Raw genomic sequence first — 135,890 nt, 5'->3', positions numbered from 1 at the left:
TAATATGTCCGCGCCAGAAGATTGCTATGGTCGGTCGCACGAAGTGAAAAGCCTCGGCCGCAAATCATCTACGTCATCTCCGCTTGCCACGCGGATCATCCTTGTAAAACATCTGTGGTACCATGACGAACTCGCCAAGCGGTGCGGATCGGACCCTGCTTTTGCGTCAGCAAGCCCACTCTAGTGTTTTTCCTGCCAATCTCTCCCGATAAAATATGTTCCAAAGGGTTAGACTTTCGATGTTAAATGTTTATGCTGTTACGTTATGACCTGTAAGTTTTTGCGATGAACCCTCGTCATTTATTCAGCTGTGACCAATCACAGAGCCTGTAAATAAGACATCAGACAGTAGTTGTTTGAGTTCAAACATTCCAAACAACCAAACAAGAAATAATTTGCTTTCCTTGAACAATATCTCGTTGCGAATCAACCACTCATTTATGTATACAAGTTTCACAATTCAGTTTGAAGAGTAGTAACTCTGAAAGCCGAGAGAGATATATAGGCAACTAATACGACTGTACAAACGTAATCTATGGTCGCAGATGTACCCTACAAACGGAGTGAACAATACTCATATCAACGGAAGTTATAGGTAAATCGAAGGAAGCAGTTATCGGCAGCTGAAAAAATTTGGTCGGATTGATACATTTCTGATAAACCTAACTGTACAAAAATACTTCATTGCCAAATCGACCTACGTACTGGTAAACGGATGTTGCCATGGTGATTGTGAAGAAGTCTTACAAAGCCTGCCTGACAGACCTAAATGTTCGTCAAGCGTGTGTGCTCATAAGCTTTAGTCTGTTTCATGTTACCTGTTGTAGAGCGGCAAAAAACAAGGGTGTGTGAATATTAAAAAGAAAGTGAAAGAACAGTGGGAAGGGTGAAAGTTCAAAGGTTAACTGCGATACACGTGACCCGTTTGCGGACCGATGGAGGGATGACAAAGCAACGAAATACCATACTCACTGATGTTAGAACGCGTCAAAATGTTTTATTACTTTATATTTATCAGAATATCATAAATTTTTGTACAGCTTTCCTGTGGGTCCTTGCGTCTCTCACGATCCCCCGCTTCCGCAATGGCACGCTCAAATTCTTGACGGTCATCTTGAGGGCTGCACAGTATCGGGATGTTTTTTGCCTGGTTGTTGTATACTTTCCGTAAAATACTTATGTCGTGCAGGAGTGCAGTCTTTCCAGTTGTTGTACGCCTGTTGTATTTTTCAGGGAAAGCGGCAAATAGTCGTGGCGTGATAGCGGATGTAAACACGCTTGCAGATCGACTTTGGAATTCGTGCAGTTGCTTGAGCTCAGTTTCTTTCGCCGATATCTGTTTAGCTAGTTGGCTCTCTCTTTCTTTAAGCTGTTTTAGTCGGGCCATGTAATCGTGACGATGCTTGTCCTGCCTTCCGCAGAAAATATAACCTCGGCAAGGTTCACCAAGTAGGCAACCTTCACTGTTCTTATTGCCGGTTGATTTGTGTCCACGGCGGTGGCAAATGTTGCACGTACTTCGTAGGTTGTTCCCCACAGGTTTAGCCTCGGCAACTGGTCTATCCATTTCTTGTTTCTGCGCAACTACTGCCACTTTTTCGCTTTTCAATGCCTCTAGCTCTTCACAGATATCTTCTTCTTTCTTTTCCTTCCATTTTTTAGTTTTCTCCACGTTTTCAAATTGCAGCTGTCTTGCACGCAAACTTCGCCTGCTCCCCTCGGCGTGTACTTCAGTACCTGAGGTATTTTTACCATCGTCTTGATCTCTGTCCCGATTTTCGCTGGTATTGGCGTTGCCGTGCTTACCTGCCAGTGAATATGCTGGCGAGCAGCCTTCACTAACAACAAGTTTTACTCGTACGTAATCAGCATTTTTTATCGGTACAGCACACCGGTAAATGTCTTGAAGGTCGTAATCATTGTCACTCACGGTAATCACAGTTCCTTCGTCGTTGGTATATTGTAACTGAAAAGTGGTATTCTGCAGCGATGGTATATTTTCACCGATGAAGGCGATCAATTCGCTGTAGCATTTCAGTTGTTTTTCTGCGTACACCTGACGCGTTCTACCACGGTATGAAATTTGGAACTGGTACATTGTAGCAGCTATTACGGTGAAAGGCGAAAGTTTTTCAACTCAACTTTTACCGCCACAAATTCTGACGACCGCTTAGTGGATTTCTCGTTTGGAAGAAACCATAATGCAGGAGGTTTGGGGAGCTAACGAAACGCGTATAGCATTTCAATCTTACAATACTTTGGTCTTATAAAAAATGAAAAAGAAACGGTATTTGTAGAAAAGAAATACTTTATTAGCAGTGTTGTATTTTATGTAAAATTTTGTGTTATTCTTACCACTTCGAAGTTATCACCGTGAGCAGCCACCCCCTGAAAGAAATGATTTGTACCAGGAGATGTGTTTACATTTCACAACTGTTGACACAGGAAATGATCGGGCTGATAACAGCAAGAGAGACACTTCACATCTGACCAAATGTTTCGCTAATTAATGAGCTAATTGTGTGTGTGGCACATGATATCGCTGGTATATTGCAAATTGGCTGTCCGGGGCGCAGTCACGACGCCTATAAAGGGTATGGCTAGATTGTTTGGGTAAGGTGCGCCTTCGAAAAGGCAAATGTTTGTGTCTATTACGTGCATAGCAAAATATCCAGGATGCTGTGTACAGGAAACAAAATGACATCCAGCGTCCTTTTGTGACTCAGTTAGTAGAACCATCGATATTTTGTCTCGAGACATATCGTCAATGATTAAATGAGTTGAGAATCAGGGGCAGAGGTCTCAGTAGAGGTCAATCAAGGTCATCGTCCTTTGATGTCGGGAAGGAATCGATTTCAGCAATGATAATTCACGGTTACGGCCACTGTGCAAAAGTTACTGAAATCTGATATCGTGTCTGCGCCTGCGCTGAGTTCACATATTCATCTGTTGATTCATTTCAAAATATCAAGCACATGTGACAAAAAAGAATGAAATCGTGTTTTTTACAAAAAAGATGCGCTATTACATTTTCGCAAACTCAGAAGATGATAATTATCCTCTGTAAATGCATTGGATATGACATGTTTCAATTTTTTGTTCAAGGGCAGGTTTATCTTTGTATGAATTAGAGGTAATTATTTTATATTTGGTCCCATCTTTGCTTTTTGCTTGATTTCATAGAAATCTGCACAGTTTTTATCGGAAGCCCCACTGTTGGACAAAGTCGTTGTTGTGTCTTTTTTTCTTTGTCGAGAAAACTTAATTCACTTTTCTTTAAATAATTAACGCCATGTCTCAGAAAGCCGTACAAATCTTTATGCAGCTCACATTTACATAAGGCTAGGATATTAATGAATTGTTTTTCTGCACGTTCTATTCCAAAGTAGCCTCCGGAACAACAGTGGCCGGTACAACTAAAACTACCGTCGCCCCTACCGCTGCAGCATCTCCAACTCCTCCAGGTAGCCCCAAGCAATCGACGGCGAGTGATGTTGCGACAAGCCCGCCGAGACAACCGTCACCCTCGCCAACACCTGCGATGGCATCGACAGTTCCAACGAAACCGTCGCCGCCAGTCAAAAGTACCGTCGCCGGTGGTGCCACCCCGTCAAGTGCCACAGACACGCACACAGCTGGGGAACAGACTACGCCGGCACAAAAGGCGGAGTCAACGACGGCTGAAGGCGCCTCTACCGCCTCACAGACGGGTGCCACTGAAGTAACAAAAACGCCGTCAGCAGAACCGAAAGGGAGCACACCCGCTAAGCCGACAACGCAGCTGCCACCTACAAAGGCTTCCACGTCATCTCCTAAGGCTACATCTCCCTCTCCAAAAGCTTCTCCTACCTCTCCAAAGGCGCCCTCTACCTCTCCAGAGGCTTCAACCTCGCCAAAGGCTCCCTCTCCCTCTCCGAAGGCGTCTTCTACCTCTCCAAAAGCTGCCACTTCACCCTCTATTGGTACCACGCCAACGGCTAAAGCCAGCACTCCAGCTAAATCATCAACGTCCGGTTCAACAACGGCTAACAAAGAAACGACGGGACCGAGAGCTTCGACAATTGCCAAGACATCGACGCCCGCTGGCGCTGCCTCGTCCGCCGCTGCGACAGCTTCGTCGTCTGCCACTCAACAGCAGTCTACAACACCCGCGAAAACGACAAACGGTCAAACACTCAACAGTAAAGGGTCTACCGTACAAACACCCGAACCAAAGCCATCAGGAACAACGCCTGCAGCTCCCGCGAAGACAACACCAACACCTTTGCCCGCAAGCAAAGTTTCAACGTCGAAACCCTCAACTGAAGCGCCCGGTTCAACATCGACGGCCGCATCAACAAAACAGAGCACGAAGCTGACGCCGAAACCGACGACCAAACAATCCACCGACAGTCCAACAAAGGGAACATTTAGCCCAACAAAAGCACAAACTGGCCGGACAGGTACAACTGAAGTAAATGGTACGGTCAATTATAGTACGGCAGCGTCAACGAAGGAAAGCGTCAGCGGTGGTACTGGAGGCGGACTCCCTACCAGCGTGGTCATCGCCGTGGTTGTGGTTGTTCTCATCGTTGTCGCTGTTCTCATCGGAGCATGTCTCGTGTACAGGCGAAAGAGGTAACATTTTTTACTACATTTTCGCCATCTTTGTCTTCTTCCGCCAATAATATAGAAAGAACATATTATATCTTATCGCTTCGGTTCAAATGACGTATTTCAAAACATACTGTACTGTGCTCTCTGTTTTATAACTTTGCTATAGCGACAAACTCCCGGAACACAAATACATCTCATTTGAATTGAGTTGTTATCTTGATAACGCTGACCGATTTGCTTACGGACACCTGTCCTCGGTTTAAGATTTGAAGTACGGCCATTCACACGTCATCATTGCCTGATAGCGATGTCCTTTTTGGCATCGAGTGATGTCCAAACCGTGAGTAAGCCAGACCCCACGACCAGCACGTAATAGAAGTACCTCATGACAATTAGGTATCCTATGTACCAGCCATGGATCAATTTCAGTCGAATAATCCTGACATCGTCAATCCTGACGTAGTTGTAGATTACTAGATTTACAAATGTAAGCGGAATGCAGCGCCTCGGGGACAGATATTCAGATTCCCAATTTTTTTCAATACTTTCTGGTCTACCACTCGCTTTTGGTTGCTCATTTCAAAGCTCTTGAATTAGGAAAAAATTCACCGTCTATACTATGATCGAAAATCGAAAATTTTATATTGGCGGCCATTTTGAATTTCAAATATCGGGAAGTGTTAGGCAATTTGTTTTGTTAAGTACCTTCCTTAACACGTTGACCCCTGATTTTTATTTGATTTAGTGAATGGTTGAACGTTTCACTGAAGAAAGTTTGAGCAAAAGTTTAAAGGCCTTCGTTGGCACAAGATTGTCTCATCAGAAAATTAACCCACTAAGATTACAATTTCAATGGAAAACAAAAGGCTATCACAACTCCATAATCCTCTTACAGACTAGAACAAAGGCGATCCCAAGGATCTCCAAAAGACCTTTAAGCATTTCACTTACGAGGCTCGTACTACGTTAAAGGGGCAGTCCTCAATCCCTTGTTCTCGCATTAGTTCTTGTTAACATTTAGTATTTGCACGGTGATAGTCCTTCATTTTCCATTGAAATGTTTATGAAGTTTGTTAATTTGCTTTTAGATACGGTTGATAAACAACCTGGCCCTTTAATCATAAGCAGAGATACGGCGATATTTCTCTTCCATTCGTCCAAAGTTTTAGCCATCGACGAATTGATATCACCCGGGGATGAATTTCCGCCCGATCTTCGTCTCACAAAATCGCGTGTCGCTAGAAGTGAAAGTGGGATTTGGTGTGGACTGAAGTTGGTGGACAACCGGTGTTTACTTTATACCATACCTGCACATTTTCACCAACATTACTTAACCAAATAATCGTATGTTTCTCCCCAATGCGTACCTCATGATTTCATTTACAGTATATGAACAATATTTGTATTATTCTTAGCTCTGTTTCGGGACAAGTGGGAAACATTAACATTTTTCTTATTTCAGGCGCCAAAGTGACAGCTATGGTCGTCTCAGAGAAGAGGATTATGGGTCCTGGTCGAAATTTTCACTCAAAAACCCAGTATATGACTCACAAGTGAGTGCCCTACGATATCATTTTGAAAAAAAAAGAGTTATGCCAGTCTAATATTTGCTCATCTTTTACACCTCGGTCCTACCTGTAGATATCGCCTGTACAAATTTTGCGTGCTCAACTTTTTTCACATCGTGTCTTTTGTATACAGCCTACTTATTAATTGCACACTATGTACTTCTTTCAGTGGGACTAGTAAACTATCTGATTCCGACTCGCCATTTTGAAGGGACGCTTTGCAACGCAGGGGATTACTCTTCCGTGGGCACTGAAACTTCGCAGATTTTTGTACCGACGCCAAGGCAGCACGCGATAGAGAGCCATGAACACGTGACTGTAAGACTTTTTGTCCTCAGATGGTACACACCTTCCGACTGGCACTCGTGTACAGCTATCTTTCCCCAGTCAAGCTTTATCGGAGTCTGGAGAATCATTTCACAGGGGGAAGATGTCGGAGACTCCCGTAGGTGATGTTGATGCTTCACGAGATAAAGTCACAATGGGGTATTTATTACAGACACATAGTATATTTTTTTTTCCAGGGTGATGGGAAATCGAACTAAAATGTTAATTAACCAGCATTTACACAAACTAATGTGCCAAAGAATGCTTTAAAAGGAAGGGCTATCTGTCAGAACCAAATAATCGATAACGCGATCTATCTCTTATGCGGTAGAGTTTAGTCAGGGCGTAATTCCAAAGCAGCTATGCTAGTGTAGTTATGTAAATATCATTTTTGTTGCCGTAAACAATACGATTCCGTGCACTTTACAATATGCATTTAATTCATTCAGATGTGACCTTTATTACGATATTAGGATGCTTTTTTGCGCTACAATCACTTTATGTTTGTGAATACTGTATCAATTGTGCAGTATTCGTAACAAAGGGTCGTTTTGTTTGAGAAAAAAAGGCGACACGACCTGCTACGCAAGGACTGTGTCACGAAATTTACATGTAAATAGTTTTGTATACTTAATCAGGATTTCGGACTATGCAATAGTTTATGGTGGGGATTGAATTTTGTTACTCAGTGAAAAGATCGTCATTAGTGGGAAGTTAATCATAGAGAATTACGAAATCATTAACAGGAGAATATTGTGTATACCATAATGTGTTCAAATAAGAGAAGTGTTTGTGTGTTGTAGCATTGAATAATATACTTGGACAAATCATACTTTACGATGATGTTTTTACATTTGTCCAGAATACGGGCATGGCTGTAAATATCCACTGTAAAAGTTTCGTACCTATAAATCTCCTTGGGAAAGGTAATAAACCGTTTAGCCTTTGGTTTATCCAATCTCCAGTTTGGTTTGCAAACTGAAACTTGCTCAGATTTGCGAAATCTCTATTTGTAATTTTCTGTGGACATCAGATAATGTGAAACCATGAAGTGCTGTTCTTTCCTACAAAGCTTGTGTTCTCATAAAAAGCAAAATGATTACATCCTATCAAAACGTAGATGACGTTTAATGTTGGCATTTAAAATGTTCAAAACATCATGCCCCCGGAAAGTGAAGTAATTACGAATAATCACGACTTCCGGGTGACTCACAGTCTATAGGTCGGATCGTCAATTCGCCCACAAGTTCGTGCGTGAAGACGACCCCGAGGAACTATTTGCATAAATCAGTATTCGGACAGACTAACCAATCAGTGATCTTTTAAGTTCAGTGACTTTCATGGAAAGTGTTGAAACGACAATCAAGCCTTACACTTTATTTTTATCAAATATTCAGGAATTCCAAAAGTATTAGCGTTCACGATGAATGCAAGATAAGTATTTTCAATTAATCTGACGTGTTTTATCGTTCGTTTTTTCGTCTGTTTTGCGTGTGTTGTTAGACACTGTTAGTTCACAGGTGAACATGGAAATGACCGTGATTCTGAATTCCTACACGTTGTACATACTATGTGAAACATTCCAGTGATGTGTCAGAATTTTTTCCATTTTGTGACGTAAATGTAAATCTGTGTGGACGAAACTGAACTCACAAAATGATTTGGTAAATAAAAGTCAGATCAAGAAAATTGTAGTGTGTAACTTGTGTTTAATCATGGTTTGCATAGCAAAAATTCCAGAGAGACGAAATACTTGCGATCATTAAGGTAGTGTGCGCCTCGAAAATGAAAGATTTAAACTTTCGCTCAAACTTTCCTGAAGGAATCTTTCAACCATTCTCTTTCAAAGTACAGAATAAAAATCTGGGGTCACCGTGCAAATTTTGGTACTAGAGAAACAAATAACCCAAGATTTACGGATATGTAAAATTCAAAATGGCCGCCATCCCTGTGGAGGAAAATAAAATTTTCGAATTTCGAAAAACTAAGGTGGTGAAAAGTTTTCTTACACCAAGAGCTTTAAAATGAACCCCCACAAGTGGTATATCAGAAAAGAATTGAAAAAGTTTGAGAGTCTGAATATCTGTCCCCGAGGCGCGTTCTACCTTAAGGAGTCGACCGTTACATCTACGGAGTGGTGTTTAGATGTGGGATATTCAGCTTCTTTAGGAATTAGTAAATTTATCCGGACCAGTGCTTTTATGACATTCAATGCCATTGCTGCAAGAATATATCATTAGTTAGAAGCCAACAAATGTTTTAGAATCATTACTATGTATTTATTTACTATTTACTATTTATTGACCATATTTATATTTTTTATTTATGAACAACAATTGCCACGGCCGCTCATCAGGTACTCTGAATAAATTGCGCCACAAAAGTTATTTGTAACAACTTTTGTTGCTTTTTCAAGGGAAAATTGTTAGTCAGTACAGGGAGAAAAAAAGCCATGTAGGTAAATTCGTTGTTCACTCTCCTGGCCTTATTTTAGCAACAATCAGAAGAAATTTCAAGTCAACTGCATGCGATGCAGACCAGTCATGCAAAGTTTATACTATTTCGATGCTTAAGCTTAGAGTTTGACTTGGTGAGTCATCAATATTTTCAGTGTTCTATTATCGCTTGTTTGCTTTGGAGTTGATAAATTAATTTTCTGTGGGTTGGCACCTGGGCTGGGATACTGACATGATATGATAAGGACTTTATCATCATTGAAAAATGTACTTTGAAAGAGCTGATCCAGGAAATTCTGGCGTGACTTTGTGGCTTCTCACATGAGGGCGCTGTACAGATTGGCTTTCGCATTGTGTGCCCAGCAACAATACTGAGTGGCCGATCGCCACTACTTGAGGGACCAGTAGACCCGGGAAGGTGGTCAAAATAGGGAGGGGGGATTGCAAAGCAAAAATGGTGAAAAGTAGTTTTGCAGCCTTGGTGCCTTTAGATAATGTGTTGAACGTGCCAACTTCAACTACGGAGATCTTGTCTGATATCACGCCTGAGGGTCTATGGTACATGATATATATCGCACAAGCAGACTCAAGATTACACAATACCCATGTTTATTTACGTTTCAGCATATTGAATACTTGGCAACCATTCAGACTGGAGATGACGTCATTACTATCTCTGTACACTCGTACTCTGTACTTTACATCAAATGGGTGATTTCGCCAAGAAAGTCAGAGATCACATTCACCAGGATAAATTGAATTGAAATAAGTTACTCTAAATCTTCAGTGAGCTCGCAAATCATGCTGTGTAACACGTATAATTGATTATCGAAAGTTCTCCTTTTAGCGTCCACTCACTGCTTTAATACATATGTTCATTTTTTGAAATCTCAAAATTCAACAAACCAATTTCGTTTCGAACCTAAGGTTTTCACATTTTGGAGATTTTAAAGTTCAAAAGAGTGTTTACATAATTTCACAAACATTCTGGAGATATAAATGGTAGGCCTATATAGGCCTATATATCGGCAAGTAGGTCCAATTTTCTCGAAGATACCATCTGCTGCTGTCCCAGGGATTTTTCATTAGAACAAGTATGCTTCGCTGAACCCTGCTGAATGAAATAGTTCCCGATTATGGTTTGTTTGAGCTTGATGTGCTACCAAAATTATTGAGAAGTGGATATGCCAGAGCACACCCACACCCCAAGGCACTTCTATTAAATTTCACATCAGAGTTCACGTTTTCCTGATTTTGTCCGCTTGATCTTTGACCCACATTGACATATTGCAAGTGATTGCCTCGCCTGAAACATACGGCAAGTTGACTACAAAGTTGCATGTTCCCAAAAAGTCATATACGGTAAAATGTTTTTCTGAATTTGATTGGAGACAATGACATGATAAGCTCTTTTTTACAGTTATTTTGTTTTTGATATACAGCAAGAGTTGGGGATTTCAAAATGATCACTCAACCCCTTCCAGGTGATCTTTAATTCATGAATTGTACGAAAATATATAACAGGGGAGGTAGGGAAAAAATCAAAAAATCAAATTCTTGTTCCCCGGCATCTTGTGTCAATATCTAATGTGTCTTTGCCATTGGAGGGGCTCAGGTAACTCGTGACTAGAAGGTTTAGATTTAGATAGGGCAGAATCTTGAATCTCAAGGTAAATACATGATGTTGTAGCTGAAGGACAACGTTTGAAGTCGAATCATTTATAGATCTGAGTCTTGCCGATTTTCACCTGGGTCCATCAATTTCAAACTGTGGCCCGAAACCACAACATGATACTTGCAGCTACACTAAATCATAAAGTGTCACCTTACTTCCATTCATTCATTCTGTATTGTGAAAGCATACCAAGCAATGAATGATCGATCGATGTTTATTCAATATTTATCTCTAGGCACCCCTAAAAATTCAAGAAGATGCCAGACTTATTTCACACTATATTTGTACACTTGGTATTTCTGGATACACTAGTTTATTTCTAGTATCAATGATTATTGATGTCTACTTATTTTTGCCTATATTCAGTTGTATTCATTCACGAATATAGTATTTGATATTTTATCATAACAAACAACACTCTTTGCTACAGCGTTTTCTGGTTCTTGAAGGTTCCATAAATTGTTTTGAGAGAGTGGAGGTGCCACAGCTAAATTGTGTTGAAGAATGAATTATGCAGAGGATGATGCGAGTCATTGATAAAGGAACGAGTCAAGTGTTGAATTTATTACCTGAAATGACACAGTGTTGAAAATTATAACTGTCAATAAACGACAGTACAAAGGTCTAGTCTGAATAGCTTCGTGGAAATATGTCAGAACTTTCCCTCATTCAATATTTTCTTCATCATCGTTTCTTTGTTGTTCGTTTTTGTGAGTTATATTTATACATGTAAGGCTGAAGCTTATAGGCCTAATACTTGATCAGTTGACAACTGATCAATTCATTAAAACCTAATTTTATGACAATGACTTTCTTTCATTATATTTTTGTTGGCATGTCCTGTCATTAAAACTAATGGTAACAAAATCTGTATGTACACTCAGTAGGTAATCCAACCTACTAATTTTCCAAACCTATCATGAAACTTTCATTCATTTTATATGTTTTGCTTGAAATTCTACACAAAACTCACCATATTAGTACAAAGGTCTATCCTGGATTTCGTGGATATGTGTCAGAACTTTCCCCCATTCAATCTTTGCTTCATCATGATGTTGTTTTTTGTGAGTTGTAATTTATACAACCTTTAATCAGTTGAAAAAGGATCAATTCATTAAAACCTAACTTAATGACTTTATATTTGTCGACTTGTCCTGTCATAAAAACTGATGGTAACAAAATCTACATATAGCCTACTCGTACTCAGTGGGTGATCCGACCCACCCATTTTCCAAACTCCTTATCCCGAAACTTCACTCGTTTTACAGGTTTTGATTCTACATAAAACTTACCGTATTTGTGAGATTTATGCATTAAAAAGTAAGACTGTATATTTTAGTTTCCTGAGATACCCTGATATATATAAAGTCATCTAAAAATAGAGACAATAAACCGAATGGGTTTTATCGAACTTGATAGCCTACAACTCATAAGCGTTGTTATAAAAAATAGACGCATATTTCTACTTTTGAGATGAAAGAGTCAGTAAAGTGTTGTATCTCAATTATTTTGGAACATTTTTGAATAGAAAACATGCAATTACCACCATCCGTCATCGTTCGAAAGCGGTTTGGCAGATATGGATGCAAATTATCGGACAGGGCCTCACACTCTCAGCCTTCGATCGACTTTTTAGCCAGGCAACACGGCGGCGCTGCGAGTACCTCTGACGACTATGGGCCGGGTGGTCTATGCTGACTTCCTTCATCACGGTCAAACATGGCCATGGTGCAATGCAATGCTTTACGATAAGCACAGTGTGTGAACTAAATCAGAAAGCAAGTTTGATAGATTGTTTATCAAAGCTATAAAAACGATATCGGCCGACCATTCTCAGGACTCATTTCATTGACAACGAAAGATGTCCATCAAAATGTTATCGGGGCCACAGGTAAGCTTACGCGTGGGTGCAGCGTTGCTTCAAGTTGGATAGTCGATCGAAGGCCCTGGATCGAAGTTTGAGGCCGAACCTCGGACTGACTTGTGTAAACAGTACCGAGGTTCGGCCTTCGGCCTCACACTTTCAATCGACTATCCAAGCAACCGTGACGCTCACCACCTGCACCTGTGATCGATATCAGCTCACTTCACTACAACTAGATTCTAGAAACGCGTACATCCTACGGTACACGCGTACTGCAGTGACATGACCAGTCAGCAAGTTAGAAAATATTTGTGAAAAATGCAAAGATATAATCGTCATTGGATAATAATGCATTTTGTGTCAGAATTTCAAAACTTCAGTAGTCGTATGAAAGCCGACACGCGACGGTAGAACTGCGTATGTATCCCCCCACCGCGGCCCTAGCTAGCTCCGCTGCCCCGTTGAACACCTGACCTCAGCAGGTCACCGGGTCAGTAAACTTGTGATGTTTGGCGCGCAGAATACGAAACTTCCCTCTTGTCCGTCTGCAAATTTATACATTTCCGCGCGTAACCTCTGTTGAGAGTTCGATGACTCCTATGTGGTTATACCACGCCAGGGGGGCGCACACCGATACACTCGTAACATGTCGAGTTTTATACTTTTCGTCGTTAGGCGCAGGTAATTCTTCATTCAAACTGCGAAATATTGATAAACATACAAATTTGCAATATACCTTTGAGGTTAAATCAATCAAGATGTGCCAATTCTAAGCCATTTATTTGTTGTCCTTCTGCACCATAAAAGCACAGAACTGCATAGGGTAAGCGAAGGGGGTCACGTATCAATGGCGTTCGAAAATGGTGTCAGGCAGTAAATGGAAGAGCGTCAGAAGAGCGTCACTCACGCTCTCGACCGACCGAGTAAAAAATACAGAAAAGTGCAATTTCTGCCGAAAATCGAAGAAATTAGCGCATGAAAATATCCTAAATTTAATGACATACAAATTAAGGGTTACCGACTCCAATTTTGTTTTGCAAAAATCGCGTAAATTAACCATTTACCACAGGAACCTCCAACGGGGGTGCCGACGACTGACGGAATAAATAGAATTTCATCTCTCTCGCGAGACTGAAACGGGAGTTTAAAGAATCGCATTTTTAGTCAAATTTCGGGATTTTTATCACACAATTTGTATACCACCATATTCCTGAAATCATAGAGAACCTGGAGCCCCAAAACCACGCCGTTCTTCGACCTATAGCGAGAATGGGGCAAAAGAAGAAACGAGATTACAATCGTGCACTGGCAAAAGATTTTACTATATAGGAGTAAATAAACATGAAAATTACCCCCTAGAATGATGATGAATTGTAATATGGCATGATGTGAATCCTGTGTTTAATTTTTACACCGAAACAGCAAAAATGCATTTAAGCGTAGTATGCGCCTCGGAAGTGAAACACTTGCACTTCTGCTCAAACTTTCCGCGATGAAACTTTCAACCCTCCTTTTACCAAATCAAAAAATAAAAATAGAGGTCACCGAACAAAAGCAGGAAACAAGCTGCCTAACAATGATCAACTGAAATCCAAAATGGCCGCCATTCCTGTGTTAACCTTATGGAGAAAGATAAAATTTTCGACTTTCGAAAAACCTAAGATGGTGAAAAGTTTTCTTACATCAAGAGCTTTAAAATGAACCCCCACAAGTGGTAGATCAGAAAAGAATTTAAAAATTGAGATCCCGAATAGCTGTCCCTGAGGACAATAGAAGTTGGAACAAGAGAAAAGTGAACAGTGTTTTCATTCATCAATCAGGTTGGCTAAACGATCACTAATAATTTTTATTTCTATTTTGATCAAAATATACAAATCAAACTACAGTATACAGAGGAGTTTGTTAAATAAGAAAGAAAATATCATTGATATTATCGTTATTAGAGTAAAATGCGAAAATTTCAAACAATAAAACAATAAATAAGAATATTTCATTTTCTGAGCAAAGATAATTAAAAGCTACAGTCTCAGGAGTGGTAGATGTTCTCAAAATATCAACAAAATCTACGTGCCATACAATTTTCTTTTGGAGTCTCTATACTAGAATATATTATTACTTGAGTACTCAGTAATGGTTTTGCCAGTGATGGCTTGTTTAGGGTATACAAATGAACTATATAATGTGAAGAAATATTTTTTTTGAAATCTAGGTACTCTAAGTAACACAGAGATGACCACACATCATGAGGTCCACCATGTGGTAAGTATTTCAGGCTGAGAAATACTGATCAGTGATACTTGTACAATATGGAGTGATTTAAAATATATTTCTTGTTCAAAATTTCACCATAAAACACGTGATAAGATGTCACAACACTCCAAGATGCATAATAATGTTCAAGATATATTTGTGTTGGTCTCGATTGGGGCTGTTTACCAGTTTTGAAATTTTTAAGTCTTTTATCCATTTCAAGCAAATCGAGCGATTACAGAAATTTGATACATATCGCAGTTGCTTGGCTTCAATTTGAACCACACTCGTGAGGTCAAGGTTTTCAATTTCTCACTGAAAGCTGAAGTGATATCTAGTTTGAGCAGGCTATTCGAACATACCATGATACTAGACACCACAGTCTACCAAACACACCTTTGGTCTCTCAAATATTTACTTTGAGCTAAATTTCATATCATACTCAACCGGATGTCCATATAGGAACAAATAACAACGCAAAAATTTGAAGTGGCATGGTGTGTACAAGTCTGGAGACCATCCTTGTGACAGGTGTAGTAAAAATTTGCATTACGCCCAATATTGCTATTTTTTCCCTTCATATGTTTACAGTAACATTGCATACACATGCATGTAATTAATGCCATCTCATAATGAGGAGATGTAATTAAAATACTGACCGTAATTTACATTGTCAATTTGCAGCATCGTATACGGTATATGAGCAGCATGGAAATTCTTGTCTTTGATGAGACAGTACATGTCTGATACAATATTTATTCCTGGCACACATAAATAATTACTTAAACTTCTGCATAAATAGCACGCTTGACTCCACTGATGAATATCTGCAGCTGTCATGGCCTGTTAACCTGGTTTACATATGACCTGATACGACCTTTCCACTGAGGTCAATTATTTACCCATAATGCAACGATCACACAGGAAATACAATACTGTCGGATTACTATGTTCAAAATGGCTGCAAGAAATGCGGATTTGCTGAGCCAGAGTTGAACTCGGCCTCACAGGTACCTGAAAATGTGACAAAAAATTGTGTAGGAAGATATATTTCAGTTGCGCTTGGTTATCTATTGGAGCAACGACTGACTCAATCATTTCACGTTCAAAAAAAATGAGGATTAAATAAAGTGAAATTAAATGAAAAGTAAAAACAAATTTACTGACAAGTAAGAAGTACAAAAATTCATCAAAAAAACATACACTGTTTGCATTTTACTGTGATCTGTAGGTATCTTCAATATCATCAAAAAGAAGGACGCTTACGAAGACTAAGAAATGTGACTTAAACAAAAATATCCTTTACACAAGGGTGCAGCTGTGCATATTACCGATTCCCATATATCATACTGATTCAAATTTTTACAATTTTTTTCATGTACATAATCACTAAATACATTATTATTACTGCTATAAAAATATTGCACCATCTCTGCCATGAACCACAACATGCAGAGCCTTATCACTATTAGATAATTTTTTTCATATTGGAAATAGCAGGAACATCTAAAATAAAAATAAAAATGTTTGTAATATGAGTATTCTACCTGTATACTTGATATTTTTTCCCAAAGTGGAAATGAACACTACATTAAAAGAACGGTAAAAATTGTTTGATTAAAGCTACACATAATCTGAAACTACAATTATCACTTTTTGCATTGAATAAATATAGCCACCCAATACCTTGAGATTTTCCTCTGAGATTTGCCAAAGATTAACTATAGAGGGCGACCTTTCCAAAGACTGGTTGTGGTGTAATGGCATCCTATACAGGGGACTACTTTGTTGGAAATATCTATCTATGCGAACAAGTTATAAACTTTGCTGTGGCAGGACTTCACAGTCATAAAATTTATCTTTTGCATTATTTTAATTCAGGACGATAGTTAGAGTACATTGCACATGGGGTTTGCTAGTTATTGCGCATGTGTTCTTTTGCCGAGAAATCAGACAGTGAATGAAGCAGACAATGTTACCAAGGTTCTTATAAAACATTTGCATAAGTTCTTACAGTTAAATAAAAATCTTTGCCTCAGTTTAAGGACCTCTGATTCCATGCAGCATAAAATGCAGCATTTCATTTACACCTCCGAGTGGCAAAAGGTGTGACATATCAGATTCTCTCTGTTGAACACTTTGGTCATCTTTGAACAGTGCCATAATAACAGATTTAAATGATAAAATCATACTGTTTTGAAAAGCTTGTTACTTACGAGAATTTTGTAGTTTGTAATTTCTTGGAACTAATGTCAAGCAACCAATGAAAAAACTGACAATTTGTGGTTTTATAAATTCGCAATCAATTAATTAATTCAGCATGATTACTCATGGCTCAGCCAGTAAATTTAAAGATTCACAGTTGTTGCTTTCAATCAACTCTTCACTGTCCATTTCACATTTCTATCAATAAAGTCAGATGTCCTGTATATGAGTACAAAGTTACATTTCTGACCACCTGACAAGCTTTCAAAACATTCTTAGTTATGAAACTGAATCCTGAAATTTGCAGACTTATAATCAACCGAGGTGACATAAAATGCAGTTGTACTGAAATGATGATTATAGAATTTACGTGGGAGCTAGCAGTTATTACCTTCGGCTCAAAGGCTTGACAGTTCAAGTTTTTCTTTCATCATCAAGATCGATGGCTTTTGAAAACAAAGACACCCCTGATCTATTCCGCACATTGTGCATTATTTACAGGAATGGATGCTGAATGCAACACTGCAGCTTACTGGTAGTTTACAAGCAGGAACTTCCAATCAGAATTCTGATCTCTCAGGGATTCAAATTCATGCATTTAAAAAGACAATGGATGCTAAATGTCACAGTTCAGCTCATTGGCTGCTTGATATCCATAACTTCCAATAAGAATCCTGCTCCCATGGGAGGTATTTATGCAAATGAAAGAGAATCACAAACATAACATTACAGCAATCTCAGAACTGACGAAGTGATTTAAAAAATTAATACCTAAAAACTATCACCAAAAAGATACTATAACTAAAATACCTTCATCTATAGAGACAGATTTGCATTGAAAAGGCTATAATACAATCCAAGAAAAGACTTCACCATGGAAAGAAATTTTTGCATGCATGACCTTTGAACCTGCATTATTCTATTTCCACATTAATACTTTCATATTTTTACCGCATGACATGCTGCTGAAAGTTAAACCAAGCGTCTGTTTATTTGAGTTCAAAGGTCAAGAAAGTTGAAAGGTCAAGCAATATTATCATTCACCGGTGCTATTGGGATTTCTTTGCCATAAAAATAACTGCTCGGTATGTCATGGCAACAGATCTTTGATAAATATTGAACTCAAAAATAAAATGAGAATACACCAAGTTGTTTAATAATCTGAAATTCATTTTTGCCCATTCACAATCACAGCCAAGGTCACCTCAGCTTCAGAGATATCCACCACACACATAGAAAACATTTTACAATATAGTCTTATTTGAAATTGTTTTGTTGCGGGAAGAATGGTTCACCATTTTACGAACTCCTTCCCCTAATTCTCTGCAATGGGCCAGCCCTGCATCATGGACAATGTCTGGGTCAAAACCAAGGTGTTGCTCGAAAGAGTTGGAGCACAGGAAAAGAGAAAGAAAAGTACAGATGAAATTTTTACACCGATGGAAGTAAGTATTTCTTGTAAAATAGGACTGGCTATTTTTGAACAATCTCTCTAAACATATTAAAGTTATATTTTAATGTATTCCTGAAAAAGTTTGAGACAGTGGTGCTGTACACACTTCACAGATGCTAACAAAAGTTTCAAGTCTGTGAAAATCTGATTTGAAAACAAAAGACACAACTGCAATGTTTTATAGGTTACACGAAGACATATCAGAGCTGAAATTCTAGACACATACAATGAATGTTGTCACTTGATTCAAAGAAATCTTCATATGAGGTATGTTGTAATATAATATTGAAATTTTTTAAATAGATGATCATTTCACTTAAAATCTTGATTCCTATGATGTGAAATAGTGACACATTTTCTGCGACCAGGATAAATTTCTGGGAAACAAACTTTGCAATAATTAAGAATTTGATCGCCAAATTAACCTACTTATGTCAAATAAAGTCTGATACGATCTTTTACGATCAAATCTACATTCCCACTGTCTTTAAAATTAACAGATGATACCATGATGGTTGACAACATTTTCATTATTTTTGTTTCAGAAAACAAGCATATCTTCCTTAGTCTCCTCCTGAAGTAGGTGGAATATAATATCTTGTGTGCAATATACAATGTTAACGTTGAAAAATGCATTCGGATTAGAATTTTTCAACAAAAGCACTGGAAATTACACACACACAAGCTGAGTTGAAAAATTATACACGATGTAGGTCAACATGATTTTGGGAATGGCAAAAAAAAAGGAAATAAATGTATTCTACAGATTAAAAATGACAGAAAGTTCATCACGCGTTACAGCTATTGCAGCTTTTAAAAAATGAAAGTGCCAGAAATTTGTCCAGTTTGATTGAGTTTTCATTCTCAGCAGTCTACATGTTGAGGAGCCCCTTCTTGACAAGGTGGTCCTTCAACTTTTCAAAGATGTGCAATTGTTGCTCTGGAGACATCGCTACGACTTGCTGTAAGAGTTTGGCTGGGCTGGCTGTCCTGTAGAGACAAAGAAAAACAAAGATGAATTGGTTGATATATCATATTTTGTTTTTTAATTTTCATTCCGTATATTGCTTCTCGTGATCAACAATTGAGATTTCTGACATTTAAACAGTGTCAAGACTTGGTTCAAGAGTGAACGCAAACCAAAAGCAGCCAAATTGACTACAAAGTGAATTATTCAAATCAGAGCTGAGTCTTTAAACATCGTCAAACAATCAACCACAGCATAATCTTGTAGACGACTGATGATACGGTGGCTGGATATTGTCCACATTTCTGAACACGATTGCTCATTTTGTACTTATGAACAAGACAGCGGTACACTCAACATCTCTGCAGACTTGAGCAAACCGAGATGAATCAGTACAAGCTGAAAAGCAAAAGTTACAGAAACAATGTACAATTTTGGCTGATTTTTTTACCTGATAAAGCTGCTTAGGTAGACGTGGAGGAAAGAAGCCATTAGGTACTGACAATCAAACCTGTCCATGATTCCTCCGTGTCCGGGTAGGACATCACCAAAATCCTGTTAAAGTGAAATAACAAAAATAAGTTGAACTCAGAATTTCAGAAACACAAGCATCGAGCTTTCAAACAGAGGAACAGTTACACATAAAACATTATATTCAATGAGTATGTCATTTATTATGATTTTGGTAATTTTTGTGAGTTTTATTTTAAAAACAACCTTTCATAGAGATGAATGTTTGACTTGTTTTCAAGTCTAGATTATTTTCTAGAAATGTTAACTTACACATGTATCTTCTTGTAATTGTTTAAGGTTTGTACTGTGTAATTAAGATAAACACTTTTAAAGTTCATTTTCCACTTTAATGGTGACAGCAAAGTTAGATGTACCCATGTTCAACTGTAATAGAGGAAACTTCTATAGTCCACATTTCCCAGTGGGGCAATATTTTATAGTGCGCCCTCTACGGTCAAGACTTACTTTTATTTTAAAAGCTCTTTTGAATCCACTGGCAAAGAATCCACCGAATGGACTGACAAGGGATGCAAAGCTGGCTAACGCAAAGGAGTGGATTTGAATTGGATATATCCATATTGTCTTCTTGTAGATGCCAACCTGTGTCAGGATACATAATGATGAGTCAGTGAAAAGATTTTGGGGTGTAAGTCCCCCGTGTTGAATTACACTAAAAATTATTAATGACCCTCAATATACAATTCCTTTTCTGTCTATTGAAAGAAGAAAAAACTTCTTTTGTGTATCATGCTTTGCTATTTTCTCCATCACTGTTCCATAGTTCCATTATCAATTTGCAAAATTTTACCGGTGACATTAATTTGAAATTTTTGACGAGGCTTTTGGAAATTATTCATACAGGAATAGTTGAAGCCACGTTATGATTGAAACTGCAAAAAACAAAATCATGTGTGAAATGATCCAACAACCACAAGCTGCAGTAATGAACATGTATGCTGAGACAAATTTTGTCTGAATTTGTGTCAGATATGGTTGAGGTTCACTTACCAAAGCTAATATTCCTTGGAATACCATTGGTAGCTTGTACTCTTGAAGTTCAAACGTTGACGACGGTTCACAGTCCATGGTGAATCGGCCAACTTCAATGTCATACTGAAATCAAGAAGCGAAGGAAGAAATCAGAAACCAATCCGTGCAACAAAAACCAATTATGGTCAAGTTAACAGCAACTATAACTATCTACAGTGTATTTTGAAAATCACATTATTGAAGTTAGTTGTGTTTTTGTTTCAAATTTGAAACCAAAGCAATGCTTTCAATAGTTTTCCTATGCATGTCAATTCAACTACAGTTTCTAGGTTTTTGGCGTGGATAGAAGACAACTGATAATCTTACAAATACTGAACAAAAATTATAATTCACATTACACATGTTGTCTCAACAAGTAGAATATTGAAACATGTACAAAAGGATCAGACCAAGAAGTTACAACTGATGAAAACACAGAACAAAACAAATGAAGAGCTACTCAGAAATTACAGTCCCTGGGTTTTAGAATTACAAAGCAACCAATGAGGTTTAGTTCTTTAAACAGCATTCACTGCGTCAGAGTCTTTTTGTCTTCCAGAAGGTATTTCATATATAGGATATGTAACAAGAATGGACAATTCAATTCAACATGATTGATGTATGAGGACGTAGCTCCATCTAAAATGAAATACTAATGAGATGAAACAGGTACTTACTTCTGCTGGACACGTGAAATGCTTGTATGGTGCCAGGATATATGCTAACTGTTAAAAAAATAATGGTTGCAGGGGTTTCATTAAGTTTTGAAGTAGGGGGCCAGAATGAAAGAGTAGGCGGCTGGCAGCTGCCATGACCACAAAGCGGTTGTTATGGGGGGGTGTTCCCCTCCCGGCCGAAGGCCGGAAACCCTGAAAAATGAGTTAAAATTCACTTTTTACAGCTCACAGTCACTTGAATTTCTAGTATTTTCAGGAGAATTGTCAGCAGTGTTCCAGGGCAATTCGTGTTCACATCATAAAAGCCATTTTCCTCGGAGATTAGGCCTAAATATGATAATTCATAATTAAAATAGTGTCAATGACACTGTCCTCCCATTTTGCAGCCATACTGAATACTAGTACACATGTGACATTGCATTCTTACAGGTTGACTAAGAAAATTCCGTTGCAAGTCCAAATTAATCTTATACCCCAGCAATATGAAATACTCCATCTCATAATGACTTTTACACGTCTGACAGAAAACAACCCTAGGATCAAGACTATCATGTTTTACAGCAATCCAACAAATACTTTGGGAGAAATTGATTTTTTGACAAAAATGGGAAAAATTGCCCCAAAATACAAATATGAAAATTTCACCACAATTTGAACAAATCTGACAAAGGTCAACCCTAGGATCATACACACAAGTTTTCAAGGCAGTGGAATGAGTGCTTTCAGAAAATATTTTTTGACAAAAAACAGGAAAATCGCCCAAAAAATACAACTTTCAAAATTATACCACAATTTGAAGAAATGTAACTTAAGTCATTATAAAGAGCTGCATACCAAGTTCAAACCAAATCTGACCAGTGGTTACAAAGTTTTAGCAATTTGAAGGATTTTTCCTTTTTTTCCCCTTCATTTGCATATTTTTGACTTTGACATGTTTATTTCAACAAATTCACATCTCCACCCCTCGATGCACCTGTCCACCAATACTAAGATGGTAGGTGCTGCGATTTAGGAGTTTTTAATGTTGACAGACATACATCCGCACATAATAACTAACATACATACATACATACATACAGACCATAGACCCTCCAAAAAACGCGGGTCTACAGACAGACAGACAGACAGACAGACAAACAGATAGACATGCATACATGCATACATTTATTTTTACAGCTTTTAACCTCCAACAGCCGACCAACTTGTCAATATTAGCTTGATCAACTTGATACTACTGCTTATAATAATATAAATGAGAGTTAATTACATTCTAATTAAAGTAAACAAGACTTGCTTATCAACATTTACGTCATAAAAAAACAGCATATCTGTCAGGTTATAAAGAATCTTCAGCTGGTTATCTTTATCAGTATTTCATCCTATTAACCAAGCACATTTTAACTTTCAAATTAACATTGCAAGTAAGTTCTGTTGAATAAGTTGAGCCTGTAGGTACTCAGAGAAAGCACACAGAAGAGACAAATGTTTGCAACTTAAGAAGTTCAAGGTCATCAAAAGCATTATAAGGAATCATGTAACACTTTCATTGCACTGTTTACACAGATTGCATAATTGCTATAAATAGCACATGAGGAATCTTACAGTCCAGCTTTACCATAAAAACCCTATCACTTTGACCACTCTTTTAATTGATCACTCTATTTTTTTCCTCAAAAAGTAATTTTATTTTATCCTTACCAAGTAAACCATAAATGGAAATTGGAACTTTCTCTATCTCTATTAATTGACCAACCTATCATGACAAACTATTATGAGCAATTTCTTTTAAATAACATTCAGAGCACAATATATGACGGTTCAGAATATGTCAAAGTTGGGATTCAGGAAAGTTGCCTTTACACGTTTTAATCCTCCAAGATGGTAAGCATTTCACCATGAACTCAAAAAAGTTGAACATTCTAATAATTCTACACTAAAATTATTTTGGCTTTGTTGATATCCTCATTAATTCAATTATTTAAAATCATATTAATTATTTTTTTCTGGGTGAATTGATAGGGTTTATACAGTACAAGAGTTACATACGATGTAAGTCAAATTCAGTTAAAACATCAATTACCGTCTAACATTACATCATTCCTATAAATAGCACCTCAGCCTGGAACAGCACAATCATAATCTGCTCATTCACACAGGCAGTACTTGACTTTGAATGAATGACCTACTACATTTCACCTATGTACCAAATTTGAAAGCATGACAAAAAGTACCACGAAATTTGCAAAGTTCAGCTTGAGTTCACTGAGTCATCTTCAGGTCACTCCTAGGAGCCTTCACACCCAATTAGAAAGTAATGGCATACACAGTTTCAAAGAAGATTTTTTTAACCAAAAATGGCAAAATTGCCCAAAAAATACAAATATGCAAATTGTGCCATAATTTTGATGAATTCTATTTTGAGTTTTCACAAGGTACCTGCATGCCAAATTTTAAAGCGATCCAACCATTGGTTTAAGAGGAAAAGATTTCTTACTAAAATGGCAAAAAAAGAAAAAAAAAATCATTAAAAATAGAAAGCATCAAATATTGACATCAAATCTATATGTTTAAATGAGTTGGGCCCAAGGTACCTAAAACCCAAATATGACAATGATCAGATGAGTAGTTCCTGAGTTATTTTTGACCATTTTCGCTTTTTTTCTACCTCATTAGCATATCTATGGGCCTAAAAAGTTCATTTTAACAACGGCACATCTACAACATATATGGCATCACTACACCAAAAATCAGCTCAATACGTGCAGCGGTTTTTGAGTTTTTGAGTTGGACGGACAGACATCCATACATACATACATACAGACAGACATCTCACATACAGACTTTTTTCAACCATATAACCTCCCATTGCCATATATGTATGGCAAATGGGAAGTAAAAATGATAAAATGTGGTAACGTTGACGATATTTTGAACAAAGAAAACTGAAGTCCTAGAACCTAAGAACCTCTATGCTTTTAGGAGGTAAACTACAATAATTCACTATTATTAATAATATAAATTTGATATTGTAGATGATATTATACAGTGTTACATCTTGACAGGGGATAGGGGATTTTCCCTCTGTTCAAATGTTGGCACCACAATTAATTTGTCAAGGGGGACCACTCCCCCCAATGAAATGGTACCAGTCACACCTTAGAGGTACAAGTAGAACACATGAACTGGTGAAATCCCCCGAAATTTTCTGGTAAAGGGGGAAAATCCCCCTTGTTGATGCCATCCTGGATGAAACACTGATATTTTAAGCACAGTAGGGGCCTAAATGAGAAACTTTTTCATTAATGTATAATGTTATGCTTAAAATTAAGAACCCTGATGTTTGGTATGGAAATCTGTAGATGAAGAACTTTTATACCACTGGGGAGGTAAAAAGGGTAATTTATTTATCAATAATGATAAAATGACAATCATTACCATATTTTGCAAATAGAAACGAAGACCCTCAAGGTTATTTGACTATATGGGTATGCAAAGTAAGAACCTTTATATAGGATATGAAAAGTTGTACGTTCAGAAGCTCACATTTGCAATTTGATTTAACTGGCTTTTGAAGTGACCTTCTGATCGTATTTTAATCACTCTGGGCGACATTCTTATTGGCGTTGATAGACCGAAAAGCAGTACATATCATACGTCCAGCTGGTTATATACCTTCACATAATACGCCTACCGCAGCTGCAGTGCAACGCACGTCGGCTTACTATAATTCGAACTGTAATCGGGAAGTTTTTTAGTGAGAAAAAAATCAGGTCATTGCCTTCGAAAACAGTTTAAATCCACGTAATTATCCGTCTCCTGTTTCCTGGTGCACTTCAAAACCAAAGATCGTACAGAGAAGCTTGATCTTGCGATCGCTTCCGTCTTCATTTGTTCATCGACCATTTTGAATTGAGCTAATGACGGCTGGCAGGTGTTGTACGCATGTTTTAATTGGCGTATATATAGGTAACCACATAGGAATTGGCAATTCAAGTAGCCAATAGAATCGTCCTTTGCAATTCCGATTTTTATTGAGGCAGTATACGAAAGACCGCGTGCTACATCGTAGAACAACTGTACAAGGCGATCGTAGTAGTCGCTGGTCTTCTAAATTTATGTCACCATAAAAGCCGTTGAAAAGTTTGATTACACAGCTTGAGAAACTTGTCCGTATCATTTCAGAAGGTAAAAAATATTTTAGCTATGAAAGAGTTCAAATTTTCCGAAAAAGTAGCCGGTGAAATTTTGTGAGCAACCGGTCAATTTTGCAGGCTGCCGGCTCTTAATGAAACCCCTGGGTTGGAAATGTCCATGGACAACTTATTGAATCATTAGCGATGAGCTTTCCAAAATAAACTGATCTATATTATATTCTATTGAAAGCAAGCAAAAAAAGGAACACTGTTGATCTCCGGTACATGTGTATGCTATATGAGGAAAAGGGACTGAATTTTCATTAAAACTGGAACAGTATACACATATTGACTGGCTATGAGGGCAACAGCATACGTCTGTACCCCGAGGGACTGTGAGTCACCCCCAAAAACAGACTGTTTCCCGAGGCCGTAGGCCGAGGGAAACAGTCTGTTTTTGGGGGTGACTCACAGGCCCGAGGGGTTAAAGACGTATGCTGTTGCCCTCATGCCAGTCAATATGTGTTTTGTAACACACCTCATCCGTAGCCATGCATAAGAACGTACTATACACAAAACTTGTCGCATGTAGGTCTATGATGTAATATGTTGCCATTGTTGGAGTGGTTCAGTAAGAAAAAGTTTTTCCTAAAAAGATCGCAATACTTCTGCAAAACGTTCAATGCACCTTTGATTATAGTTTTTGTCCGCATCGAGTTCTTGTTGGAAACCAAAGCATTCAATTCTTCTTCAGAAAGTAAGGATAAACCAAGAAATTTCTGGATTCATTTCGATCGGCCGCAGACGACATCTTTGTTTACATTCCGGTCCGCGTTCGCGTCAAATATCGTTTTTGACGTCAGCGGGCATCATTTTTCGGAACTGATGCCTGGCAGGCAACAGTTCAAACAAATGATGCCTGATGACGTCTTTTCGTGGATCAGCACAAAAAGAACGCATCCCACGTGACTATCAATTGGCGAATTAGAATACAGACTGCGGATGAGGTGTGTTACAATCAAAGTTGATTTAGGTACGTTGGTGCAAGTTGTAATAATGTTTTATACAAAAAGTATGACTGACGTCCTGAGTGCTAAGGCATAGTTTTTCGATGATTTTACCAGACAGGGGATATCTTTTATATACAAAATAATCAGATATGAATCACGTGATACAGCAAAATGCTGTCACAGTTTCTTATATACACATAAAATTTCTGCTTGAACCGACCAGTCTCATCAAAACTTGACTGTCAGCATTGTAATTATGGCCAAATTTTTTGTTCAAGTTTTCTGACAAGTGCTTTTTAATTTTATCCCCTGTATTTTAAAAATTCATGTCTATTTTCACATGAGGCATCATTTGTGTGGTGTCATTAGCCTATTGGTCTATCACAAAGGCAAATATATCATGTTACTGTGATTCTATTGTACTAAATTTCCAATTACTTACACAAAATCCCCAAACCAAGGTTGAGAAGAACGCCCCGATGAAACCTTCCCACGTCTTTTTAGGTGATAATTTAATCAGTGATGTCCTTCCAAAGAAAAATCCTGCAAAAAACCCCAAAAATGCCATAGGCACAATTAGTCAATAATGCCTTTGATATCAACCAAGGACAGTCAACATTAACAACACCTTTCTTTTTCATTCACTCTTCAAACATTTTATCATTTATGGCCCCCTATCAGCCATTCTCCGTTGAGCTGATCATCTTTTGTTTTTGCTATATTCCAATCATTTTTGTAATTCAATCACCAATTATATTCATCTGTGACAATTACTGAAGGCGACTGAGACGTGAGTTAGCAACACAAAATGTTACTGTTTTGTCAAATTACTAGTAGTAAAAATGTGCGATCTTTATAGGCTCTGTAGTGTATACCATCCTCCAACTGTTTTTCATGAAAGGGCATTGCTTTCTTATGTCCCGGTCACGTTCTTTTTACAGAGCACCTGATCATTTTCACTTGATTGTAAATATATCAATCATTTGTACCGCCATATAGTAAGTGTTTATTATTTAAAGAAAATCTCTGTAGAAGTGCATTTTGTTTTTCCTTGCCCAAAATAACATAGAATACATTATGAAACCTAACAAACAACTGTTCTTGAAGTCTCTCATATACACAATGACATGAGAATTTTGGCGACATCGCCAAATTTTTATTTCCAAACTAGTTTACAATATCAGAGCAACTGCCTTACCAAATATGTACGCCATTATGTCATTGCAGATGATCATAGACGTGGACAGCAGAAACCAAATCAATCCTTGAAAGACACATTGCACTAAAAGGTGAGACTGTGTGACAACAATCAGCAATGTCACGTGAGTCCACCCAAACTGAAAGACAAAGTGAAAAATATTCATTCACACAAAGTGTTAACAAAAAGTGAAGAAAATTTCCAAACCTTAAATATACCAGGATAAAATATTATACAACCCACATTGATTTGTAAAGCGAGGCTGACTGGAATATATTAGCTGCAATATTATTTTATTTTGATCAAAAATATTTGTTTTTTTGTGATCTCAACATATTCCCACAAGTTTTTGTCTGTCCATTAGCAAGGTAACATAATAATGTAATTTACATTAATCATTATCAAAATGAAACTAATAACGTACTTGATATTAATTATTATCAAAAGGAAACAGCGATTCATATAAATTTTGAGATGAACGTTTCATTCTTCTGATGCTGGCTCACTATTGATAAGAGCACCGAAGCAAGCCATTGCCTGGCAGATACTGAAATATTTTCCAATTTGAACTCTAGATGGCGCTGTTGCCAATTGCTACCACAGGTGACTATTACTCACAGCAAGGCATATTTGGTTGTGTAGTTAGTTGATCTGCAATTAATATCTCCATGGTCATCCAAGGGGGAAAAAAAGGGCTACGATAGGTTTTTGACCTTTGATCTGTGACCCCATTCTTTGACCTTTGGACCGAAGAGGCATTACAGATAGATACAAGTTACAAAGTGAAAGATATTGTATTATGCAACACTAATACTACACTTCATAACATTAGCTTCTGACTAAGTATATAAAGACATGCTTCTCTTGGGTTACTCACCAGAGTAAACTGTACAAGATAGTGTTGCTTGACCAATGACAAGACAAAACAGCAGAAGCCAATAATATACAATGTAAATGAAATAAAACGGTGATAGTCGGCAATCGGCTGTAAAAATTCCTGCAAAATTAATAATAACAATTCATCAATAAATATCAAAGTTTTATAGTGTTTCCATTTTCATGAGAAAGTCTTACACAGAAGATTAATTGGGAAACTCCAGTATGATTAGCCTTTTTTTCATTTTCACTGGTTAGTTTGAACACAGTCAACAGTGGCTGGAGGGACTGTGGTTTGAACAAGGACCTGTCTACGTGCGCACAAGCAAAGCCTCAACTCTCTTGACTGACAGACCCTGTATTGTGTTGAGACTTTAACCTTTTCAGAACCATGGTTTGGCCCAAACCATTGTTACCAGTTGTGAGTGTGGACCATTCAAAGGGAATCGGGGGTGGACAGGTCAGGGGTTCATTGGCCGTGTACCAGCTGTACCAGACACAGTTAGGATATTGGACTTGTGTGAAAGCAGCATGCAATGAAATGAACACCTGGTTCCAGTTCTCAGAACTGTCAAATGAACAACACCTAAAACTGATACATTGGTGAAGGACATTCTGGTGATTCACCTTTCCTAATCTTTCATGATTTATGAACGTTAATTGATAGACAATTAAAATGATCAGTATTTTCAATCACCTTGCGATGCATGTACGTGTTGAAAACGTGACATGCCAAGGAATTCATCCGTCTACTCCTTGTTGATTATCACAAAACACAGCATACAAGTATTTTTTTCAAGAATATGAAAGACTGTTTTTGAGTTTAATCACTGCTTGAAGTCTGAGACAACCACAATTATATTCAACCATTAGACATATCAAGATATGCGATATCCATTTCTCTTTAACTCTTTGAGCACTGTAATTTTCTCCCGCCGAAATTTTAGTGCAAAACTTTACCAATTTTTATGAATTTTTTCTGCAATTTTTTGATGATTTTGGACCAAATGGATATCACATTTCATTGGCTACAGTTTTTTCTTAAAATTTTGGCAACAATCTGAGAAAAATTGACAGGGGTGTATTTTATAAAGGGGACAAAAACAGACTTTGGCGCTCAAAGGGTTAAACTTTAAACCACGTACAATAAACACAAATACTGGACAGGTGATCATTAGCAATCATAGATGGTATGTTTAAAGTAACAAAAAAATAAAAGATAAGCTCTCTCTGGTATATGTACATATAACAAATGTGATCTAAATAATGAAAAAATGTTACAATTGGAAAATCCTACCAGGGCTATTATTAACCTTAGTGAGAATTCAACCTTGAGAACTGCTTGCGTGTATATATTCCTGTAAATTGCATCATTTCTCAACTTACAGTTTGTTCCTATCACAAAAGAATACGAAAGAGTTAATATGTACACAACAATTACAGCTCCTCTCTATCTATACAAATACTCACAAGTTCTTTATGGAGTAACATTCCAAAATAGTCTCGTATACTCTCTCCGTAGAAGAAATAGTTGGCACATAGAAGGAAGTACCAGCTGAGAGTTCGGAACCAGGGAAGATCCTGGGACTTGTACACGGCATATCCAATATTGATGATCTCCCGGAAACACGCCAACTGAATCATCATGATCTGGCGTAAAGAAATCAGAGTGTATATCTGATATAAAGATCCATTTGTGGTAAAATTTTCACGAATTTTTTATTATTGACATTCTTTCTATGAAATTCCAGTTGTTCTTCTTCTTTTAAAAAAACACTTTAGAAGTGCAAATGTCAGACTGTAGTCCCAGTCCGTATTTGTGCTATGTCCTAAGTTATCGTAGACAAATTTGAATTTAAGTCCGGACCAGAATTGTGTACACAGTAACACTGGGAACTGTACAAACGTACCACTGTGTTTGCATTGTTAATCGTAGTAATTTATGTTTAAAATAAAATATATTGGTGAGAAAAGAAAGAAATTGTTCTCATTTTCTGGAACAAAATTAATGAAATAGAAAGTACAGGTATTGTACCGTACATTTCTTTCAGTGTTACATCTGTGAAGTTCTAAGGTAACGTCAGTGGAAACATACATCATTTCAGTTGTACATTGCTATTATTATATCTTGTCATCAGCAGGATAAAATCTTAAGTAATATGACATCTTCAGAAATGTGTAGAATTCTAAGATCAACTCCTGTGTTTCTTGCAAAGTATATTTGAAAGATTGAAGGGTTATGGAAATGGCATATTTTTTTAATGAGATGAACTTTGGGAAATAAGTTACCAAGGCGACTAATGCAAGGGGTCCAATCCATATCACAAGTACAAAACCGACCACCATCACTATGGTAACAATGCCACGGATGATCCAGTTTCTCCATCTTGAAATAAAAAATTGAGAAATTAAATAACAACGGTTTAGTCAAAATATTGCATTGAGGTAGAATGCGCCCAGAGGAAAGACTTTCTGGTCTACCACTTGCGGGGCCTTATTTTGAAACTCTGTGGGAGTAAGGAAAATCTTCACTCTCTCTGTTTTTTGAAAATTTAAAAATTTAATTTTTCCCCATAGAGTTGATACAAGGTCGACAGCCATTTTGAATTCCATGCAGTTAGGCCAGATTGTTTTCCATCAACTAAGAATTCCGAAAGGTAGGCAGGTACATAAGCAGTCAAAAAACACCCACAAAATGTTTAACCAATATGCAATTATTTGACATTTTTCCCATACAACCTGCTCATTCCTGTCATTCTATGCTTTTAGAAGATGCATTTATACTTTAATACACATGACTCAATGGTAGTAATGTAACTGGTAGTAATATAAGTATTTTGTTGCAATGTAAATATTATGGCTTTGTTTTGCGACAGAATGTTGCAAACAATGGAAAATTCTACAGGTAAATCAGTTTACAAATCAACAGAGACATAGACTTGTTCAAGTTGTACAAGCATCTGTGGGACCGACAAATATCATATGTAAATTTGTTATACATGTACAATACCTTGGTGGAAGACCCTTCAGGACTTCTGGAACGGGTTCCTGGGCCGGAGGAACTGGTGGTTGCTTTTCATCTAACTTTGGTAAAGCATCCTCATTTGACGGAGGAACATGAGCGGGTGCAGGCTGTGAATTGGAAAGATACAAAGTTTATGTTAAAACTACAGATTTAACTGATTGCTGGTGACCTTGAAGCATTATTGCATACCAATTATTACATATTGGTTGTCATACACGTTGATTATCACATACTTGATAATATCAGGTTTAACATCAACATTGGCTTTCACCTCTGTACTTTTAGGGTTTCTCATGGAAATATGAAGTTACAATGGTTAAATTATAACCTTGCTTGCTTCCATCAAAGTAATTTAAATAATTAATTTCATCATTATTTTAGTATATTTTCATTTGACAGCACAATATCACTTCATTTCCCCCAACACTGATAGAGAAACAAGACGGTAAAATTTGACATACAGTTGTTGAGGTGATAAACACCTTTGATGTATCTTGGCAGTAACTGTGATTGTTCTAGTGATATAGTATACAAGGCTGCATTCTAATAATAGTGTTGGCTAAGCATCAAATGGGTACTTGCACCAGACGTATGATTTTTGACCTGGTCTGGTACATGTACCGGTTCAACTATTGTCCTGGTATTTCTGCCAGGCTAACCTTCGAGGGTTCGCCCATTCTCACAAACCACAGCTTTATTTCCATTACATGATCCAATAATCAAAATTTTGTAGAAACACCTCTAGCTGTTGCCACAAAGCACTGCAGTGGATTCCAATGATGGGTTGGCCTGGACAGAGGTAGACCCTTGAACTGTTCAGGTACTCAGACATGGGGAGAAATGTTGTACTTTGTCAATGATAGCAGGCCCTTTATACATTTTGTTACAGAAGGTGTCAGCCACTCATGTCAGCTAGGGTAAACCTATGTCATTTTTTCAATAAAGGTAGACTCCAACAAATGCGTTAAAAAATTAGGATACTGTCACGCACAGTGACATCACAATATTACCGATGAATGTACAGTTCGACAGAACTGTAACAATCTTCTTAAAATCATTTGATCACTCTTCTAATAATGTTTGTTCCCTAATCTCTTTATAAATTATGGTCAATTTACATACACCAAAATGTAACCGATGTGTGCGTCACAATGAAAACTAGTTATCAAAACATAGGGCCAAAGTCCCTGAAGCTACTATAGACATGGATACAAAATTAAGTATTTCCTGACTGTATGAAATTATCTCACTAAGGTCATCCTAGGGACATGTAAACCAAATATTAAAGCTGTCTGACCAGCGGTTTTGAAAAAACAAGTCATTGACAATGACATAGTCCCCACTTGTAATAGGAGTATTAGTCTTGAGGGGGCAGGGAAATGAGGTCATTAAGAAGTATCACTAAAGTGTATATGTTCAGATCTATGGACACATAGGTCTATGTCATTGTTCCCAATTTGAAACAAGAGGCATGTCTAAGTTATGGTTCTAAATCGGGAAAAAAGATCAAACCTCTAGCTGTATTGGCCAGCCAAGAAATACATATGTGCATAATAAATGAGGTACAAGATGTGACATCTTAAGGTCTATTATCCTATCAAAATTGAAGCATAAAGAACTTGTGATTACTGAGTTATGCATATATATGCATATTCAAGGTCAAAGGTCATCAAGGTCACGTGACATTTTGAAAAAAACATTGTATTGCTAATTAATCCATATATGCCAAAATTCAGACCTCTAGCTCTATTGGCTTGCCCACAATTATATATGGGCATAATTAACGAGCCAAGGTCACGTGACATTTTGTCAAAAAATTGTATTGCTAAGGTATCCCTATATACCAAAAATCAGACCTCTAGCTCTATTCGCTCACTCAAATTAGATATGTGCATAATTAATGAGGTACAATATGTGGCGTCATAAGGTGTCCCATCATACCGAATATGAAGGGTGTAGCACTTGTGGTTCCTGAGTTATGCACAAATATGTATATTTGAGGTCAAAGGTCATTGACATCACTTGACATTTTGTCAAAAAATTGTATTGCTAGGTTATCCCTATATACCAAAAATCAGACCTCTAGCTCTATTGGCTCGCTCAAATTAGATATGCACATAATTAATGAGGTACAATATGTGGCGTCATAGGGTGTCCCATCATACCATATATGAAAGGTTTACCACTTGTGGTTACTGAGTTATGGACAATATGTATATTCGAGGTCAAAGGTCACCAAGGTCACATGACATTTTGTCAAGTGTCTGAGATATCTGCGTGAACGGATGGACTCACGGACTGACATGACCCAATCTATGAGCCCCCTGGACTTTATCTGTGGGGACTAAAAACTGTGTCACTGCATCCTTTTGCAATATGAATACGATGAGAAACTAAATTTTTATTTATCTTGGGAGCCTATGTGCTGCCTTATATATGGGAGTCTATGGACTGCCTTATACATGGGAGTCTATGGACTTCCTTATACATGGGAGTCTATGGACTGCCTTATACATGGGAGTCTATGGACTGCCTTATACATGGGAGTCTATGGTCTGCCTTATACATGGGAGTCTATGGACTGCCTTATACATGGGAGTCTATGGTCTGCCTTATACATGGGAGTCTATGGTCTGCCTTATACATGGGAGTCTATGGTCTGCCTTATACATGGGAGTCTATGGTCTGCCTTATACATGGGAGTCTACGGAGGTGAAAACTAAAAAGTCCTCTACCACATCGCATTGTGAAACAAATCGACGTGCATCTGTATGAGGTATGGTACTATCCTTGTACCAAGTTTGAACGAAATCGCTCCAGGCGTCTCTGAGATATCTGCGTGAACGGACGGACGCACGGACGGACGGACGGACGCAGACATGACCAAACCTATAAGTCCCCCCGGACGGTGTCCGTGGGGACTAAAATGATAGAGAAAACAGTGTGAAAATCTCACTAATACTTTATGCGTTGCCTGTACCAGTGTGAAAATCTCAGTAGTACTTTATGGGTTGCCTGTGCTTATACATGGGAGTCTATGGACTGCCTTACACATGGGGGTCTATGGAGGTGAAAACTAAAAAGTTCTCTAACACGGCCAAATTTGATCGCATTGTAAAACAAATCGAAGTGCATCTGTATGAGGTAGGGTACATCCTTGAACCAAGTTTGAAAAAAATCGCTCCAGGCGTCTCTGAGATATCTGGTGAACGGAACGGACGGACGCACGCACGCACGCACGCACGGACGCACGCACGGACATGACCAAACCTATAAGTCCCCCCGGACGGTGTCCGTGGGGACTAACAAGCGACTCAACAGTTGACAGAGCTCTGCTGTGTTATGTAGAGAATAACCTTTTGTGACACATGTATTGATGAAGAAGGTGGATATCTTTGATAGCTCATTTCAGGATGGCCTGACCAAAAATGGAAAAAAATTCCGTAAAAATACAGATTTGCATATTTCATCAGACTATATTAGTCTATAATAGCAAATAAACGAGAGTTAATTACATTCTAATTAAAGTAAACAAGACTTGCTTAAATCAAGATTTACGTCATAAAAAAACAGCATATCTGTCAGGTTATAAAGAATCTTGATCTGGTTATCTTTAAATATCAGTATTTTCATCCTATTAACCAAGCACATTTTAACTTTCAAATTAACATTGTAAGTAAGTTCTGTTGAATAAGTTGAGACTGTACGTACTCAGAGAAAGCACACTGAAGAGACAAATGTTTGAAACTTAAGAAGTTCAAGGTCATCAAAAGCATTATAAGGAATCATGTTACACTTTCATTGCACTGTTTACACAGATTGCACATTTGCTATAAATAGCACATGAGGAATCTTACAGCCCAGCTTTACCATAAAAACCCTATCACTTTGACCACTCTTTTAATTGACCACTTTTTTTTTTCTAAAAAGTAATCTTATTTTATCCTTACCAAGTCAACCATACATGGAAATTACAACTTTCTCTATCTCTATTTATTTGACCACCCTATCATGACAAACTATTATGAGCAATATCTTTTAGATAACATAAATGGTGGTTCAGAATATATCAAAGTTGGGATTCAGGAAAGTTGCCTTTACATGTTTTAATCCTCAATTCACTATGAACTGTCAAAAAAAGTTGAACTTTCTGATAATTCCACACTAAAATTATTTTGGCTTTGATGATTTCCTAATTAATTCAATTATTTAAAATAATATTATTTTTTTCTGGGTGAATTGATAGGGTTTATACAGTACAAGAATTACATACAATGTAAGTCAAACTTTGACCAAAAATGACAAAAAAATTCCTTAAAAATACACATGTGCATATTTCATCACAATTTGAATGTTTAACATGTTTAACAATATCAAAAAATTAAAAAACTAGTTTCTCAAAATCATATTTTTCATCTACACAACAAATATCAAATCAGTAAGTACTGCGGTTCTCAAGATATTTGAGTGGACGGACGCCTCACAAACGGACATACATACATACATGTACATACATACATACATACATACATACATACATACATACATACATACAGACTGACGACGGACGCCAGACGGATACCCATCCCAATAGCTGCTATAGACTATAGTCTATAGTAGCTAAAAAACTAAGTATTTCCATGCAAGTGTTGGAAAAATGTCCCCATTATCCAAACCCATTCAATATTAACTATTATGACATGAAACGTAATGTTCACTGATTTACATTTATATGGGCTATGAGTCCCTACAATCTTCATCTACAACACTGAAATGCATGTTTTAGCATTTTTTCCCCATTTCACTTAAGATTCTGTATCTTTACAGCTTACGACAACATTAATCACTTTATCATAATTGCTTTGTAGGCAATATCAATTATTCTTTAATCTTTTTTCAAATGTTTATAAATGCAAATTTCTCTTTAAATGACAAAGTACTTTAGGCTAAAAGACTGTAACAATCATTAAGAAAGCTAAAAGTAACATTCCAAAGAATACCTGTTCATTGTTTATCATTGTTGGTTCTTGAATTTTCTGAAAAAGTAACACATTCTACATCCTTTCAAACTCACCTTAAGCCACCTACGTGGTCGTATAAAATGCTCAATTTTTTAACACCGAATATAAGATTTGGCGAAAATTACACTATAACACCACTGTTTCTACCATACATGAGATTATCTGTTAAGTTATTTATAAACAGTGAAAAGCATTTATACCTCACTATAACAGAGTTGATTGACCAAACTAAATGTCTATCTTAGAATAGCAAATTGATACTGGCATGATAAGACCTGATAAAATCATCTGTGTCACACGCCAGAATCTACTGCATTCCGAACAACAACAATATATGAGGCCAAGAAAAATAAAAAGTTTGTTTCTCATCCTCGTACGCGCCAATTCAGACCCGGAGCGTCAACCTTTTTGTCTGCTCATAAGGAAATTAATTGAAAAAAAAATTAACACAAAAATGTGCCATGATAGTGCATAACACAGTGCTGTATGAATCAGAACTGTAAACAAAATTTTTGACACTATTAAAACTGTGCATTGCTGCACTAAAAGTCAAACCACAGAACTGTTGCTATACAAAAATAGTAAAGCAACACTGCTGTGCATTTATCTCTGTGTGCATTCCTATGTTGTTTTCATGTTTTCTGCGCGTCTTGTTGGTTGAAGAATAAAAAAAATTAGAGAAAAAACCCAGCATCACCTCATCATTTTTGCAATATGTCTAGGATGAGAAACAAAATTTTTCTTTTTCTTGGCCTTAGTGTATTTATACAGCTACTGATGAGTACAGATAACACGGTTGCTTTTGTCATTTGTGAGAATAACTTTAACTAGCATGGCATATTAAACAAAAGTACACTACTACTTATTTAATGCATACCACACAGTGGTCGCCGTGTATTGGTTCACAAGCCACTGTGATATTAAGCTAGTATAACAACACAGGTTATATTTATGTTGCATGTTATCAAGAAACCTACAAGCTGTAACTGCAGGTCAGTTTCCTCAGAACCCCATCCTCACGCTTCTCAAGTCTTGTCCATTTCTAGACCACTTTAAATCCGATAGCTACTTGAATCACTTAACATCAAACACAGCTGAAGATGAGACATATGAAACGTCAGTAGGTGATGGTACGTGTTTCACAGAAGAACAAACCAATGTTCATTGCACTGGATAGAATGGTAACGTAAGCTTGATCAGTTGTTTTGAATTTCAGTATTAACTGATTACAGTTTTAGGTGAGTCATTTGACTGTTGAGTTACGTTTCACCACAGAAAGTAATTGGTTTTAAGTTACATCTAGCTAACTAGGTAAGGTGATGAAGAGGATAGAGTACTATAGGTCATATGATTTAACAGGGGCTGGTGACTACAGTCGCTGATTTTCTCTGGTGAAAGTAATCAATTACTTTTCTGACATACTTGGAACAAAATTTAAATTTGGAATGAAGATCAAAGCTGTTTACGACTGCCAAGTAAAAATCCCCCCCCGAAAAAAAATAATTCTAACTACATGTATTTTCTTCTATCCCCCTCCCCATGTACATGTAACTCCTGGCTGGCCTTCTCTCCATTGCAAAAAACTCCTTACTGCCCCTCCCCACTGCAAAGGCTCCCCATTAAACTGCAACATGATTTTGTCCTCCCCTTGTACACCGCAACACCCCCAAAAAACAATGTACCGGTAGACCTGTCTGCGCTGCCTGCTGGCTTTTTCTAAGTTAGGGGAGAACCATTTGATTTCTGGGGGGGGTATGGAGGATTTTGAGAAAAAAAAATTTGTCACCAGGTGAGAGAGAAGAAAAAAAAAATTGATCCTGTCATGGCCTGAGAAAAAAGAAATTGTCATAACAGACAGAAGAGAAAAAAAAATTGTCACAATGCACCAGAAATAAGCAAAATTTGGAAACCTTATTCTCATGTATTCTTTGCCGGCGCGCCGCCATAGGCGGCGCAAATGTTTTACCACAAGCAATTCTTATGTTTCTTTTCCCAGCACTTATGATATAAGCATGCACTACATGGGTCTACTTTACATCTCAGTACACTCAATGTTTTCCTTCCATTTTCTGACCCAAGAAATCATATTTCAGGATTTCTGTTGCCATATCTCAATGGCATAGGCACTATCTAAAGGGGACTATTTGACTTCTGTAAATTGTGAAAATTTAAAACACAAGACAGGAGTCAATAAACTAGTGTTAAAACCAATATTATTTTCTCAATATGAATTTGTTAGAAGGATGTACCTTGACAATGAAAAATTGAGGAACAACAAATATGATGAAATACAATGTGTGAGCCTTGTTTTTCTGACCACAAACACCGGATCGCAAACATACCATATTCAGGCTTTTCATTAGAAGCTGGCTGCTGGAGAAATGACACAAGAAGGTCACAGATTTTCCGTTCCTGTATATTCATTTGTCTTCAGTCTCTGGCAAACAGAACTGTTTTTCACAAATTGTATTGTCATTGTTTGGTTGTTGAATATTGTGACTCAAAAACTGATCATGCAAAAAATGTAAAAAATATCAGTGTTCAATGTCATTTTCAAACAGTTTTACCAAATGCAAAATAACCTGAAATTCCTCTCAGATTGCACCATTAAACACATCAATTTCTCGAAATTTCCAATACGAGAGGGGAACCCCCCTCTCGTGCTCTCCCCCCTTGGGGTATTCTAATAGTTTCACTTAGTAAACAATTAAAAAACTCTCAGATTGCACCAGACTGCACCATTGCACACATCATATCTTAAAAAATTCCATGTAAGATAGGGGAAAGCCCCTGTGACACTTCCCCCTAAGCCTCTCGCATGTTCTCCCCCTGTACTTTCAAATTCTGCCCCGTCAGATATCCTAGTGAAAACCCTGTCATAATATCCATCCCAATTAAACAATATACTATATGGTTAGATACTGCGTGATCTTCTATATTTTTATTTTATTGTGACTTTGAATTTCATTTTGATGTGTTCACCTTTTTTGAACCATCATGAGATAACTGATGATAGTCTAGCAGGGTACATCAAGATTTGAAAGGTCTTTACTGTTGCTGTAATTACATGTATTGGTATTTAACTTTTCTAAGTGGGGAATGGTCAAAATTTCAGAGTTAGAGAGGGAGGTTACTCAAATTCATCATGGTTGGTGAAGGGGGGAGGGTCACTTGAAATTTCGGAGTTTCAGGCCGTCAATAATGACGGCTCCCTTATATACAACACATTACAAACTTGATGACCAATAAAAAAAAATTTGCACTGCTACTCCATTTGGAAAAAAAAAATTGATGTAGGTCTGACAGTAGAAAAAAAAAATTGGTGTCACTCTGACAGGAAAAAAAAATTTGCTCCCATACCCTCTTCCTCCATACCCCCCCCCCCCAGAAATCAAATGGTTCTCCCCTTATCTGATCGGGAAAGGAATAAAATTTTGCACCCAGCTGATGCCAAAAAAAATTCCCACTTGTTTTTCACCCTCCGTTGATAATACATTGATAGCAAATTGCCAAGCTCCTGCTAAGAATCTGACTTTCAACATGTTTCTTTGCAAACAGCTTTTATTGGCTACGCTTGATATAATCGAAAACTGAGGACCATATATCCAAATCACAGAATGAACAAAACAACCACGAATCCACAGCTGCTCAAACTGATTCATATGATAAACGATGTCAAGTCTTGGCAAATGTCGGTCTGCCTGGAATTCAGTGATCACATTGTGGCTGCGAGGCATCAGGTCATCATTCCTGGACTCTAAGTACGGATCGATAATTAGATTTTTTTCCAAAGGCAGATTTTGCTCATTTCATTGGCAACATGTCATACTAGCATTCCTCGATTTTGAATCACACCTATAGCTTTTTTCCTCAAGGCAAGTATTTTATTCTTTGTGAGTGTAATTGCAGAGAATATAAATGGATATATACGAATTGAGAGTTTGGGAAAATATATGACTGCATTCATCACTATTAAAATAGTCCAAATGATAGCCTGCCCTGCCATTGCGTATATTGATACATTTGGTTAAATGTCTACGGCTTGCTGTCAGACTGCCTTGTAGGTAATCCACATATATGCGTATTTTATGTCAAGAATGTCAGTCTCCCGGAAGGCCTGCGGAGGCAAAGATTGCGTATCTACATGTACGATCTTTCCGAGGACCTATTCCCAGAATTCTATAGATAAATTTGACTTGTAAGACAACCTGCCTAACTTGGTATAATAACAAAAATACTTTTGACAGTAAACAGCATGGTAAGTGTTTGAGTGTGCTAATTTTTCCCTCAAAAAATTAAAGTGCAACATTTTGCCACTTTTTATGAATTTTTCTGTAATTTTTTAAATAATTTTGCATCAAATGGACATCACTTTTCATTGATTTCAGTTTTGATAAAAATTTTGGGGAAAACCTAAAAAAACTGTCCAAGTTATATTTTATAATGGCGACAAAATTTGTCTTTAATTGGCACTCATCAAAGGGTTACCATAACTGTTTGTGATGGCAGTACATTTCTTGATCCCTATGTTTGCTGGTTGTATCTTTTTCTTTGAAAATGTATGAAGGAATTACACAAATGTTTTATATATTCTCAATATGAAATTTTTCAGTGCAGTCTTCAGTCGGAATTGGTCTTTTCACACAGCATGGCTTCAACCTTTCAATTTTAATTTTGTACACTTTTACTATTTTATTCACTGTGATGTAAATATTTACTGCTTGCAATGGTATAGTACTCATTGCTAGAGCAAACAGTTTATTCTTGTTGAGTGAAACACTTAAGCAATGCTGCTGTCTTATAAACTATGTATAAATCACTCTGCTACAGCAAAGACTTCGCAGTCAAATCTTTGACTTCAGCTTTCATTTTCCTAGAAACGATCGCCGATAATGGAGAGCTTCAGAGATTTTGCACTGGAGTAACTACATCCTTGCTGAATCTACATCAGGATTTCCCATACTGGCATACATAAAACGGAAACTAGTTCAGGTCGTAAGGCAGAAGATAAGTACATGCAGCCACCATGCATCACTCACTGCCATTATTCATTAGGGCATCAATCATAGTCAACATTCATCATCAGATACAAATATACTGGTAACTTTCTTATGCAACCTGCGCAAGGACATAGATGTATATTTTCAGAATTTTTTTGAAATATATAACGTATGGTATGTATTGCTCATTATGTAAATCATATGTTGTGTAGTTTTTTCATTAAAATTTCATCTGTTGGCTTCCCAGTCTCTAAATTCCACGAAATCAACATTGAAAATATTACAAATTTATCATCTACCTTGCAGATATTGAAGATAGCAATTGCAGGGCGACCTATAGAGTACAGCATGTTATGAACTCAAATTTATAAAAATGCCACAACACACGACGTGACTTCGTGCAGAAATATTAATTACCAATCCCACAGAGATATGAATGATACATACACGCAATAGAACACATTCAGTTGACACTGATGTCCTGTAAAAATGTGTGATATTTTGTGATCTTATAGCGCTGTACCATCCCTGTTACATAGTTCTTACCACTGAAACTAATATTTTCTGTATGCGTCCATTTCTGTAGCTACGTCCATTTCTGTAGCTAATAATATCTGTCACTTTTTGTCTGTGAATTTCATTTCCCGTCAATTAAAATAGAAAGCCTGCAGTGGGAAGGCACTCGATATTGACAAATTTATAGTGAGTGTACTGTATGCTGCAATTACATTCTCCATTGAATTTCCGAATGCATTCTATGTGTTTCTTCATGACACTCCTCTCTGTAACCCCTATCAGCTTTTCAATCCTTCTGCCCCAAAATTTTGGTGGGGCCCTACTGTTTCCTCTATAGCAAAATGGACTTCTACATGTGTAAATGGGGATGACAGGACCAAACTCCACAATTTTTCCATTGATGTAATAAACAGACAACTGATGCACAATTATCTCAAATGTCCTTTGGTAGTTACAACAACGATCCAAGACTACGCTAGTCTGTCATGTCATTGAAGGGTTTGTCACATAAACACTGACCGCCAAACAACCTCCAGGAATGGGAAAATTTATTAGATATAAAATGCCATTCATCAATTTTCAAAAGGACCTTGGCAACAGCTATTTAATTTTAAGTAGGTCGACGGGACAAAGATATGATTAGAATACCTTGTAAATTTCATCTTTTCCAACAAATCTAATAGCTGCCATGGTTACAGCCATTACCATTATATCCAATCGAAGACATATCAACGCTTTACACCAAGGCTATCAGACACTGCATCAAGTCAGTTTTCTTGACTTGCAAAATTCCAAAACTGTTGTGGCGCGATGTTTTATGTCTGGCTATTTAATACAGAACTTCAAGGATTAACAGAAAGAAAACTGCTGCAAATATTTCTGATATCAAGCTTGTAGGAAGTCTACTCAATAATAATTTTATGGTTACACCCATCATTAGTCATTTTTCTCAGAATTGTTAATAGCTTCATACAAACTTTTAATATTATCTGCCTCTCATCTCAATCACAATACAACATCCACTGGTTGCTAGGTTACAAGACATGTAAATTTCGATCTCTTGGGTTGCAATGGACATTTCCTATGGTCTCATGACAAACAGCTTTCCCTACTACCCGAATGGTTCAGTACAGGTAATTTATAACACCACTGCTAAGTACTGAAATAACACTGTTAAATTATACCATAAGGCAATAAAAATGGTTTTATCAAAAAAAATAAAAAAATAAAAAGCTAAAAAAATGGTTTTATCATAGCATGATAATTTGACACTGGTCAACTAAGTTCCGTATTCACAGAATGCAATGAACAGCTTACACACGTCTGTCTGGACACCTCCACATTTGTACATATACACCTCTTTGAAAATTGTAAAATTCTAGCATATTGGCATTTGTAAAAAACAGTTCTCTCTTTTTTCTTCAGAATATTGCATATGCGCCATTGTTGCATGACTGACGAAGGTAATGGGCCAACAAAAATTACCGTAACCCCATGGAGCTATGGAGTGCCTCTGAGAAAATACAATTGCTTTCAGAATGTTGACTGGGTCCACTGACCTTCAAATGTGCCATAATTGTCTTTGTTTTGGTATTAGTAGTGCTCTGGGTTTCATTCATGTTTTTTCACATATGATGAAACAAAAATGTAAAATATCGTAACTGAGAAAATATTGATACTGCCAGAGTCAGAACACACGATTGGGTAAAAACGTTATCCCCGGTAACGCTTAAGATCAGCTGGAGTTACATTAAAGGGAGGTGGTCATCGGATCTGTGCATGTGCTACTTTCTTGTTTACAAACAATGTATTTCATGCACTGTATATAGATGCATCATGTCAACATAGCTGCAACATTTGAATTTTACGATGTACATTACAACAAACATTTTTTAACTTTCATCACCTAGATACAGTGTTTACATCAGTCGTAGGAGTCCCTAGCGACCTTTGAGCACAGTTCCGACAACTATACCTCCCTTTAAGAAAAAGACTAAAAGGCGACGAACAAAATGTAACTGCAAAATTTGACTGCTAAATTTAGATGCACCCTACACCGAGGGCTGATCAGAACAACTACATGAACACACTTCTGTGTACGGTACACATATGCAACAGCTGTGATATTCTGCTGTACATGTCACCATTGAGGATACACTGTTCTCTGATCTACATATACAAGACAGCATAAGTGAAACACTGCATTGTGGGATTGTATTACAATATTTGCTGTAGCACACCTATGGAAGTTGGAGGTAAAAAGGGTGTTTCCATGACGATAAGTCAGGTTACACCACACTTGCAAATTAACCTTGCTAGAACAAGGACAGAAATTTCTATGGTCTGTAACGAGGCAATTCAATTGATTTTAGCCCTTCCTGATGGCAACACTACAGAGCTTCATGAATACACCGTGAAGTTAACGTTTCTGAAATCCATAACAAGTGACAGAAGCCTTTGCATTCAGAAAAACTAAATGACAGCAAAAGAGTCTCATTTATTCGCATGTCTGTATTTGAAAATGTATATCATTTCTATTCTGACATGTATAATTTCAATATTGAATATCAGTATCAGGTTAAATGTCAGCATTGGGTAAAGCAGCGTTTCTTAGGTTACAATTGCCTGAGCAATGAACATGTGGCGATAGTTCTCAGCTTTTCTTGGTCACTGGACACACAGCACGGCTAAATTGCTGGACACTGCAGAAACTCTTATAACCCGCTAAGTTGTATCAATGAATATTGATGAAGAAGATACAGGGAACAGATCTAGACCTTTCAAAGTATTGGAGAAATTCATGACTCAAAATTGAAAGTTTTAATCGTGAGCTCACACTCTACTCAAGGAAATTTTTAAACTATGTATTCTTTTTCGTGATCACGGATGAAAATTGGGGTCAACGTGCAAATCTCTTTAATGGTACCTCAAATTTACTGAGAATTTCTTCAAAAATGATAACATTCCCATTGTAAATTTTACGGGAAAAAAATACATTTTCAATTTATACTTGTCATTTTATAAAAGTTTATTCCGATAATATATATGGAGCTTAATGTAGGATATATTAATATTGGATAATTAGATGTAGGGTATGTGTCGATATATACTGTATTCTAATTTTCAGACTTTCTTTTGAAATTTCTCATTTTTAATTAATCTTGCGCAAAACAAACAAGATGCAGTTCATAATAAGAACAATACAACTGGAGTATTGATAAATAGGAAATGGTGAAATTAGCAAAACACACCGAGTTGCTGCAAAAACATGTTATTGTGGGAATTACATTGTGTATGTGTTTCACGGAAACTTGAATAACACAGGCTACTTTTCTGGGAAAGGGTTATTTTGATGACTTCTGGCAGAGGTTAAACAGACAATCATGCCTTCCATCGCCAAACTAATCAGAGAATGAAAATACATCTCATTGTGTGCCCCCGGGGGTCTGGTTTGATATTCAATGTTGACTTAGTCAATATCAAGTTGAATGTACAGCTTGATTGCATGTCCTGAGTGAAATTGGCAAAACACACCTGCAGTGCCACAAATGTACTGAGTACTTTGTTTGGCCATGGTGTGAGTGATAAATTTTACCATTGCAAGTTGTGTGTACATAAAAAAACACAGGTCACTTTGTATTGTAAGTGATATGTTGGCAACTTCTGTTAAATTTATCGGTGACAAAATTAGAAATCGGAAACCAGTACAATGTTTGAATTGTTAAAAACGAAAAATTGCGCGCTAGATTTTGCGTCTGCTGCACACTGAAATAAACATGAAACTTTTGACCATCAAATTGACACATTCTGTATAACTATTTACACAGGCACTTGATATTGTAAAAATATTTTATGACTAAATATTTTTGGCAGAAAATGCAAGGACCTGACAAAATGGTACATTGCACTGTTAATGTTATAAAAATAGGCTTAGCAGGTACCATATCAATTGCACTACTAGTGGTACCTACAATTATTGACCAATTTGACGATACATGTGCAATAAAAATATTTAAGAGAAAAACAGCCACAGCAAAGCAAGGCTGCAATGTTGATATAATTGTTAAAAATCATAGATTTTAATACTCATTCTGCAGTTATTAGTTCTTGGAATAAATTACAAATCACACACAAAATTACCGGGTAGTAAATCCGTCAGATGTGAACTGAATATGGGCCAGTCTATTTACAACAGGGTTCAGATCGACAGCATTTTGACGAAATATGAGAAAAAATGCCCCAAAGAAATTTAAACATAGGGCCAAAGTCCCTGAAGCTACTATAGACATGGATACAAAATTAAGTATATCCTGATTGTATGAAATTATCTCACTAAGGTCATCCTAGGGACATGTAAACCAAATATTAAAGCTGTCTGACCAGCGGTTTTGAAAAAAACAAGCGACTCAACAGTTGACAGAGCTCTGCTGTATTATGTAGACAATAACCTTTTGTGACACATGTATTGATGAAGAAGGTGGATATCTTTGATAGCTCATTTCAGGATGGCCTGACCAAAAATGGAAAAAATTCTGTAAAAATACATATTTGCATATTTCATCAGACTATATTAGTCTATAATAGCAAATAAACGAGAATTAATTACATTCTAATTAAAGTAAACAAGATTTGCTTCAATCAAGATTTACGTCATAAAAAAAACAGCATATCTGTCAGGTTATAAAGAATCTTGAGCTGATATAATCTTTTAACATCAGTATTTTCATCCTATTAACCAAGCACATTTTAACTTTCAAATTAACATTGTAAGTAAGTTCTGTTGAATAAGTTGAGACTGTACGTACTCAGAGAAAGCACACTGAAGAGACAAATGTTTGAAACTTAAGAAGTTCAAGGTCATCAAAAGTATTATAAGGAATCATGTTACACTTTCAATGCACTGTTTACACAGATTGCATAATTGCTATAAATAGCACATGAGGAATCTTTATACAGCCCAGCTTTACCATAAAAACCCTATCACTTTGACCACTCTTTTAATTGACCACTCTATTTTTTTCCTCAAAAGGTAATCTTATTTTATCCTTACCAAGTCAACCATAAATGGAATTAGAACTTTCTCTATCTCTATTTATTTGACCACCCTATCATGACAAACTATTATGAGCAATTTGTTTTAGATAACATAAATGGTGGTTCAGAATATATCAAAGTTGGGATTCAGGAAAGTTGCCTTTACATGTTTTAATCCTCAATTCACTATGAACTGTCAAAAAAGTTGTACTTTCTGATAATTCCACACTAAATTATTTGGCTTTGATGATTTCCTAATTAATTCAATTATTTAAAATCATATTAATTATTTTTTTCTGGGTGAATTGATAGGGTTTATACAGTACAAGAATTACATACAATGTAAGTCAAACTTTGACCAAAAATGACAAAAAAATTCCTTAAAAATACTCATTTGCATATTTCATCACAATTTGAACAAATCTAAGTTTGGTTATCCCCAGGGACCTGTATACCAAATAACAAAGCTGTCTGACCAGCGGTTATGAAGAAGAAGATTTTTTACCAAAAACACCTTTTTTGGCATTAATTTGCGTATTTTCAACAATATCAAAAAATTAAAAAAATTAGTTTCTCGAAATCATATTTTTCATCTGCACAACAAATATCAAATCAGTAAATACTGCGGTTCTCAAGATATTTGAGTGGATGGACGCCTCACAAACGGACATACATACATACATACATACATACATACATACATACATACAGACTGACGCCGGACGCCGGACGGATACCCATCCCAATAGCTTCTATAGACTATAGTCTATAGTAGCTAAAAACTATGTAAAAGTATACAAAGCCAACAATTGTGCCTTGTTTCTTCAGAAAAGTCATTCCCAAAATAATTTCCTGGCTTTTTGAAAACACAGGAAGCTATCAGTTCTTGAAAGCCGATGTACTGGCCTGACACACATGAATGACCTTTCACCTTTAGAACTGAATTCCACTAAGAGGTTTGTGCATAATAAGGTACTGTATGTCTATCTTTAAATAAAATATTAAAATCATAACCAAAAAAACCTTATCTTTGTTAGTGTCGAAACTGTAGTGTGATTAATGATCTATTACTAACTATATCATACCAGTACATTGATCGCGCAAATACAGCAGTCTGATTGGTTGAGACGAGAGAAGAACCGTGGTATATTGGTGATATACCAGAGCTGGTATACGCGCTAGCTATTAGCTTGAGGAAAACTCCGTTTTTGAAGTGCCAAGCCAGAATTCCAATATATTGTCATGATATAATAGCAATAAATCACACCCAGCAACGGTATACCACTCGATTTTGACCAGTTCACTTCATATATGCACTCGCTATTGCTCGTGCATTATGTCGTGAACTGGTCAAAATCTCATTGTATACCATCGCTGGGTGTGCTTTATAGTGCTTAAATATACTTGCGTTCAGTAAGAAACATCACCAATAGCAGAACACCTACTGTTCTTCCCCTATTTCTATTCCTTGCTCCTTTTATATTGAAAAATTTCTAACATTTCTGGGTATATAAATAGAAAATTTATGTATGCACAGATTGGAAAGCCCTCAGTTGCTTTTCAGATTTTTCCTTTTTCAAAACATGTAATGATGTATGCTAAAGTGAGTCTACTGCAAGATACATGGCATATATTAACAAGTCATTTACAATGACATAGTCCCCACTTGTAATAGGAGTATTAGTCTTGATGGGGCAGGAAAATGTGGTCATTAAGAAGTATCACTGGAGTGTATATGTTGAGATCTATAGGCACATAGGTCTATGTCGTTGTTCCCAATTTGAAACACATGAGGCATGTCTAAGTTATGGTTCTAAATCGGGAAAAAAGATCAGACCTCTAGCAGTATTGGCCAGCCAAGAAATACATATGCGCATTATAAATGAGGTACAAGATGTGACATCTTAAGGTCTAATATCCTATCAAAATTGGAGGTATAGAACTTGTGGTTACTGAAATATGCATATATATGTATAATCAAGGTCAAAGGTCATCGAGGTCCCATGACATTTTGAAAAAAAAAATTATATTGCTAATTAATCCCTATATGCCAAAAAATCAGATCTCTACCTCTATTTGCTTGCCCAGAATTAGATGTGTACATAATTAATGAGGTAAAGCGTGTGTTGTCATAAGGTCTCCCATCCTACTAAATACAAAGGACATAGCACTTGTGGTTACTTATTTATTGACATAAACATATATTTTAGGGAAAAGGTCATCGAGGTCACATGACATTTGGTCAAAAAATTTCTCTCCTATAGTTATCCCTATATACCAAAAATCAGACATCCAGCTCTATTGGCTCGTTCAGAATGATATATGCGCATAATTATTGAAGTACAGTATGTGGCGTCATAAGGTATCCAATCATACCAAACATGAAGGGTGTAGCACTTGTGGTTACCGAGTTATGGAAAAATATGTATATTTGAGGTCAAAGGTCACCGAGGTCACGTGACATTTTGTCAAAAAAATTGTTTTGCTAAGTTATCCCTATATACCAAAAATCAGACCTCTAGCTCTATTGGCTCGCTCAAAATTAGATATGCGCATAATTAATGAGGTACAATATGTGGCGTCATAAGCTGTCCCATCATACCATACATGAAGGGTGTAGCACTTGTGGTTACTGAGTTATGGACAAATATGTATATTTGAGGTCAAAGGTCACCGAGGTCACGTGACATTTTGTCAAAAAATTGTATTGCTAAGTTATCCCTATATACCAAAAATCAGACCTCTAGCTCTATTGGCTCGCTCAAAATTAGATATGTGCATAATTAATGAGGTACAATATGTGGCGTCATAAGCTGTCCCATCATACCATACATGAAGGCTGTAGCACTTGTGGTTACTGAGTTATGGACAAATATGTATATTTGAGGTCAAAGGTCACCGAGGTCACGTGACATTTTGTCAAAAAAATTGCATTGCTAAGTTATCCCTTTATACCAAAAATCAGACCTCTAGCTCTATTGGCTCGCTCAAAATTAGATATGCGCATAATTAATGAGGTACAATATGTGGCGTCATAAGGTGTCCCATCATACCATACATGAAGGCTGTAGCACTTGTGGTTACTGAGTTATGGACAAATATGTATATTTGAGCTCAAAGGTCACCGAGGTCACGTGACATTTTGTCAAAAAAATTGTTTTGCTAAGTTATCCCTATATACCAAAAGTCAGACCTCTAGCTCTATTGGCTCGCTCAAAATTAGATATGTGCATAATTAATGAGGTACAATATGTGGCGTCATAAGCTGTCCCATCATACCATATATGAAGGGTGGTAGCACTTGTGGTTACTGAGTTATGGACAAATATGTATATTTGAGATCAAAGGTCATCAAGGTCACATGACATTTTGTCAAAATATCCGAGATATCTGCGTGAACGGATGGACTCACGGATGGACGATCAGACGGACATGACCCAATCTATAAGCTCACTGGACTTCATCCGTGGGGACTAAAAATTGTGTCACTGCATCCTTTTTGCAATATGAATACTATGAGAAACTAAATTTTTATTTTTCGTGGCCTTATACATGGGAGTCTATGGAGATCTGCCTTATACATGGGAGTCTATGGACGTGTAAACTAAAAATATGCAAATTTCACCTCGATTTGCCCAAATTTGGGAAAGGTCACTCCTATGCACTTCCACACCAAGTTTCAAATCAATCGGACTTGTGGTTTCAGAGCAGGAGATTTTTTGACCAAAAATGGGAGAAAATTACAAAAAAATTCATGAAAAATAGCAAGTCCAAGATACTGACCCAAGATGTGCACAATCATTTCATGTCAGCCCAAAGTACTTACATGCTAATTTTTCATGTAATCTGCTCAGTGGCTATTGAGTTTTTTCAATTTTGACTGTTTTTACATTTTTTCACTTAATTTGCATATTTTTGGCAATGACAACTTCATTTGAACAAAATCTCATCTACAGCCCATCATCCATGTACACACCAAATATCAAGATGAAATGTACAGCGGTTTTGGAGTTTTTGATGTTGACGGACAGACATACAGACATATAGACAGACACACAGACATACATACATACAGACATTTCCCTAGCCTATAAGAATAGCTTCCATTGCCATATATACATATGGCTATGGGAGCTAAAAATGAGAGGATTTTTTAGCTTCTCCTGCTACCTCACCTCCACATCCAGAGGTGTTTGTGAATGCAGCCTTATGGTATGATCTAACATCAAATTAGATCAAAATAAGTCTCATAGAATCAATTTTATCAAGGTACAGATTCGCCATGCTGTTTCGCTCACGTGTTCATACATGTGAGCTAATGTCACAGCAATGTCTGTCTGTCTGTCTGTCTGTGCGCTCAGTACACTCAGTGTGAGTTTTCGGACAGGGTGGTGAATTTTGCCCAAAGCTGTTTCATAAATGACGAGCACTACGAAGTCTTACCATCATACCTTTCGAAACTTTATTGTGTTTATCCTCAAACTGTTAACACTGACAGAAATGGCATTAAGGGGGTCAAAGTTGCCAAATTTTTACCCATGTTGAGTGCATAGTAATCGGACTGCTATCTCAGTAATCGGACGTTGCATTCGGAATATGATTATGGCGGCTAATACAGATATTCTGAAACTTCGAACCCTGATTTTCAATTTCGATGTGTTTAGAAAACTATATGGAAATATTTCGTGATAATTAGTTACGTTTAATCCATTCATGACGCAACTATATTTCAACATGTATAGTGTTTAGATATCGGACACGGGCTGTCTCTGTGTGTTGTGTTCAACACCTTTCATCGTACGGTGTGGCTAACTTCGCCAAGTTTGTAGCATCTGAAATAGCTTCTACCAATAACAAGTCATCGTTGATGACACAGTCCCCACTTGTTAATGGGTGCTTTGATTACAGGTCCTCAGAGAGGATAGAGTCCTCTTCATTAATTATAGGTCTGTGATAAAAATACTTTTGAATAAATTCGCTTGATACATGTCTGAGTTGTAGTTCAGGACATGAAAAAATCGTAATAAAATGGCCACATAGTGGCCATAATGGATCGAATCACAAAACAAATCAATGTGCATATGTATGACATACGGTAGGTCAATGTCCTTGTACCAACTTTGATTAAAATTGGTTGAAATATGCCTGAGTTATGGCTTTGTACATGAAAAAATCATAACAAAATGGCCGCACAGCAGCCATATTGGATCGTATCACAAAACAAATTAACATGCATGTGTATGACATTGGTCAATCTCCTTGTACCAACTTTGAATAAATTTGCTTGATACGTGTCTGAGTTATGGTTCTGGACATGAAAAAACGTAATAAAATGGCCACACGGCGGCCATATTGGATCGTATCACAAAACAAGTCAATGTGCATGTGTATGACATAGGTTGATGTCCTTGTACCAACTTTGAATAAAATTGGTTGAGATATGCCTGAGTTATGGCTCTGTACATGAAAAAATGGTAATAAAATGGCCGCCTGGCGGCCATATTGGATCATATCACAAAACAAATTGATGTGCATATGTATGACATAGGTCAATGTCCTTGTACCAAGTTTGAATATAATCGGTTGAGATATGCCTGAGTTATGGCTCTGTACATGAAAAAATCGTAACAAAATGGCCGCACGGCGGCCATATTGGATCGTATCACAAAAAGAATTGACGTGCATATCTATGACATTGGTCAATGTCCTTGTACCAACTTTGAACAAGCGACCTAGCGGCCGATATAGCTCCGCTGTGTTTATGTAGAGAATAACTATTTTTGACACATGTTGATGAAGAAGGAGGAAATCTTTGATAGCTCAATGCAGTGGCCAGAAAAAAGTGGCTAAAATAAGCTGCAAAAATACACAATTGAAGATTTCATCATACTTTGAATATATCACATCGGATCATCCCTAGAAACATGTCAACCAAAGCTATCTGATGAGTAGTGTTTTGAGAATAAAATTTTCTGACCAAAAATGGCAACAATTGCCCCCCAAAATAAAAATTGCAGATTTCATCATAATTTCAAAAGATCAAATTGAGTTCATCTATAGAAACCTGTATACCAAATTTCAAAGCTGTTAGACCAGTACTTTTTGAGAAACACATATTTTGACCAAAAATGGGAAAAATTGCCACAAAATTCAAAATTGCAGATTTCATCATTATTTCAATAAATATCATGTAGTTCATCTATGGAAACCTGTATACCAAATTTCAAAGCTATCAGATGAGCAGTTGTTGAAATACACATTTTTTGACCTAAAATTGCAAAAATTGCCCCAAAAATACAAAATTACAGATTTCAGGAGAAATTAAATATATATTACTTAGCTCATCTGTAGGAACCTGTATACCAAATTTCAAAGCTATCAGACCAGTACTTTTTGAGAAACACGTTTTTTGACCAAAAATAGCAAAAATTGCCCCAAAATTACAAAATCGCAGATTTCATCATAATTTCTACAAATATCATTAAGGTGATCTGTAGGAACCTGTATACTAAATTGCAAAGCTATCAGATGAGTACTTTTGGAAATACACATTTTTTGACCAAAATGGCAAAAATTGCCCCAAAAATACAAAATTGCAGATTTCATCATAATTTCAATACATATCATTTAGTTCATGTGTAGGAACCTCTATACCAAATTTCAAAGCTATCAGATGAGTAGTTTTGGCAATACACATTTTTTGACCAAAAATGGCAAAAATTGCCCAAAAATACAAAATTACAGATTTCATCAGAAATTCAATATATATTACTAAGTGCATCTATAGAAACCTGTATACCAAATTTCAAAACTATCAGACCAGTACTTTTTGAGAAATACATTTTTTGACCAAAAATGGCAAAAATTGCCTTAAAAATGCAAATTTGCATATTTCTTCACAATTTGAACAAATCTTAAATAGATCATCCCTAGGGACATTATGTACCAAATTTCAAAGCTATCTGACCGGTAGTTTTGAAGAAGAAGATTTTTAAAGATTTTTTTACCAAAAATGACAAAAATTGCCTTAAAAATACAAATATGCAAATTTCACCACGATTTGAAGAAATCTGACTGAAGTCACCATAAGTAAACTGCATATTAAATTTCAAAGCAATCGGACAAGCGGTTTGAGAAAAGAAGATTTTTTTTACCAAAAACACCAAAAAATGCCCCAAAAATACAAATATGCAAATTTCACCACGATTTGAACAAACTTAAGTGAGGTCACCCCAAGTGAACCGCATATAAAATTTCAAAGCAATTGGACTTGCGGTTTCAGAGGAGAAGGCAATTGTTGACGGACGACGACGACGACGACGACGACGGACGACGGACGACGGACGACGGACGACGACGGACGACGACGGAAAATCAACCTATTTGATAAGCTCCGCGTCGCTGACAGCGGAGCTAATAAAATCAGTTGAAACATGCCTGAATTATGGCTCTGTACATGAACAAGCGACCTAGCGGCCGATATAGCTCCGCTGTGTTTATGTACAGAATAACTATTTTTGACACATGTTGATGAAGAAGGGTGGAAATCTTTGATAGCTCGATGCGTGGCCAGAAAAAAGTGGCTAAAATAAGCTGCAAAAATATGCAATTGAAGATTTCATCATACTTTGAATGTATCACATAGGATCATCCCTAAGAACATGTCAACCAAAGCTATCTGATGAGTAGTTTTTGAGAATAAATTTTTTGACCAAAAATGGCAACAATTGCCCCCAAAAGTAAAAATTGCAGATTTCATCATAATTTCAAAAGATCAAATTTAGTCCATCTATAGAAACCTGTATACCAAATTTCAAAGCTGTTAGACAAGTACTTTTTGAGAAACGCATTTTTTGACCAAAAATAGGAAAAATTGCCCCAAAAATTCAAAATTGCAGATTTCATCATTATTTCAATAAATATCATTTAGTTCATCTATGGAAACCTGTATACCAAATTTCAAAGCTATCAGATGAGTAGTTTTGAATATACACATTTTTTGACCAAAAATGGCAAAAATTGCCCCAAATATACAAAATTACAGATTTCATCAGAAATTCAATATATATTACTAAGCTCATCTGTAGAAACCTGTATACCAAATTTCAAAGCTATCAGACCAGTACTTTTTGAGAAACACATGTTTTGACCAAAAATGGCAAAAATTGCCCCAAAATTACAAAATTGTAGATTTCATCATAATTTCAATAATTATTATCTAAATCATCTGTAGGAACCTGTACACCAAATTTCAAAGCTATTGGATGAGTAGTTTTGGAAATACACATTTTTTGACCAAAACTGGTAAAAATTGCCCCAAAATTACAAAATTGTAGATTTCATCATAATTTCAATAACTATCATTTAGTTAATCTGCAGGAACCTGTATACCAAATTTCAAAGCTATCGGATAAGTAGTTTTGGAAATACACATTTTTTGACCAAAAATGGCAAAAATTGCCCCAAAATACAAAATTACAGATTTCATCAGAAATTCAGTACATATTACTTAGTTCATCGATAGAAACCTGTATACCAAATTTCAAAACTATCAGACCAGTACTTTTTGAGAATAAATTTTTTGACCAAAAATGGCAAAAATTGCCTTAAAAATGCAAATTTGCATATTTCTGCACAATTTGAACAAATCTGAAATAGATCATCCCTAGGAACCTATGTACCAAATATCAAAGCTATCTGACTGGCAGTTTTGAAGAAGAAGATTTTTAAAGATTTTTTTACAAGAAATGACAAAATTGCCTTAAAAATACAAATATGCAAATTTCGCCACAATTTGAACAAATCTGACTGAAGTCACCCTAAGCAAACTGCATATCAAATTTCAAAGCAATCGGACAAGCGGTTTCAGAGAAGAAGATTTTTTTACCAAAAACACCAAAAAATGCCCCAAAAATACAAATATGCAAATTTCACCATGATTTGAACAAACTGAAGTGAGGTCACCTTAAGTGAACTGCATATAAAATTTCAAAGCAATTGGACTTGCGGTTTCAGAGGAAAAGGCAATTGTTGACGGACGACGACGGACGACGGACGACGACGACGACGGACGACGACGGAAAATCAACCTATTTGATAAGCTCCGCGTTGCTGACAGCGGAGCTAAAAAATCGTAACAAAATGGCCGCCTGGCAGCCATATTGGATCGTATCACAAAACAAATCGACGTGCATCTGTATGACATATGAAGTAATCCTTGTACCAAGTTTGAATGAAATCGCTTCGGGCATCTCTGAGATATCTGCGTGAACGGACGGACGCACGCACGGACGGACGCACGCCCGCACGCACACACGCACGGACACGACCAAACCTATAAGTCCCCCCGGACGGTGTCCGTGGGGACTAATAATGATCTCATTAGCTACATGTACATGCATATATTCTCCTTGTGAACTTGGTGGTCTGTTTTTCAGCAGGATTTTTAGTTCTTTCCTTCCACAATTAAACGTACAGATTAGTTTCCTTTCTCATCAGACAAAGCTTGGAAAATGTGTAGATGAGAAAATATTGGACTTGTTTGCTGTTATATCATAATAACCTGAATGTATATTATAATTTTGAGCAATTCAGCACGGTCGAATTCTTCTATGGTAATGATCATTGTGCATATTTGTAGCCCCTGGACATCAATGATGGGTACTTGTACATGAATGCAACAACAATCGCATATAATAGACCTAATAATGTATAGAACACGGAATATGGCAACTGTTTAACCCTTTGAGTGCTGTATTTTTTCCCACCAAATTTCAGTGCAACATTTGACCAATTTTTATGAACTTTTCTGTAATTTTTCTGATAATTTTGGACCAAACGAAGACACCATTTCATTGGCCACAGTTTTTTATCAAAATTTTGGCAAAAATCTGACAAAAATTGACGTAGGTATATTTTATAAGGGTGACAAAATTTGAATTTGACGCTGAAAGGATTAAAGGTATCATGATAGAAAGTCTGCACGCGTGGGCAGTAGCATAGAGGTTGAAGTACATGTACCATGTTGAAATCTTCAAGCCATCTGTCTGTTGTAGACCTTGTTTTTCATGCTTCTTGAGAATGTTGAGTCCCTCTTGACATACCTGTCTACGGTCTGTACATTGTTAATTGAATGGAGAAATTAATCATTGAAATGGAATTAAGGAATAATCAGCTTGACACTTGTACGTCAGTAACAGACGTTTTTCCACGGGCGATAGACTACTTTATCGGGCTACTTTTTCAGAATTATTCATGTAATTGACATGCTGTATGTGTATCTCTCAATGTTTCAGTATTGCCTATTTGCTGTAAAAATCCATTGGGAAATGGGTAAAAAACGCCTCATTGGAAAATTAATTTGGCATTTAACTATTTTTGACTTTCAATTAGAATGCAAGTGATTTGCAAATATAATTTCTATATTAATCCATAATTCAATGGTCAATGACAGACTGCTTAATTGAAGCCATACGATAACAAGGTATTGATAAACTGACAGGATATATCCACCTAGTCCAGACCCTCTTGTTGGTGTCAGTGTATACTAAACCCACCAAAACCTATAAATTATCTTTATTCATGAAGCTGCCTGTATAGACAGGTAGGATGTTAGCCAAGGACCCCGTCTCAGTCACGGTGTCGGTACTGTACATTCCCATCAAAACCAGTTTAGGATCTCTCCTCGGTTACGGTGTACGCTACACTCCGAACGAAACCTACTAATTTTCTATATTCAGCAGTTTGTTTCCTGGTGGATGTTAAGTCTGGGATCTCTCCTCACCACGGCTAGTCAGTTCTATGCACAACACAGCAAAAGATAATACAGTCAAACCTGTCATAGTGGTCACCCTTACAGAGCGGTCACCTCTCTATAGTGGTCACTTTGTGGCAGTCCCGTGGCATTTTACATGTTAAAGGCCCTCTACAGAACAGCCACCTCTCTTATGTGGTCAGTGGTAACATGGAATTGCTCCATTTTGGTACAAAACCTGTATATGGTCAATATATCTGACTCTCAATGACCTCTATCAAAAAATGCTCAGACTGGCAAGCACGAAATAAGTCTACTTTTACTGATTTTACATCTGCATTACAAGCTTTCAGAAACTAAATAGCTGTTCTATGTTTTTTAACAGATTTATGTTATGGAATTTTATAATTGCTTTTATCTTTCCCTAAATTAACCACTTACATGTAGCGCACCACCTGCACAGCAAGTAATGCCACACCCACCCTCTATAGAAAGGCCACCTCCATATAGTGGTCACTTTTTCTTGGTCCATTGAGTGACCACTATACACAGGTTTCACTGTATACACTTAGGGACTGGTCAGTTTCTTCGGCCTGGGGGGCCCGGTGGATTCATGGGGGGGGGGGGTCACCCTGTTTTTGACTTTGGTGATAGGGAGGTCACCATGTTTTTGAAATGCTCAATAGGGGGGGTCAGTGTGTTTTTGAATTTCGACACAGGCTCATCATTGCCTAAAATGCATTGTGTCAGCCACAAATTTCATCATTCAGTTTCATTTTTCGGCGCACCCTTCGGGCGCGTAACTTTAATAATCAGACATATTTTCAGCACGCCTAACTTTAAGATATCAGGCATACATATATCAGAGATATCTGTATGTTCAATATATTTCAGCGTGCTCTTTGAGCACATTACTTTAATATATCAGACATTTTTCAGCACGCCCTTCCTGTGCATGACTTTAATATACAAGGCATATATGTCAGAGATATTAGGATGTTTCATGTTTTTCTCCACGCCCTTCGGGCGTCATACTTTAATAAATCAGAGATATATGCCAGAGATATCTTGATGTTTGCTAAGTGAAAGTGCACCGTTATGAAATCTGCATTTCATATGAAAAGCATGACAAATTCCTGATACTTTTCCGTTCTCTCTATGAGAATTCAGTATGAGAATGCAACATGCACAAATATTTCACAATATATATTTGATACAGTGACTTATTTTAGAGATAGAAAAATGACAAGATATCTTTCGTTGTCATTGATGCAACTGTTTTCCTTTGTGTCTCAGGTTTTCTGTAGAATGATGCTTTTTTATGACCAAAATAACAGTTAAAAAAGGCAGTTTTTGTCATTATTAGCTGTGCTTTTATGGTTTTAATGTTACAAGAAAAGGTCATGTCAGACACTGCACACATCAGATTTGGCTAAAATGCCTCTCTATGGCTCCTAAGGAAATTTAATTACATGGCTGGCAAATCTTAACACCCATCAAAATTTTTGATTTACTGCTTTTTCCTCTTTGATATTGATGATTGACATCCATTTCTGTTCAGGACATCTGGTTAAGCATAGAAAATGTGAAATACATTCACAGCTCATTCAAAATGTACTGTATTCAAACTTCAAGATTGACACTTTGAAATTCCTATCTTACAACTGACATGTCAACAATTTCATTAAAACACAGAATTACTGTTAAAATATAAATGTATGTAAAATATAAGATATATATATATATATATATATATATATATATATATTATATATATATATATATATATATATATATATATATATATATATATATATATATATATATATTATGTCCACCTTTTGTTTTACAGTTGTCGTGTGCGGGGGGGGGTTCACCCTGTTTTCAAAATTTGGGATAGGGGGGGTTCACCCTGTTTTCAAAATTTGGAATAGGGGGGTCAGCCACTTTTTGACGTCGGCAAAAAATAATCCAAACCCCCCCCCCCCCCCCCCCCCCCGGCCGAAGAAACTGACCAGTCCCTTAGAAACTATTATTCACAGAACGCAACCAAACAGAATGTGAACAAAGTGTGGAGTTCCTTTCCCTTTTATATAGTATTTTAAAATTCATCAAAGTCTTTTGCTACATGCAAGAAATTGAATATCTTGCATGTAGCAAAACTTCATCCAGATAAAATAATTTGAGATTTGTATGGGGCTTTAAGAACATGAGCTGATTAACTTTCTACGTAAAAGGATGTTTAAGACTTGCCATGAGTCTGGGGGCTTATAAATATCAAAACAGAGTAAATTGAAGAAATAAAATTCAGCAGACAGTCACGATGATGGTCAGCTGATCACTAAAATGATGCAATACTTTGGTAGACTGTTGTGTAGATGGTATGGTATTACAAAATCCACATTATTCTAAGTATGCCATAGAAAAGCCAAACAACTAATGGGCTAGTCTGAGAATGTACATGTATCCCTGGATCCCTGTGTTTCAAATTTCATCATCTATCTTCCATCCTCAAATAGATAATCACTGACCTGTCAAAGACAGTCACATATCCACAATATGTTTAGCTAAGCAAACCGTAAATCTTGAAAGATTTCCCAACATTGGATTAATTGACATCTTTCTAGTACTAATACCTTCCTCTCCATTTTAGTAAATAAAGAAAAATTATGAAAAAAAGAAATATTGTTATCATGCGCAATCTTACCATGCATATTAAGAATTTATTTTGTGTACCCTGTAAGCTGAATACAGTGTAATTAACAGATGTTGGTTTATTGTATCCGATTTATGTTAGATGTCTGTACTTGAATTATGCCACACACTCAATGCTTGATGCAACAGAGTAAATAAAATGGAAAGATACAAAGAATTGGATTACGTCTTTTTATGAAGTTCATATCTCAATGTCACTTAAATTCAAGAGTTGAACACAAATTTTTCAGAAATACATACATTGCATGAAAAAAGTAGACAGTTCACCTTCAGTTTTCATATGAGCACATATTGAAAGATTGTAGGATAGAATTGTACAGTATTCAGTTAAAATTATAAAACTAAAGAGGTTTTCATACAATGGTTGTAGATATATCTCATAGGCTTCATAGTTATGATAGACTATATCAGTTTATGCTTGCCACTTTCTGTGCAACAGCTCTGTCCAGCTGTTGTGTCTCTTCAGGGCCCTTGAAATATTGTCATCAAGGGAGATGCTTTTTAGTTTCTTTTTATATGGTCGGTAGGTAACACACTAAAAACAGCCAAATATTTGACCTCCTTAACCCTTGTCCTGCCAAGTTCATATTTCACCATCAGCTCAAGTTCTGTTGGTTATAAACCAGTGAAGCAAAACATGTCCCATTTGGTGCACTGTAAGAAAATACTGAACATTTGAAGGCCCCTGAAAACACCAATACTGTAAATATAAATTGCTATAACAGACCAAGCAAATGGGTGAAAATACATTATGGTTTTGGCTCCATGGCAGATGGGGAAGTGATACTGTTTCGCAGGAAAAGGGTTAAAGAATTTCCAATTCTGGCTTCATTTACATTCACCTCTTGCAGAGGGCAGATATAGTGCTAGACATACCTGTGTATATGTTACCAGGGCTCCCCTGGAATATCAATTGACAATTAATTTCAAGGACAATGGAAATTGTGCTGGGGTTCCAACAAAATTTACCTCTCTTCCCAATCCTTAGCAAAAAACACACATCCTTTTGTCTGTATATGCTATTATCAGTCTCTGTCTGTCAGTCTCATTGCAACACAAGATTATAAACGTGAGAATTGCTAATGACCATTTATTACATCTCCTTGCATTTGTGGCTTAGTTGCGGATCATCGAATGGTTTCTTAATCGCCTTTCATAAGCGATCGCAGTCTCCACGGCAACCGCTTCGAGCTGTCGTCTGATGAAATATTCCTCTTTTTTATTAAAATACAGCGCGAATGTTCTCACGACCAATTAAGCTGATTAATGATATGGAGGCAATCCATTCATTAAAAAGTCTCATTAAACCTGATGGCCTTCTGTCTTTTCAAATGCCAGATGACTCTGACGGAATTTCTTTTTTTTTTCACACAGCCTTTATTAATAGCACCTCAGAAAAACAGGTATGGGTCCTTAGATGATTAAATGTACTCCATGCTATCTTTCAACAATTCCGCAAAGGAAGAGTGCAATTTTTCAATCATTTTTGAATTTACATATGAACGTTTTTTAATATTCCCTATATCATGTATGCGTAAGGTACTACATATGCATATCATTTTTAGTTACTTTACAGTAACTGAAATCTACAGACTATAAAACACACCCCTGAAACTGACAGAAACTCAATAGCTGTATACCGTATAAGCTTTCATGCATGGATTTACATTAACAATTACTTAGTTCACATTGGCAACCCAACTGAAATTTGGGCCGATGCAAAATAATTGTCCTTTTGGGATTAAATTTGGTCCGTGTCCGCACTTACCGGTACCAGAATTAGGGCCGACGTAACTTTACCTTCCTTTGTGACCTCTGACCTGTCAAAGTTCAAAATGGTGCATATAAATATGGCACGCTGTTTCTACTGTTCATGATTTTCCTGCGTTTTTACGCACAAGAAGGGCAAATATGACTACCACTCACCCTTTTAATCATCGGAGAGATCTTCACAATTTATTGGATGAGGATATGGTATATATATGACCGCGGTGGAGAAATAACCAGTGCGCGGCATTTTTGACATGCCTCTCTAGTCTATCACGTGCACTGTGGAAGCGAATGACATGGTCTCGTTTGCGGAACAAAGGTTGGTGGGAAGTTCTGCGTACATGGGATGATATTAAAATGTAAAGACTGGATTGAAAACTTTCAATAGGTGTAAACTTTAGTGTCACATGTCGTTTGTTTTGTGCGAATAGGGTGACTAGTTCAACTTCGATCCATGGCGGAGGCCTGGTCAACTGGGACCAGGGCCGATGCAACGTGTCCACACAGACGATTTGCGTCGGACCAAATTTTGCGTCGGCCCTGCGTCGGCCCTGAACCCCCCTTCTCGCCGGGACCAAAATGAGTCGGCCCAAGGCCGACGCAGCGTGTCCACATTGGTTTTTTACGTCGGCGCCGGCCCAGGTCCGGCCCTAGGCCGACGCAAAGTCGACAATCTGAACAGGGTGCACGACCCTGAACTAGAATTGACATAACATGGATAGCATGTAAACATGTGATCACAGCACCATACATCCTGACACAGCGTGTACACCTAAATTTTTGTACATTACATAGCCATATTGTACGTACAACTGTAGTATAAGCATTACAGGAATGCTTCATATTTTACTGTCAATGACAGATTTACTGACACACCTGAAGAACCCTCGGCCATATCTTCCTTATGGAAGAAATGGGTGCTTGTCTGAGGTACTATGGTGCACAAACATACACTTTCTTTATAGAGTAACATTACACTACTTGTTCATATTGGCCCAATTTCTAAAGTTTTGACAATTTACTTTCGCACATTACATCATTACACTATGGTCCAGCATCACCTTATATTGGGCAAAAAAAAAAAAAGGTTTGTTTCTGGTCATTGATGTGAAGCAAAAATGATGCGGTGACGAATTTTTTTTTCAATTTTTTTAAATTTTTGGTGGAATTTGATACATTTTTCCCTTTTTTCCATAGGGGCAAATGAAATACAGGAAAAAAAGTTGACGCGCACACTTTGAAATGATGCACGCGATGACCAGAAACAAATCAATTTTTTTGACCTTGGATACATGCAGTCAATCGGTTACCTCTAGCTTGCACCATCTTGTAAATGTATCATGCATATGATAGCTAGCACAACTGACTGACAGATTCAATTACTTTTACACTGAATGGTAGAATCGATCTGCATGATTGGCCGTTATAGGCTCGTACTGATTCGGCAAAATCGAATGAGATCTTTGAGAATTTGATTCAAATATGTATGTGATGAAACCCAAAGCATTCACTTTGCAGCCAATATTTCAATGTAATTGATGAAAACATTTGATTGGCATGGTGCGTACAGAGAATGTATATGAAGCAGCCAACATGGTTTCTGCATAGTAATTTTGTTTATCGCTGCAATGATTACCCCAATAGAAATTCCCAAAGAGCAGTATTTTCAGCTAAGGTACTCCTGAAAGGATAAAAGCATATAGGCATTTAATGAAGTGGTTCTTCGGTTCATAAATACTGTGTAATATTTCTTTGTTTTTGTCTTTATAGATTCATTCTTGACAGACAGTTTGAAGCAATGATTACTGATTCACAAAGTACCGGGTATACAACCTAGATTACGGATTAGGCAAATTCATCATCAAATTCCTGCAGAATTTAATCTTAATCACTATTCTCTTTCTTATCTGACCCATTCTCGGACTCCATACCACTTTGTGAATATGCATACAACATACTGCATTCATCCACCAATCTGTTGTTCCATTTTCTAACATGATATGCAAAAGTTATATAGCTTAGGTTACACGTGAACAAACTGTGTTAGACATAATACGTGTAGAAAGCTGCAGTCCTGACCTAAACAGCACAGTAGAGGGCACTGTATTTACTGGCATGTCCAACAGTCCATTGACCTTTGGCCTACTGACCTGCATATTGACCTTTAGCCTATTGACCTCTTTTGATTCACACCTGTCATTCAACAGATACAAAGGATGTTATCTATGATGGGGTTTAAAAATTGCAATTTGTCACAATATCTAAGAGAGTCAACTAGCCATTGCAATATAGAAATTGTACGATCTGTATTGTTATTACTACACTTTTTAAAGAATGTTTGTATAGATGCCTGCCTTCCACATATAAACACTACTGGCGTAATGCCACAGACAACAATACACCTATTAATTCCACTGGACTCTGCTTTACGCACCTTGAATTCCTTAACACCATATAAATTCCCCATCAATGATGTCATCTGCAAAATTAAATGTATTCTGTGGCTGTTAAGGTTCTGCCCTGCTCATCAACATCAGTGTTACTCAAAACAATGTATTTATTGATGGAGTCTGAACAGAATCATTTGTTTTTTCATGTTTTTAAGAGATTTTTAGCAATATTCACAAATTCAACATTTAAAGGTATACTGTCACCTGTTCCAATTTTGCGACAGTTACCATGGAAAGAGAAAATCTAACCAATCACAGATTTTAAGCAGGTGGCCACTTTTTAAAAACACGCCCCACATGGGCATTTCGAATACCAAGGAACGCCCCTTTGACCATATATGGGCATATGTAGATTACAGGTGACTGTATATCTTAATGCATGTAGGTCTGAAATACCATCACAGAAAACAGGTGTGTTTTGTTTACAAGTTAATTACCTTGTTCATATACGTATATGAGTTGCATGCAGGGATGAGCAAATCCTGTGATTGCATGAATTTTACCTGCATGAATTTTACCATTCAACCTGTCAAACAGTTTAATAAATACTGCTGGTCTTGTATCTTGAATAATATATGCAAAACAACTGTCATAACCAATTGATTATGAAAATACAGCATAAGTAAGAACCCACAAATAGACCCCTGTGCAGACTTATTTTATACGAGTATTTATGATATTTTATATTTTACTATGGTCTCTGGCAATCTCTCTGACACTATTTATTCCAAAATATCCTTAGGTATGAGTCAACACATGGCAAAATTCATACGTACAACCTACATGTACTATGTGAAGTGTTTTGCATAGGAGTTAGAATTTATCAGTAGTTTAAGATCACGATTGAAACATACAAGCCTGAAGTTGGGAACTGTATCAAATAGGAGTAAATAGATCAATAAATAAGTAAACAGACAAACAAACAAACAAACAAACAAATAAAGAAAAATAAATAAATAAATGTATCAATAAATAAATAAATGTCAGTGTGAAATGTACAATATATGTACATATAAATTGGTTTTCCACGTATAATTTATACATGGGAGCCTTGACAACAAACTTACAGAACTGCCAACTGGAACAAACAGAACACTAGCTTTCATAATTGTTTACAAGTAAACACACCTGAGTGAGAAAAATATCAAGCTAACAAAAATATTGTGTACTGTGTATACATATGAAATGTACATTGGGTTACTACTGCTCTAGGTGGATACACTATCCGGTACCATTCTTCACATATTAGCTTAATGAATAATTCATCACTCCCATGCCTTTCATGCAAGGAATCTAATTCCCAACAGAGACAAAAACACAGAAGGAGCTACATATTAAATTCCAGACAGAAGACACGCAAATCTTACTCAAATTAATTCATGAAATAATTTCAGCCGTCTAAATTTTTTTATATTTCGCTTCCTTGAAAAGACATGTACACATGAATGTAAATTTTCACTTTGTATGATAATATGATGGTTTTCAATCGGGCTCGAACCCACAATGCACGGTACCTAATCACCTAGCAGCAGAGGGTGTTGCAATTCTGACTGCGCCCTTGCCACTCGATCGCCCTAGAGTTTGTGAAGCACACACGCTAGTACACACACTATCATACATCGCACACAAACTATATCGAAGCGAAGCAATGAATACATCGCTTTTACTAGGCGGAAGACAGCCTCGGGACAATTCTGTCCACCAGCAGAACTATCAACCCAGGTTAGAGAATACGATCCTGATATGGACAGTATCTATATTTTGGTTCATACAGAGTTCAAGAATGCATACTTCATAATGTATAAATACATGTATAACTGTATGTGGCTGTTTATTTTGGGGTATTGACAAGGTTGGCTAAAAATATTACTACAGTACTTCTGTAAATTACTGAATTTATGTACTGACATAATTGTTGTGAAATATAATCTTGAGCAGAATATCAAGTATTTGAGATTTTAATGTCCTTGATAATGAAGACAATTTGATGTATTATGTAAATTAATATTTTGAATAATTGTTCAATTTGCCAAGTACAAGGCAGGACATTCATTCGGATCATATACTCTCAAAAAGTACAAGGGAGCTACATTATCCTTTTAAACATGAACAAAAAAATAAAATGAAAAGAAAATAATGCACTGAACAAAATCAATTACTGCTAGCATGAACTGATGAGCTCATTTTGTGTTCAAAGTATGAATTCAAATGGCGGAAAATTAAATTTATTTTAAATAATTTTGAGAGAAGTATAGTAAAGTTGTAGCAGGTAGCAGAGTACAGTCACATCCAAAATATTCTTGGAATGTTAACACACTATATATATCAAGAGACTGTTCAGTGTGTAGAGTTACAATATTCTAGTTCAAGTTTTTCCGTAAATTCAGCTCCAACAATGTTTGTACATTTGTCTATCATGCCTAACTCTATCCATCTTAATTCAGCTGCAGTTTCATCTCTGGGGCTTTTTTCTCATAAATGTACGTTCTCGTTGCATTGCATTGTGGGTATGTACTGCAATGACACAAGTGAACGGTTCATACATGTACCATACCTCTCCAACTGACCACAAATTCTTAAATACAAAACCAAATAAAAACTTTGCACTACTGAGTCAAATGCCAACAATCGATGATAAATGTCTTTGTGGTTTGTATGGGGGCTACCACCCTACTGAATCATTGACCTTTAAACTCCAAAACCTTTGGACTCAGAGATCAAAGATTGTTTTGGGTCAGTAACCATGAGATACAACGCTGCTTTATTTCAGTCACGTGCATGCAATGTCCAACAAACTTGAATTTTAGACCAACATTCTACAACTTGCAATACATGGTGCATACATGTACCAATACGCACACATCATAAATTTGATTGGAACAATACAGTGGCACATATCATAACATTTGCATTCTTAATAATAAAATTGACATTGAAATATAATTATCTCTGTGAGAGGAATAACACTGCATAATTAGCAATTAGCAATTATTTTGTCAGGTGCTCTTTTAAGTGTTATTTCAATGACAAAGAAGAAGAATTTTCAATTGAAAACACCAAACTGCCAAACAATATAACATATTATTGACTGATTACTTACCCAATATCATCTACTGTGTCTCTGATAATTTGATTTGTGCAGTACACAGTGTCTCATTGCTTGAAGGTACAGAGATACCAATCTTTCTACTTTAATAGGTTATTTTTACTTCACCTTATTTATGATTTTTTGCTGATTGAAAGAGATGAATGTTATCGTTTCACCAATGCTCAAGGCCTTCTTCCAAGGTATAACATGTCAACATTACTTTTATGCTGAAATGCACAAAATTAACTTATTGACTAAATTTCCTGAATGGGGAAAGTTTGGGCGATGATGTTATGCGCATGGACTATACATGCAGGCAAGGAGTGTAGCCACAGCTCATGTCATGACTAAGCATATTTCATTCCGTCAGCAAATTCAAATAAATCATGTGAAATAAATTGTCCAAATACACCACCATGAGAAAATGTACCTGAATTCACCTCTGGAAAAGGTTTTCAGATTTTAAAAGTCCGTTTTTTGCCAGTCTACGGCTTTTGTACTCTCATTTTGAACCCTGAGTCAAAAATTTAGTTTCTACTTTCTTGTTTTTGTGACGATTGAAAATTTAGTATTTTTAATAACTCGTAGCATTTTAACACAGAGAATGGCGAACATGTTGAATTTCAAATTAGATTTGTAAATTTGGGATAATTTACTTTTCCCTCTAAAAATATACACGTTTTGAATGACTTTTATGATTTACAGTATATATTCTTGATTTTCCTACAGTCTGGTTTATAGTTTCCTTTAGTCCAACACATGAATGAGGAACACTCTTTGAATCTTTCATTTTGGAGAGGCATGTTAACCCAGATGAGAATCTGGTGATTTGTTGACTGTGAACATTATAGACAAGGTCAGTTGAAAGTCACAATTAATAAACTTGTGTGAAATAAACGAAATGTCAGTTACTTGTAGACAGTCAATCCATGTGTCACGTGCAAAGTCATCGAGATAATTTCAGATTGCTCGAGTCATTTAAAACTGAAAAGGTTTTGCAAAATCTTTTATAAAAACCCCATCAGAACACACAAAATCTCTGGGGCAAATTTGAGAAAGAAAAGGCCACAAATTAAGATTCAGTGTGTTTTTGGTCAGTAAGAGAGACCATCAGGGTCAAAGCTGATAAAACTGAGCAAGAGAAATGAATGATGGTCTGACAAAAAAACAGAAATGTGTCTTATAAACTATATGGTTAACCCTTTTCCTGCCGAGCGCCCCTGTCCGTTATCCTGCCAAGTCGGTCAAAACCGGCCCCCTTTTCCGTGTCTACAGAAGATAGGCTCTCCTGCACGCTTTCCTGCCAGGCATTTGGCGGGAAAATACCGCATTTTCGGGGTACGATTACCGACCATATACGTGTTAGACTTCAAAAATTTTTGCATGCCCGTATAGAGGGGCAACCGCTGATGAGGTTGTGTCCAGAAAATGACGAGGTCACGGGCGTTGTTTGCCCCGGGGGACGTGCACTTTTATGCCCTTTTCTAGCTTACTTTCGCGGAAGTAAAGCTCGTTCGCCGGCACGCACGGCCACACCGGGGAAACGTCACCTCTCTCGTGGGTTAGTAGAAGACCCAGGGGTTAGTGCTATGGGTGCGGCAGCACCCTCAAACCTGTCCTGTTTCCCCTGGGTTGTGTCACTTGGCCACGTACTTTGAACGACTTGGAAGAGTCGCACAGTGCAGTCTGCTTTGACGTAGTGTCAACGACATAGTTCCGCCATTGAAGGAAGGCGTGTACGTAGTTTGGCCAGTTCAGTGAACACTTAGCTCGTTAGTGTTACCGTTTCCTAACAGGTTAGTTGTGCAGTTGTTACTAAGGTGCAGTTTTGTACCACCTTAGCTCTGGACAGTGCAACTGCTCTATGCACTAACCCCAACGACAGATGGTTGGTACAACGTCTACGTCGCACGAGCACAGCCTCCGTTGGGCTGTGCCCCTCCCACGTGATACAACGCACGTTCATCCATTACTATAGCGTCCTTACGGATCTGCCAAAAACGAAAGTGGGGGTAAAAACAAAACAAATGAAAATATGCGATCATAGATAGTATTTTATTCGGGAATAATTTACATTATGCCGAACAATAAATCTCGGAGTCTGTCTCGACGTCCGAGTGCATGGTCCGTGTTTCAAAAATTATAATCGGGGTGGCAGATCCGTGTTTCAAAAATTATAATAGGGGGAATTGTACAAAATAATCCGTCTAAACAAAACAAACGAAAATATGCGATCCATAGATAGTATTTTATTCGGGAATAATTACATTATGCCGAATAATAAATCTCAGAGTCTGTCTCGACGTCCGAGTGCATGGTCCGTGTTACAAAGATTACAATCGGGGGATTGTACAAAATAATCCGCGTTTCAATTTACAATCAGCGGGATCGTAAAGCACAAACAACGGCACAACCGTGCTCAAATGTGATCATGGTCCGTGTTAAGAATACAGTCAAGCCACTGTTAGGCGAAGCTGTCCCCTGTCCGTTATTTACGTCGGGTTCTCTTGCTGATGGGTGTCGTCGGGGCTGTGTGAGTAGAGGTCTGCACGCCAATGCTCCTCTTACCTCGTAGCATCATGCGATGATGAAAAGCCGCAAAACACTCGCCCTCGTGAAGATGAACCCCGCACAGACTACATCCTTTGGATGTCTCAGACAGTCGTCCGCTCGCAGTGGTCTTACCCTCTCTGCTACATACTTTACAGCATTTCTGCCGCCCCTCCAAACGGCTGACAACGTGCATCGGCTGATTTTGTGGATTGATGTACGAGGCAAGAGAAACAGTGGCCTCGACCTCTCTCACACTGGGCTGCGATCGCCCACAATAACCGCCAATGAGTTGTTTCCCGACACGCAGATGAAACATCTTATGGGTCAGCTTACTATCAGGGTGTACATGCTTGAAGCATATATATGCATTTACCAGGGCAACATCAATCAGGTAACATGCCAGATATGTCCACCATCTGTGGTTCTTGCACCCAGTGTGAAAGTACTTGCGCTTCTGGTTGGCTCGGTCGACGCCTCCCATGTACCGGCGATAATTATACAGCGACAGAGGCACTTGTCGCCGCTCGTCTCCCTCCCCCACTGGCACGCACTCCAAGGGTGGATAGACCGTATTCAAGATCAGCACCTGAGCGTTACTATCCTGATAAGCAGTGATGTTAAGACGAGAGTCCGTTCTGGTCGTGGCTTTCATATCCCCAACAGACAGAGGAAGGCGCTTCCTCTTACCCGCCGGAATTAATTGAGGGGGCATGGTGCGACGATTACGGCGGTTAAAACTCCCGACCATGTAGATCCCGGTCTCCATCAGCTCTCTAGCAGTAACGACCATGCTAAACAGGCTATCACAGAATAGGCTGTGATTATATCCACAGAATGGCTGGACCAGCTCCATCGTAATTCTTTTCACCACACCTCGCTCCTGCCGTCTCCCATCAGTCCGATCCCGATATTTCACACCTAGGTACGGTGCAAAGTTAGCGATGTATGCAGTGGTGGAGTCGCACAGCTGCCATATCTTGAAACCGTCTCGATCAGGCTTATGCGGTAATCTCTGCTTAAATTTAGAACGGCCCTTAAATCGCACCATGCCCTCGTCGATGGAGATCTCTCTACCCATCTTATAATTATTTACGCACCGGTCAACTATGGGCTCCATCCATGGATTGATTTTATACAGGGATCCTCCTGACACCGACGTCGGCGGCGTGCCTCATCAGGATCACGACGTGGATCGTTCTCTGGGTCTGCCAGATGAAAGTATCGCATAAGCTGCTGAAAGCGACTGCGGGTAATCACAGTAGAAATACCCTGGTTTCTCAGAAAGGGATCGCTAGACCAATAATCCTCCACTGATGATTTACGGTCGATACCCATACAGACTAAGACGCCAATGAACGCCTGCACCTCTCGGTAGTCAGCGTTACGCCAGTATTTATCTATTTTCCTAGCGATATGTCGCTGGTGGAATTTGGCGTATTTATTAGTCTCGTCCTTGGCCAATCTGATCAGTGTAGCTGGAATAAACTTAAAAAAGTAATCGAGCTCACGGGCGTGGCTGGGCAAGGTGAAAGTCGGTCCTCTCTCATGGTCAAAATCGGTCTCCTCAAATATATTAGCATCGGTAGTCTCCGACATACGCCAGACAGGAGGGTGTTCGTCCTCCGCCAACACAGCAGCAACGTCATCATCGTCGTCAGAGCTTGCCTCACCTACATACTGCCTGTCATAAAGTCATCGTCCTCTGCCGCATCCTCGTCAACCTCCGAGTCGGACTCAGCGGTGATATCACCGTCGTCTGGGCGTCTGGGCCTGAACTCGCCTGTAGCGGCATCAAGGATCATATCTGGCTCAAAATCAGGTGGGCTATCCTGATAACGAACCCTCCGCACTATCTTTTTCGGCGGGGACATCGCAGCACACGAAACTATGGCAGAGCGGGCTCGGCAGCCTCTGCTGATGACGAGGACTCAAGCGCTTTCGCACTGGGCACAGGAACCTCTCCTGACGCAGGATGAGGGCTCATAGTAGCAACAGGTGGTGTCTCTCCCGGAGCAGCCGGGGGAGAACCAATGGCATCAGCCGTCTCATTACTCACTGTCTCACTAGCAGCAGCAGACGTAGTCTGTGCAGGTGAAGTATCTCCCACAAGAGCAGATGTAGTCTCTGCAGGTGAAGTAGTCTCTCCCGGAGCAGCCGGGTGAGAACCACTGGCAACCGGTGACCCGTCATCATCCTCATCGGCAGAACGATCGCTCTTACGTTTACGCTTACCACTGGGTTTTTTAGCCGGAGATGGCTTCGCCTTACGGGAGCGTTTCTTGCCGACTTCTTAGAACGTTTACTAGGGACATCACAACGATCGCTACCACTACCGCCCGGAGACTCTGCATCTTTGAGCTTCAGTCGTCTGCTCGCCTTCAGAAAACTTTTGCGGTCCGTCAAGCTCATGTCTGGAACAGTGTCGACAGACTAGCAGGTCCCTCCCTTTTAAAGCCACAGGGAAACAAAGCCCTGGACATGATTGGACGCAGGGGTGTTAATATATGCATCCACCTGTTATTATAATGGACCTACGGCAATCAGTCCACCAACCGGCGCTGACATTCCTACCCGTCATGTAAATTGCCTGTCCGCACCATTTGATATGCTAATAATACTCATTTGCGATGCAAATCCCTCGAGCACTTAGCATAACATAGTCAATGTCATTAGCATCTCAACTTGACATTCCGTCCAGCTGGGTACGTGGCATGCGCACCTGCCACCCAAGGACGTTGGCCCAAGCCCATGTTTAGTACGGGTGGGAAACCCGTATCTTTAACCTCATGTCCCTTCTAAGTACGCCCGAGCAGGGCGTTTTGTCAGCCAAGTCGGTGACAAGCAGTAATGGACTGGCCGTCTCGTTCTTGTACGGCAACGAACAGTGCTTCAGCGGCTTTTTTGGGTCATAACCGTCGCCTGCCGAGCGGCTTACCCAACTAAGGTGGTCAAAGATGAAGGATGCAGAAATTGTCAACGGCTGTCTCGACCTCGTCCGTTGGGCAAACATGGCTCCTTCAAATAACGTGGCCAGCACGTCTACGTCATCAGCGGTGATGACGACCCGTCATTGACGCCCGAGTGCGTAAAACTCGGAATATACCGACAGGTACCTCTACCTGAGTCGGTCATACTACGGTATAAACCAAACACAGGTCTGCCAACTCCCGTTAGACTCGGCCGTTAGCCGAACTTCACAGGGACAACATAGGCGTAACAAGTCAGTGAACAACGGTTCACGCACCTAACCGCAGCCGCCAAGTCGGTGAACAATGGTATCAAATTTTGAGGCCATGTTCCTGAATGGCAAGGCTGAGGCGGTGTGTTTCGTTGCACGGCTTGAACGTCTAGAGCCAAGTGCAGCCGACAACGTCCGACATCTGAGTGGGTAGTCTTTTCGAGAAGGTAACAAGTCGGTTAAAAGCGGTGGTTACCCTTCACAAATGTCGCTCAAGTCCGTTCGGATCAGTTCCATGTCAGGGACTAATCAAGCCGAGTCCGTCAAATCCGTCCGCACTTCCCGTCAATCAGGACCAAGTCCGTGATTTTCGTCTCGCACCATTGGCAAAAAATTGCACCGCCAGCTGAGGCGGTCTTAGGCGTTGCCTACAGATTAGCGTTGCCGAGACGGTCAATTTCGGCCGCAATCTATGTAGTGCCTCAGAGCCAAGTTAACCCAAACTCCGCTAGAATACGTCAACGTGCTAACCTGCCAAGTACGCTACTCGTCCCCCCCAAAAAAACCAGTCCCCCACCGGGGTGGGGGACTGGCTGGGTAGCTTCCGCACCTTTCCCTGTCGTTGGACTCTCTGTGAACCCATTTCGAGAGCAAACGCCGTTCCTCGCCCAAAACCTGTCCTCGAACGACCCCTAGCGCGAGCAAGGGTTTGCTACACGTAGTTCCGTCGACTAGGCAGGAAAGGGGGTACCAAAAAGTAGCCCGATTTCCACCGCCTTGGCAGGATAACGGCCGTGGCTGCTCAGATTCTAGCTACACCGAATTTCAAGCGGATTTTCACCGACTTGGCAGGAAAAGGGTTAAAGAATAGCCTTATAACATGTAAAAATAGAGAAGTATGTCTTAAAGTGGTAAAAGATACTATATTGATCCTGAATTTTTCAAATTGTGATGAGTCACGAATTAATATATGGAGAAACTACACTGGGCAAAACAAAATTGTATAATCCTGTATATGTGGCAATATATATTATTTCTTTCTTGTGATTGCTGACTTATTTTTAGTAAAATTTACAGATTGCATTATTTAAATTAGTACAATGGACTCGATGGTTTTTAATGTTCATAACTGTTTCAGTCAAAGTGCCTTTTCATGTCTTTCAGTGATAAAACACTTCTCTCAGTTGCAACTTCTAAAGTGCACTGGTCGTTTACTCATGAATAGTGGCTGTGCTGTGTAAAGTGCTGTTTTCAAGTAGCATTTTCATACTCTAGACTTGAAAAGCAGGTGACAAGTTGTCAGAAATGGCAAGTTCATTATCTCATTAAACTTCTGTTTCAATTTAACTGAAATGAATTGAGAGACATGCCTCTGATGTCACGGTCACGGATTTGGGTGACAATAATAGTTTTCTAGTTTGGTGGCAATTTTTAAAATAATCATTACATTATTTGAACATTGCTATTAATAGAATTCGAACTGATTTGAATTTGTTCAACTGACTAAAATATCCCTCTACGCACTATCAATCTCTTTATGACCTTTCTGGGTCGCTGATCTTTATTGAAATTTCAGCCTCTTCAGTTATTTTATTAGCTTTCTCTTGGTCAAGGCTTCCTGATCACACAATATCAAAAAAAAGGTCAAAAGGTCAAGGCTATTTCCAATCTCACTGGAGTGCAATCATTTAGGCATGGCTTACAAGATCAATATAGTAAACATCTTGAAACTGTGTGCACGGTCAAAATACATTGTGAAAATTTACTTCCATCTGCAGACAGAATATTTTAAAAGAGATAAAATTATCAAAGGAATAACAAACATGAAACACATTGGACTGCCAGCATTGCAGTATTTTGAATTTGGGGTTGGATTGACGAATTTTATTGATTCGCCGCAGAGCAACCTTAAACATTCAGATGACCACATAAAAATGCTAAGATAACTGACCACCTGTACCCATTTATTTTATTATTAATATCTATTTATTTATTTATCAGATTGTTTATTTTGTTTATTTGTTTGTTTATTTACTTTCAGTTTTTTATAAGTATTACTGAGAAGTTAAAAGGTCAGAATCAGAATTTATTTATTTCTCTATTTTTTTAATTTATTGTTTATTTATTTTTAATTTGTATAAATAGAATCAGAATTGGTTTACTTTGGTTGAATCCAAGTACATTGTAAACAGTTATATGTCTGATGGGATGTGCGCATCATACTCTTTCCATAACCTTGAAAATGTTAATATGATTTCAAGTCACAAAACAAAATTTCATTCTGCCAAAGTGAACTTTAACCTTCCATCATTGTCATCAATGAAGGAATTTTCAGACCATTTCATTTTTGAAGTAGAATTTCAGAAAGAACGAATGTTTTCGGAATGCAGTAGTTGTCAGTTTGGTTGAGTGACACCCATTGAGACACATACTTCTATTGAAGTAGAAAATCTAGGCTGTTACCCTAGTTCACTCCTATGGACTGTTCATAGGTCTACCTGTTTAACTGAAAATGGCAATATTGTACCAAAGTCTGGTGGTGAAAGCTGCCTTGGTTGGCATACATGAACAAGTGACAATGTCACGTGTACGACTGCTGGTATTCATTTATTTCAACCTGTACACACCTGTATTAACTACAAGACTTGCAATGATTGGAGTGACCTACTTTCAAAATCAGCCTAAGCTACGTCAGAATATAATGAATAGAGGGAGGACTGGGGTGGCTTCATTTAAAATGTGAAACTCGCAAAGTTGAAATACAAACAGAAACTCTTCATACTGCCAAACTCAAGGTCAATGTCACTGCTGCCTGTAACCTTAACCCCAGTCAGTGCCCACCAGCTGACAAACGACACTGCCATATTGATCATTATCTGAATGACAGGAATGTCATTCATGATTTTCTATTCAATATACATGTACTTGTATGTACAGCAGATTTTGTATCTGGTCTTCCTGCTATCAAGCATTGCTGTTGTCCATGGTGACCGGCTCACCATCCACACCTATGAAAACAACTGTTCAGTTTTTATATTCAAATAGTTACATACTTGTAATGCAGTAGTTTAATAGTGTATAAATAAAGGAATTTTGATGATAAAATAAAATAGTTACTTGCTTTCATAATATTTATATAGTATTTAAATACTGGAGACAAAGTGAACACTATGTACATCATAGTGCTTGTCCTCAAATGACCTCAATATGCTTAAATTCAATACCTGGTGCTTATGTGTGTGATTTACATAATTCATGCAGATGACCTGTCCTCATATGAACATTCTGCAGTGAATCTTTTGAATACCAGTCGCTATTTGTGAGTCCAGAATATTTCTCTTTAAATTTGAACTGATCTATGTGTATGTTTGATTCAAGACAGCAACAAGGAAACTGTCGTGAAATCACTGCAGCAAAACATATTGTTTCTTCTGTGGTCGTGTAACTCTTAAACAGGGGCCAGGGTAAGCGAGCACATCTCAATTACATAACACCGACGATGTTATTTCATTGGGCGCCACTAGTAGCACCACTTCAAATGACAAGACACGAGATTACGCTGCGGTGGCGTGGGAGTGTCGCTAATAAACCAAATTTCAGCGTTCCACTGCCACCGCACGAGATCGAGATGTGAGAAGACATGAAGTTCACTGTTCCTGACATCACTGCTGTTTTGAAATGACTACCCACTGAGCTCATCTCAGCCGTAGTGCTAGTTTACAAATACATGTACTGTAGTACAGTACGTCAGTTCATCAAAACCCCGGCAACTGACGATGATCAAGCTGAAATGTTTTCAACTATAAATATCAAGTCAACATCTATGGAATGGGTTTTACCTTGAATCCATTGTTATCATATGGTTCCGTATATACAACTTACAAATATAGTCATTCAACTGCCTTTGCAGGAACAATATCAAATTGATCGTGCTACGAGCGACTACAGTACGGACTGACAGGGAGCAGCTAGAGACGCCGGTCGACCTACCTCCTCAACTTTCGTTGTTTCTGTTTTAACCTCTTCGTTTTCGGCGGGTTCACCACCTCTATGTCGAAGCTCTGTCTCCATAGTCAAAGCTAACAAGCTGTCGAATCCGAAATCACGAGTGATCCGCAGTAAAATCACTGCAACACTGTGTTCTCAGGCAGTTTCGATATCCACTGCACTGACAAGCCCTGGCCCTGCAGATTCTGCTTCGATGAGGTATTAGATACAAGTAGACCCTCTAAGTCAATGAGAAAATAATATCTCACAGTGCTTTTTAATATTTTACCACAGTCTGTTTGTCAAGATTAACACCTTCAGTAAACCTTGTTTTAAAGACAAGTACGTCAAAAATTCTGACAATTTGTTCTTGAATCTTATGATTAAATTCGATCTCTCCGCCGATCATCACAAATCAGCATGCGTTTCGGGCTGGGGCGTACTTGACGTCACACCTCGCGGACCCCGCTGGTGGCGCTGTGCTCACATATGCCGAGTTTATCTGGTCGGCAGTACCAGCAGAGCCCTCCGAGCTTACATTAAAAGTGTATTTCTCACAAGATTTTATTTTCGTGAATGTGATGTAAGCATTTGCGTACTGATTCATCATAATTTTAAATAATGGGACAAATAAAGCAACAGAAAGAAGTGCTCTGCAAGACTGTATTGAATCATTAGTTTTGTTTTCTTCATGGTTCTCATTGCAAATCATTCCAGGATTGCTCATAAAGGGCATGCAATGACATCTTTTCTCCAAATTCTCTTGCACACTGTCATCCATAAAAATCTTCCAAGCCACTTCACTCTAGGAAGTCTGACTCTGATGTTGTCTCACAAATGTCAAGTAAGGCTTCAGCAACAAAGTCCACATATTTGTGAGGAAAAAAAATTGGGAGATCTTGTGTTAAAATGACAAAATCTTTGTATCCTTTACAATAAAGATTGATTGTAATCTTTCGAGGAGTTGGAAGTTTATTGAACTTTGACATAAACATTTCACTTATTTGTACATAAGCCTTCCGAATGATTTAGTTTAAATAGTCTAAGGTTTTTCCTCTCATAAACAGAATTCAGGGCCCCAGTAAGTTCAAAGTCACTTAAAATTCAAGGACTTTCCATAGCCTATTTTAGCAGTTTTCAAGGACGTTTTGAGGCACAAAATAACATTTTTTACCTTGTACCGTTTCATATATCATTTTACACACCTAATTTTTACAAAAGCATGACTGACCATTTCGTGATTTTTTAAAAATCTTGGATGGATTCTAAATTTTCCAAGACTTTTCAGGACCCAGTTTAATTTTCAGTGACTTTTCACAAGCTATCCACGAGGCTTGAAAATTCAACGACTATCAAGGAGTGTATGGACCATGAAATGCAAATTTTCAGAATGTATTTTAGGTTGAATATTATACGAATGGGCCCTGAAAATGTTATTATACAGCTACTTGCGATAACATCACTAGGAAATACAAGAATTGGGCAAAATGAACCATGTCCCCTTACACACACACACACACACACATACACACAGCAGTTGATATTGAGCAATATGCTCATGGACTGTTCAAAATGGCATTTTACATGTGTCTGTATTGGTGTACAGATATCTTTCTATTATATTATCTTAACACAAAAACACATGCAATGAGACACTGACGATAAAAAGATGTAAATGAAATAAAATTTAATGAGTAAACAATCAGAGTTTAACTCTCTATTAAAAGCTACAAAGCCTGTTGTTTTTTTTAGGAACAACACTGAAGAACAAGCTTGCATAATAATTGCGGTGAATAATCATAAAATTATGCCAAATAACATGGAATCCTGACAACCTGAACAAGTGTTATTATATAGTAGCTGCTACTGGAGGAATTATCAAAGGTTATTGCTATGTATTCTGGGTAATTATGAATGTATGGAAATAATTGCATAGGTAGAGTTTACATCAACTTTCAACTCTGTAATAGAAGGACATCATCCGAACTGCCTCAGAATGTCCCAAATCTACAGTATACAGTACTTCTTTTTTAGAGTATTTTATTCTCCTTGTTATGTGAAATTCTTCAGTCAGTTTTGCTATAAACTTGCTAACTTAGAAAGTATGGCAAAATTGGTATACTTACACATTGTGGAAATTTAATGTAAAACCATATCATCATACAAACCATACATTAATGAATGTTACTCTATTTTTCATGGAATATCTTAATTTCATAAAAGCATAATATATAAACATTAAACACTTTAATTTTTTTAATAAATACAAAGGGTATTTCAGCATCTATTTTAACGATGCAGATTTAAGCTTGTTAGTAGAGACATGATTGAAAAAGATGTTGTTCAGAACAATGTCCCTGTAGATCATGACTTACTTATGCCGTAGAAAATATAAGGTAACAATAATGCATTGTAGACAACTACGTAACATTCAGTATTCATCCCATGATGATTAAAGAAAGCTTTCATGTCATTGGATGGACTGAAAGCTGATATTTAAAAGCTTACGTACAATAACTTACTTTCATCTATTTGTTTGGCATAGACTCTCTCATAGCACCTTATTGTCCATAAACTATGGCTAGTGTAGCCTGGCTCAGTGAGCCGGCACAAGCCAGCACTAGTTACGCCGGCTAGTGATGGATGACCCGGCTACACCAGCCACAGCATGTAGCCAGCCAGAGGCTGTGAGAGAGCCTAAGTTTGGCAGTACTTGTTCAGAAACAACAAATCTGGGTTTTCATTCATCAACAAGTTCTTCTGACACCAAAGATGTCTGACATGACTTCCATGTCCAGTGGTCCTGTAATTACTGTGGTGTCAACAGTCAGATCAGAGCATCTCTGTCATTTCAAAGTCACAAATAGAACACATTTCACAGACTGGAAAATTACTGCATTGTGGCAGTGTCAATTTGGAGAGTCATATCACCACTTCATATTGGTGTATGTATCACCATGCAAATCCTTTCAGCAGACTTGTAGTACAGTGGGTCCAATTCTTTAGGACAGTCATCTGTGTTGAGTTCATCTTTCATGTGTTCAGTTCATATTTCATCATTTACAAGCAGGAAGACACCTCTGTTATCCTATTGGTTTGCAGTGTGATTGTAGTACTCTTCTGCCTTGCTACCCTTGTAGTCAATTCTCTGAACGTATGTTCAGATCTAACCACGTTGGTAGGAATCACTTTGCTCCATGCGTTGCAATGCAACATTTACACATTGTTTTCCTGCTGTTGTTCATAAGCTTCTGCTGCTCTCAGCAATGTCTCATCATCAAGATCATCCTCAAAATTGTCATTGCTGTTGCCATGGCAACCATCTCTTTCACCCTGAATCTTCTCATCCATCTGCTCAAGTGCTTTCAGGAGTTCCTCATCTTCGATGTCGTCATAGAAAGTTGGCAGGTACTCCATTGGAACCTCCTGGTCTGGGCTTTTGAAGCCCTGCGCTTTACAGACCGGATCGTGGCACTTCTGATAGAAGACCCCATGTTTCAGATCAACCAGTATCCTTCATTTAGAAAGTGAAGATAAAAACCAAGATAGCATTACATTGATTGTATGTATTTGTACTTCTGTAGAGTGTATAATACCACCTCAGTTCTTATGAAATATCTCATACCACTGACAACTAGGTTAATCTGTATTTCTTATACAGCAAGGCATGCAAGACCAAAATCAGGATACTGTCCCTACATCAAGTTACTTTCCCTATCAGACCAACTTAATATGTTACATGACATATTTTCTTGCAGCTGTCCCAATTATGATTTTCTCTTTTATGAAGAAATCTCCTATTCAGAAACTTTGTCCAACATGTGTAACAGATTGAAAATGTTAATAATTGAATTCCATGAATTGAATTTTATTGAAAAATGGAGTTGTTGTTTGTTTAGTTTACTTTTTGTGGCTCTGGCAATATGCCAGTTTCATCAGTACGTGAAAATAGTATCTTTAGTGCATACAGTCACCTGTAATCTAAATACGCCCATATATGGTCAAAGGGGCATTCCTTGGTATTCAAAATGCCCATGTGAGGGCGCTGTTTTTAAAAAGCAGCCACATGCCTAAAATCTGCGATTGGTTAGATTTTCTCTTTCCATAGCAACTGTGGCAAATTGAAACAGGTGATTGTATACCTTTAAACACAATCAGATAGAACTTACATAATATTGTTACTTTTGTGTTGTCTGCCAATGTTAGCACACCATCTGTTCTTGTGTATATCATAGACAATCAGCTCTCCCTGTGAGAAGTATGTCCAGCGACGGATTTCTCCTTGGATGCCGTCTTTGTTGGTTTGTGTCCGGATGAAACTATCCAACTCTGGATACGGAGAGTGTTTGAATCCTTCCACCACATCTGGAATGTGATGCAAGATGGAAAAGAGAACAAAAATATACTCAACCCCGGTTTTAGACAAGTTCAATGAAACCATAGCGAAAATGAATTATAATTAAACGGACAGTGTTTCCTTGAGTGAAATTCAAAGTCGCTAAATTTCTAGCAAAATTCTGTGAGAACTAATAACTTACTCCCTGACTTTCTTGAGTTGTTGACTGTGGAAGCAGACTCTGTGTCAGCATCCTGACCAGGGTTGGTTTGTAACCTGACAGATCGTCTGACAAATTCTCCTTCACAATCCAGTATCCTGAATTTGGGATTGAAACTGCGATAGGAGATAAAAAGTCATAAAAAGAGACATAATGTAAGAATACTAGGGTGTCCCGCAACAATCAGTATACCAGAAAACTATCGGCCCATAATTTCAAAATGGCAGCTTTCTACAGTGCTTGTCTGTGGTTCACTTTTTAACAACAAATGGAAACAGACCCCAATGGTTAATGTGTAAACACAGCATTCTTCAGTCTTGCCATGTCTTGCCATCCTCAACATCCTTTCATATCAGAACCCTGCCCTGAACATTTATTTGTACATGAATGAAAATGAAAAGCATTGTTGTCAGCCCCAAATAACATTAGACAAACCGACATGTTACTCATCATGGCATATGTGGCACACCTTAGTGTGAAGCATCCTGACAAAATGGATATTGAGCCTGTTGTAAGAAGCAAAACCATCAGTTATCACGGTGTGACAATGTCTAAAACAATTCCATTTCGTTTCATAGGAATCTCTTTGAAACTTTTTCACAACTTGTCAAGAGCCTGTGATTAACCCTTTGAATGCAAAAGTCAATTTTGTCTCCTTACAATATATTCTAGCCAATTTTTTTTCAGATTCAGAAAATTTTAGATTTTTCCTAAAATTTTGATCAAAAACTGTTGACCATGAAATGTGAGGTCAATGTGGTTCAAAATTATCCAAAAATTACAGAAAAATTCTTAAAAGTTGGTAAAATGTTGGTGGAGCACTAAAATTTTGGTGGGAATCATAGCAGCACTCAAAGGATTAAACATGAAATCAAGTCTTATGAGGGATGTCAAATAGTGTGTTAAGGTTCCAAGACAAGAAATTTGACCTTTTTAATCTAACAATTCTCTAACAGTTAATAAGCTCAGAACCCCCGTAATGTATACATTTTCTGAAAGCCTAGATATATGGGAACATTTTGGTAACCACAGTGTCACCATTGTTTACATCACTATCACGTGACAAGGTAATTTGCATAACCTTTCAAAAATCGGTTTTCCCTACGTTTTGTCTCAATACTTCAAAATATCTGACTCAAACTTGCTGGAATGCAAGCTGTCACAACGCTCTTCCAAAGTGTGTCTCAGATTTTTTATATCTTGCTTACTTTTTTTGGAGCACAATTTTAAAGAAATCAAGTACGGTTAAATTCACTGCTCTGGAAGTTTTTCTGGCATAAAAACTGTTTAAGAAGGTTTAAAAAAATTCTGAGACATACTTTTGAAGACCCTTAGGACAGCTTGCGCTCACACAAATTTCAGCCACATATCTCAAAGCATTGAAACAAAACATAGGGAAAACCGATTTTTGAAAGGTTATGCAAATTACCTGTCACGTGATAGCTATGTCAACAATGGTGACACTATGGTACTCAAAATGTTCCCCTATATCTACGCTTTCTGAAAATATATAATTTACGGGGGTTCTGAGCTTATTAAACACTAGAGAGTTGTTAGTTTAAAATGGTCAATTTCTTGTCTTGAAACCTTAAGAATGCTCACAGTGACGTCCGACAATTACTGACCTTACATTGCTGATGATAGAATCCACAAATATTTGGTCCTCAAATGACACCTTGAAGTTCTTCTTGAACGTCGGTTTGTACTGATTTGATTCGGACAGTTTGAAAACATTCTGCTTGCCTTTCTTTGCACACCTGTACAATCTGAAATTTCTGTTTCTGCTGTACACTCCTTGAAAGAAATATTAAAAAGTGAGGTCAAAAGTTAAGATGGGACAGATGTGAATATAAACGTATATTTCTATCAATCTGTTTTGCTATATGTTGGCTGTGATCCTAAACTGTTGCCAGTTCTCAACAAGATGTCAATGGCTCATTTTCATCACCCTACATCTTTATTTGGTGAATGGAATCAAAAATTCATCAAGGTTGCTTGGGAAAAAATGCAACTTTTTGCTTGAATAAATGGCAGGGCAATCTAGTACAGAATGCAGAGAATATGGTCAGATGTTAAAGAAGTATTCCATTTGAATAGCGGACTTTACTTATAAAAGTACCTGGCTGCAGGATGTAGTATCATCAGATTGGCCATTCAAAGAATGCACCTCGGGGACAGATATTGAGACTCAAATTTTTACAATTCTTTTCTCATCTACCTCTTGTGGCTGCTCATTTTAAAGCTTTTGGCGTAAGAAAAATTGTTACTGTCTTAACTTTTTGAAATTCAAAATTTTTCCCCCATAGAAACACAGGGATAGCGGCCATTTTGAATTTCAAATATTGGTAAATTTGTTTCTCTAGTACCAAAATTTGCACCATGACCCCTGATTTTTATTCTTGATTTGGTAAGAGAACGTTTGAAAGTTTCGTTGAGGAAATTTTGGGCGAAAGTTTAAGTCTTAAAATTTCGAGGCGCATACTACCTAAACAGTATATTAAAGTAAAAAGAACAAATTACTGACCAGACAACAAGAAACAAACAAAATTCTTTGATACCTTGATCTACAAAGATAACTTTCTCTCCATCTTTGTTGTTGACAAACAACTGCTTCAAGTCTACATGTGAAAGAAAATTTTTCTCCTCATGGCCATGGTCAAGTCTTTGTTTCTTAGCCTTTAGACAGCTTTCGACATCTTGGTTTGGCTGTACCCTATTGCTGTCATCTTTGCTGGTTTCTGTCACACTGCTCTGATCAGAGGCACTGTTCCTGACGTGGTTGGCTATGGCTATACAAATGTGATGTACAAAGCAACCTGAAATGTGACACAAGATGAAATGAACATATGTAGTGGTTACCTTGAATAGGTAGATGACAAGTCGCAATACGGGAACACATTCTTTGATATAAAACCACGATAACCACTTCAAATGCACAGCCGTCTATGAGAACATCATTAATATTCAGTGAACACATGATTGAATCAAATGGTTGCATTGTCCAAAACAAGTATTTCCTAGTGGTCTAGAAAGAATGTTGAAAGAACACGTAGAGAACACCTAAATTTCAGCTGAGACACGTTGTGCAAATGCTGTCGCCTCATTTTTTTGAAGTAAACAGGTCAAACTTAATCAGTGACAGTGTTTTTGCTAAGGGCAGTGAGCAAGTTAAAGTCCCTTGGTCCCCCAAGTCATTTTACTGGGGATCCCCTATGTGTATCAATGCGATCAGATTAGGGGACAGGTGAAATGTTACCCGGGTTCCCAAATCAATTTCCAGTGTTCCGCAACCTTGGCAAAAACACTGCCTTTAATTACAGACCCTAAAAAAGAGAGGGTCTACGCTTTAATAGGTTGAAATGAACATATGTAGTGGTTACCTTGAATAGGTAGATGACTAGCTGCAATATGGGAATACATATTGCAGCCACTGAGAATGACTGCCGGACTGACTATAAATCTTACCTGCATGTATGTTGTCTCTGAATGCAATGTCAGCTATTCTGAATATCAGATGACGGCTGAATTTCAGGTCAGTGGTTGCATCCAGGTCAATGACGTTCTTTCTATCACAGTGGATGTCATACATTTCTTTAAGGTAGTAACAGACACACTGATGGAGAGCAAAAAAAAATTACCGATGCAATTCTCTTGGTGCAAAAAGCATTGAACATGCATGTGAAAATACACCTTTCACGGAACAACTTGTGGAAAAGCTGGGCTCAATGCTGTTGTTAGAGCTTTTGCAGATAAAGAGGTAGAGAGTGGGGATGAAATGATTCACTACAAGATTTATATTGGTCCACGAAAGTGTGCTTATCTGTCATAGAAAGTGTTCTGTACAAGATTCATATGCTTTGTCAACAATGTGTTGATATGTTTGGGGAAATGAATGAAAACCTTGTACACACGCAATATCTCTGTTTTATTTGAATTTGACAGTTTACCACATACAGGTATACATGCTCACACTACACTGACTGGTGCTGTGGCCTGTGAGTGACCTCTGTGGCCGATGCTGGCTGATCATTTTTGCAGCAGTTTGGCCATAGACGGTAGAGGGGGCCCTCAATTGTCTATGGTTTGGCTAACAGGGAATATTAGCCAGAGATAACATCATTTATCTAATCGTCTCAAAACGGACGAACTACGAGCAGACCTACGAGCTCGTACGAGCGAAGTACGAGTGACGTAATGTGCCGTACTTTCAAAGTACGAGTGACGTAATGCAGGTCCCAAAATCGACAAAGTGAGCGTCAAGCTGAGCGTGGAAAAACAAAAACAGCATCGAACTGAGCGTTGAAAAAAAAGACAAAATAGGATTCGAAATGAACGTAGAAACATGCCAAACAGAATGTCAAAGAGGGGTTCTGAGTACGGGTGCTAAAATATAGCAAATATGCGAAATAAACACGTAATGACTTGACTGATTTCAGCTTGAATATAGCAAGTACGGGAACGAGTTCAAAACGTCTTTCACGTGGGTAGGCCCTACTACTGACTTTGCAGCACTATATTTATAACACTGTTGACAAAATCTCAACAACAATAAATTGTGGGTTCATCGTAATTGGTATTGCATGCATTAGTGAATTTTCAAAAATGACATTCATAATTGCATATATTTCAACTTTGGTAGCAAGAAAACCGACGACTCTGAGTGACTGGCATTGGGCGTTCGTTCGTGTGCAAACATCGCGTGCAAGTTACAGATGATGGGCGGTACGGTGGGAGTAGGCACTAATAGTGATAAACAAAACGGCCAGTTTAGCCTACCCGGGATATTGTAATACACCCCACCTCTGATGTGATTTTCCTCTAATTAACGCCAAATAAATAAACATATTTGTAAAAATACATTACGTCGACGCCGACTTCATTGAGGTCGACAAATCGACGACAGCATTTATACTACGACTGATGCCTGGAACTTATCTACCGAACTGAGTGTAGCTAGGTAAGTTTGGAATGTGATGAGTTGGTTTTGAGTGATGTTTTTTTGTTGTTCAGGAGCGCAAACGAACGAATTGAATATAGAAGTATCGAGCATCGATATCTTGTATGGCTTCTGCAAGTTCCGCGATGACAAACAGGAATATTGACCCTACAGTGACCTGACTATACCATTATTCAATAGGCGGGCCGTAATCTCAACAATACACACCAATAATAGTGTGGTTCCGATAATGTGCTTTTTCAAAACTTGAAGTTGAATGCGAGGTCAGAAAAATGTTAGTCTTTAAAATCATTGTTGAGTAGAGGTCATTTTCAAATAGACTGTACAACATGAGGTACACACGGGTGCCACAAAAACACCCGCCAACTCATAAAATCCTTCATATTATTCATTGTACACTGTGATTAACATAATGTGGTGATCAGATTATTTCGAGGTCATCTTAGCTGACTCGCGAGCCACGCAGGTTTTATGTCTGTGAAATCATTGCACTTTCGAATTCGAAAAAGTAAAAAAGATTTACAACGGCGGTAGGTTCAAGTGCATTACAACCAATCGAGGTCTCTTCCTTGATGTTCGGACATTGCAACCTCTTCTTTGATTCTTCTTTAACAGCTTAATGTTACAATCGACGTCTGCAAAAAAGTCTACCATCGTGGCGTATAATAAGTCAGAGAGTGTCGCGTCGTCTCCAGTCTTGACCCGTACGTACAGACTCGTCCAAAAGTCAAAGCCTAAAAGTATTCCTCCGCACTGCACTGAACCCGCTCTCACGACCAAAAAAATAATCATACGAAGTTCACACCCGCTCCTACTTCCGAGTTTCGAATATACACAGAAAATGTGTCTAAGCGTTCGTTTGTCGTAAAATCCTTTCACATAAACAAAAATCTTTCATCCATGGAATACAACATAGTCCTAAGCGTATTCATAAAAAATTAGGTCAAAAGGCATGTGTGACTTATAGCTTGCATACGTCACTCGTAATATGAAAGTACGAGCCAGTACTTCTGCTCGTACAATGTCAATTTCGAGACAATTACATACCTCATAACGTTGTCAACTTGCACGAGAAAAATTCAAGTGGAAGAGGATCTCTTATGTAATGACAAACTTCTTGAGAACTGTGATCAAATATATATCATAGTACTATTTTGCAAAAGTATGCTTCTTCTCAATGAATTTGATTTCTATGCTGTTCAATCTCAGAGAATTAGGAAATCAGTTGCTCATCTGAAGAATTTGGTTTGCTTTCTGCCTTGACTCTGATTTTATTGTGTCATCTCTGCATCTCTATTTTACAGAATAACAAAATGTGCCAGTCCTCGATAAATAACTTCCATGACAGAAATTATGGATGTGTGCTTTGATGAAATGGAGGGACTTTGAGTGTTATAGCTGTTGTAAAATTTTTCCAAAGACTGAATGAAATGATTCAGCTACCTGTATGAAAGTATCTACCATTTGAACTCCATCAGACTCTGGATTGTGTTCTTTGCTGTATTCAATGTCAAAGTAGAGGTGACATGCAGCGCCTGCAGTATTATGAACAAATCAAACTATTATAAAGTCACATAGTGAATGGACAACATTTGTATGGTTGATAGGAAGTGAACATCAATGCGTTGGTCAATGTAAAATGGCTCATCAAAAACTCCTGTGCGGCTTCTTTTGTATTTCTTGACATCCATGTTTGCTGGTCACTGTACAATGTATGTCAATGGGGTGAGTTCAGTCACTGTGAACAATTTTGTATGAAAAACAATCACATCATTGAAATAAATCTGTACAAATCAACAAAGCCACTGAGTTATTTTCATCAGAAGGTTAAATTCATTTGAAATTGAGCTGACTTGCACACAGCATACCTGATACAAATCACACAAATACTTCCTTTATATGCTATCAGCATGTGACTGAAAAACCTACAAATCCATGAGATGTTTATTTGTTTTCTTACTCTAAGAGCTTTAACCCTTTCACCACCATGGTTTGGTCCAAACCCATTGTTATCAATGGTAAGTGTGGACCTCTATACAAGGAATTGGGGGTGAAAAGGTTAAAATGAGTCCCCCACAAGTTGTAGACCAGAAAAAGTATTGATAAAATCTTACAGCCCGAATATCTGTCCCTGAGGCGTGTTCTACCTTAAAGGGACAAAGTCGGCCATTTTTTATGAATTTTGTTTGATACAAGATACTACTTATACTGTTTGAAAGATACTGAATGAATGGGTGACCATGCATATATTCAACCCCGGTTTTAGACATGATACATGAAACCATCGTGAAAAGAATTAATGGTCATGACAATTAATTCATTTTTGCGATGGTTTCATTTAATTTGTCTAAATCTGGGGTCAAATATATGCATGGTCACCCATTTATTCAGTATCTTTCAACATGTCAAACAATGTTAGTATCACGTATCAAACAAAATTCATGAAAAATGGCCGATTTTGTCCCTTTAAGTAAAGTAAGCATAGTCTTCGTCTAATGTTACTCTGAAATCTGATAATGTGGAAGGGCTCACCTTCAGGTATCACTTCATAAAAATGAGGTGGTTCTTGACCTTTCCAATGAAATATAGTATGTCTTAATTGAGGGTATGATGTTACAAAGTATCTCCTCTGACCGGATTCATCTACGTCCACCGCAAATACATGCATGTCCTGGATGCAACAAGATGAAGAAACCATAGTAATAGTCATATACCAATGAAAAATATTTGCAAGAAGTTTTAAAAGGATACCAGGAGAAATTTTAGAACCATTCTTGCAAGTATATATGAACATTTCATTATATATGAGAAGAGAGTGTGCAGCAAAGTGTTGTCAGTGTTCCAGGATTTGAAAGACTTTATCATGCGGATTCTTTCAAAGAATTTGCTTGACAAAATGCAAGAGCTTTTATTATAATAAGGTAGAATGTGCCTCTGTGACAGAAATTTGGACTCTAAAACTTTTTACAAAACTTCTTTGGTCTACCACTTGTCAGGGTTCGTATTTGAAACTCATGGAAAAACTATACTTTTCACGGCTTATTTTTGTTGTATTTACAAATTTTATATTTTCCTCTGTAGAGTAAAGGGGAATGGCAACTATTTTGAATTTCAAAAATCAGTAAATATTGGGTAATTTATTTCTTTGGTATAAAATTTTGCATAGTAACCCCTGATTTTTATTTTTGATTTCAAAAGGGAATGATTTAAACTTTCATTGTAGAAGGTTTGAGAAAAATTTTTAAGTCTTGTAATTTTGAGGCATGTGGAAGATACCATCTGAGTAAAACTATGTATGTGAGTTCCATGTTTGCAGTCTCTTTTTTTAATGTCCAAGGTAATATGAAATGCGTGTAAAATTGAAGTTTTATAAAACATCATAAGGGTCTATGGCCAGCTTCTATTACATTTCAGTAATAGATCAAAAGTGCTTAGGGTGGAAGGACCTGAATATTTTGGTATTCTTCAAATCCTAAGAATAAGTTTACATCCTTACTTCTTTGAAAGTTGCAGCAAAACTGAAAGCTTGCTTCTGTCTCACAAACTCTCTCCATAATGGACTTGGATCGATTAATCTGCAGAGAGAACAGAAAAATATTGTGTGAGTATGTAAAAATACTAAAATTACCGTAAAAACCTTATCATTTTGACAAAAAAAAAATAATTGTGATTTGTAGTTGAATTATATGAAAATTTACAAAGCCAAAATGATTTTCGTGGTCAAATTATTAGAGATTTCAACTTTTTTTGACAGTTCATAAGTGATATGCTTACTGTCTTTGATGATTTAACCTTTAACCTATGAAGATGACTTTCCTGAAGTCTAGCCTTTGACATTCTGTGCTGTACAGTGTATTTTCTGTGTAAATTATCAAAAACAAATGTTCAAAACAGCTTGTCATTATTATTTGGTCGAATTGTTAGAGATTGAGAAAGTCCAAATTTCCATCAGTGGTCGAACTGATAAGGGTAAAATAAAATAAGTTTTGAGAAAAGATAGAGTGGTTGAATTAATAGAGTGGTCGAATTAATAGGGTTTTTACAGTACTACAGAACAAATTTCAAGGCTGCTCTATTGAATCTCATTCTCTAGCTCCACAACACACAGATGTTTGCTTGATGGGCAAAATTGATACTGTCTCCAGTCATACTACATATTCTGAAGTGCTACTGTACTAAGATAATACAAGATACACCCAGTATTTTTTGCAGGACCCTGGGTATAAGGTTTGGGAACCCTGGCATAATTTCTGTTGACTGCATTGATGTTCCAAAGGGAACTTGGTCATGACCAGGAACTCCAGTAAACTTTACGTAGATACCATCCTCAAAAAAATCATAGACTCCTTTGACTGGTTTGTAAAAGTTTTTTTTTTTCCGTTGGCTTGGATATTCTGTTACACCAGATACGACAACTCAGATATGCTGATCAACACACAGGTATGCAATCATGCATATTCTACAATTAACAAGCTGTCATTGCCTTCCAGAATATCTATCACAACTGACTGAACAGAAACACAAAAAGTGATTCAATCTCAGACAAATTTTGCCTGAGCTTATATGATTTTATACTTTCAGTTATACGTAGAAAACAGAGCTAATCTTCCTTCAGATACAATGACAATGTTGATCCACCGTCCCTCCACCCACGGAACGGTGGTTGATCTCACTATGAAGGTAGGGATTTGATCTCACCTTGGATGATACAGTGGTGCAAGTGCATGGTGCTTGAATATTTTTTCTGTCAATTGTAGCTTTGCAAGTTTTTGTTTCCATCTTTTTTCTCTTCTGTAAAATAATGACATAGGATACAAGAAGCTGTCTACAATGCTGTTTTGATAAAAGTTCTATAGTTTGTTAACAATGTGGCCTTACGGTAAAAGCTTACTTGGATAGACACAGACAGATTGTTACAATATTCTTAAATGTAGGGTATGATTCTATGAGGTCGATTGCACAATTTCTTCGATAAATTCAAACAACTCTCCATGTGTGATACACGTGTGATGGTTCGTAACTGTTCATGCATTTTAGATTAGCTTTAGCTAAATGACGGACTGGGAGTGCCCCTTCCCTAGCTGCAAAGGCTCTATGGTGCGGCAGTCGGTGATTTTTGGTTTTTGCGACCTCGCTCACCAGTAGCTTTACAATGCCAAAGACCCTATAGACTGGAAAATATGTGTGCAACATCAGTGTAGCACACCCTTTTGTAAAATATGCAAATACCGGATGTGTTCTACCATAGACCCTCGAGAAAAACAACACAAAGTTTCGTTTTGTTGATGATCTTTGTCGAGTGCGATCGCTGTGTCCAAGGCAATTTTTAAGCCCAAAAATGACAAGGTTAGTGTAGACGATTCTGAAGTGTTCTTTTTTGATAGATAAGTGCAATGATACACGGTAGAACAAACATATTTGGTACCTAGAGTGCACTGCACCGATGTCTTGCTTATTTTCCAGTCTATAGGGCCTTAGGCATTGTAAGCTACTGGTGAGCAAGGTTGCAAAAAACAAAATCACCTACTGCCTCACTCGGAAGTCACTAGTGTAGAGCTGCAAGTTTGGTCCATAGCTGTTGTGGTTGGTTACAGACGGGGTTCCTGCCTTTTACAGGCTGGATTTGACATTTAACTTTTAACGCCGCCACCACAGTCGTAAAAGTCAAAACCTGCCCTTAAAAGGCAGGAATCCCGTCTGTAACCACCAAAGCTATGGACCCACAGCTACCCCTTCCCAACCTCCCCATGACCCCCATCCCATCCTGGTAAGATACCTGATTCTCACCACCCCACCATCCTCCTTGTTTCAACATATGTAATATGTATTATAAATCATACTAGTGTAAGTGCAGATTTTTTTAAAAGGAGGACTTTAGTGCACATGCTCTCTCAGCGAACTTTCACTCATGAGACTATGGTATGAGAGCCGGAAGCGCAAAATGTTCGCATATACGGTAGAAAATTTAGAAATAGAAGCGCCACACTCTATAAGACACGTGCACTCACTGCCTCTGCTCCTGGGCTAATGTGAGCTTCACTGGAGTAAAATCTTCAGCCATGTCCGTATTTTGCTAGTAAGACGTATAGTTGGGGGGGCTTTTGAAGTTTCTAGCACTTTGGGTTGACGACAACCATGCGCCAGCGCTCTTGCACGAATGTTTTTATCAGGCGGTCTGTGTTTTATATTCCGCGCGCACTCCGCCCCCAAACGACAATGCTCTAGTAAGCGTAAGAATCAGAATCTGAATGAAAACATAACCTTTCTCTTACCTTCAAGTGGGTGATTTTAATTTCAACACAGTCAAAATCAATATATTGACTTCAAGTGTATTTTCTTATTGAAATTTATTCAAACTACAAACTTTGGAAGAAAGTAGGTATTTTAATACACTAATATCGATGGAATGGGACGTAGGGTAATGTAATCCGAAAACTAGTCCATGGGCGCTAACATTACGCATGCTTCGTGACCCTTTAAAAGGTCAACTGTAGGTCACAATCTCACGCAAGCCGCTGGCAAATATGAGATGTTGGATGTGGATGATAATTTACGATTTCACGTCAATGAAGGTAAAGATTCCTACTACTTATCGTTGTTCTTAATGAATATTCACAAGTAGATGGTCGAACACGATTGCTTTCATTGGAAGGAATGAAGATTTAGGAATACACACATGAAACATTGTGAACATTTTTTGAGACCTGCCGAGTCCGAGACACAGGCACCAGTTGGCTGGGTAGTCTGCTAGATCATCGGGGTCCTACTACTAATTACTGCCCGTCACTGCCCGTCACTGCCCGTCAGGAAATTAGCCTTCCAATTACTGTAATCAGTCGATATTTCAATACCAAAGACCACTACTCTTTGTAAAAACGAACGAAATAATATTCCAAGATCCGAAAAATGTTGATTTTCGAACGAGTAGCAACGCTAATCGTGTAATCGTACATGCATCACCATTGGCCATACCATGGATGTAAAAAATTTTTTTTACATCCATGGCCATACATACTGCCCGTCGACGTCCGACCACTGCCCGTCACTGCCGTCGGGAAATTTACACTTCAACGACTGTAATCAGTTGATATCTCATATCAAAAACATTACTTACTACACAACTAAACAAAATTGTCGTCCCAGACCCCAACAACGTTGATTTGCGAACGAGTGGCAACGCTGATCGTAATGGTTCCCAGACACTTCGCACCAAAACCACTTCGCACCATACCATCTCGTCCCATACCATTTCGCACCAAAACCACTTCGCACCAAAACAACCTCGTACCAAAACCTCTTCGCCCCAAAAATCACGTTGCCCAAAACCATTGCGACCCGAAAAAAAACACGACTTAACTCCCCAATTTATCTGTAACCGTTAAAAGCTGAAAATAACCAACCACTGCCAGTGAAGTTTTAATCACCTTTCTACCATCCCAGGACTGAAATCTTGAAATTGTACACATTTCGATAAAATGACATCGCATCGTGCAATACCGCGCACGGCACCTGAAATGTACCATTTAGTAGTTTGTGTGTTTCTTTTATCTAATATATGGTATGGTTTCATGGAAGAATAAATGGTTCGTGGTAGCCAAGTTGCAGGTAAAAACAACGCTATGATACATCGTGACATCGATGTTTTACGACGAGTTGACGGAACTATACGGTAAGCGAAGTGGTTTTAGTACAAGGTGGTACTTGGGGCGAAGTGGCGTTGGACGAGGTAGTACTTGGGACGAGGTGGTTTTGGTGCGAAATGGTTTTGGGACGAAGTTGTGTGGGGCGAACTGGTTTTGGTGCGAAGTGTCTGGACCCCATCGTAATCGATGTCCGACCACTGCCTATCCATCACTGCCTGTCGAGTAGAGAACTTAGCGCTCCAATATTCACGTTAGTTCTGAGACAGGACTCGGGCATTTGGAGTAAAACAGACTCTTATTTTGTAGCTTTCTATTAATATAAGTGGTCTTTGGTATTGATATATCGACAGATTACAGTAATTTGAAGGCTAATTTCCTGACGGGCAGTGACGGGCAGTGACGGGCAGTAATTAGTAGGACCGGATCATCGAGCTCCGAGTAGCTCCATGGCTTGATCGATCGATTTTCTGCTCGATCTATCGATCTCGTACTCGATCTGCCCGCCACTGCAACTTTAGGTTACAGTGGTGGGCAGATCGAGTAAGGATTCGATAGATCGAGCAGACCCACAGGCTTTCTGCTGAGTGGGCAGTTTGTGTCGGTCCTACTAATTACTGCCCGTGACTGCCCGTAGCTGCCCGAGGACTGCCCGAGAACTGCCCGAGGAGCAAGTAGGCCAAATTTCGCCAATTTTAACACTAAGCCAATAGCTTGAACTTATATTATGCCTGGCTAACCAAAAATATCATTGATTTAGTGTTTTTCTTTAGCGGCTTTAGAACCCGAAAGACGCCGGGCTTTCGACGAGAAAGACGTCCCCATCTTGATTGTGAGATCATACCATTCAGTGCAAGGGGTGGTAGGCTATCAAGCTGTACGCACTCGGCGAGGTTATTGTACCACCTCTCGGACTAAATGGTATGATCTCACTATCAAGCTGGCGGATGTCCTTCGAGCAGGGCCGTCTTCAGAGTTCCAAAACCGCCGGAGAAAACATCAGGTTAACGCCAAATCAATGATATTTTTGGTTGGCTTGGCATGATATAAACTGAACCTATTGGCCTAGTGTTAAAATTGGCGAAATTTGGCTCACTTTTTCCTCGGGCAGTGCTCGGGCAGTTCTCGGGCAGTCCTCGGGCAGCTACGGGCAGTCACGGGCAGTAATTAGTAGGACCCGTTTGTGTAAGTGTAGTTTATGCTACGTTCCTAGCTGCAAAATTGTAGCGCTACGGTGAGGCGGTCGGTGATTTTTGGTTTTTACGACTTCGCTCACCAGTAGCGCTACAATGCCGATGGCCCTGGGAAGTATAAAATAAGCGCATCCCACTGGACTAGGCGTGTTGATGTGAAATGCTACATATTTACTGCATTTGGTCGTACCGATTTATCACTACTGGAAACTAAACACTCTACTACACTAATCTTGTCGTTTATGGGGTTTGGAATTTGTTCAAACACATCGATCCATAAACATTAAGCGTGGGGCATCCGTGTTTCTGGGAGCCGCCATTACCAGAAGTTGGTAATGGCTGTTCCCAGAAATGTTTTCGGAAAGCGATCGACGTGTTTGAACAAATTCCAAACCCCATAAACGACAAGGTTAGTGTAGTATAGTGTTTAGTTTTCAGTAGTGATAAATCGGTACAACCAAATGCAGTAAATATGTAGCATTTCACATTAACACGCCTAGTCCAGTGGGATGCGCTAATTTTATACTCCCCAGGGCCATCGGCATTGTAGCTCTACTGGTGAGTGAAGTCACAAAAAACAAAAATCACCGACCGCCTCACGGCCTCACCATAGCGCTACAATTTTGCAGCTAGCTATGTTCCGACGTTCTCTTCCGTAGCCCTATCACCAAGGTCAGGGGTACCTAAGAAAGTGTAGCTTTTAAATGAAAATGATAGCTTTGACACCGTGCAGGATAGCTTGGGTAGCTAAACAATAGTTGCTGGAATGGAATCCGTAAGTTTGGTCATCTAAAACGATAGCTTTGAACATATTTTGATGTTGAGGGCATAAAAACAAGATGGCTGACAGCAAAAGCAGTGGTAGCGGCGGTAAATACCGTAGTTTACCCGTTTTTGACAAAAAATCAGCAAGTTGTGTTGTGTAAGAAGCTGCGTTCAGTGAGGTTCAGGTTCGATTAAACTTCTGTAAAGTTTCTGCCCCCATTTTACAAAACTTGCAGAGAAATCACCGTTGCCGTTTTCGAACTGAACAGGCTATTAGGACGTCCTATTCTAATACATGTACTCGGATTGTGTATGTGATAGTGTATAAAAAAGTGCTCATGCATACATTGAAGGTAGAGAAGATAACTATTCATCCTATCTGAAGCTAACTTTGAAATCTTGGTAAGTCTTAACTCTGGAAATCAGACATTGCCAACACTAACGACTACGTCTTTACACTATCATATACATTCTCTTCCCTGTACATGTATTAGAATAGGACGTCCTGAGAGCCTGTTCACTTCGAAAACGGGAACGGTAATTTCTCTGCAAGTTTTGTAAAATGGGCGTAGAAACTTTACAGCAGTGTAATCGAGCCTAAACCTCACTGAACACGGCATCTTACACAACAGAATTTGGTGATTTTTGAGAAAACGGGTAAAATACTTACTGCCGCTACCACTGCTTTTTGTTGTCAGCCATCTTGTTTTATGCTCTCAACATCAAAATATGTTCAAAGCTATCGTTTTAGATGACCAAACTTACAGATTCCATTCCAGCAACTATCGTTTCCCTACCCAAGCTATCCTGCACGGTGTCAAAGCTATCATTTTCATTCAAAAGCTACACTTTCTTAGGTACCCCTGAAGGTGTGAAACAGAATTATCCAGCCTGCAAAGAAATCTACCGGTTGTTGTCAAAAAAAACACAAATCCTACAGTCAGTTACCTCGTTCGACGCGGAAGGCTCTCTACTGTCCAAAAAACACTCTCATGTCACGATAAAATGAAAACTTTAGGAGAAATCTGCCGTGTTTTGACAAACTAGGCATTTCTGGCGTCCATCGTTGTAATAACGCAACTCATTATCATAATGGTACGCCATCCGCATCGCTGATTGGTCCGTGAGCAATGCCATCAACGGCATCAGACTTTCTATGTGCAGACACGTCTATTATGACAATGAGTTAAGTTATAACAACAGTGGCCACCAGAAATGCCGATGTTGTCAAAACGCGGCAGATTTCTTCTAAAGTTTTCATTTTATCGTGACATGAGTGTGTTTTTTGGACAGAGAGATGCTTCCGCATCTAACGAGGTAACTCAATGTAGGATTTGTGTTTATTTTTGACCAGAACGGACAGTTTTCTTTACAGGCCGCATAATTCTGTTTCACACCTTGGTGATAAGGCTGCGGAGGAGAACGTGGGAACGTAGCATAAACTACACTTTTACAAACTACCCACACAACAGAGCGCCTGTGAGCAAACCACCCAGCCCACTGGCACCTTTGGTCCAAGAGCATGCAGCCTTGCAGGAGATGGTGGACGACAGGAAGGCATATTGCATGTGCGAGAAGTACTGAAAAAGTACTGATTACAATATGCAAGGTCAGCTGTTTCAGTTCAGTATGCACTACTGTGAGAAGAGGCTTAAAAATGACAAACTACCTCAAAAGAGGTATAACACTGCAGCAGCGCATAAAGCCTCTACTCTTAGGAGAAGAAGCTTATGCATTGACATGCAATGGTAACATGCAGTATGCTACGTCCATAATTTAACCGTTGAGGTACATAACCCACTCACAGCATAACAAACTGCAGTGCATGGCATACTACTAGACCATGGGGGGTAAAAATACCTCCATGACTAGACCAAGTGCACGCAGAACTATTCTGTCAAAAGTTGTCTCTATATCAGGAAAAAATTTCCTGGAGCAGGGAGTCGATTTTACTCCCGATCAGGAGAAATCTCCAGATTTCAAATTATCCTCATATTTGGTCTTGTGTTCCCAGCTGTCTCTACCCCAATACTATGCAGTGACTCATTGTCAGAGATTCATCTTCACTTTTGTGTTTCAACTTCCCAGAGAATAGTATCTTCAGAACTATATCTGACCCAGTTTTAGAAAGTATACACCAGAGTGCAAGAATAAGTTAACTGTCTGTATTTCACCCTGTTTCCCTCTGCTGGCCTTAGGTCCAACTTTACCGCAGACAACAATAGGGCTGTACCAACTGAGAAGAGGTGTCAACATTCCTAGAGAAGGTGACGTTAGACCAAAAAACACTGACAGGATTCAACATGTCGCGTGAACAACAAAAGACACCAACGCCAAGCACATCATCAGGGGCCATACCCAGGGGATTAGTTTCCAGACGTGGAACGCCAACCAGTCACACTACAAGACTTCCCTCACTGAAAGGACAGCGTGACCTCACCCTTGGAGGTGTTCGCAAGGTGATTTTTCTTTAAATCCTTTTTGTAACTGTTTATAGGACGTGAGTTGCTCGGTGACCATGTCGTAAAAATTTCCCCACATGCTGCAAAATCCAGAATATCCATAGACAAACCCTGATCTGTACATTCCTGGCATTCTTCTACAGGATAAAAATATTCAAAAGTTTGATTTGTTATGCCTAAAACATCTGTGAAAGATGTTATCTCTTATCCTCCATCACACAACATAAAGTTATGCACTGTAATGTAATGTAGAGACATATGAAGGATAATGTAAGCTTCATTGCCACTGAACATTAAAGTCTATTTGTTTTTTCTTGGTGTTTGTACTTACAGAAAACATTTACTCCAAATATACCAGTCAGAAAAGAGAGGATAAAAGAAGAGTAAGTGCCATTTGTTACGTTTAAATGAATTTATTTATTCATCAATTATTTTTGTTTATTTATTTTATTTTCAACATACCAGGAGCCATTACTCTGAGGCGTCTAACTTGATTCTCTTCAAACACAGCAAAGACAATGAATCATGGTATGATCCAACATTCCATCCAGTTTTTAGGGAGGTTCCGTTGACAAAAAGTAACGTTTTTACTTTACAAAGTAAGATACTGTGAATTAAAAAAACACACAGACAGTTAAGAAACCATTTCAATCCTGCGTTGTCCATCTTTCCCATCAACAGGAAAAGAGATGATGCCAGTCCTGTAACTCCCAATGCCAGGAAGGAGCGCTTACCAAGAGGAGAGAGGGGTCGAGGGAGAGGGAGAGGGAGGGGCAGGGGTGAGGTTATCCAGTCACACTCCATATTTGAGGAGGGACCAGCTGAAAGATTGGGTAGCAGAAGAGGTACGACTTATAGTTTTGACCTCTGACCTCATTGTGTTCCATTAATCTCTCTTTCAGTTGTTGCTATGGTTATCAGACATGCGTGCTACATTGGATGATGCATCTTTATTGTTTACATTTGAATTCTAGTCTAGAACAGAACTCTTTTGTCAACAATAACTGTGCAATCTACACATGTACAGGCAGAGTTGACAAGCTGAATATTGTGTATTTCAACATGCTTTTGGGAGTAGAAAAACAAAGTGTAGTTGACATTAAAACCAGTGGAAAAAAATCAAGAAAAGTTACTGCTACAGGCCCTTTAACAAATATTATTGATAATCGGAAGTAAATATTTATTATGGTAAATGTGAAGAGTAGAAACAATTCTTGTAATGCTTTATTAACTTCCTTGTAGGAGTGTTGTTTTCATACTGTTACATTACCTATACCAAAGTGGTACATTAATCAAAATTAATTCAAAGGTGTACATATTGTTCACCTCATGTACATATCACATTGACAGGAAGCAGTGGCTATGGCCCTGACATTGGCTCGTCCGGTGCATCGTACAGCAGCAGGGCATCGACCTCTGGTGTCAGCATCAAACAAGAGGCCAGAGATATCGATAAAGCCGTCATGGACAAGTTACTTAGGGATGACGTAAGTTGACAGGACTGGTTCCTGATATTGTCACAAGGTTATATGCAAAACAAATATTTGTCAATTTTTTTTTGACGAGACTTTTCAAAGTTCTGTGAACAGAATAGATGAAAATCATGAATTGTTATCCCCAATGTCATGATGATGAAACCAAAACAAGCACTTCAATTCAGTTGCAGTAAATTCAACTGAGGAACAGACTATATTTGTTAGAATTTCTGTCGTCAGCAGCCAGTGTCATGCCAGCAATTTGTTACTCAGCTGGAAACGTACAATTTCTCTTTCAACAGGCAGGGTAAAAGGGAAGGGATTTATTATTCTCTGTGATAAAAGCACGAAATTCTGTGATTTTTCAAATAGTAGGTGGATTGTGCATACAGATACATGTAATACGTACACTGTAGCTGTGATGTGATGCGATGTGTGAAATACACAGATCAATTAATAACCATATAAATGTGACAGCTTATAGATAATCAGTCATGATAACGTAAGAATGATATACACATGATAAATATGATATTTTGTAAAAATGACACCTGGAAAATGGTATTTTGGACCTATTAAAAATGGTTGTGGAAATTGTAGGAAAAAGTTCTTGAAAGTCCAAGTTCTTGAAAGTCCTTCAATTTTAGCTTGGACCATGTGTTAACATGTTAACATGCTGCAGGTTAAAGATAAACTCACATTTTCAAATTCACAAAATTCTATCAAATGCGACAAACAGCTCCTGCCTGCTCAACATTTCTAGGTGGTCGTTTATTTATGAAAACAAAGCTTCACAGAACCAGCTATCATATTTGAATCACCTAAGTTAAAAACACAATGAAAACAATAAGGTAATCCTTATCTGAAAGTAAAGATGGTGTTTGTTTTGCTTGTGCTCTCTTCCATGCTTCTGAGAAGTGTTCATTGTGTGCTTGTACACGTATTTGCAACAAAAGTGAACAGCTCCACCAGTGGTGGCATGTTTGAATGTTGAGATCCTGGCATGTATTTCACATTGTGAGGGCGCTCTTTGTCAAACATTAGCTCTGTCTTCATCATAAGTTGTGGAATGATTTTGTAGGTCCCTCTACAGTTATGAATTTGGTAGTAGTCTGAGTTTGCAGTTCTGACACTCCTGAAAAAACACAGGTCCATGTCTTCCTCATGATAGAAATAATGCTCGTATGAGGATGACTTGGATGGTGAATAAATACAAACATACCTCTGAACCCTTTCACCACCGTGGTTTGGCCCAAACCCTTCATTGTCAGTGGTGAGTGTGGACTCGTTTACAGGCAAATGGAATGAACAGATTAAGATACAGATAATATTTGATTGTACTGCAGCCTAGGATGGGTGGAGCATTCTTCATTTTTGTCATAGTTCTTTTATAAATAGAGCACCACATAAGTTTACCTTTCAGGATGCAATTTTGTGAAACGTTTATATAATATTGAAATTTTTCAAGAACTAACAAAATGAATCAAAAGGGGATTTTAATGTAGCTCACTGTTTCTCTTGTATTTAATATATTAACCCTTTGAGTGCCAAATCAAGTTTGGGTGCTATTGTAAAATACAACCAGACAATTTTTTATCGGATAAAGACAATTTTTTCAGATTTTCCCCAAAATTTTGATCAAAAACTGCAGCCAATGAAATGTGATATCCATTGCGTCCAAAATTATCGAAGAATTACATAAAAGTTCACAAAAATTGGTAAAATGCTGCACTAAATTTTGGTGGGAAAATTACATTGCTCAAGGGTTAACTTGTATTTAAATCTTCTGTACTCTTGTTGTTCCATATCTCATACAGTTCATAGATGATGGAGAGGCAAAGTTTCAAGATAAAAACTACACACCAATTCAACTGCCACTGTCAAACACTGGTCAGCTTTTCAAAGAGGAAAACCTGGAAGCAGAAAAATCATCACCGAAGGAAATGAACATGGATGTTGATGAAACTCCAATGCAAGGTTAGTTGTGCTATGTAATGGATTAACACTGTTTTGCTCGAGTTCATCCTTTTTCCTTGACTGCTTTTGGGTCCAGTTTTTCAATTCAACCCTGTCACCACCATGGTTTGGCCCAAATATATTGTCATCTGTTGTGATTATGGGCATTTTCACAGGGAATCGGGGGTGAACAGGTTATAGACATAATGACCTTGCACACCGCAGTTCAGTCGTTATGCAAATACAGTGGCACATGGCTTCAATGTGACGATGGCTGTATAGTTTTAGTTCTGCCGTCTTCAGTTTTAATCAATGTAGCCATGACAGCGCAACCTAGTATGCTTTAATGACACCTTTACATTATGAAAGTCACTTTATGACTTTGCATTGTAACCAGGCAGTATCAAGAATGCTGTCAAACCCTGATTGGCTTCTTGCGAAATCCCAAGTGCATGACAGGTAGTCTTCACACAGGAAATAGTGCCCTTTCTTGTGCGGATGTCAGTTCTAGTTATTTAAAACTACAGCATGTGTTGTACATAATGAGTAAGAGAAGCAGCTGATAGTTCTAAGCATATGAAGGATGCGATTTAAGAAACCGTAACGTGACAAAAGTCAATGTTTACCTTGTCTTTTTTTTGTCATTCACTAATGTAGAATGCGCCTCTGGGACAGATATTTTGACTCTCAATCTTTACAATTCTGATCTACCACTTGTTGATTCTCATTTTAATCAACGTCCCCCGTGGAGGGACAGTGTTTTAATTAACCCTTTGAGCGCTAAAGTCAATTTTTGCCACCTTTACAAAATATATCCCAGTCAATTTTTTTCAGATCTTTGCTAAATTTTGATAAAACTGTAGATGCTGATGTGCGATTCTCATTTGGTCCAAAATTATCAAAAAATTACAGAAAAATTCATAAAAATTTGTAAAATGTTGCGCTAAAATTTTGGTCGGAAAAATTACAGCACTCTTGTCTTAATATTTTGAAAGTCGATCCCCATAGAGTTAACACAGGGATGGCGGCCATTTTGAATTTCAATTACAAGTAAATGTCAGGTAATTTGTCTCTCTAGTGCCAAACTTTGCTCAACGACCCTTGATTTTTAGCTCCCATATATGCATATGTATATATGCAAATGGGAGGTATTTGTATAAGGTGGAAAAATGTCGTCTGTATGTATGTATGTATGTATGTATGTATGTATGTATGTATGTATGTCCGTCCACATCAAACTCCTAAACCGTAGCACCCACTGTCTTAGTATTTGGTGTACAGGTGCACCTAGGGGTGGAGATGTGAATTTGTTCAAATGAACATGTCAGTGCCAAAAATATGCAAATGAGGGGGAAAAAAGGAAAAATCCTGCAAATGGCTAAAACTCAGTAAGCATTGGTCAGATTTGGTTGAAACTTGGTATGCAGATTTCCTTTAGGTATTCTAAAGTATGTGTGCAAAATTGAAATGAAATTTGCATGTTGGTATTTTTAGGGTATTTTTTCCGTTTTTAGTAAAAAATCTTGTTCTCAGAAATCGCTAGTCTGATTGCTATGAAACTTAATATTCATGTTCCTCAGGATGACCTCAGTCATGTTTGTACATATTGTATTGATAATGTCATATTTGTAATTTTGGGGCAATTTTCCCAATTTTTGATAAAAAAATTTTTATCCAAAAACTACTGATTTGATAGCTTTGATATTTGGTATACAGGTATCTAAGATTAATCTTCAATATAATGTATTGAAGGTATGTTGAAACTGGCAATTTTTTTTTTATTTTTGGGGCAATTTTTGCCTTTTTTGGTCAAAAATTTTTTCTCCTAAAACTTGTGATCTGGTAGCTTTGATATCTAGTGTACAAGTTCCTAGGGTTTATGTTAATTAGATATATTTAAAATTAGGATGAAATCTGCAATTTTGTATTTTAGGGGCAATTTTTCTCATTTTTGGTCAAAAAATGTCTTTCTCAAATTTACCAGTCTGATTGCTTTGATATTTAGTAAACCTGTTCTTAGGGTTTTTGTTAATAAGATATATTGAAATTAAGTTGAAATCCGGAATTTTGAATTTTTGGGGCAACTTTGCGAAACTGTCAGTTTTACTGGGATATCTTTCATTTTGTTTTTTTAAGATTTTTTTTGTAATTTTATACCTACTGGAACTAAGAGTATATAATGTGATGATTTAGTAAGCATTTGATATGTTTAACTGTATTTGGTGTTGAAATGCGGTAAAACAATCCTGGCAGATTTTGAAAAATTCCAAACAAATGCCAATAAAAAATTCAGCCAGAGAAGGTTTGACAAAAAGAAAAGGTGGGAGAGTGGGGAAAAAAGAATGTACAATGGATCGGATAAAAAAGATAACGTACCTCATCGATCTTCCAGACACCATCCCTTATCAAATGGTCCACCCCGATGTATTTTTTGTGCGTAATTAACCATGCAGTGTATTTTAGTTTAAGATGTCAAGTTAGGTAAGGATTTGAAAGGAATAGTCAAGTTCACCACAGTTTAACTTTATCTCTTGTGTCATCATCCTTGTGTACTTGGTTAAGTTTGTAAGTTGTTCCAGATGTGGATGCACCAGCTGTTCTGGAAGAAAACAATGTGTACTTTTCCCTGTAGGGTTTTCTGAGTTGATGATTTTATGTTGAAATTTCTCCATGTATCTGGTGTATGGGAAAGTGTAAACATTGGTTGCATGTTATGTATTTCAGTCTATGTCAAATATTGTACTGTGTGCTTGTAAAAGATAACATATTTGTCAATACATAAACTGCCTTGCAGATTGATTGTCTTAAAGATTATCACAGAAGTAGAAAAGGAAAGTAGAAAAGGAAAAGAAACTAATCAAATTGCTGTAACATATTCACTCTCAGTGCCTGTATAGGCCTATACTTAACAATTTTATCATTACATTCAGCTGTTTGTTATATCTTTATCACTCTCCATGGGCCAAGGCACACTTTCACAGTACTGTAGATTTCCAATAATTCATTGCGATTTGTATCCTCAAAGATTCCCCAGACAGGTCTCCCATGTGTAGACAAATTCATAGACTAGTTGAAAAGATTCTCAAAACATACTTTTAAGGACACCATTCTTCTCAATTCTCATTTTAAATGATTTGGAAAATTATACAAGATTGAGAGAGGAGATAGCATTTTTGTAAAATTTTCCTCTGATTGTGTCTTCAGCCATACAGAATAATGTAATGGAAATTAGGGAGACTAGCTGCACCTGTTTTTTGAAACAAAAGGATATTGATTTTTTCCAATGGAAATGACAAAAGAAATTTGCATTCTTACTTTTCTCAGACAATGACCCGTTCAGTTCGTCATAACTTGCTGCCTAAAAAGTATGGCATTTGTAGTACCTACAGAACGTGACTTCCATGGTTGTTTAATGGTTATTTGGAAACTGTCACTGAAATATCTAACCGTACTTTTACTAGATATTATTTATCAATTTTTCTGATGCTGCACATTATTGCTTGCATACAGAACTGAAAAAGTTATAAGAAAAGTAACCTTCAAGGATACAAATCAAAGAGAGTTGTGGGTAATTATTGTATTGTGACTTGGGGTCAATGTCATCACACTGTGCCAGTCTGTGTATGTCAGTCATTATTCTATATATGTATGTCCATGTTTCATACAATTGTTTACTTGTTTTGATAACTATATGGGAGCGAACAGTGATGTTGTCACATTATTGTTACTCTATTATTGTCACACTATTATTATTCTTGATTTGGTAAGAGTATGGTTTGAAGTTCCATTGAGGAAAACTTGCGCAAAAGTTTTATAAGTCTTTCACTTGCCAGGCACATTCTTTCGTAATGAGGATCATTCTTATGCACGTTGTATTTGTTGTTACTGAATATTTCAGTTAAACAGGAGCCAGGGTCAGAAGATGTTGAAATGAAAGACCTTGAAAGTGAAGAAATTTCTGCTGAGAAAAAAGTTGATGTTGAAATGAGAGAGGTTAATACGAGCAAGTCACAAAGCAAAACAGATAAACAAACAAGGACAGAACCTAGGCTGATCACGGCAGCATCACTGTTCCTCCGCAGTAAACAAATCCATGAGGGCCAGCTTCTGTTCTTCCAGTTTCCGGACACACTCCCTGCCACACCGCCCTCTCAGGATAGTGAGCCCCCTGTAAAAAGGGAGCCTGATGCAGGGGGTGTGAGGATTAAAAAAGAAAATCCAGATTCTGTAAGTATTGTACACTGTAGAAATAAGTGGGTGGCTTTTCCAATGTGTGATCTCAGGTTTTACTTTTAAAGGGACGACAGCTGTATCGCATGGACACTACAAATACTGACACTCACCGTAGAAATGATGTACATTTTCTGTGATGCAAGAACATTTCTGTATCTGATTCATTCAATACATCAGCACAACTTATTGATTTTCCCACCAAAATTTTAGTGCAACATTATACAAATTTTTCTGCAAATTTTTTTATAATTTTGGACCAAATGGGTATAATGTTTCATTGCCTACAGTTTTTTTATCAAAATTTTGGCAAAGTTCTGAAAAAAAAATTGACTGGGTTATATTTTACAAAGGCAACAAAAAACGACTTTGGCTGTCAAAGGTTTAACCACAACTAAGTTTCTTGTCATTGTGCTTTCCGAAGACCACTGGGAAGTCCCAAATTACTTTTTGATAATTTTTAATTTATGATTTACTTTATCAGTGTCAATGAACTCTCAGTCTGTTGTTGCAAAAGAAATTGATGATATGAAATGACCTTGCTGATAAGGAAATATTTCTGCATATTACTGCAGGTGTTTTGTAATCAAATATTGAATCAGATAGATTCTTTGTCATTACATCATTCTGGGCTGAAATTGTATCCCCCCCTCGGTAAATTATTAAAAACAGCTGAAGGCTGAATATTGTCATATGAAGAATTGAGGATTGCGCACTTTGTCACTATGATTGTTGATTGTACTGTGTCTGTCATTTCCCCTTTCACCTTTCACCTTTCACCTTATGAATTCTTCCAATCTGTTTCCTAAATGCATTGATCTAGCCACATCATAGTAAACTATCAGATGAAACCAGTTTGAGAAGTAAATTTCTGTAGTCATTTGTTCTCGCAAATTATTATTTCTTTATATATTTCTTTGCATATTTATTTATTGACATTTATTAATAGACAAAGATTACTCCAAAGGATAACAAAACAAAGTACTCATGAAAAAAGAAAACAAGCAGAACAAAACAACGAACAAGATGACTGATAAAAAAAGTGACACCAGCTTTCTAAATCTCTCAATCAATACAAGCAAGTCAGAAAATAATTTGTTTGTGAAAAACAGCATGTTCATTTAACGACTGTGTGATACATGTACGCATAGGCATTGTCTCAGGTCAGGTTAGGTGCATATAGGTCCTGAATATAGATTCTGAGTGCCGACTCTAAAAACTGCCTCTTATACCCAGTCCTTGATCAGTAGGGCTGCTCACATATAGCGTCACTGTTCTCATTTATAGTATGCCAAAAAAATATTTGCCCCTTCAGATTTTGCTTTTGGAAATATGCAATATGCAAGGAGCACGAAATTAGAACTTAGCCGGGGACTGCCAGTGCTGCAGTAAATACTGAAAGACATATGCACGGCTCAGACTGCAAGCTGCAACAACAGCATGCAACACTGACAAAATTTGTCCACATTTCAAGCAGCAGTGTCCAATGCCGTGCGGGTGCAATGAAATGTAGTAACTACAAACTTGTAGCCATGAATGGTTGTCAGTTGTGATTCGTGCATGTATGTCACTGAGCAGTCTTACTTAATAGGTTGGTTTGCCAGCTTTGAAACTTGTCATAATCATTTTGACGGAATGATGTACTGACAATAGATTCTGGCGAATAGTCCTGTCTACAACCGGAGATAGTGTGGCACATGTTTTGATACTGTCACATGAATGCACACATGAGAGAGATTTTACCAGTTATCCAGATGAACGGCCTGTTAACGATAGTTACTGAAATGCCAAAAAGTCACCCTTTTGTCAGTTGTGTGACTTATCAACCAGAGCAAAGTGTCAAAATATGCAGATGGTAGGAGTAGAGTAGACATGGTCCAAATCAGTGAATTTTTGAATCCATATAGTTGCTCATGGCAACATCTTGTGTAACCCTGTTTATTTCTAGTGAAAATGTTTCTTGCAGTGAATGCACCACAACTACCAAGATATTTGCATTGTCTAACAGTTGGTTTGATTCACTACAGCTAGTTTTATCAGTTTTGTTTTAACCCCATATTAGTGTTAATGGCCTTTTCTGTTTTTTCATTTTAAAGGAAACAAAACGTGAAAATCCAACAAGCCTGCACATTGAAAGACATATCTGAAGGGTATATCGGAAAACTTCAAGTGCTGAAATCCGGGAAAACAAGACTTCTCCTTGGAAATGTTGCTCTTGATGTTACCATGGGAACACCTTGTGGGTTTTTGCAGGTAATTACATAAATCAATTTTACTCACTCTTTCAAAAAAATACATGATCCTACAAAGTACCCTGTGATAAGTTGTAATCTTCAGTGTTTTTAGATTTATTAATCACTTCCCATGTTGTAAACCATCATGTAGAATTGTCTGTCTCGTAAAAAGCTGATATATTTTGACCCGAACAAACCATCAAGATTTACTCCACATTCTTGTTTTACTCATAAAGCTGTTCTTGTCAACAAAGAGGATGTTCAAATGGGTAATACAGGACAAAGTCACCATTTTATCACAACTGGAAGTTGTGATATAGAGGTGGTTTCAACCGGTGTTTGATGTCGTCCATTTCCGTAAACGACAAAAAGTCAAAAACTGCTGAACGGACTGCGTTGATATTTGATACCGATACATAGACTGGTTCCAAGGTTCCAATTCCGAAAAATGGAGCCAAACGGAGCGCCGGTTAGATAGTTTTGGGAAATTTCTAACCCCCCTTTTTATCTAATTGATTTTAGGGGTCTTTCATATATGTAAATTTGGAATGTACACCAATCCTGCATTGTGGACTGTTTTATGAGTTGTTGAACAGAAATGAGGTTTTGATGAATGTTAGAAATATGCAGGATGGCTGATTCGAAGTATAAGAGATTTCTATGGTCTTTTGGGCATCAAAAGCATTAAAAAAAACATATTTCATAGTTTAGATTCTCACTTTTGAGATGACCCTAGGCATTTGTTAAGTAAACATCCTTGAGTCAATATGCAGACTTTGACATTCCAGAGATTAAGTATCCACAACCTCACATGTTACAGTCTTTCACTACAATGGTATGGCCCAACCCATTGTTATCAATGGAGAGTGTGGACCTGTCTACAGGAAATTGGGGTGAACAGGTTAGACAATGACGTTACAACTTGTAGGTTAGTTATCAAGGTAGCACCAGCATAGAGTCCTGAGTATCTGTCTATGTGTTCTCACAGCAAATTACAGGGAAAAAAATTATTTGAGAAGTTTCTCTCCTTTAAATAGAAGTATATTACAATTTAAACTTGTCATGGATAGATTGCTCTCAAATGAGCTGAAACACAGTTATTGCCCATTAGCAACAAATCTATAGCAAGATTTATGTAAAGTTCATGAACTTACACAAGGTATTAGACAAAAGATGACCATGACTTTGCTACTTTTCAACATTTATTTCAATCAGATTTCCCCAGCTTAGGGCAGATCGTCCATGTAGCCGACACGAACACGAAGTGTCTGTAACCTGCTACCAAACACTATGAAAAACAGTAAAGAATGAGCTACAAAATCACTATCAGTTTTAAGTTGCAGGTAGAATAATTCTGTGCCTTTGTATAAAATACTATAAAAATAGTAGAAAGTAAGCAACCAGCAGAAAGTTAGTCGAGGAGACCTTAACCGCATATCATTTGCATCTCATTGTCGGCCTCATGGACTGTGTGCCCAGCTTAGTGTATAATTTTGTAATCTTAATTACTGTCAACTTAGCTTTACTAACTTATTCATACCTCATTATTCTTACACTACTGTTATACCTTATAACCACAAAATTTCAAGAGATGCATATATGATTGTCACTTAACAAACAATTTACAAATATGTCTTCTGCTTTTTCTCCATATACATATACATGTCTCTTTTCTCATGAAAATGAGCTTAAAATCGCAATGTGAAAAATAGTCTGTCAGCTATATGTTGCTCATTGACTTCGTGGTCTGTCTAATTCACAGTGAGTGTGGTTGTTGATAAATGCCGATAATACTAGGCGGTCATTATGTCCAAGCGCCATTGGCGGTATTTTTTAACATAATGACCATAGGTCATTACTGCTGAACAGACTGCATTGATATTTGGTAGAGATATTCAGACTAATTCCAAGGTTCCGATTCCGAAAAATGGAGCCAAACAGAGCAGCGGTTAGATAGTTATGGGAAATTTCTAACCCCCTTTAACTAATTGAATTTAGGGGTCTTTCATATATGTAGTTTTGGAATGTACACCAATCCTGCATTGTGGACTATTTAATGAGTTGTGGAACAGAAATGAGGTTTTGATGAATGTTACAAATATGCAGGATGGCTGATTCAAAGTATCAGAGATTTTCATGCGCTTTTGGTAATAAAATTGATAAAAAACAACATATTTAATGTTTTAGATTTCTCACATTTGTTATGACCCTTAACATTACAGACTTGATGACATAACTAGCTGCTGGACCTGTTTACTGGCGCATTGATTTAAAGACAAAGATCTTTTTATTTTGTAATAAGGAAGTGTGATTTCGTAAAACATAGTCTATTAGCCTGGAAATGTGATTTTTGCGAATATTGCTTACCCCACTGACAAACAGTGTGGTTTGAAAATGGCTGGAATTCGCTACTTCGGGACTTTGTTTTCTGTGTGCATTTACTGACAAACTCCAAACCCGCAGCACCTACCCATTCAGTATTTCATGTACAGGTGTACCCAGAGATAGAGTAGTTTCACAATGTGCCAGTTGTGATCAAGTGCCATTGGCGCTATTTTTTTATGTTATTTTGGTAATTTTAGACCACTCCAAAAAACGGAGGTGGCCTACCCCTAAAAATTCCCTTGTGAAGAAGCCTGATAATTTATAGTACGTACCAGAAATTATGTCATTGTCATATTGACATGTAATTTGCATATGCAAGATGTGAGTAGAGTTCTGATGATTGAGATATCAACATGTTTCAGTTAGTACAAAAACTTGAATAACTTCTCACATGAAATGAAAATAACCGAAATGAATGAGAAAAACTAGTGACTTTGTAAGTCAGCAAGATTATGGCAGCAATAATGTACCCCCTCCCGGCCCATAATGGACGAAAGCAAACTTTGCATGACATAATGTACCAGGTGAAGCCGAGTACATTATGGAGTGCAAAGTTTGCTTGAGTCTAATATGGGCTGGGAGGGGGTAATTATTGCTATTATTTTATAGTTTTTGTGATGCCAGTGAATATGTAGATGTAGAAAACATCTTGGGACAAAATGTTGAATAATCTTTAATCATATACATTATCAGTAATAATCTGAGAGTATGACATCACAAAATTCACTGGTACTGACTAAGCCATGATGATATAACACAGAGTAACCCTCATGATATCTCTCACCATCACAAAGTATGACACTGAATGTCACTGCGTAGAGCGCAGTTCATAGTAGTCAAGGAGATTTGTGCCAGAAAAAACCCAATATAGCTAATGCACCGTGACGATGCTTGTTGCATATTGCACAGACCTGCCAATAGGTTCAGTATCAATGACTGGTTATGGCTTATTGACACAAGTATTTTCAGTTGTCCTGCACTGTAGTAGGCGCACATGCCCAGATGAGAGCGATTGTTTTCGAGTATTGAAATTAAGAATTGATAAAGTAGCATTCTGTGTTCTGCTGAGTAATATTGAGATTCAGCAGGGTCACTGAACTGCCTGCGAGGATTTTCAGACTCTATACATACAGTGATGTCAAAAGATTCATTGTTTCTCAGTTACCAAGTACTAATCTATTGGGAAAAATTAGTTTTTGATTTTCTTACATGTGCAATCTTACCCAAGAGATTCAAAATGAGCCCCCACAAGTGGTAGACCAGACAGGAATTGTAAAAATTTGAGTGTTTGAATATTTATCACCAAGGGAATTCTACCTGGATAATACACACTGTATAAATCAATACTATACTGGCCAACCTCAAGCATTTTACTTAATTTGTTGCAGTTTGAACAAAGTTACACAGTGCGGATTTGTTATTTTGAGATGTTGGCACTCACCTATTCCAAGGTGATGTGTGCCATCTTTGAAGCATATAACAGACTGAAGATGACTGCTGATTAATATCTTCCATGTGTTAGGATTGACGTGGCTTCATCTGTGTGCAAAAAATTTGCATTTTTCAGAACTCTTGGGTCCATATGCCCATTGAAAGTCCTTGAATTTTGTAGCCTCCTGGAAAGGGACAGGAACAGACTTTGAATTTGAAATTGAGTCCTGGAATGTCCTGGAAAAATTGATACTCCACCCACAATGTCCAAAACATGACAAGATTATCGGTTTTGATACCATAATAATGATACATAAAATGATGTATGAAAATGATGTCTTGTACAAATGATGTCTGGAAAATGGTATTTTGACCGAAAAAATTCTTGAAAACTGCTGAAAAAGTCTGCGAAAGTTCTTGAATTTTATACACAGTACGGACCCTGAACCAAATATCTACCAAAGTACAAGACTTGTATAGTGGGATCAAGGTTTGTACATTGGCCCGTTATCAGGTGCAAGTTATCAAGATGTCTTGCGAACCATGTTGTTTCAAAACGCTTCTAACAATTTTATTCTTTTTTCATTTCGTCCTTTTTTTAGGACTTGGTGTCTGTCAGGATAGAAGAAGGTAAACATAGAGGTGACATGTCTGTGCTTGGACACGTTAGAAACAGACTTGTCTGTACACCGGACTATGAAACTTTACTGGATTGTAGTTAGAACTACCGGCAAAACGTCAAATTCTGTATGTTCAGGAACAGTAAGCCCTTGCAATGGACAAACATCAGAAGTGAAACAACAAGTTAACGGACAGACGCTGTTGAATCCCTGAGGATCAGAAGACTTAAATTTCTAGAGTATAATTGTACACACAGATGAACATCAAAAGTGTACAGTGTCAAGGCATTCATTCAACATGGCGGACATTATAGGAAGTGTCATGTTGCCGCTGTGACACATTTAAGGAAAACGTCGAACAACTGAAAATTGCATATGTATTTTTATAAGAACCGCCAAAACTTTTGAAAAGCTCATGGAAGGATTGAAAACAAGATGCTGTCATTGACCTTCTAGACAACAGACTCAACATTTTTGGGACAGTATGCAACAAGTAATATGTGATATTGACAGTGATCAGCTTTGTGGTATTGACAAAAGTTTAACCCTTTCACCACCATGGTTTGGCCCAAACCCATTGTTATCAATGGTGAGTGTGGACCTGTTTACAGGGCACTAGGGGGTTTACAGGTTAAAGAGGAAACTTTCAATCCCGTGTGTTGAGCACACCTGTTCATGTACTCCTTTTCCATTGTCTGGTATCAATAAAAAGACTTCAAATAAAGTCACTGTGCATTTTCTATCGCATAGCTGAACATTGACAGAATTTCTCAGCATATCAATATTTCTTGTGAAATCTCCACTGCCCAGACCAGCACACCTACAGCCCCTTGTTGGCTATGCAATTATGCTCTCTCCCTCAGCCATTGACCATAGGAAACATACTGTAGCCTAACTCTGTGAGCTGACATAGCTGGCCAACTTTAGGTACATAATATCTGTTGGCCACTCTTGGACTTGCTGAAAGAGTGTGGGCTTGTTGATATCTGACAGCGTAAACTGAATAAACTTCTTGAATAAACTTGGCTTTTCAAGATGGCATTTATACGATTGTGTGGAATGCACTATTATTCTACATTTGAATTCTAGTTAAATTCACTTGCCAATAATAACAATTCAGTTTACACATGTACAGACTGGGTTAATAAGCTGTGTAAAATCTTTCCAGAGTGTTAACAAGCCAAGCAGAAATGAAATTCAAGATACACTGGGTACAAGTATTTTGTGCATATTTATCTTTATTTTCACTATTTTGGTGAATATTGATTCAAAATTCATAATCCGTTCAAAATATTATTCTTTGCATTTGATGATTTGATCTAAGTGACCAGAGCTGTCTATGAGCTTATTTCAGTCGCAAAATATACAGATCTCACTTCACCTCGCATCTCACTCCTGTCCCCCAGCTTTGTGTTTTCTCATGATACACAGACATTGTCAATGGAAGATGTTTTTCATGGGCATAACTATCACAGAGTCATGAGAATGTCAAAATTCTTACTGGGTGTTTGCTACCGTGTCTTTAGAGTGGTGTCTATTTTCCAGTCGGAACAGTTGCCACGGTGCATCAAGAGTATGGCCTCTGATCTGCAGAGACCACTTCCATTGTCCAGAGGAATACCCTCGCCGCACAGTGATGACCATTCTATACGCATGTTTTGGCTGGAGAGAGCAACCAATGTGGTGTGCAAAAGGTACCCACTGTTCTGGTATGACCGTTGCTTACCGCGCTTCAAGAAGAGGTGCCTCTGCACTGGAAAAATGGTTTCAAAAGTGCATGGAGATTAGGTGCCACGAGAATGATTGCCAGTGTTCTATGCAAACATTTTCCCCTTTGCCACAATAAGGTTGCCTGTGAGCCTTGAGATAGAGTTCCATTTTAAGGTAGAATGCGCCTCGGGACAGATATGTGGATTCTGAAACTTTTCCAATCAGTGAAACTTTTCCCAATCTTCTCTGATCTACCACTTGTGGGGGTTCATTTAAAGCTCTTAGTGTGTGAACAGTGTTTACAGTTTTATTTTAGTTTTACGAAGTATCGAAAATTTTATTTTTCCCCATAAAGTTTACACAGGGTTGCGGCCATTTTGAATTTCAAATACCAGTCAATGTTAGGTAATTTGTTTCGCTAGTACCACAATTTACATGGTGACCCCCAATTTTTATCCATGATTTGAAAGAGAATAGTTGAAATGTTCTCTGAGGAAAGTTGAGCAGTAAGTCTTTCACTTTCGAGGCGCGTACTATCTTAAAGGGAGGCAGTCGTCGGAGCTATTCTCAAGGTTGCCAGTGAACCCCTACGGACCGATGTAGACATGTATCTAGGGTACGTTGACGATTGATGAAAGTTAAAAGATTTTGTTAACATACTAATATCGTAAAATTTAAATGATGCAGCTATGTTGAGATGCATTGATGCATGAATTCATTGTTAACAAGAAAGCCGCACATGCGCAGTTCAGACGACTGCCTCCCTTTAACCAAGAGACCGATTTCCATCTAGTGATCAGAATGAGTCGACCACTGTTCCTGGAGCATTGCCAAGGCAATGTCATCATAGCATTTTAATGCTCAAAATGTAAAATGTCGATATTCATTTATGCAAAGTGCATTAATCAGTATTCCTTTGAGCATGCAAATTTGATAATAGTATCTCACTTCCAGCTGAGAATATGCTCATATATATCAAAGTTGTTGCCAACAGTTCATGTTTCTTGGCGATGACTGTCGTGGTGCCCTTGATATGGTTGCCGCTGTTCCACAGGGACTGACGATTATCAAGCAAACCGATCTGCAAAGGAACTAAAAACAGAACACAGGTATACAAACAGACAAGCACCTTGCTCTGATAAGACTTATCAATAGTCATTATCGTCCTCATACAATTTAAAGATAGATGTCATAATTAAACACTTTGTTTTATCTACAACCGTTGATATCAGTTTTGATAAGAGTTTTCATTTTAGTGACACGGTAATTAAAAGTAATTAGTGCTTAAATTATTTTCTTATGTCTTACTAACATTTTCCACAGAATGCTCAGATATGGGAGTATACTGTAACAGCTTGCAATATAGTGCCTGTTAGTTATTACAGTTCTGGAGGTCATCATGTTCAAAACGTTCAATTGAATTTTCTCTGCGATTGTTTTGAACCTCTGCACAAAGTATTATGAACGTGGTATCTTTTAGATCTACCGTTATTTTTTTCTCTCGTTGTTTTACGTGTAAATTTAACAAGTTAACGCTATCTATGTCACATAGAGAGCTTGTATAATAGATGCTTTCTGTGACGTCAAATGTTCAACGACGTAACCCAGCGTCTGTTCGCCGCTTATGTCATATGCTATTAACATTGTTTTGTTGTTTGGTTTTTGTCGTTAAACGAAGCAAATGGGGCTGTGAGTCAAAAAAGGTGTTTGCAGACTGTTCGATGTCGGGAGAGCAGATATTTTACTCTATCAGTGGCTAGGGAAGAGAGCATCCGTTTTACGTCAGTGGCGAGGAAATGTTTTGTTTAATTTTACAGTAGGCAACCGTTGCCAGTCAAAGTTGATTGTGAACGTAATTAATCGGTTCAAAGTAAAACCAAGCTCCTAAAAACCTGACACTGGGGAGTTTTGGTTGTAGGGAGGGGAGAAGGGAAAATATCTGCTGGAAGGGGAGGCTTTTTAAAATCATTGCGGGAGGGCACTTAATAGCTTTCACTTTCCACGCCATTTTTTTGATTCAAAATTCTTTTAAATGCCACACTTTTACACTCAAAACCACTGAAAAAAAAACTCGTGTTGAAATTTCCTGAAATAGGCGGGTTTGACTGCCCATGAATAACGTAAAATTTTAAAATCCACGTTCTCTGAAGAATTACAACTATTTCCCATTGCAATTTTTTAAAAGATATTTTAATCCTCCAACATCGCCTTCAGAGCTTACATTTGAGATCACATCTGAACGCTCCTAATGAGATACGCACTCGCTTACTCCACCTGAACCCAACAGAATTCACCAAATAGCGCAGTGAAGTTTATGGACCTCTTGCTCCTTATCACGCGTGGCGTTTTGTAAAGTGATAAAGATCTCTCCAGGTAATTTCTCTAATTTTAGATAAATTCACGATAACTAATCTAATGAGCTTCCCTCACACATGCAGCTGACGTAGCTCCCATGTACTCTGATAACAAAGGCCTCAGAAGCCGTAAAGTTAGCCTTTCTGTCAAATAATTAGCAATACTTTGAAAAGTCAGAGAAAACTTAAGGTTTCCTTCTTTTCAAACTACATACTGGACATTTTTACGATTTCACAGTCAGGCAAAACGAAGCCATGTAGGTCATCTCTTTAGCGGCCAACCAAGACGATCAAACTTGGTTCAAAGCCTTTAGGTTATGTACCTTCCGCAACGATGACAGCGCTCTGTTCTTCATCCTACCTATGATTAAGCCGCGTTCAAAAAAAATGGTGAGGGGGGGGGGGGGGGCTGGAGGAATCGCGATTGAAATCTTATTTTTTTTCAGATCCCCCCCCCTCAATACCCTCAAAAATTTTCAAGTCCCCCCCCTCAATACCCTCAAAAATTTTCAAGTCCCCCCCCCCCCCAATTACCATATAGCCGCTTATTTATTAGGAATGCACGCAGAGTAAAAAAAACATGTAATGTGTGGTTCTGCACGCAAATGTTCAACACTACCTCTTATCAGCAGGTTGTAGAGCCATATACCTAGGGCAAGTTCTTAAATTGATTCATTTTTAAATGCATCAGTGAACTTTTTGGATTTCTCAGTCTAAGCCGACTTGAGTTTATCCAACTCTGGCCAGTTCAATGGCACCAGCTGAAAAGCACACAAAATGACAATCATGAGAGAGTATGAAAATTGTGTATTCCTAGCTACGTTTAACCAAATTGTGAAAAAATGAGCACAGTGACCTACCCAATTTTTTTTTCAAAAGTACAAGACATATGCAACTTAGATGCCACTTATGAAATGTTTTACAAAATTGACAATACTGGAAGGTTAAAATATTCCATGATATTAAGTTTTTATCTCAGAAATTTTGGGTGTAATAATGGCAAATTTGATAACAAATAAAAGATTCCATTTAGTCACACATTTTTCCATTTAAATTAGAGTCTTTACTGTTCAAAGTTGTACTTTTGTGTTATCGGTACAATGAGATGTGAAAATTTCATTCACTGCATGAACTTGAAATGAATGGTTTTATATATTGATTTTAAGTGATTTTAGAAAAACGGACTTTTCATCGTACATTTGTATAAGATCAAGGATGGTGACCCCATCTTTTTTCTCTAATATTTGATTGTTCTCATATGCCAGAATTCAAAAATCCATGGTAACTGTTAGTCCCTAGTCTTCTATGTGTTGCTCTCTGGCTGAATCCTGTGTACAAGTAGATGTATGTTTCACTGTCGATTGAGTGTACTATGACCGAAACTCTTCTTAAACTACAGCAGAGTCAGAGCTACATGTATCACTGTCACTGCCAGTGAGTAGTAGCAGGGCAGTAGTTGTATTAACTTTTTATTTTGACAATATTTTGTTCAGTTTATACATTGTGTTCTTGCCCAGCTATCCAGTATTCATCTTGCCTACACAGCCTACGTGTACCATGCATTTGCATCATTCAATTATCACCAATATTAGACAAACGGCTTTGTTGACAAACTGAACATTGTCTTTTTCAGCAGCATGCTGTAGAGAGACACCAAGAAACTGTGTTTGATACATTGCATAGAAATATTGAAAAATTATCAACAGTTGTAGCTCCTGCCCCATTACAAGGCCAACTTGTTCTACGAAAATTTAATGGCATTCATACATTTTTAGACTTTTCGAGATTAAAGACATAAAATATGACAAAACGGTTCTAGATTTTGTTTAATTATTACTAACATTAGAACCATTGGACGAACATCCAAATGTTGGGAGTCAAATATTTTTAGGTCCCCCCCCTATAAGCAGAGCAAAACTTTCAAGTCCCCCCCCTCGACTACCCCAAAAATTTCGAATCCCCCCCCCCTGAATTCCTCCAGCCCCCCCTCACCACTTTTTTTGAACGCGGCCTAAAGCAGAAGTATCCCTATTACGAAAACAGTCCTAGATTTATCAACGCAAATAATATGACGTGTTCCCGTGCAGTGTTTGCTGTATGTATGTATGTATGTATGTATGTATGTATGTATGTATGTATGTATGTATGTATGTATGTATGTATGTATGTATGTATGTATGTATGTATGTATGTATGTATGCATGCATGCATGCATGTATGTATGTATGTATGTATGTATGTATGTATGTATGTATGTATGTATGTAAGTAGTAATAGAATATTCCTTATTATGATAAATAGAATTTTACAGCCCCATTTTATTCATTTATCTACATGAAGCGAAGGAAAATTTAACCATCCATGTAACTAAAGTATGACCCTGACCTATATACGAACTCACGCACGCGCAGCAGCTTGCGCAGTAGTGCATTGTCCTGAACTAAGCAGGGAAATTCCCTGCTGAGTCATTCACATTCCAAATGGAACTTGCGCAATACAGTAGCTATGACTCACCCCCACTGGGCAAAACAGAACGACATTCTATTCTCTCTCTCATTTGTTAGATAGATTCTGACTGAGCCGTACCGGAGCCGGTCTGCTCTTCAACCCGTATCGGAACAGTTCCGAAGGTGCGGGTCTGTGAATTTTATCTGCTGGCTGTTCCCTTTTCACTATGTTTGGAGTCGTCGGAACGAGCGGAACCATAGGGATGTTGCGCAATACCCCTATCGGAACGTTTTCAGGCAGGAACTTTCCAGTAGGGAATTTCGCAATACCCTACGGTTTCGCAATACCGGGCTTCAGTTGCTTAGTAACTTGTGATGTCATGTTAAATGTCTGTCATTCTACAGTTTTCAGAAAATCGTTCCGATAGGTTTCTGTAGAATTTTTTCTGAACCTAACTTTCATATCCATTCAATCCATAATATCGTAGATATCGCTCCAGCGGCGGACTAAATCCTTCTTGTTTTTGTATTTCTAGCGCCTGATGAAATATATCCTGAATAAGTTCTGACTCCGGAGCCTCCTCGTTCCGAAGGGTTGCGCCTTTTCTTGTATTTGTGTAAGCAGCTGTTTATATTGAACATAATAATGTTTATATTTCTCTCGTCTCTTTGCTACACCCGTTTTCCTTGTATTACATCAATAACAACACCTGGTATAGGAGTTAAGGCTAACAGTACCGGAACTGTTGGAATTGCTGCTATTACAGCAGAGCTTACAAGAATTCCCTTAGTAATATTAAGAGCCATATCAATTCGACCCATTAATTTATAACTTCGTCGATATGCAGCACTTGTTCTTTCTATGTAATCAGCCAATTGTTCAACGCTTTCAACAACTGAGATGTGCATTTTTACTGTATATGTAAGGGGGGATAAAAAATAATTGTAGTAATATAGAAATACAATATGGCAGAAGGAGGAGAAGAAATATAGCACTCCAGGATTTCGATGATGCAAATGTAAATGACGATGATGCTACTGCTGAAACATACTTCATAGACGATGATAATGCCCTTGCAGAAGCCGATCCTTTCCTGGCTAGCTCACGCGATAGCCCGCAGGTGGATCGTTTGACTGAACTTAGAGTAAATAAAAAATTAAGTATGGTTAATCAATTCTTAAAGGAGAATAAAATTACTGATCCGGATGCACTAAATGTATTGGCTACGGAATCTGAGATTAGGGATGGAAAGCTGTATTATAAAAACCTCAAGCTGTCTAAAGATAGAGGAGGTGGATTTTATAAGCTCACCACATTAATGAGAGAAAAAGGAGGACATGAATTTATGAGAGAAGTATTAGGGGGTCGCTCTAGCGCAGAGCCCGAATATGTGAGTCGTACATTGTATTCTGAAGATGTGAAAAATGATAAAATACCAGCTGAGAAGATGACGCCAGAAGACATGGGTGTATACAGAGATGAACTGACAGAGTTACGGCAAGATGCTTCTGGTAATTCAGATAAATACAAGCTTTTGAAAATAAAATCGAACAATGGAACAATCTAAACCCTGAATATAAAGCTATTAATGATGAATTAAGGATTGCGAATATGCGTCTTGGCGAGCTTAACAATGAAAAAGTTAAAATAAGGCTATTGAAAAGAGAAGCTGAAAAACAGTTAAAGGAAATTCCTGAAGATCACACCCAAGGAAAAGAAAAAACCAAGAAACTACTAGCTGAACTCATAACAAGAGAAGCTAAGTTGACAATCGAATTGAATACGAACATGATAAGATCAGTGAGGCACTTGAAAGTCTGGCTACGACTAGGTCTCTTCGTGATGTAATTTCTGATCCAGAATTATCACTCAGGCTGAAGCTGACAGAGTTATTTAAACGAAATGGTATTACAATCGCTGCAATACTGACTGCCCTTGGAATGACAATATCAACAATTGCCCTGGCTGTGACTAGAGGAGGAGGGGGAGGAGCGGGAGCAGGGGGAGGAGGAGCAAACGCAGGAGGTTCAGGTCCGCCCAAAGTATATACAAAAGCGAAAGAAATTGTAAAGCAATTTGGCGAATGGTTAAAAACATTGGCCGCAAAAAGTGCTGCTGCAATACCAGGTTTAATCGGCTCCCTTGTCAGTTTTCTATTAAAAACAGCGGGATCGGTTGTCGGATTTGTTGGAGAACAGCTATGGATATTTTTAACTGGTTTAACATTAGTCATTATAAATAAAATTATGTATTAATATGGCATCAACATGTTTGGTGAAAAGAATATTACAAAGTTTCTTTCTAAAAATAAAGACCTATTTGGTTTCTCTGTCGAATTGGAATGGTGCAAACTCCGGCGGGTAAATCGTCATATCCTTCGAGCAAATCCAGGTGTCCGACTCAAAGATGATAATCTATATCATAACATATTAGCTTTCGTGAAGGAATGTCAGAAGACTAACTTCTTTAAGCGACTAGAATTCATAGCTGTATTCCAGGATACTGAGGATGACCAAGAGGCTCATCATCTCCAAGAATATTGGTCCTTCGATTGATTCGCGACACAGGCAATCGATTTATCTTTCAGTCAGACGGAAATATTTATGTAAAGATGTGATTTATTTTCTTTTTTTCTTCTACTATATACATTACACGAAAATGGGGTACGATAGAACATTATCACCGACTTTCACCAACCGAATACCGAATGGAACGAAGTCAGAAAGAACTCATCATGTGATTGCTCATAATCCAAGTGAGGCAGATCCAGGCCAGACACTTATCATACGATGTCCGAAGTTAGAAAGCGAGTACTCTTAGTTCCTAACACTTTCGACCTGGTTTTTGATCTCGAAGTAATGGGAGGTGGAACTACCCGTGTAGTACAAAATGTTGCAAAAAATTTGGTGGAGCGTATGAAACTCACATTTGAGGGTCAGACACTTTCGATTTGAATAAATATAACCTCATTGAATGTTATCGCGATCTCTTCAAACATAAAAAGGAGAGAACGAACATGACACTGTACGGAATTCAGAACGAAAATCTAAGAAAATTGAGAAGCGGTGCGGCCGATGCAGATGCCGCCGTCGTGGGCGATAATTTACTTTTCGACACATATAAAACAAAATATGCTATTCGTCTCACTCACCCCCTCGATGACAGGTCATGGAGTTGCATATCCAAAAGCGTTAGGGAGTCATATTGAATGGAAATTACGTTGGCACCCGCCCCCAATTACTTGTCAGTAATAAACTGATTACAACCAATTATAAATTAAAAAACATTCAAATGGAATACGAGACAATTTCTGACCTCGATCTCGCGAGGTCAACTGCTGGTTATTACAACGGTGGAAAAAAGTTACCTTTACGAGCATATACATTATTTTAGAACAATCCCATTCAAAGAATCGGACACGGTTATCAATGAAAATATAAATGTACCACGACGTAGCATTAGAGGTATCGCTATACTCTTCACTAAAAATCAGAATCAGTCAGAACTGAACAGTGAACTTTTCTTTAACCCCTCCATTGAATCTGTGTCTGTATCAATCGAAGGCATTGCAAATAAAGTGTACGCTCAGAAGATGATACCAAGACAATTTTGGCGAGAGGTGCGACGGTATTTTGCTGAAGATAAAGATTGGTGTGAAATTGATATAGATGAGGCCGATTATTTGAAGAATAAATTCTGTCTGTTTATCGATCTGCGTAGTTTTAAAGATATTGAGTTTCATGGAAATGGTTTAAAAGTAATGAACACAAAGGACGGAATTCAACTTGAGATCCTGAAGAAAGATACCGCGTGGGGTGGCGATGACGCTCACAATGATAATATATTTGCCCACATTTATGTTATCAGTGATGCCCTAGTCTCTATTGAAAATAGTAGATTAATGTCTTTACAATTTAACCATGACCCGTCGTCCGTCCTATCGGCCATGTTTCTGCCACCATTCGCCCGTGTCTGGATTATATACTGCACACGTTTGATATCATTTGGCGCCATCATGATTTTACTACGCTTTTCACTACGGATTTCTCCAGCCTTTTTCCGTACAAACTGTACAAACTGTGCCGGCTCCGGCTCCTTCCCAGTTTCAAATAGATCTTTATAATCTTCAAAGTTCAAATGTTTTCTAACACAAACATCTTTCACCCCTTTATTTTTTTTCGTCTCCGAAGTTGGAGTTCGAAAAGCATACACTTTCGAGCGTATGCCGACAAAATCAAGAATAGGTTCACCATTCAACTCATCTTTAAATTTACCTATCACTTTTTTATTAATCTTCGAAAGTTGGGTCCTATGCGGAGCTCATCCCACTAGTATCATATATAGACTTCCTCACCATTCTTTTCAACATCTTCTCGGACTATATCATTGAAAGTGTACGTAGCGTCCGGGTCCGGGAGGAGGAAGGGTACACTGTAAACAAACTGTCAGTATCCATGTAGGCTAATCGTATTCCAGGGAACTTGACCCGAAAGTAATTGTAATGCGTCTCATACATAAGCAGCTTAGAAAGTTCCAGTACTGCCGGCGCCGATGAAAACTGGTTTTACATATCTATGCTCATCCGTTTTCAGTTCCAGTAGGGCACTGTCGCAGGAATCACCATCCTCTTCGGAAGTTTGAAAGTTATATGTTTCATCTTTGGATTATACTTCTGAATCTTTTTACGTCCACTATCCGTGCCCTATCACAGTTCCGTAGGGTTCCAGTCCGAAACAAATTTAAAGTCTCTGTACTTTCGAACATCTTCTATTGTCTTACCGAACATTGCATTATTCATCAGCTTATAGAAATTCTTTTCGAAATCTGTCCTCCCCTTTGCCCTCATTTTAGTGTTAAAGTCAATATATTTCGCGAGACATGGAGCTTCATCGAAAGCAAGCACCCGATAAATCTTTTTCAATCTCATTCCCATCCGAAGATAGAATTCCAGCAACTTGTAGTGTAAGACATAGGACTCTCTATCCATCACACTTGTAATCAGTCGACCGCCCTGCCTCGGAAATTCATAGTGATGCGGCGCTAATGGCAATCCGATGTTTCTTCATGTAATTCGCCGGATATTCTAAGTCTACTTCTAGAAAACTTGGTGGAAAGGTGGCGTCCGGGTCCCCAATCAAATCCTGCTCCGTCATTCTGAGCAGACCATTCCTCCCACTCTTCCATCGTCATCCAATGAAGTCCGCCCGTAGGCATTGCCTGACTCATTGCCCAGCCGTAGAGATTGTTTGCATCGAGATATTTTATTTCGGTCACTGGTTTCTCTGGATCGTAATGACGCCGGCGTCAGCGATAGCCGGATGATTTGTCTTTAAATAATGAATATTACACTGGCTGATGCCGCCTCGAATTCCCCTCTGTACGAAATTCATCTGCTCAGCATCTTGAATGAGCCCAAATTTATTACCCGTGTAAAGTAACATAGCATCCCATGTCAAGCCAGGCGCTGACATATAGTGGGCTGGATCTAACTTGTATGCTTCTAAACATGTGTCGCGGAAATTTTCGAATATATTTGCAAGAAGGAGAACGTCCGTCTCACAATAGAATTCCATATAATCTTTAATCGTCTTACATCCAACTTCGTCCCACACCTTAATGCATGTTCGTAATCAGACTCTGAAATCCCCTCTTCCGTCAATTCGCTATAAAATTCCTCCCTCTCCGGGAGCTCACCCTCTTCTAGTCTGTCAACCGAGTCTAAATATTCGTAGGGGAAGAAACCTTTCGCCCTTTGAATGTCCGGGTACGAAAGTGGCGCCGCCGTCCATCCGTGGTCCGGCACAGTTTTTGCCAACTTCGCAGCATGACCCCATCATCAACTGAGCACTATCCATAAACTTTATAGAAAAGAAACGTTTCTTTATCTCCTCCCCCCTCCGGCAACAACAATTGAGGCGTGAAAAATAAATGTTTTCGAGAGACCCATAATTCCACCATTGCTCGTCTTAGCTATGATTTTAGGCTCTGGTCCCGGCACCGCCATCATCTCCTTCGGTAACGATTTCATGTAATTCTTTCAAAATAAAAGAACCATCGTATCCCTTGAGGTTGTGAAAGTAGATAGGAATGGTTCTCGACGGTCGACATCCCTCGCAATAAAAAGTCGTTCCGTCCCTCACTACTCGGTATCCGCGGGCTCTCCACATGCAATACAGACTGGATCCGTTGCGTAATTAGAAGGATCTTCATAGCGGTATTATTTTCCAATAATACGATTTCGAATAATACTCGGCCCTGTTCTTCATATCTTTTAGAAATTCTGTAACACAGGAGAGCCTGTGAATGTTCTTTTACCATAAACAGTGGGTCGCCGGCCGCCACCCCCGTTCCACCATAACATACGAAAGACAAATTGGAATGTGCCGGCCAGTGCCCCTCTCAATAATTGCCTCAGTATCTGCATAGACGACGTAGGGGGCGGGGACCTTCTTCCGATGTCCTTCGAATTGACACACTTCCTTAGGAAAAACTGGCTGGGCGTCGTCTGTTCCACAGTACACCTGATGTATTTCTAATTCTTCTGTTGACTTAAAACCTCTTTTACAAACGGCAAATACACTTCCTTCTGCGCTCATTCTTACGATTAGTATGAGAATTAAGAAGGCGATTTACCGCAGTAATTGGAACGAAGTGGCCGCCGCCGTCTTCGCCAACTATCAGTAAGATATTTGCTATTTGATCCTTCCAACGGGGCTCCACGCACTATATAACTATAGTTATACTCAGATGGATCGGGATCATTTTCGTAGATCTGAAATACTTGAAGTTTGACCCCTGGATTTTGCTGCTCGAAGCGCCTGAATACAGTCAGATCGGCGGGCGTGGGAAATGGTATTCCACCCCAACAGTAGTCAGCCATAAATTGGTCGTACGTCTTCCAGTTTTTTCTAGTCTGACCACATTTCTTTTCACGAAACGCGGGATCGTCAACTTTAACTTGCTACGATGGCGTATGGAAGCAGTTCTCGCTACCGAAGGAAGAATAAGATCGCTCACACAATGCTTATTTTTTAACCATCAGGTAGTTGAATCGAGCCAGCCCCGAGTAAAACTTCTACTAGAATTACTTCGAAATTAAGTATCTCCTCGAGAACGAGACCAGAACCCTCAACATTTTCAATTGTATCAAGCATACGGTCGTAGCGATCTATTAATTGTTGTTTCACATCCGATCCCGATCCTCTTACATCTTTTGTGTATGTATCTTTTAATTTAACATACAATGTACGCGTTTGTGTATTACCAGTTTTCGGATCCGATAATTTGACTTCCATTTCAGTATAAACAGAGTACATCTTTCGGGTCCCTTTGACCATACCTTCAATATCCACCAGCTCCCTGATATCCTTGACTCGCTTGACTTCAGGAAATTCTTTTAGTAAAACTGCTCCCTTGAATGCTGTATGTAATCGACGGGCCATAATAATCTTTATGATATATACTATATAAATATTTTCTTAAAAGAAAATATTTATTCTATGATAGGTCATCAAAATCCACTATAATATTTTTGTCAGCATTTATTTGTTTATATATCTCGCCTAATCTTTCTAAGTCGACTAGTTCTTCCACATCTTGAATTTCTGGTTTATTAGGCGCAGCACAAAATATTAATCTCTCAACAGTGAAAGAAAGAGCACTCTTACTTAAGCGCGGTTTAAATGCTAAGAATTCTATCTTACTACCTTTCCTGATATTACGAGGTACAATAGCAGGATTTTCTCGGACTGGTAGTAACGGGCTCACTGCTTTAAAACCGCAGTCAATTTCTTGAACCATATCAATACATGTAGCGCTTTTAAACTGAAATTCAAAATACGCAACTGGCTGAGGCCCCTCGCTCCCTCGCTTCCGATACACTTTAGATGGATTGTAAAATCCGCAGGAATTATTCTTGGAGTGAGCGGCCAGGCTTGCAGCATAACTTTTAGCAGTAGATGCATCGAAACTTTCACCTAGGGTACGGAATATTATTAAATCAGTAAACTTTTGAAGACTCGGTTGCCAACGGACACACCCCCATCAATGTAGCTGGATCACCTCCCGAACCATATTTAGGTCCGATGTTGAAAACTACTTCTAGCTCACTGTCTACGTATATGAAAGGATCTACATATTCACCAAATACTAATTTGCCTCCATCATCAATTTTGATGTTTTCTCCGGTTTCAAGTATTTTTATTGCAGTTGAAATAGAAAGGATTGTCATTGTCTTATCGTATATATCTTAATAAAAAATAATTTAAAAAATTTTTTCTATGATATAGTATCCTAAAATGTCATACATATTCATAAATGGACCAACTGGAAGTGGTAAGAGTTACGATGCAGTAAATTTGGCATGCGTCTCACGTACCAGAATTTGACACTAGTTTTTCTAGCAACATTGCCGACTTTTATAATGGGCGCCACGTTTCGATTGCCGATTTTCAGAACCAGTTTATAGAACATACTCTTAGTTTACAATGTCAGGCTGGGCTCCCTTCAGAACAATACATTATTTGTGACTCTTCCATAATTCAACATCTGACTTTTTCTAGAATCCGGGCGTTTCCACGGAGTGGGAAGAAAAAAAGATTGTTTCTAGAGCATTTGACCATTTACCCAGTTTCATTATCATATTCAAAGATATGCCTTGGGATTATTGCAGGCGGAATGTGTTGACTCGAGCCAGGTCGTACGAAATCAGTACCGCCTTAAAAGAACTAGAAGAGATTCACAACAAGTTCAAACAGACTTTCTTAGAAATTTGCCACGACTACAGACTTCCATGTTTGGTAATTCGGAACGCTCTTACCCCCTCGTTCTCAAGAATATACTTAATCCAACAATTGATACCGAGACAGTCGGACCAGTAGAATATCCACGAGCTTTTGACTTTGGAATTGCATGGGGCAGCTCACGCGATAGCGGCAGCCAAGGATTTTTAATAGACGGTTTCAAGGAGGAGGAACTTGAAAAAGCGTACTTCCCACCTGGTCAAGAACAACTAGAACAACCTCGAGTCTCACTAAAGAACCTACACAAACTTCTTAACGCTTGTGAATCTGTGTGTGCTTATAATGCTTCGTTTGACCTACGAGCACTTGACATTATGAAACCCTACGGTTCTGTAACACCGGACTTTGAAGTTACTTGTCTATGGCTTATGTCAGTTGTGTACATTATACTTCAACCAGAACTTATCGATAAAGCTGAAAAGGGGGACTCGAAAGAACGGACTATGGCAACATGAGAAGTCGTTTTGAAGATCTTGCAAACTTAATATGTGTCCGAGGAACCGAGGGGCCCCCACCTCATCCACATACGGCCGAAAAAGATGCAGTAAGTGAACATTACTTACGACAGTACATGATAAATACTTGGCCAGGTGGGGGGTGGAAGTGGGGTGGTAAACTGACACTTTCGGCTTTCAAGAAATTAAGACTTTTTCCATGGTACTTATTGAATAACTTTCGTAAATACTTACGTTAGTACTTACGTAGTACTTGACAAGTACCATGGACAGGAACTTACGTAGTACTTGACAAGTATCATGGACAGGAACTTACGAAGTACTTACGTAGTTCTAATACATTTTCCTCTGGCTCCCAACTATTGAAACTTTCTGGATAACCTTTCCATTTTATCAGATAATATTTCTTTCCTCTAATTTTTTTCGTCTTCAAAATTCGTTCTACTCTGTACAGCTCGTCGCGTTCTGAAGGTGCGCTCTGAAGTTCATCAGAATAGAAAGTGCCGAGTATTTCCTCTCCATTCAGATCTTTTATTTTGTAAACTGGTGGCGTTCCTAGTCCAGCTGCATACACCAACTTTTGAAACCACGAAAATCTCCTCTGTCCAATTTGGTAAATATCCTTTCTTAAAAGTGGTCTTGTATTTTGTAATTCGGACCCGTTCTCCCGGCTTGAATTCAGGGTCAACTCCCCCGGCTGCCAACTCAGGACCGAATAGTGTATAAAATGCCTGCAATCGTTCTCCTCTGTTACGTCCCTGGGTTTCATTTTGATACTTCCGTGAACGGTGTTATTGTAATTCTCGAGAAGTTCTGGTAAAATAGAAAGCCATTCACGTGTCTGTCTGTATGTAAAGTATTTCCACATCATCGTCTTGAGGGTCCGATTAAAACGTTCAACGACGCTAGCTTTTTTATCACTGTAGGTGTGAAACCAGTGAATTCCCGACTCCTCCAACCACCCCTGCATTTTTCGGTTAGTAAATTCCCGACCCTCATCTGTCTGAAGTTTGTCGGGCCTTCTCCCGGATTTCTTAATCACGTCTTGTAGCGCCTGCAACGTATCATCAGCCGTTTTTGACTGTATTGGCCTGGCCCATGCATATTTGCTGAGCACATCGATTACTGTTAACATGTATCGAATGTTACGGTTCTCTTTTGCGAACGGGGGAGGGAATTCCACAAGATCCGCTTGCCATTGAGAGTCTATCGATGTTACAAAAACGCGCCGGCCGCCCGTAGCATGAGAACGAGGTACCGGTTTATGTAGATTATAAGTTAGCTGAGTTTTTAACCAGTCCTGTACCTCTTTCTTAGTAATTTTTAACACCGCTGCCCGTGCTGCGTCATACAATTTTTGCACACCTCCAAAACCAGTTTTCGGGTTGTAATATAATTCTCTAAGAGTACCTTCGGCTTCCATAATTGCTATATTATACGAAAAATGTTATGCAGTACGGATTCCGTAAACGAAATACTAGTTTACTGAATGGCCTACTTTTCAATTGCTTGATTAGGCCCACGGCTTCCCGTTCTGACACCTCCATTCCATATTCTTTTATAATAGTTTTGTTGTCTATCTTGTTCGGTGTGTAAAATAGTACTAACATCTGTATGTTTTCCCTAAATGGTTTACTAATACTAGTATATTGTTGAGTCAGAACCCAGACAGATAATCCGTCATGTCTTGCGCTGAAACCAAGTTGGACTAAAACGTTACTGCGCTTCTTCATATCTTTGGACGAGGCGCAGTCATCGAGGATTATTAAAGTGTTCGTTCCAGCCCATTCTTTATGCACGTAGGTTAATGTATCATCCACTGCATCGAGTCCGACTGGAAATATAAACACATTATCATCGGTGAAAATGAATCTTCTATTATACGCTTTATTATTCATGAATGTTGGGCAAATGAATATCACATATTCGAATTTCCTTAAGTACGGACCGGTGAGGAGGTCCAACATAATTCTGTTTTGCCAGAATATGTCGGTCCAGTTATAATCATGTTGAATGGTGGGGTTGCGAACATTGCCATCGGATCAGATCTATATACTGTACATTAATGAATCTCTTCTAGTTCTTTTAAGGTACTGGCTCGAGTTAGATGAAACCCAGTCACATCGACAGCATCTGAATGAACTATATAGTTAGTGACTTTATTCCAGTACCTACAATAGTAATGAATATTGCTAAAGATAACAAACCAATTTTACCATATTCGTGAATAGGGTCTACGCTGGTCACGGCTGCTGCCCGTTCCGGGGAGGGGAGGGGAGGGGACCGAATCCGAGTCATGTCATTGTGAGGTGGTGACTCGACTCCGGGCTCGTCCTGCCACTTCACAGGATCCGCCTCCCCTTCCATCTCGTGTACAGCACTTTCTCGAACTTCCGTGTTTATATCACCATTCACCCCGAACGACCATAGATTCTGTAGCGTATTGCAATTCATTATTATAACCCGAGATTGCCGGGCCCGAAAGGATGACCATCTCAGACGGTAAGAGAAGTAAATTTGGTGAGACTGCCATATCAAGTTTGACACCAGTATTCATTATTGTGTCTTGATATCGCCTATAACTGATTACTTTGTCGGTATTACGAATTTCATCTTCGAGGAGAACGCCGAATTCTTTTCTGACTTGCTGTGCACTGCCAGTATCACCCACTATGGTACTACGAATATTTGCTTGTGCGCCAAGTATGCAATATACGTAGGCTTCAAGGCTTTCATTGAGGCGGCGAGACCGGCCTTTGTTAGTCCCGAGTCTCCCTTCAGAGGAATGAAACTATTATATTGTCCCTCCGATCCATCATTTCGAAAGAAATAGTAGTGCGGTCGTTCTTTGTCGGACAGTACATGTTTTTTCTTCCAAAAATGGTATGTGTATAGAAACACCACTGTCGGCGGAGAGGAAAAAGTCCCGACCGTTGTATATTGCTTTTGGCTGTCGAACAGGCCCACGATTAGTGTAATATTCATATCCATAACCAAGACCCTTATTTTGACCTTTTCGATAACGAAAGTCGGACTTCGTTGGGCTTATATTTCCAAATTCTGTACAGAGAAGTTCATATTGGACGAGATTGTACGGATTGTCGCCGGCTTTGAAGGTGGGGGTATCGTCTGGAAGTGCAACGCCCATTTCGTGAAGGATCCTACGTATTGTAAAATATACATGGAAACGGCAGAATGATCGTATTTGCGGAGGAAATTTCTTATCGACGAGATGGGCGAATGATATACCGCAACCAGTAGTGCTGCACCATACGGCGAAATTTAATTGCTGGTCCCAGTATTTCATCTTTGGACCACCCAGCCAGACATTACTTTCTTTAGCTGATCGATGAGTGATTACGTTATCTTAAATATATCCCGTGGATGAAAAGTAAATTTATCTGACGGCGTTACATATATTTCTAAGTCCATGAGAATAGGTTTTATTCCTCCATTCGGTTTGGAAGGGGGGGTATCAGAATGCTGTACTGTTGGTATGCTCGTCTTATTCAATTGAAAAGCAACTGGGAATAAGTCTGTACTCATGATTTGTTGTTCTATATACAGATAGATTTAAATGGAGGAGAATTTTCCATACTTCGGAATCCCTGTCGGAATCATACTAACATTCCAGACCATGTTAATATTATATTTCGGATTCAGGTTTAAACGAATTTTTTATTTTTTACTAAGAATAGATAATATACTGCAAACAATGGAGAATTTAATAAAGACATCGGCAGCGGTAAATACACGTTCCGAAGGGGCACTACCAACCGCAGCGTCGGACAATAATCGATCCATAATAGAGACGAAACGTGAAAAAATACTCTGTGTCATCGCAAGTGGTCAAAGCAAGTTATTTTTTGGTAAGGAGATTTCAATTGCTGACGTAGAAAAATGGGGAGATGAAACGGTGAATAAAGCATTTAAAGTCTATGAAGCGAAATACAGTTCTCTTATAAGTGATAATATCACTCAAAGTTTCATAGATCTAGGAGCCCGTGCAATAAGTCAGGTAGTTCCAATCGATGATCGAGATAACTATGCCACTGATCTTAAAAAGGATTTATTCTAAACAGTGAAATAAAAAGATTATCAGGACGGATAGCGTACACGTGGGGCCCCATACTTGCTCTAGTTTCCACCGGTTTAATTACGGGTAAACATTTAAATTTTAAAAAAATCGGGTTTAATATAGTACCTGAAATAAATGGATTCAACTTCGCCGACTCAGCAAACGCTTCCGCCAGGGACTTCGTCAGAAGCCCCGCCGACGGGGCCCGGACCGCAAACGGAAACAACGACTCTACCACCGACACAAGCGCAACATAGAGAAAGTGTCGTTACCGCCGAAGCATCCAGGGAGAGTTGCTGCGGGCAAGAAATTAGCGGAATGGAACAGGAAAAACAAGGAGAAGAAACTAAAAGCAATGGAGAGGGAGGGGGGGGAGGGGAGTGATAGTGATGCGGTAGCGACAAACTGTATAAGCCTACCGCCTACAATGAAAGAACAGTGTGATAATAATTCACGCTGGTATAATAAATGTTATCTTGTTTTAGGAATTGTGGGAGTTTCATTGACTGCATTAGGGCTATATTGGGGGCGTGCTCGACATACCCCCTGTCCAGATCGGCCTCCCCAGAAAGCGAAAAAAACAGAGCACGTAGCAGCTCCATCCGGAACAGTTCCGACAGGGGAGGGGGAGGGGGAGGGGGTGTTCCCAGCTCCTCTACATTGTATGAGATGGATTAACTCCCCATATTTTTTATTTTTATTTTTTATTTTATATACTAGTCAGCAATCATGGATATTAAAACAGTTGTAAACACAATGTACGATGGTATTGTAATCGCAGGACTTGCGATGGGATATCTTATGATCTCCAGCAAATTTCTGAAAATAGAGGTTGGCGATCCAAGTCGTCCAAATTTGACTCGATTGGTAAAATTAGGCGGTGCGACTGCTGCCGCGGTAGCAACCAAAGATCTCCTTGAACAGAAAAATATTATTCCTGCAGAACCTTATACTGTGTAATGGGCACCTTCGGAATAATAATAATATTCATCGAACATTTATACTTAGTAATATATACATACAACGTACAACGATGATCATTTGGATTGAAAGCAAAACAGGTGAACCTGTTACTGTTAATTTTTACCCTTGTATTGACACGACACAGTTTACGAAGATAAGACTGCTAGAGTGTGGACTATATAATTCATGGCATAACATAACATCGACGAATAATGTAATAAAATATCAAGAAGGTGACCAACCGAAGAAGACTAAATCAATACGTCCAGGTAACTACAATATCGATACGTTAAACAAAGCAATCGGGTTGAAGCAAAAATTAATTTTGAAAAACATCTGCCGACAAACCATGTTCTTCTAACTTTGGCTAAAGATGTTAAAGTTTATTTCAATGCTACAGGTAGCTTTGCCAACGTCGTTGGCTTTTCAGATAAGCCAGAGGACAACCCAGTTATAAAAAGTACTATGAGTCCGAAGAAAGTGGATTTCTTAACAGTCACTAAATATATAGTTCATTCAGATGTAGTCGATGTTACTGGAAATTATTTTTCATTTGGTTCGGGTGCCTCCGGAGGATACATACAGGGGAAAGTATCGAACTGTTTACAAATACTTCCCATCCGGGATACGAGAGAAATAAGTGAAAAGGTTACTTACGATTTTAAAAACGGAGCATTTCTATGCCATTGAGAAAAGGGGGAGATTACATGAATTCAATGCGTATCTGGATAACAGATCAGGATGGGAACATGATCGATTTCAATAACTGGCCAATTAGCTTTTGTATTGAATTATTGTAGTCCCGAAGCATTCCGAAGGAGCCCCCTACCGGTGTAACCCTATCGGAAGATAAACCATCCCACGACTAATCCTCCAGCAATATAGATCATCTCATATTTCTTTTGCTCAGGGCTGGGTTGATAATAATCTGAGAATTGCGCTAACGCTTGCGCTGGACTTGACGTAGAGTTGCTTTGCACCGCTTCTGCTTCTTCCAGGATTTCTGCATCTGTATCTCTTAATTCTGCCGCAGCATGTGCATCCTTTGCCTGATTTTCTCTTTCCCAGTCAGCCTGTAGTAATCTTTTTTCTGACCAGACGTTGCGATCATGTTCAAATTTTTCTAATGCTTTATCATGTCGAATTTTCTCTTCAATAAGAGCCTCACCATTCCCAGAAAGCTTTTGTCCGATAATATTTCCTCCTGTGAATGCCGTTGCATTTAATACAGCACCGAGAACTGTCATTCCTATAGCTGAAGCCATGACTGTGTATTGTATATTACAAGGT

General features: G+C 38.2%; 5 protein-coding genes and 1 long non-coding RNA gene across 6 annotated transcripts in view; 4 read left to right on the top strand and 2 right to left on the bottom strand.

Annotated features, from left to right (window-relative positions):
- Window positions 1-8,180, top strand: part of LOC139123016 (uncharacterized) — a 12,286-nt gene extending 4,106 nt beyond the window's left edge. Inside the window, exons 2-4 of the mRNA XM_070688955.1 lie at window positions 3,387-4,617; window positions 6,059-6,149; window positions 6,334-8,180. Of these exons, the coding sequence (XP_070545056.1) occupies window positions 3,387-4,617; window positions 6,059-6,149; window positions 6,334-6,342 (1,331 nt within the window). The 3' untranslated portion in view covers window positions 6,343-8,180. The remainder of the gene's footprint in view (window positions 1-3,386; window positions 4,618-6,058; window positions 6,150-6,333) is intronic.
- A 6,127-nt stretch (window positions 8,181-14,307) lies between these two features.
- Window positions 14,308-78,114, bottom strand: LOC139123015 (phosphatidate cytidylyltransferase 1-like). The gene is made up of 12 exons (XM_070688953.1): window positions 77,891-78,114; window positions 31,808-31,929; window positions 31,087-31,183; window positions 30,268-30,447; window positions 28,799-28,918; window positions 27,922-28,060; window positions 27,166-27,266; window positions 21,581-21,628; window positions 20,883-20,987; window positions 20,340-20,474; window positions 19,813-19,916; window positions 14,308-19,384 (listed from the first exon to the last, which is right to left on the bottom strand). The coding sequence occupies exons 1-12, from the start codon at window positions 77,969-77,971 to the stop codon at window positions 19,267-19,269; spliced, it is 1,350 nt and encodes a 449-aa protein (XP_070545054.1). The 5' UTR covers window positions 77,972-78,114; the 3' UTR covers window positions 14,308-19,266.
- A 2,010-nt stretch (window positions 78,115-80,124) lies between these two features.
- On the bottom strand, window positions 80,125-93,569 carry LOC139123014 (DNA-directed primase/polymerase protein-like). Its single transcript, XM_070688952.1, has 11 exons — window positions 93,409-93,569; window positions 92,099-92,191; window positions 90,897-90,975; window positions 89,933-90,071; window positions 88,844-88,935; window positions 85,909-86,056; window positions 85,002-85,259; window positions 84,069-84,237; window positions 82,426-82,559; window positions 82,057-82,252; window positions 80,125-81,401 (listed from the first exon to the last, which is right to left on the bottom strand). Exons 1-11 carry the CDS (start codon window positions 93,459-93,461, stop codon window positions 81,104-81,106), a joined length of 1,659 nt encoding a protein of 552 aa, XP_070545053.1. The 5' UTR covers window positions 93,462-93,569; the 3' UTR covers window positions 80,125-81,103.
- A 320-nt stretch (window positions 93,570-93,889) lies between these two features.
- LOC139123011 (uncharacterized) lies at window positions 93,890-99,233 on the top strand. Its single transcript, XR_011549562.1, has 3 exons — window positions 93,890-93,972; window positions 94,976-95,069; window positions 99,197-99,233. It is a non-coding gene; the product is annotated as an uncharacterized lncRNA (long non-coding RNA).
- A 24-nt stretch (window positions 99,234-99,257) lies between these two features.
- On the top strand, window positions 99,258-114,557 carry LOC139123010 (DNA-directed RNA polymerase III subunit RPC4-like). The gene is made up of 8 exons (XM_070688950.1): window positions 99,258-99,457; window positions 99,794-99,843; window positions 100,142-100,305; window positions 100,811-100,947; window positions 102,753-102,912; window positions 106,790-107,118; window positions 109,218-109,374; window positions 113,774-114,557. Exons 1-7 carry the CDS (start codon window positions 99,302-99,304, stop codon window positions 109,266-109,268), a joined length of 1,047 nt encoding a protein of 348 aa, XP_070545051.1. The 5' UTR covers window positions 99,258-99,301; the 3' UTR covers window positions 109,269-109,374; window positions 113,774-114,557.
- Window positions 114,558-129,555: 14,998 nt separating this feature from the next.
- The window catches only part of LOC139122307 (uncharacterized), a 12,963-nt gene continuing 6,628 nt past the window's right edge, over window positions 129,556-135,890 (top strand). The window contains exon 1 of the mRNA XM_070687704.1: window positions 129,556-129,648. Within this exon, the coding sequence (XP_070543805.1) occupies window positions 129,556-129,648 (93 nt within the window). The remainder of the gene's footprint in view (window positions 129,649-135,890) is intronic.

Source organism: Ptychodera flava, chromosome 22 (assembly GCF_041260155.1).
Source record: "Ptychodera flava strain L36383 chromosome 22, AS_Pfla_20210202, whole genome shotgun sequence".
Lineage (NCBI taxonomy): Eukaryota > Metazoa > Hemichordata > Enteropneusta > Ptychoderidae > Ptychodera > Ptychodera flava.
This window is presented reverse-complemented; position numbering and strand designations above follow the sequence as displayed.

Bases quoted from the DNA above. Each gene is read 5' to 3' on its own strand.
- LOC139123010 (XM_070688950.1), top strand. From the start codon at position 99,302: ATGTCGCGTGAACAACAAAAGACACCAACGCCAAGCACATCATCAGGG. The intron at 99,458-99,793 runs GTGATTTTTCTT...TTGTACTTACAG, and splicing joins CCCTTGGAGGTGTTCGCAAG to AAAACATTTACTCCAAATAT. The intron at 102,913-106,789 runs GTTAGTTGTGCT...TGAATATTTCAG, and splicing joins TGATGAAACTCCAATGCAAG to TTAAACAGGAGCCAGGGTCA.
- LOC139123014 (XM_070688952.1), bottom strand. From the start codon at position 93,461: ATGGCTGAAGATTTTACTCCAGTGAAGCTCACATTAGCCCAGGAGCAG. The intron at 90,976-92,098 runs GTGAGATCAAAT...TTCTCTCTGCAG, and splicing joins GCACCACTGTATCATCCAAG to ATTAATCGATCCAAGTCCAT. The intron at 82,253-82,425 runs GTAAGTTATTAG...ATCACATTCCAG, and splicing joins CAACTCAAGAAAGTCAGGGA to ATGTGGTGGAAGGATTCAAA.
- LOC139123015 (XM_070688953.1), bottom strand. From the start codon at position 77,971: ATGGAGACAGAGCTTCGACATAGAGGTGGTGAACCCGCCGAAAACGAA. The intron at 27,267-27,921 runs GTAAGGCAGTTG...GGTTTTTTGCAG, and splicing joins CATAATGGCGTACATATTTG to GATTTTTCTTTGGAAGGACA. The intron at 20,475-20,882 runs GTAAGTGAACCT...ATCCTGACACAG, and splicing joins TCCAAGGAATATTAGCTTTG to GTTGGCATCTACAAGAAGAC.